The sequence below is a fragment of the Crassostrea angulata genome, chromosome 10 (genome assembly GCF_025612915.1).
Source record: "Crassostrea angulata isolate pt1a10 chromosome 10, ASM2561291v2, whole genome shotgun sequence".
Lineage (NCBI taxonomy): Eukaryota > Metazoa > Mollusca > Bivalvia > Ostreida > Ostreidae > Magallana > Magallana angulata.
In genome coordinates this window covers 48,906,979-49,051,157 of record NC_069120.1, presented here as the reverse complement: position 1 = coordinate 49,051,157, position 144,179 = coordinate 48,906,979, and the positions used below count along the sequence as shown (strand labels likewise).

The 144,179-nt window shown below is 33.6% G+C and overlaps 8 protein-coding genes across 27 annotated transcripts in view; 6 read left to right on the top strand and 2 right to left on the bottom strand.

The window, feature by feature from the left end:
- The first annotated feature begins 3,694 nt into the window (after nt 1–3,694).
- LOC128166223 (cytochrome P450 10-like) lies at nt 3,695–15,181 on the top strand. 2 transcript variants are annotated; one of them, XM_052831234.1, is made up of 12 exons: nt 3,695–3,752; nt 3,868–4,004; nt 4,191–4,370; nt 4,829–5,025; nt 5,153–5,343; nt 6,134–6,354; nt 6,518–6,655; nt 6,821–6,987; nt 12,587–12,665; nt 13,907–14,069; nt 14,157–14,200; nt 14,332–15,181. In XM_052831234.1, exons 2-12 carry the CDS (start codon nt 3,894–3,896, stop codon nt 14,440–14,442), a joined length of 1,602 nt encoding a protein of 533 aa, XP_052687194.1. In that variant the 5' UTR covers nt 3,695–3,752; nt 3,868–3,893; the 3' UTR covers nt 14,443–15,181. The 2 variants fall into 2 exon arrangements, with proteins under 2 accessions (XP_052687194.1, XP_052687195.1); XM_052831235.1 differs by lacking the exon at nt 3,695–3,752 and having other exon boundaries at nt 3,893–4,071; nt 14,332–15,180.
- Nucleotides 15,182–23,926: 8,745 nt separating this feature from the next.
- LOC128166789 (cytochrome P450 10-like) lies at nt 23,927–30,275 on the top strand. Its single transcript, XM_052832170.1, has 12 exons — nt 23,927–24,020; nt 24,195–24,326; nt 24,612–24,806; nt 25,234–25,430; nt 25,755–25,945; nt 26,492–26,712; nt 26,826–26,966; nt 27,291–27,457; nt 27,892–27,970; nt 29,470–29,632; nt 29,745–29,788; nt 30,019–30,275. The coding sequence occupies exons 2-12, from the start codon at nt 24,207–24,209 to the stop codon at nt 30,127–30,129; spliced, it is 1,629 nt and encodes a 542-aa protein (XP_052688130.1). The 5' UTR covers nt 23,927–24,020; nt 24,195–24,206; the 3' UTR covers nt 30,130–30,275.
- Nucleotides 30,276–37,064: 6,789 nt separating this feature from the next.
- On the bottom strand, nt 37,065–56,411 carry LOC128166841 (tyrosine-protein kinase SYK-like). The gene is made up of 21 exons (XM_052832257.1): nt 56,237–56,411; nt 53,799–54,012; nt 53,294–53,528; nt 52,126–52,286; nt 51,686–51,818; nt 51,281–51,374; nt 50,465–50,538; nt 50,087–50,249; nt 49,638–49,775; nt 49,003–49,115; nt 48,857–48,917; nt 48,609–48,690; nt 47,940–48,129; nt 47,481–47,621; nt 41,854–41,973; nt 41,071–41,189; nt 40,790–40,868; nt 40,553–40,656; nt 40,242–40,271; nt 39,272–39,416; nt 37,065–38,902 (listed from the first exon to the last, which is right to left on the bottom strand). The coding sequence occupies exons 2-21, from the start codon at nt 53,969–53,971 to the stop codon at nt 38,597–38,599; spliced, it is 2,661 nt and encodes an 886-aa protein (XP_052688217.1). The 5' UTR covers nt 53,972–54,012; nt 56,237–56,411; the 3' UTR covers nt 37,065–38,596.
- Nucleotides 56,412–56,546: 135 nt separating this feature from the next.
- Nucleotides 56,547–106,222, top strand: LOC128166839 (dystrobrevin beta-like). 10 transcript variants are annotated; one of them, XM_052832255.1, is made up of 21 exons: nt 56,548–56,794; nt 64,780–64,888; nt 67,272–67,376; nt 68,295–68,375; nt 69,673–69,886; nt 71,413–71,498; nt 73,041–73,192; nt 75,493–75,601; nt 75,912–76,078; nt 76,448–76,578; nt 77,007–77,042; nt 78,026–78,133; nt 78,807–78,909; nt 79,308–79,343; nt 90,293–90,378; nt 97,880–98,087; nt 100,160–100,436; nt 101,469–101,516; nt 101,765–101,927; nt 102,344–102,503; nt 102,951–106,222. In XM_052832255.1, exons 3-21 carry the CDS (start codon nt 67,373–67,375, stop codon nt 103,098–103,100), a joined length of 2,319 nt encoding a protein of 772 aa, XP_052688215.1. In that variant the 5' UTR covers nt 56,548–56,794; nt 64,780–64,888; nt 67,272–67,372; the 3' UTR covers nt 103,101–106,222. The 10 variants fall into 10 exon arrangements, with proteins under 10 accessions (XP_052688213.1, XP_052688215.1, XP_052688207.1 ...); XM_052832254.1 differs by lacking the exon at nt 56,548–56,794 and adding an exon at nt 63,001–63,876; XM_052832253.1 differs by lacking the exon at nt 64,780–64,888 and having other exon boundaries at nt 56,547–56,794.
- Nucleotides 106,223–109,954: 3,732 nt separating this feature from the next.
- On the top strand, nt 109,955–113,605 carry LOC128166389 (uncharacterized). Of its 4 annotated transcripts, none has more exons than XM_052831514.1 (10): nt 109,955–110,134; nt 111,211–111,266; nt 111,597–111,670; nt 111,888–111,984; nt 112,242–112,355; nt 112,494–112,561; nt 112,669–112,901; nt 113,106–113,169; nt 113,267–113,299; nt 113,390–113,605. In XM_052831514.1, the coding sequence occupies exons 3-10, from the start codon at nt 111,664–111,666 to the stop codon at nt 113,452–113,454; spliced, it is 681 nt and encodes a 226-aa protein (XP_052687474.1). In that variant the 5' UTR covers nt 109,955–110,134; nt 111,211–111,266; nt 111,597–111,663; the 3' UTR covers nt 113,455–113,605. The 4 variants fall into 4 exon arrangements, with proteins under 4 accessions (XP_052687474.1, XP_052687473.1, XP_052687476.1 ...); XM_052831513.1 differs by having other exon boundaries at nt 109,956–110,134; nt 111,201–111,266; XM_052831516.1 differs by lacking the exon at nt 109,955–110,134 and adding an exon at nt 110,181–110,858.
- A 6,211-nt stretch (nt 113,606–119,816) lies between these two features.
- Nucleotides 119,817–123,099, top strand: LOC128167744 (eukaryotic translation initiation factor 4E-binding protein 1-like). The gene is made up of 3 exons (XM_052833636.1): nt 119,817–120,080; nt 121,249–121,425; nt 121,838–123,099. Exons 1-3 carry the CDS (start codon nt 119,942–119,944, stop codon nt 121,876–121,878), a joined length of 357 nt encoding a protein of 118 aa, XP_052689596.1. The 5' UTR covers nt 119,817–119,941; the 3' UTR covers nt 121,879–123,099.
- A 2,078-nt stretch (nt 123,100–125,177) lies between these two features.
- On the bottom strand, nt 125,178–130,792 carry LOC128167986 (DNA polymerase beta-like). Its single transcript, XM_052834020.1, has 13 exons — nt 130,666–130,792; nt 130,447–130,571; nt 129,685–129,759; nt 129,462–129,520; nt 128,989–129,038; nt 128,774–128,825; nt 127,859–127,913; nt 127,069–127,141; nt 126,822–126,892; nt 126,643–126,729; nt 126,049–126,119; nt 125,712–125,851; nt 125,178–125,488 (listed from the first exon to the last, which is right to left on the bottom strand). Exons 1-13 carry the CDS (start codon nt 130,727–130,729, stop codon nt 125,394–125,396), a joined length of 1,017 nt encoding a protein of 338 aa, XP_052689980.1. The 5' UTR covers nt 130,730–130,792; the 3' UTR covers nt 125,178–125,393.
- A 2,863-nt stretch (nt 130,793–133,655) lies between these two features.
- The window catches only part of LOC128165139 (glutamine--fructose-6-phosphate aminotransferase [isomerizing] 2-like), a 25,797-nt gene continuing 15,273 nt past the window's right edge, over nt 133,656–144,179 (top strand). Inside the window, exons 1-10 of one of the 7 annotated variants that reach the window (XM_052829374.1) lie at nt 133,656–133,811; nt 137,698–137,805; nt 137,986–138,084; nt 138,269–138,394; nt 138,515–138,573; nt 138,761–138,895; nt 139,039–139,100; nt 139,902–139,981; nt 140,736–140,759; nt 142,690–142,719. In XM_052829374.1, the coding sequence (XP_052685334.1) occupies nt 133,805–133,811; nt 137,698–137,805; nt 137,986–138,084; nt 138,269–138,394; nt 138,515–138,573; nt 138,761–138,895; nt 139,039–139,100; nt 139,902–139,981; nt 140,736–140,759; nt 142,690–142,719 (730 nt within the window). In that variant the 5' untranslated portion in view covers nt 133,656–133,804. Of the gene's footprint in view, nt 133,812–135,192; nt 135,244–137,697; nt 137,806–137,985; nt 138,085–138,268; nt 138,395–138,514; nt 138,574–138,760; nt 138,896–139,038; nt 139,101–139,901; nt 139,982–140,735; nt 140,760–142,689; nt 142,720–144,179 lie in introns of those variants that run through there. The other 6 variants (XM_052829372.1, XM_052829371.1, XM_052829370.1 and 3 more) reach the window with 6 other exon arrangements.

The window sequence follows — 144,179 nt, the reverse complement described above, 5'->3', positions numbered from 1 at the left end:
CCTGTTAATAAATAATATCATATAGCACACTAAAACACTATAAAATAAATAACACTAAAATAAATGCAATATCCACGCATACAATTGCATACAATTATGTATCATCTAAGTGTATGGTTTATATGTATCCTTTTTAATTCTTTTTATGTTATTTCATAATATCTGACAAAATGACCAAATCATGTAATGTTATACAATTAAAAATAACTATTTCTTCTAAATTTATTCATAAATAATTCATGTATAAAGCTAAAAGCTATTCTAACAAATAAACACGTTACATATACATATAGACATAAAACTTTTATTCTTATTTGCATTTTAAAAGATGATGTATCCCAGTCGAGGACAATTCTTCAGATGGCTCTATTAGCTAGCGACCGGAAGTTTTAGAACAAAGAAAATATTCTATGATAGAAAAGTCAAAAAGCAATTATATTACATATTTCAATATAAAAAAAAAGTATTCAGAGTTTTATCCAAAAAACAACAATCTTACTTTGATAAACGTGAAAAATATCAAAATAATATTACTTATTTGAAACCCTTGATTGACTAATAGACTATCTTTTAAAAACAGTTTTCAATGAAAAAATAATGAAAATCAACATCGGCTTTACGCAAAGCTACATGTTCAATTATTTATGGAATATAAATACCCAAAATTATTAATTTCCATTCATACTCTTTGTATACATTCGAATTAACATTACGTATACGATCTGTTAAAAATATTGAAATAAAATAATTCATATGTATTTGTTTTTGTTGTTTTTATACAAATGTGAATAAATATAAGATATTATCTGAGATAATACCAAAAAAAAACACAAGGCTAGACGGAATAAGATATTTATACGTTTGATTTTTTTGATTATTAGGCACGTCATATGTGTATATTTTTATATGTGGTAGAAAAAGAGTTATTTCTGTTAATTTCATATGTACTTATTCATTTTTGGATTTTTCTTTTTTCGTTTTGTGCAGTATATTTTAAAAAAAAGTGAACATGAAAAATTATCAAGGGCACAAATTTGTCTATCTGATGTATATAATGATATCTGAAAACCATTTAGACACAGCTTCCCTCAGTGAGAAGATATGACATTTAGAATAACTAATTCTTGCAATCCATGAGTGCTGCCATATTGTTAAAATCATTACATCCCTGCTGGGTCACTCTAAGCATCTAAGATTATTTCACAAATTATCTTTTCATTTCTTGCACAAGTCATATATAGTTTCCTAAGGTTTAGTTATAGAAATATACTGATTCCTTGTCCTCTCATGACAATACCTAATTTGCATCACATCAAGGCATTATTTTTTCTAAGGAACTTTATCAACTCTGTAAAAACATGTTCAAAATGAATTAAGACATTCATTCAATTCTGTATAAACATTTACCCAGTCACCAGTACCAATGTGGCTTATCTACGTCAGAAAACAGATGCACGCTGGGGGAAAATGAACTGCCTCCATAAACCTTTCACTGAGAGTGTTAAATTGATAAAATCTCAAGATAGAAATAAACCAAAAGGTGGCTGGCCTCATTTCTAAGATTAAATCGGCTTTTAAAATTTATTATGCAACAACTAATTTGTTTATGTTCACTTCCTCTAAATATTATTCATCTTAAGTTATGTTGCGCGCGTAAGTTACTGTTTTAACTAAGTAAAATTTGGCAGTACTTCATTTTTAGCGTCGTAGGTCAATCCAGCGAATACCAGCTGTATTTTGTGGTTTGTTAATAATATAGTTACTTGTGTATGTCTTAACTACCAAGATAGTGATAAGTGCACTTTTTTAATTGCAAAGTTTACACTTTTTACGTATTTCTGCAGTTAAACTTGCCATGGCAATTTCGAAAACTTGTTTGTAAGTTCAAATATCAAAGTGTGTTTTTATCTTATAAATGATAACAGGAGCAACGGATGCTTATTGTCAAAGATTTATAAAAAAAAAAAAAAAAAAAACTAAAGATATTAATCGTACATGATCTAAGCTTGTATTTTATGTCTGATTTATTTTTCTTTGTTTATAAGTCAATGCTTTAAAACGTTGAATAATTCTGATGAATAAAACGGATAGGGTGATGCTCCGTTTGACATGTTACTTGTTGACACATTAACACAACACATTTGTCAGGAATAAGAATGGTCATTTATTGAGGAAATAAATGACAAAGAATATTTAACACAAAGGAATGTAGCAAACTAACAATGATAAATTCTTAAAACAAAATACATGTATGCACGATCCATACACAAAAAGAACTGTAGTTATAACAAATACTACCTCATCAAGCAAAAAATATATCTTGTTTATACAATAGTACTGTTTAAAACATAAACAGTCCAAAGGTTAAAATAACAGTACCATAATGAATACCAGAATCAAGTCAAAAAGTACACGATAAAAAAATACAAATGTAAATTGTTAACAGAGACTTCACGTACATGCAAATAATGGTACCCATTGCTAAGGATTAATCGCTTACAAAGTACATTAATATTATACTATCAATAAAGAAATATGTATACCCCCAAACATTATTGATTTTTGTGATATTGTATGGCAGAAAGTTTTGTCCTGATTAAATCCTATGATTTGCAACAAAAACCTAAATGTCTATGAGGGATATATTTTTTTATGATTTTATGATTGTTTTTATCCAAGAGAATACTCTAACATTACCTTTTAGCCAGGAATGCAAAGACCGTGAATGAGGAAAACTTCCGGTTACGTACATTTATAACAGACAGCAGTAAGAATGGCTTACAAGATAAGGTAGACAAAGGTTTTCAATTATTTTGAAAACAGCTAGGAAGAACAGATAAAAGAGAAAATCATTATTTATTCAGTTAAAATTATACCGGTATCACAGATTTTCGAACATTACATGTTTACCACTACAAAAACTATTTAAATTGCTCTTACCACTTAAAATCAGATTTTTTAAAAGGGATCAATAAATAATCTTCTTTGAAGAACAATGCTTTAAAATACACTGCATCGAATTTATCTGTATTTGTTAGTATTTTGCATTGTCAGCGGTGATGATTTTCCATTCATGATTCTTGTTTATGTGTTTGGCCAGATTAAGTGCATAGGAGAGTTAATTAAAATCAGCTTCCAAAAAGATATCATGATCTATAATTAGGTCCACATGCTGTTTTGCAAAGAAGCTTAAAACTTCCAAAAACCAAGTTGAAATAACGAATATCAGTGGCGTAGCGCCCTTTAAGCAAAAACGCAAATGAATAGACATAATTTTTGCATATGTTATATAAACAAATTGTATTGTAATGTGGAATATCTTTTATTTTATAGCCTTTTATTTGGAACTTTAACAATATCGAAAAACTTATTTAAAACAATTAACGACTAGAATAATGTAATATACTAAAGAATACTTGATGCTACATTTGTTGACCCGAGTGTATTCTTTTTTGAATTTTTTGCAAAAATGTTCAGAGTAGTCAATCTTAAAATCGATCGTTAAAGCCCTTTTCGCTGGAACTCAGGGATGTTATCCTCTTTCAAGAACAACCCCACCTGCGTCAATAACGTAATACGTAAGTGTCACCCACAGAGACTTGCTGTGCTACCAGCATAACAACACAGGCCACGTGATCGATTCAAAGATATAGGGGTTTCACAGTCCTCTATTCATGTTCTGTAATAAGGAGTTATTGAATGGTACTGAGAAAGGGTGGACACCAGAATTCTCTGAAGCTTCAATACATCGGGTACGTATACAAGATTATTTTGAAAAGCCAAATATTGCATTGATGTGTATGTATTTATAAATAATTGATGTCAGTTCAAATGAAATTGATTTTGTATGTTTTTCGTTATACTTAGAGTAGAATAGAATCCTTAAACTTGGAATGGCATTCAATCAAATTTTTAAGAGATCATTCCCTGGGAAAAAATTTCTATCCACTCAGACCGACATAGCGAATCATGTGACATCCGGAGTGGAAAAACAAGCAATCCTGGTATGGTTTTAAAATACTTCTTGAACCCTTTACGTATCGTCATGGAAGGAGACGTATAAACCGGAAGGTTCATTCACTCTCTTAATGATATTCTGACTTCATATGATTACTTGTATTTGTGTTAAATCTAGTAGGAATTAAGGTGATTTTTTTTATTTTAACCTCAAATATCATTTCTTTCCTTAGTGTCCATTTGCAACAACGGGAAATGGTAAAAATCACAGAGAGGCGACAACAGAGGCAAACGACAATGTACCATTAGTTCAACCATTTGAAAGTATTCCAGGACCAAAGGGTCTGCCAATAATCGGCACCCTCTTTGACTACATGAAAAAAGACGGACCAAAAATTAACAAACTTTTTGAGGTAAACATGTTTTATTCACTTCTTAACTAACTACAGTGTATATCATTAGTAAGGTTAATTTGATATATTTCTGAAGCAATACAAACTGTTATTCATGTCAAACTTTTTTATTTTGAAATTGTAATCAACAACTTTAAAGACAAAATTAGCGTTCTTTTTAAACTTCTGCTAGTCATATAATTGTGGGAAAAGCTTTGATAAGGTCCTGATTGAAGTAGAATTACATTAATGTTGTCATGTTCTAAAAACTGAAAAAAGTGTTTGCTTATACCTGAGTAGTGAAAATTTTTTTCTAAAGAAATCTAGTGATTACTAGTAACTTTGATTTTTTCATGAAGAATTATCAAAAGTTTCTGCAGCATAATAGACTGCTCTTATTGGTTTAAGGAAAACGATTTTCCATACATAGTATTCAGACTGAACTCATTAACGCGTTTTTGTTCGATTTAAACATATAGGCATACAGACAAAGATCTAATGAATTTGGGCCTATTTATAAAGAGACAATAGCCAGCCTCTCAACAGTTGTTGTCAGTGATCCGGTTGAATACAATAAGGTTATCAGAATTGAAGGAAAGTATCCTGTAAGGAGTGTGATGGAGCCATGGCATTATTATCGGAAACAAAAAAACGTGGGACAGGGGCTCGTGAATTCGTAAATAATTTCAGGCTTTATTTAACTGTATTTAACTCTCTAATATGTTACAGAGCTATTGTATGCTTATATAACATTTTCTATGCGACACAGAGTATAAGAAGAACATTCCCAATTTTTTTGATAGAAATGGTCCAGAATGGTACAAACTCAGAACAGCTTCTGCCAAAAAGATGCTTAAGATTCAGGAAGTCTCAGAATATTGCACTGATATGAGCGAAGTGGCTGAAGACTTTACTCAAGTTCTGCTAGAGCGAAGAAATAAAGACAATGAAGTAGTGGGTCTGAAAGAGGAGGTCTTTAAATGGGCCATGGAATGTGAGTTGTGTTAAATGAATAAGAACACTAAATGTTTAATCTGTTTTATGCGTATGTTTGAATAATTAGTGAAAGATATATTGAAAACTTGGTAATATCAATTTGAACAAAAGTACACCAAATTCAAATATTAAAAAACATTAAAAATTTCCAAAGCTCAAGAATCTATGTTTTATTCATAAAAGTTAAAGAATCTTTTAAGGTTGAGGATGGGAAAAAAAGAAAAAAACCTTCGTCGGTCCCAAATCAATCATATTCAAATATAAACATATCGATTTAACCTTCAGAGATTAGAAATGTTGAAGATGGGATACATTATTTTGGAAGTTTATATTCAAATTCAAAGAAGAGTAAGACAAAATAATTCAGTTGTCCAAGCCTCTTTAAAAGTCAGTTCAAACAGATAGATTTCGACTGATGTCACACATAGACGACTAAGCATGCCAAAAATTACTAATATCCAAAATGCATGTTTTAACATATTTTCAACAAATATTTCCTACAGCATGAAAATGTTAATATTAAAACGTTTTCAAAAATTGTTTTTTTTTTGTATCGTAAGAACCGTATAAAAATTTGAAACCTTTATTTTTTTCATGAAGTATTAAAGATGCAGTTTAGGGAAAGATAATATGCTTCTTTCGTAACCTAATTTTCCTAACAAAACAGTTGTAAGTAAAATAATAAACAAATAGACGTTAAACATTCAGAAAACAAAAGAATAAACAATATACCTGTATGAAGTTTAGCGCAGATCATGATAAGAGCAATAGCTTGTTTATTTTTTCAGCAATGGGTACCTTTTTGTTTGACTCCAGAATCGGTTTGCTTGGTCTCAACCCTCCTCAACAGTCTGTTGATTTCATACAAAATCTACAAGGATTTTTCAGACTGATGTCGCCGCTGACGTTCAACTTCCCATTTTACAAATTGTTTCCCACGTCAGAGTGGCGACATTTTCAAAGTTACGCCGACAACGTCTTCAGGATCGGGAGATCGTTTGTGGACAAGGTCTTGCCTATTAATGTGTTTTATATACTTTTGTTGATATTGTATAAAGGGTTGGACTACATCGCATATTCTGTACTTGTAAGACTTTGGTTTTTATGTTTCAATACAAGAAAAATGAAAAGAAGTCTTTCTGATTTATCATGGGACATGTTATTTGCTTTAGATAAATGAAGAAAAACCCATTAAGCCACAGAGAGGTGAGAAATCCTCTTTTGTACAACACATACGGAGTCAGGAATCCCTCAATGAAAACGAGGCTCTCTCTACCGTTGTAGATCTGTTAGTTGGAGCTACAGAAACGGTGAGAAAATAACCATTCATGTGTATTTATTTAAAATTGAAAACACAAAATGCATTGCTATTATATCGTATTTTAAGATTCTTAGATTCAAAAGTAGGTGGATAAATGATAAATTATTCGAGTTTGGTTCATGTCACAGCATAATTTTTTTCTCTAATGTCCTAGACGTCTAATGCCTGTCTATGGGTGATATATTGCTTGGCTAGACATCCAGAGGTCCAGGAAAAGCTTTACAACGAGACGGCTAAAGTTTTACCAACCGGAGAGAAACTCACAGCGGACAAGCTCTTACAGCTTCCGTATGTGAAGGCCGTTTTCAAGGAGACATTAAGGTAAGCTGATTGACCGACATTTCTGATCTCGTTCTATAAAGAACGGCCATACAGCTAAATAAAATCATGGATTTTTTTGTTGTTGCTTAATAAGCGATATTAGCTATATTATGATACATACACTGACTAATGTTTGCGCTATGTTTTTTCTTAAAATTTTGTCTGTCTTGTACAACTACAGTACTTTTTCTTTATAATAATTACCGAAATGCAATTTTTAGTACATTGCAAAATAATGGTTATAATCGTTTATTCAGGTAACAAATGTGTTGTATTTTTAAGCTTAATATGATGTTAAAAGCATATTTTATCTTTACATTTTATTTTTACAATTTTATAATTAATCCTTTTTATCCACATTTCAAAACAAACACAATGACAATGTTTACTAACCTACCAATTGAAAATCAAAGTACTGAAGTACTGAAAGCCGGGCTCTTTTGGTGTGTCTTTATGCATATTTTGTAGTAAAGACTGAAAATCTCTCTCTCTCTCTCTCTCTCTCTCTCTCTCTCTCTCTCTCTCTCTCTCTCTCTCTCTCTCTCATGCTTTTAATGTCGGCAAAGCATTAGAGAGCGACCAAATTTTGTAAGCGGCTATAAACAAAAATATGTCTGTCTAGTAGAAGTTAAAAAGTTCAACAGTTGCTGCCTGAATTTTGAAACAAGCATTATATATTCAATCCCCATTTCTTCATCGCGCAGCAAAGTAGTTCATGGAAATTCATGCGCATTGTATGTGTCCAAAATGCATAGTAATGTTTTAAAAACACGTTATTAATAAGAAAACTAAAAAAGATAGACAATTCATTCGAAATTTAAAAAAAAGAAACAAAATGCCAACACTTTTGACAAAACGTGGCTCTTTGTGTAACTATTTGGGATAGCGGAAGCTCAAGGTATCACACCGGTAATTGTTTTCACTATGTAACACTATAGAGGGGAAAAAATTCTTAAAAATCAGTTTGTATTTTTCATGACAAAATATTCGGAGGAAATGTTATTTGTTACCTATCTCATCAGCTAACACCATAAAAAGGGCAAGCGATACTGCATTTTCTCAAAATATCTAGCTCCAAACAGGTCTACCCTCAAAACCACGTGTTTTCCATTTGTATGTAAACAGACTGCACACTCCCCAGGAAGCTGCTGCATGAGCCCTGAAAGAAGTAGTCCCTGTGAAAAAAAATCATCAACTAACAAAAAACATGAAATATCCTACTCAGTGGTACAAAAAAATTTAAAACTGAGTAAAGGAAAATGTAAAAATGCAGTCAAGGAAAAAAATAATTCTGAAGTATATATGGAACTACAATTGACTAAGTTCATTTTGATTGGCCGATTACCGGTGTGATACCTTGAAGAGACTCTAAAGATGTCAGATTCCTTTCAAATTTGCACCTGAGAATTCCCAATCAACTGTCACCAAATCCCTAAAACCCTGTCCCCAAGCTCCCAATATTTCATTAGCAATTGAGGATTTATCTCCCTTACTCAGACTGAAGAAAATAGCACAGATGAAACACATTTGGAGCCTCACACCATGCATGACCTGAAGCCAATTTTTATCCTTAAAACAACAAGATACAAAATCATCTTGGTACCAAATCAGAGCATATACATTTTTCTTTACATCAAAATAAAAATATTCCATTAGAGTCACTTCATTATGCAATCATTGCATAACAAAGAAGAAATTTATCCCTATTGTTCACACATTTCATAACTATATTGTGAATTATCAGGTAAAAAATGAAATCTGTATCTGGTAAATTTATATATCAGGTAAAGCCTGTTTACCTGTCTACACACTGCCATACTCACTTTTATCTAAAAGCAGCATGGTAACACAGGACAGCCCAAATGATATCAGCATGTAATGGAGCTCAGATCTGCTCTGACAACCATAAATCTTGCTTTGATGATAAGAAATATAAAAGAAACAACTGGGATGCAACTTCATTCTGTGATTTATGTAACATTCTATCTGTAGAGCAAAAGTAGCCATGAAATTTCAATTGGACACACTTAATTATACCCCTCATCAGGCCATCCCTATAGAATTTGAAGAGAATTACTGATCAATGATGATTGACACATGTTAGATAATTTACAGCAAGAGCAATAAGCATATACATGAAGTAATTCAATAAGGCAATGCATTTCTGATGCATATTTACAAGAGAAATCACATAAGTGCATGCCATATCACAATACTAAAAAAAGAATCATACCAACCCCCATAGTTGTGGATATGGGTGGGGCATCTATATTGTACCCATACATGTTACATGATATGATTTCATTCAAATTTTGATTTTCATTAATTAGAATAGGACAGGTGTGCTGAGGTTACCATATAAAAAATAGTAATATCTCCTTCTAAACATTTTAACAATGACTAATGTTTCAATATCTTAGGTCATTCAAACATAAATATCAGTATTTGTATTTTGTAAATAAGGAACTCCCCTTAAAATGTGGGAAGAAACTGATTTTTTGGCTATAATGCATAAAAACATTTTCTGGTAAACTGAAATTCATCAGTTTTTAAGGATGAAAACCATGAAAAGCTCCTAGATTCAATCATGATGATATTATACATACTTGACTCATAATGACCTTCTCAACTAAATGCATGAAACCTCTTTTCTACACAAAATATACATCTGTGTGATCTCGTAAATGGTGTTAAAGCATGTTTTTGCCTTAAACTATTACAAATGGGTAATTCAGTGTAAAATAAACATAAACATAGCACATATTTGCCCAAATCCCCTAATTCCTTGAATCAGGACTATGTAGGAAATGAAATTAAATTTTACATAAGGTGAGCAGATATCAAAGAAATTAAAGTTTTTGTCAAAATAATCCTTCGATAGACTGTTCATGTTCTTCTTCGCAATGTTTCGCACTTGTCGCTTAATTCTGAGACTTGCACGTAAACTCAAAATTGGTCATTCGATGAAAAACTAGTCGCTGCGTGCTCTTACGACAAAGTCTGAGGGCATCAAATATGACTGCGACAACTGATCTGCACACTTTTACAGCATCTAGAACACAGAAACCAATATTCTAAGCTCCAGTGATTCATATCATCCATTTTTAAAGGTTTTTATTATTATATATTAAAAATTACATGTTTTCCACACCAAAAATCATCATTTTACATATTTTTTTTCATTACAAAATTTCAGAAGCATTTTTCTATCTTCAGACTACAGAAACTAATTTCTGTTAACAAGATTTGACATAAAATACTGAAAACTGGCACCTGCATGCATTTTTTCAATTTGACACACAGCCCTTCAAGGTATCACACCGGTAATTGTTTTCACTATATAACACTAAAGAGGGAAAAAAATTCTTAAAAATCAGTTTGTATTTTTCATGACAAAATATTCGGAGGAAATGTTATTTGTTACCTATCTCATCAGCTAACACCATAAAAAGGGCAAGCGATACTGCATTTTCTCAAAATATCTAGCTCCAAACAGGTCTACCCTCAAAACCACGTGTTTTCCATTTGTATGTAAGCAGACTGCACACTCCCCAGGAAGCTGCTGCATGAGCCCTGAAAGAAGTAGTCCCTGTGAAAAAAAATCATCACCTAACAAAATACATGAAATATCCTACTCAGTGGTACAAAAAAATTTAAAACTGAGTAAAGGAAAATGTAAAAATGCAGTCAAGGAAAAAAATAATTCTGAAGTATATATGGAACTCCCCCCAGGAAGCTGCTGCATGAGCCCAGAAAGAAGTAGTCCTATTGAAAAAAAATCATCACCTAACAAAATACATGAAATATCCTACTCAGTGGTACAAAAAAATTTAAAACTGAGTAAAGGAAAATGTAAAAATGCAGTCAAGGAAAAAAATAATTCTGAAGTATATATGGAACTCCCCCAGGAAGCTGCTGCATGAGCCCTGAAAGAAGTAGTCCCTGTGAAAAAAAATCATCACCTAACAAAATACATGAAATATCCTACTCAGTGGTACAAAAAATTTTAAAACTGAGTAAAGGAAAATGTAAAAATGCAGTCAAGGAAAAAAATAATTCTGAAGTATATATAGAACTACAATTGACTAAGTTCATTTTGATTGGCCGATTACCGGTGTGATACCTTTACCTTGACGCTGTTTGGTTTTTTGTTTACTTGTGCTATTTATAGTAACATTGGCGATTTGCCTGCCTATAGCCAGGACTCTGCTTTCAGCAGAGCCCGGCTAAAAATGTTAAAATCTCTTTATATTGGTTTTTTTTTTTTTACAATCTAGTATTTCCTATATTCCTTTAAATTCCGAATTTTATCTAGTCTAATATTTTTGGTCTTAAACTATCCAGTTTCTCTTTTGTTTTATTTAATTGTTATTAAACTTGTGATACATAATGATATTTTGCATGTTGTTCATTCTCTGTATTTTTTTAAATAAATAATAAAACCAGAGAGAGAGAGTATATCTATATTATGTGATTTTATATCTACTTTATCCAACAAGTTGAAATGGTGAATATATTCGCGAGGCTTGCCGAAATCACACAATTATAGATGTTCTATTTATCTCATACAATTTGATTTATATTATAAAGCTTTTGAGACAGTCCCTTATACGATCCGAACTTTTTTCAAAGATAAAAAAAACAATGAATGCAACGTTGTGTTATGCGGTTATTGTGAAAGGTCAAAAATAGTTCGGACCGGAAGTATTTGATTAAACATCACCCGTTTGATAAAGCAAAGGTTTATCACACGGGTAATATTCACCACACGTATGAGATAAATATCAATTTCAAAATAGCATGCCTTTTAATTAAGTCGTTAAAGCATCCATAACAACATCACATCATTGAATTGAATTTTATCAAATATATCCATGTTATGTTTTGTCTTTAAATGGACATGGTCACAATTTTAGTCAATTTTGTTGCGTTTTTAATGTTTATAATGCTTCAGTAAGGCATTTTTAAATGCAAACTAAAATTAGAGTGTCAGTCGTCGATTTACAAGCAAGGTACATACACTGTAGCTCACATGTCTTATTTATGTGACAAAGCTTGGGTTATGTTTTGGTTTACATGTTGAATGTTGAAAAGAAAATTTCTGGTTTAGACTTAATACGAATGTAAAAAAAAAGCCGCTAGGAACTGGGTTTTTTCAGTCTTTAAAACGATTTATCAAAAAGAAGAATTAACTCAAAAAGGACTTTTACGGGTATACTGAACTAATGTAAACAAAAACATGCCACGAGCCATGTTTACATAACAAAGAACTGTGAACTCTGTATCTTGATTATAACTCTATGACTAACGCTCAAACTTTGGTTGATCATTAGTAATGCATTTCTAAAGCATAGGTAACAATAAAAATGGAAAAATGAAAGTTGTAACCATGCCAATTTAAATTTCACTGAATTATTCATTTAATGAAACGCTTTGTCACAATTCAGTTTTTTTCTTCAACTCATTGGTATCACTCAATGCTTCTGTTTTTAATTTGTCACCAAGAATTTCAAATATTTATTTTTTCCTCTGAGGGATAGATATTTAGATAACGGGTTTTTGGACGAAAGATTGATGAATTTCTTATATATTTTTACAGGCTCTATCCAATTACGTTTTCTACAAGTAGATATATGGATAAAGATATTGAAATTGCTGGATACAATGTACCAAAAGGGGTAGGTGTGTTCCGTTATATATATATATATAGATAGAGAGAGAGAGAGAGAGAGAGAGAGAGAGAGAGAGAGATAGATAGATAGATAGATAGATAGATAGATAGATAGATAGATAGATAGATAGATAGATCCAAGAAAAACCTCAGTGGTCGGTGAAATATATATAAAACTTAAATAAATGAAAACACTTAGATCGAGTAAAACATAAGCGCTTTCATTTTCTTCAGATGTTTTACAATACTGTATTGTAAAACATCTGAAGAAAATGAGAGCGTTTATGTTTTACTCGATCTTTGTGTTTTCATTTATTTAAGTTTTATATATATATATATATATATATATATATAAAGCACTAAAAATGGCTAACGACACGAACAATAGAAATTGTCAAATTTTCGGGACAACCAGTCCCTTCTTCAGGACCAAAAAATAAATTACATGAGTACAAAACAAAGAAAACAAAATCTAAAGCTACTACTAAACTACTTAAGAAACTATAAAAAAGAACAGCTACATTATAAACATTTGTTCACATTCTTAAAGAAGGTGTTGCTACTGTCGCCGATCGCTCTAAAGTAATCAATTTTTAGTGCTTTTTATATTCAGTTTACTGGCTTAGTATCTATATATTAGATCCGACACTTTAAAGATGCCTAGTGTTGTTGATTTTATTCAGTGCTTTATATATATATATATATATATATATATATATATATATATATATATATATATATATATATATATATATATATATATATAAAGCCTTGGTACAGCAAAAAATACTTAAATAAATAAAACAGAATGCGACAGTCCAAATTAAATAAATTGTTTACTGTTAGCGCTTTCAGCCATGTCGGCTCTTCAGACAGTTATACAAAATTAAAAATGTTGTATAACTGTCTGAAGAGCCGACATGGCTGAAAGCGCTAACAGTAAACTATTTATTTAATTTGGACTGTCGCATTGTTTTATATATATATATATATATATATATATATATATATATAAAGGAACTCTTTAACCCATGGATTTGTTTTGTTGTTTTGAATCAGTTTGATATACCTTTGTATTATAATTCATCTTGAAAGGTTCTTGAATATTATCCTGCATTGTGAAAACTTGTAAAAATATTTCGGTTGAAATTTTGAATGTCTTTTTTGTATAGAATGAAAATCAAAAGTGATATTCTTACTCACTCTGAGAGATTTAACACGTACTCTTTTCAACTTTGAATATTTCAGATTCACATTCAGTGCAACCTATACGGAGTATACAGAGATAGCCAGTATTTTCCAGACCCAGAAACATTCAAACCAGAGCGATGGCTGAAAGAAAACCAAATGGACAAGGACAAGAAAGCGCTATCTAACTTAGTCTGGGGCCACGGGGCCAGGATGTGTATTGGTTAGACATGCTTCCTTTGATTTCAATTGGCTATGATGTTTTTCCTTCTTTTTTTTGGTTCTAATCTCTTTCTTATTTTTATTTTAGGTCGTCGTTTAGCAGAACAAGAAATCCACATTTTAATGACCAAGGTAATAGTCAACCCTGACACGAAATAATTTTTGTTCATAAAAGTCTATTTTTATTATTTTTCAATAAAACTTTATTAAAGTTTACATTTACGTTTTTTGAAAAAATTGTACTCTTTATTTTACATTTCTAGATTATACAGAAGTTTCGGCTAGAGTATCACCATGAGCCTGTGGAAGCAATTCTGAAAACAGTAATGACACCCGAGCAACCACTGCTTATCTCATTCATTCCAAGGGACTAAAATCTTCTTGTGTACTTCTTGACTTCAGTACATATATTTGTGATATTTGGTAACATTTTTATTATATTCTGTTTATATTGTGAATGACTATTTTAAATGTTATAATTTTTGTGATTTTGTGATTTCAAAATTATAAATTTTATGATAATGAAACTAAAATTGAATTTAAAGTGATTTTTAAAAAGTTCATTAAATAGTCGTTAATTGAATGTTTGCCAAAAAAAATTCATTTTTTTTTTATTATGGCGTACTAAATTATACATATGAAATAAATCGATGAATCCAGTTCGTGCTTGTTTTCATGAATTGAAGACATTTTTAATGGGGAATACTACGACTATAACAATGAATGTTATGAGGTTCGTGGCAGACTGGAATATATTTAGCGAAATAAGACAGTCTAGACTTTGGAACTGAATGTTAAAGTGGGGTCATTATAGGAAGTTAACTAATTGCAAGTAATAAAAATATATTCATTGGAAGATTCGTAGCTCTGTAGACGGAATAATCAGGAATAAGATTCGTTAGACATCAACATTTAACCAAATTTAAGCTTAATGTTTGCAAAAAAAATGAAAAATTTACTTAAATTCAGTTCTTTGATGCAAAAACTTAGTTTGTAGTAGTCTAGACATACATGTATATATGATGTGAATATTTCATCGTAGTTATATATGTATTACAAATCATAAGGAAGACCGCATCGTCTGGTTTTTAATTTGAACGAAAAATACTGTTGATGTTGTATGGAAATGTGGAATGATTAAACATTGACTTTTGTTTTCAATTTCACAGTGTTGTTTAACTATTATATAGGTTTTACAGTTAAAATTGAAGAAACAAAATTATTGCATAGCATAGTGAAGGATAATGGAACCTGTCAGGATGGCAGTTTATATCTGTTAAAGGAATAGATTTTAAATTATTCAAAAATTAAAACAAATAATAATAGAATTACCCGAACTTTTTCTGACGAATTTTGTAAACAAAGAACTCAAATATCAGGTCAGATATTTAATGTCATCTATGGTGGCATGTCTCTGCCCCTTGAGGCAAGTTATTTTTCTTTCAAATATGTCGACATGCGAGATAGATATGTTGACATGCAAGATAGTTATGTCGACATGCAACATAACTATGTTTACATGCAAGAAAATTGCAATCAAATAAGAATTATTAAAACTATAAACAGATCTCAAATATTGCTCACATGTGACATCAAATATGCTATATGGGTATAGTCCGCTAATGCATTTTCCATGAGCGGTAATGTTAAAGGTATATGTAGTGTATTTGGAGTAAAAATTTTGACATGAGTTTGAGTAAAAATATACATCATGTTTTTTATGATTAGACGTTTCACAAACTCTGGGCCCGTAAAACATGCTCTTTTATTAGTTATTTGTCTCTTAACTTTGCTACACTTCTGATGAATATTAATGTGATCCGCCATTTGTAACGCCACTGAGCATGAGTGCGGGAAACACGATGGAGGAAAAGTTTGTTTACAAATTAAAATCACGTTCTTCATGTTTTAATTTAGATAATTCTTATATCAGACGATACCCAAAGCATTATTATCCCTTTATTCATTAATTAAGAACAATATAAATTGCTAATTATGTGTAATACAAATGAAACACGATTTTAGCATCAACGATACGGTAAAATGAGTGAATACCTATGGCACGCCAAATTCACAAAAATGAGCTAAACATAGTTTCACAGTCGATAAACTAGGTTTATCAGCTGTTAACTATAGTTTACAGATCCTAAACTATAGTTAACGATTCGTTAACTATAGTTTACATCTGTGAAACTATATTTCACGAATGTAAACTATAGTTTAAGAATGATAATCATAGTTTATCTGTAAAAAACGTTAACAATAGATTTTGCTGATAAATATAGATTCAAATTTGTTAAATATCATATACAATTGTAAACTATAGTTAAGAGTTGTTAATTATAGTTTCACAAATCGTGAAACTACATTTATCAGACAAGTCCACAAAAATGAGCTAAACGTAGTTTCACAGTCGATAAACAAGGTTTATCGGCTGTTAACTATAGTTTACGGATAGAAAACTATAGCTAACGACGTTAATCTATATTTCACGTCTGTAACCTATAGTTAACGCGATAATCTATGTTTCACATCTGTAAACTATATTTAACACTGAAAACAATCATTTGCGATTGTTTAACATAGTTTATCTGATAAATATAGTTTCACAATTGTGAAACTATGATTAACAACTCTAAACTATAGTTCACGAATGCAAATTGTATTATTTAAACATTAGGCGCCAAATTCACAAAAATGTGATAAACATAGTTTTACGTTTGTAAAGCATGGTATAAATGACAGTTAAATATAGTTTAGAACGAAAAACTATGATTAACGATCTGTAAACATAGTTTATCTAATAAATATAGTTTCACAATCGTGAAACTATATTTATCAACTCTAAACTATAGTTTACAGATGTGAATCTATATTTATCAGCAAAATCTATTGCTAACGTGTATTCCAGACAGAAAAACATAGATTTGCATTCGTAAACTATAGTTTACAGATGTGAAATATAGATTAACGTCGGTAAATATAGTTTAGGATCCGTAAACTATAGTTAACAGCCGATAAATCTAGTTTATCGACTGTGAAACTTTGTTTTGCTAATTTATGTGAATTTGGCGTGCTTTAGATTTGTAAACCGTAGTTTACTGATCATAAAACCCTATTTATCAGATAAACTATGTTTAACAATCGCAAATGATTGTTTTCAGTGTTAACTATAGTTTACAGATGTGAAACACAGTATATCGCGTTAACTATAGTTTACAGATATGAAATATAGATTAACGTCGGTAACTAAAGTTTACGACCCGTAAACTATAGTTAACAGTCGATAAACCTAGTTTATCGACTGTGAAACTATGTTTAGCTCATTTTTGTGAATTTGGCGTGCCATAAATACCCCCTCTCCCTGAGGGATGCATGTTCTGAGAGTGTTTATTTATTCTTAAATCAAAAATTTCTCCAAACGGAAATCCACTTGTGGTTAATAACTTATAAAGTAAAGACATGGAACACATGGAGCACGTACAAACCTGACTAGCAAAGCCCCTATAACTTCCTGAAAAAAACCTATATAAGTTTAATTCGGCTTAAATTCATATTCCATCAATCTACAGGGTCTCCGATGACAATCTTCTCTTTGTTCCTATCCTTGTCAGTCTTGTCTCTTTTATGGACAATAAATATAAAAATTATTTATTAATTTTTAGATCTATTTAACCCGATTGATATTTATCTTTATATAACATATTTAGATCAAAAAATCAATCAAATATTTTTTAGCATAAAAAAATACGCCACATATACATTTAACGTTAGAATTCATAGCTCTGGCCCTAATTTTCGTTCAGCAACGAGGGACCTCTTGTATGAAAGCTCATTAAACTGTCTCTTTCCTGATAAAATTTCGTGGTGAGAAGTCAGATTAGTTTTCCGGCAAAATACGTTTGCATTGAAAAACTCTGGAAATAAAAGTAAAAGTAGGGAATTTCACAGTTTTGGAAAGGGTGTACATCAAACAATTTCAATTCTTTTCTTCAAATGATAATTCAATTTTGACACTTGCTTTTAAAATTGCATATCCTCTTTTCTGACATGTGTCGAGCATTCTGATTTAAAATGTCCCAATAAATGTATATACACTCTGCAAGTATATAAACTATTTTGCTTAAAGGCAATACTTTTTTGTCCTACCGATTCCAAAATAGTTAGAGGGATATACCGATATGCTATTTATTTATGTCGACATGCAACTTATTAATGTTAACATGCCAGATAAATATGCTGACATGCATCTTATATATGTGAACATGAAACTCAGTGATGTTCACATGCCACTTATTTATGTCGACGTGCAACTTAGTTATGTTCACATGCTACTTATTTTTGTCACCATGCAACATGTTGACATGCGAAATAAATATGTTGACATGCTACTTAGTTATGTTGACATGCAAGATAAATATGTTGACATGCTACTTATAAGTTGCATGTGAACATAACTAAGATGCATGTTAACATAACTAAGTTTCATGTCCACATAAACAAGTTGCATGTCAACATATTTATCTTGCATGTTAACATAAATAAGTTGCATGTCGACATAAATAAGTTGCATCTAGCATCCTGGTTGTCACATGTGGGCAATATTTGAGATTTGTTGATATTTTTTATAATTCTTATTCGATTGCAATTTTATTGCATGCCAACATATTTATATTGCATGTTGACATAACTATCTTGAATGATATCATATTTATCTTGCTTGTCGATATATTTAATAGAAAAATAACTTGCACACAAGGGGCAAAGATATGCCACCATATATTTCAGATATGTTGGCGATATTTAAGATTTTTTGAGATTTGTTATAATTTTCTTTTTATTGTAATTTTCTTGCATGTCAACGTAGGTATGTTGCATGTTGACATAACTATCTTGCATGTCAACATATTTATCCTGCATGACGACATATTTGAAAGAAAAATAACTTGCACACAAGGGGCAGAAAAATGCCACCATATTTTTGTCTTCTTAAGTGCGAAATATTTCTAATAGAAACAAATGCTTCCACAAGTCAAATATATAAGCAAATGCAATAATATAAAGAAACTTCTATGAGTGAAAAACTAACTTCTGGTCTTAAAATAAAGCATCAAAGTAATACTTTAATTTTTAAAAGAGCATTTGCACGCCAAAATAGAGTTTAGTTATGTTAGCCACAAAGTGTTTTAACAATCACATACCTTCTATTTTCATAGCAAATTACATCCAACTGGGTTGGTGTGTCAAGCGTTTCTAAATTTTTTCTCTTGTATGCTACTTATACCTAACGTATTATTGTATAGAATTTAAGGTAAAAATATAATGATTAATTTTATATCGATAACAAATATAGTTAGTTTTAAGGCGGTTAAACGGTTTTATTTCAGACATTTTTCCAATAGCATTAACTGTCTGATCTATTTAAAGCTTATTTCGTGCATCATTTGTTTGAAACAGACATTCCTGGAGTTATGGCCGATATTTTTTTCAAATTTATCTTTTAGCAAAGAATGTGGGCGCTAAGATGTACATTCGGCAGGAATCTGGGCGCACAAGAAGAGTGAAAATTTCATCAATTAATTTTGAATATTTTTCGAATTATAACCGTTATTTGGTGTCTGTTGGATGTGGAATGAGTGGAAAAATATTTGAAATGCAAAAGGTTTTATCATAATATGGGTCTAAATATAGCAACACGAAGCAATATTCATGCAAAATCCTACTTATTAACAACTGTTTTTAAATGATTTTGTTGTCTCTGGGTCTTCTCTCCACAAATTTGAAACGTGTAAAGATAACATATTTCAACATTAAAAATGTCGCTTTTTAAAAAAAGATGGAGAGATGACCCAGAGATGACTAATTATGTACTTTTTCAAATTATTTTTGAAGGATAAAAAACAAAGTCCATTGATATGACAATGTTGTGTCAAACAGTACTTTATACAGCCAATTGACAAGTCTCGCATGGCTTAGTGGTTTCGTCCTGGATTAGTGAATACAAACATTCAGTGTTTTGGGTTCAAATCCAACTGGTGGTCTTTTAAAAAAAAACTTTTTTGTTTTAAATGTTTGTTATTATAACATGATGTTGAATTATAGTATACCGGTATATTTTAATTTGTTGTTATTGATTTCTAGATCTGCTGTATGAACACTATTTTCTTTTCTTATTACTAGTTTTTTTTTTAATATACACAATATAACTTCATTAAAATATGTTTGCATTAACATTTCCAACTAGTTATCGGTTTCCCTCTCATTGCCATTTTTTGAAAGCTTGTGAGTTATTTAATAACCGGAATAGCCATGTACTTCGACACTCAACATAATATATTTCTGTTGAAACCTGTACATAGCCTTTCGAGGTTATAGACATTTAAATCCCAATTGATTCGTGTCGAGGATTCCTGCAAACTTACCATCTTGTGCGCTCACTTTCTTTCTGGATTAACTCAAAAAAGGAAACTTAAAGGCGATCATTCTTGACAAATAGTTCATGTCTGGGTGAAAAGTGAATCAATAGAATTATCTCGTGCCAGAATGACCTTCGAATGGACAGATTTATTAATGTCCAGACAGGCTGATCATTGTTTAATTGACCTAAAACCATTACTGGTGCATCTGACACATATGAAGCCTGTGGAGAACAGTTCTTAAAGTGACAGTTTGTTTCGTTTAAGGCATTATGAATCATTCTTCGAGATGTATGCGGTTAAATTTGAGCACACGTATTGAGCGTGTTTGATTACATCCTAATATCTTTGTATTTATAAAATGATTCCTCGTTACTTTTATTTATTTTTACTAGCAATTGTTCATTTTAATATTTAATTTTTAGCATTGTAACGTTATTGCCATTTCGAATAATTCTGCAAACCCCGCTTGCGCCCCTACAATACGTTGTATGCGTCATTGACGTAATGTATTGGACTATATGTACATGATTATGTGTATGTTACAAAGATTTGTAGTGTTATCACAGTCAATAGGAAAATGTTAATACATTACATAGGAACATTGGATTTAGCCCTCCTTAATATTAACCCAACGTTAAACGTTAAGACCAAACGTTAACACTTGATCATATCTTGTAGAACGGCTAAGAAATCTAAATACATGCGATTTATTTTTCATCATTTTGTTCGAAGAGCTAAATATGCTTACTCAGGTTTTTTTCGGTTACCTATAACGGTTGTTAGGTAAAGCCGTATAATTTTTAACCTTTAGTAAAAACGTGAATGATTCTGGAACAACTTGATGTGATGTTCTGCACGGGTGTTCAGACTGATATATACAGTGTATTAGCAGTGACGCCAGAAGTAAATTGAAAATAAAAAAATTCTTGACAGGCAAAACAAAAACAATAAAACCAAAAAACGGGCTTTGGATATGGATATAAATAACTTTACAGGAAAATTGGGGGCTAAGCCCCCCCCCTCCCCCCTCCCCGGTTCCGACGCCTATCATTAGTAAAGAGAGAAAACATTAATAGATTACTCAATTATGAAATGGTTATGTAATACATCTATTTGATCTGCATCCAATCTGATTTATAATATAAATAATGCCAGAAAGATATGAAATATGGTTTTTCTATTTAACCTTATTAAAATCAGTATCGGAGCTTGTGGAAACCATTTAAATTGACTTTATAAAGTTAGACTTAAAACGTTTACTTCTAGAAAATAAAATCTCCAGTGTCGACCAGAGACCTAGATGACGCACTATATTTATTTACATTTAATGAAGAAAAACAGGATTAAAAAAATCATGCACAAAGACGATGATTTTAGAATTGTGGATTCAATTTTTGTTTCAAAACTATTTGACATTCACATGCAGTGTAATGAAAGTTCATGTCTGGGTGAAAATTCAAGAAGCAAATTAATCTTAGACGCTGCGGAGGCAGTCTGGACAGATGCATGGTCATCCAGACAGCCTTATCCCTTGGCTCGATCCTTCTCAAGGCTAATGAGCATTCCTATTTCAAATCTTGTTTTTCTTCTCTTGATAATGTCAAATCATCATTTTCATAGAAAAAAACAACAAGAGGTCAATATGCCTAACGGTCACCTGAGTAGCATATAACCCATACATAAACTCGTCAAGGAGTCTCATATATTCATTTAAATGGGTTTTATTCTGGAGTAGAAAAATTAATAATTTGTGATGACGACCACCTCCCTGCCTGAAATCTTTCAAAAAGAACTATGAAACCTATAATGTTGGCGAAAAAAACTTGAAGATCTGGTCTACAAAATCATGAATTCAGTTTTCCTTTCATGTGTTTGAGAGTAAAGAAGATAACTTTTGAACATTCTATGCATTAAAACCTATACATCCATTTTGGCCCTGCCCTAGAGCCAAAACCTATACTCCAGGGGACATGACATTCGAAATTTTAGTAGAGGACTTCCTGGTAAACATAATTGTGAAGTCAGTTTTTCATACAGATGTGTGAGAATAGAGAAGAAGATTTTTAAACATTATATGCATTAACATTTTATTGCCATGTTGCCCCTCCCCCCAATGTCCTGAACCCCTGACCCGGTGGCCATGAAATTCACAATTTTGGTAGAGGGCTTCATGAACATCATAACCATGTATTAAGTTTTTTGCCCACGTGTTTGGGAGTAAAGAAGAAGATTTTTTAAAGATTTAATACATTTTTACTATATGGCCATATTGGCACCACCCTAGAGCCAGAACCCCTGACCCAGGGGCCATGAATTTCATAATTTTGGTAGAGGGCTTCATGGACATCATAACCATGCAACCAGTTTTTCCCTCACATGTGTGGGAGTAGAGAAGAAGATTTTTTAAAATTTGGCTTTTTTGCATATTTGGCCCCACCCTCGGGGCCCCGGGGGGTGGTAGAGCCATGAATTTTGCAATTTAGATTCCTCTTGTCATAGAGATGCCTCACAACAAAAGTGGTAATAATTAGCCCTGTAGTTTTTAAGAAGAAGTTAAAAGTGTAAAATTGTTAATGCCCGACGACGGACGAAAACGGATAGCAATAGGTCACCTGAATTTACTCAGGTGAGCTAAAAATCAATAATATTTTGAACACATCTATTATTTTTTACTTTTGATATCTTTCTTTTTTTCAAACTGTTAGGGTTTATAGAACTTTCGTTTTTATCTAGAAAGACGTACCAGTAATGAGAGTAGATTTCATCATGATCGAGTTTCATTATTTCAGTTTTAGAAAAATTCGTAGATCATTTATGGAATCACAAATTGATACAACAAAATTGATATCATAAATGATAATGTTTGTTGGTTAACAAGCTTGTGAATTAATTTCTTTTGTGAACCCTTTAAACTTATTATATGTATTAAGTTTTTATTCAATAATTTATTTAAAGAATTGACATTAACCAATAATATTCATTTATTGTTTGATGCAAAAGAGACAAACCACAATTATCGATTTCTTATAACAAATCAATATATTCAATACAAACCTCCGCGTAGACCATGACCAAATATTGCCTAAACTATTTTAACTATATATAAAATGGGAATGACCTTCACCTTTGCATAGAATCGACCAGGGTTCTGTGTGATCACGCTCTCCTCTTCGAACACACCTTCCTCAAGGCCCAAGACGATCAGAGAGCTCGAAATAACAGCGACTTATCTTTTCTCGTCATTCCTACATCATGCAACAACTCCACGGGGTAAATGCGATTTCTTCAATGCTTCACTAAGCTGCACCTGCGTTCCAGATGTGATTTTCATTCACGAATCTCAAATGAATGAAGGTTACTTTTTTTGTGTTATAACGTCTAAGCTGTGAAACCACGTGACCTATCCATACAGTATATAATAGGCTATGAAGCCTTATTTGATTGCGCTATTCTGTGCCATAAGTGCTAAACAGGGTGGAACCCCGTTAGGGTTTTTTTTTTTTATTCCAAACTTCGGAAATTTTATAAATAAGGTATGTAATTTTTGCGTTTAGATAAAAGTATTAATAAAGTAATTTAGTTTTTCCTTTTTGACAAATTTGCTTACATAATAAGCTAATTCACATTCATATGTTAATTATTGAATTGCAATTTATTCATATTAAGTACATGTCACAGTCAGTTTTCCTTGGATAACTTTTAAACAGACCAAAAAAAAAATGGCAAACAAAGGAACCTCATTCGGCAAAGTTTTGGCCAAATCTTTAGGAGCCCAAAAGCGGGTTCTCTCCACCTCCACCAGACAAGTGGCGGCTCTCTCTGACGTGCTCCCACTGTCGGTAAGACACCACTCAGGGTTTGAACAATAACTCCTCTTGTAAAAGTTGATGTGCTTTGAACAACATTTATTTATTCCAGACTTTATGTATGAAATTCCACTCTTTATATAATAGAGATATTTGCCTGATGTTTTCTAAAATGAAAGTACTTACCAAAGTGTTACAAAGGTAAAAAAATAATTAAAGTACCGACTTGGCATTACTAGTACATGCTGTTATATTACTTTGATGTGGCGGGGTATCTCGTTCGGTGAATTGTCAGCGAGTTTTGCTTGTCTTTTACAGTGCCCATTAGGATCAGCATCGGCACTAATTAATCAACTCCTGGCACCCAAACACACACAACCGGAACCAGCGACTACCGCCCAAACTTCATTGAAGTCTTTCGACAGCGTTCCGGGTAGTAAGGGACTGCCCTTTATAGGAACGCTCTTTGACTATATCAAGAAAGACGGATTTCGATTCAACAAAATATTCGAAGTAAGAATTTCCTGATGGTAACGACAATTTTTTCCGTGGGTGACAGCAATTAAATTTATTCCTTCAGTATATGTATTCAAAAGCTAAATCTGTCTTCAATACTTGGAGGCTTTCTTTCCTTCTTGAATATTTGCTTATTATTATTTTTTATTTGCTAAAAAAAAATCACCAGGCTCAAGTAACGGGTAAGATCTTGTGAGAGTTTCTTAGAAACTCCTCCTTAAGATAAACTATGATAACTAACAATAAATCAGCATTGTTAAGACATTGGTCAAACAATTATAATCCTACCAAAAATTAACTCCCATTAAGAAGGTTCACAACTTTGAATTAACGCACGAGCTTGTGTCTTACTTTTGCGTCTAATACTTTTGGACCATGTATGATTAATAGATTTTTGTATATTTTTGTGCACCCTAACCAACAGGCATATAGACAAAGAGCGTTAAAGTACGGGCCAATTTTCAAAGAAAACATCGCAAACCTTTCTACTGTTATCATCTCTGACCCTATTGAGTACAACAAGGTCATCGCAGCAGACGGCAAGACACCAACTCGTCATCCAATGGAGCCATGGCACTACTATCGGGAACAGAAACAACTCGGGCAGGGTCTTGTAGACTTGTAAGCATTATTGTGGAATCATTAGATTTCATGGTGGCTCAATTTTCGTGGAATTCGTGGGTACCTCTCATCCATGAAATAACATCCACCACGAATTGATAAATTAGGGTAATGTGTTTGAAACACATCGGATGTAAAAGTTAGTAGCCGTAATAAAACCGAGTAACCAGTATGCTGTTTACCAACTTTCAATACGTTGGTTTGTCCATAAAATCGTATATTATATTTAATTCAAAATAAAAAAATAAATGATACAGTGCGTTTATAAAAAGAAAAACATAATACATTTCTGTCACTTGTTTCACGGAAATGTCTTCTCCCCAGACAGGGTTCTGAATGGTACAAGGTCCGTTCTGTGGCCTCCAAGAAAATGTTGAAGATGAAGGAAGTCCTGGACTTCTGTACAGATATGGATAAAGTGGCTGAAGACTTCATCAGTCATTTAAACATCTTTCGAAACCCACAGAACGAGATAGTAGATCTTGAGAAACAGTTGTTCAAATGGTCAATGGAGTGTAAGTCACTAACATGTTTCTTTTTAATATACATGTACTGCCCATGAAATTTTATCTCAAAGACTTTCGCAGATCTAAATCAACCTCGTTTTTATAAAATTCATATAATACATATTGAATGTTAGGAAACTTAACCTGTACAAAATTTAAAAAGTTTTTTTTGGAATTTTTCAAATTTCTTATGTTAATTTTCAAAATGTAAGGCATTTTAAATCTTAGATAATTCATGCATTACGATTTAAATAACAAAATTATGAACTTATAGTTGAGTAAAATGAGCAAAGTTTTAGATATCTACATATATTTTAGATATTCCATAATAAATTTTTCTCAAACAATGTTGAAAACACAAATGCTGCAAAGACTTTGTTACGTAACTGTTTTTTTTACCTAAGTGAGTTTAATTTCTGTTTTGGCAAAAGAGTTAAACATCTTTTCGTGAAAGGATCATAATCATTTTTTACTTACATTAATCTATTCAATGAAAAAAAACACTTGTTTTTAACTATAAAATATAAAGTAATATTCTTGTTTTTGCCATTTCAGCCATCGGTACTTTCTTATTTGACTCAAGATTCGGTGCTCTTGGACCGAACCCTCCGAAAGAGACTCAAGACTTTGTGGAGCATCTGCAAGGATTCTTCAAACAAATGCAACCTCTAATGTTCAACTTTCCTTTCTACAAAATCTTCCCCACAAGAACGTGGAAACAGTTCGAGAAGCACGCGGACAATATCTTTAAGCTTGGCAGATCTTTCGTAGATAACGTAGGTTCTTCAATATCCGTCAAGATAATTTCAATACTAAATGTCAAACCAGTGAGTTTAATAGTAATCATTAATATCAATCTTAATCCTTTTATTATGTTGTTCTCGTTCAGAAAGCCATTCAACTCCAACAAAATCCTGTCAAAGAGGGAGAAAAGTCCTCTTTTATAGAATACATGATGAACCAGAAATCCCTCACTCAAAACGAGGCTCTTTCCACAGTGGTAGACATGCTGATCAGCGCCACAGAAACGGTAAACATTTCTAGTACTGTAGATTCCTTATTAAATGCAAGTACATTCCGCTATTCAACCGTTTTCTATCAAATCGCAAGAACATAAAATCGCGAATAACCATTTTTTTTTATCATAGTTTCATGTAGTTTATATATGTCCGAAAAATAAAAGCGAGATTCTAAAATTCACGAGATGTGCTTCGCGCAATTTTGCGCAGATATTAATTCCCCGCGTTAAATTGGGAATCTACAGTATAGAGAGTGTTTGGAATCTAACTGGATGTTCTGAAATGGTGCGGTTTTCTATGTATAGGACATCTATTGAAAGTGTTTTTTTGTGCAGACTTCATCTGCAACCGTGTGGGCGCTGTACAGCTTAGCCAATAATCCAGAGGCACAGGAAAAACTGTATGAAGAAACCAAGCGAGTTCTACCCAACAACGAAACCATCACCCCAGAAAAACTTCCCGAACTTCAATACGTCAGGGCAGTTATGAAAGAGTCCTTCAGGCATGTTATTTAATAACTTATTCTTGAGTCTCTACGTACAGTTTTTTATTATCATGGTCTAAATTTATTATCTTCATTCATACAAATTTCTCTCAAATGTTATCTCGGGAACTGAGAATTTCATCCTGTAATTTCATACATGTAGTTGTCGTTTCGATATAAATACATGAACTACATGTATATGCTTTAAAAACATTCATTAGCTGTACATGTACATGAAAGGTTGCATTTGTATTCAAAGTGTTTTTATAATTAGACAACTATTATATTGACAATGTTTTGTTCATCTACCTAAAACACCGTAATTGCCGGAGAAAAACAAACTACAATGTATGTAAGAAGATGCTTGTAATGATTAATTTGACTGATTAATCGTAATTTTATTGGTTAAATACCTTATTTTATACCTTTTAGTGATTGATAATTTTTTGTAGACTTTACCCCATCACTTTTGCCACCACCCGATATCTGCGAAAGGACACTGAAATCGCAGGATATCTTATTCCAGCCGGGGTAAGATCTTAGATAATGCACTCAACAATTTCATGTTACTGCGATAAAAAATGTTTGGTACACCAAATTCCCAATAATGAGCTAAACATAGTTTCACAGCCGATAAACTAGGTTTGTCGGCTGTAAAGATTACGGACCGTAAACTATATTAAGGTCAAGATCTAGTAAATCAAAGATGCCTACAGGTTTATGAAATTCAAGATATAAATTCTTTTAATGATGCTTCATGACAATAACTTTGTTTCATAGGGTGTACCGGGGCTTAAATTTTTGGTAGACACAATGAAAAATCATGTTTTAAACAACCATTGTCTATAAAATATAAAGGATAAAAGTAACAAATATCAGAGTTTTGTTCATTTTTGAATAATGAAATATATCCAGAATACCTACAGTCTCTCCAAAAACGGTATTTAACAAGCTCTTGACCTCCTCTTTAAAATGATGTCAAATTAAATATAGGTACCGGGATTACTTTTCCCATGATTAAATATAGAATGTCAAAATATTGTTATATTTTCTACATAATTTTTTAAAAGCCGTAAAATACGGGAAAAGATTCATCAAATCAATTATGACGTCATAATGGTTCTAGCACCAAAAAGATTGTCTGGGATCATTTACTAGATCTTGACCTTAAAGGGGCATGGTCCCGATTTTGGTCAAATTTTATTTTTCTGTTTTTATTATCTAAAAAGCTTGAGGAATGCTTTTCTAATGATCAAATGAAATTTGAGAGTCAGTCTTAGAGTTATAAGCAAGATACAAGGCTCACATTCTTTGTCTAAAAACAAGGCTCGTGTCCGGTTTTTGTTTACATAAATTCAATAAACCAGTAAAGAAAGTTTTTTCAAGCTGATTTGTCTATTTTCTTATTCATTTTATGCATAAATAAAGAGTTCCTAACGTTTACCACTTTCATTTTAAGTCTAAAACTGAAATTTTAACTTTAACATTCAAAATGTAAACAAAAGCTTTGTTTACATAGTAATGAATTGCATGATCTGTAACTTGCTTATGACTCACCAAATGGCATTCACATTTTGGTTGCCTATTAATTAAAAATGCCTCACTGAAGCATTGTAAACATTAAAATCGGAAAAATGATTTTTTACCAAAATTGTGACCATGTCCCTTTAAACGATTTCACATCTGTAAACCAAAGTTAATGCAATAATCTCTGTTCGGAATTGCGATTTGCGAAACATAGTGCATCTGATAAATACAATTTCGATTTGTAAACTCTTAACTATATTTAGCATTTTAAAGATAAAAAGAATAGTTAACAAATCATTAACTATAGTTAACTGTCCGAAAATAAAGTTTACAGTAAAAATCTAGTTTAACAACTGTAAAACTATGTTAAGCTTTTTTTTTTAATTTGGTGTGCCATAATAATGACATATATATCACATTTCATTTGTGTATGTGGCGTTTTTATTTAGACCATGCATATACTGTATACCGTCAGATATACATACTCTACACATATTTCACAGACCCATGTTCAAGGACATGTCTATGGAATGTTTCAAGACGAAAAGTATTTCCCTGAACCTGAAAAATTCAGACCCGAGCGCTGGACCAAAGGAACTGCAATGAAACAGGAAGTAAAAGCCATGTCAAACCTGGTTTGGGGTCATGGAGCGCGCATGTGCATAGGCAAGTCACTGTGGAGATTATTTTTCTCCTCTATAACTCTATTTGAGTCCATTGAGGTTATTGTAGAGTATTTGTCACAAAATACGTGATTTTCTTCATTTTTCTAATCCAGGTCGTAGATTCGCTGAACAGGAATTGCATATTCTGCTGACAAAGGTAATAAGCAAACTTAGTAAAAACAGAGACATAAAATGTTATGTATGTCTCTGGTAAAAATCATCTGGGTTTTTTTAAGTATTCAAATTTTACTTCAATCTTTTTCATAGTCGATTGCCATTAAAATTGTGTACTTTTCATTCAATCAATTTTTATGTTATAAAATAATAATTATATACATGTAGGGGATCAACTGACATATCCTAAATTATCAAATTTCCTTTTTCCAGATTGTTCAGAACTTTCGGCTCGAGTACAACCATAGCCCTGTGGGGGCTGTACTGAACACAGTTATGACCCCTGACCAGCCTCTCCGTATCTCTTTTATCCCAAGAAATTAATGGACTACTGCAAACATAAATAGCCAGCTGTGATATCTCAATGCTTCAAAAAAATTGTTGGATTTACAATACGCCATATTTTGTGCACGCAAATGCTACATGTTTATTTTTTTCAATCAACAGTTATAAATTTCAAAACGGTTCCTGCAAAACTGTTTTCTCTTTTTTTAATTATGCATTCATATCAACTGCATGGTAATAGAATATTAGAATATGTATAACCACTTAGATGTCTTTGCAATTCCATCTATCAAAAGAGCTCTAAAATCGAATAGAATCGGCTTACAAACCAGCCCATAGGTTAAAAATCTGATTTAAAGAAAAGAAAATGCTAAAAAAATCTGTCCCTCTATGATTTTTTCTATTTTGATTCAATTTGATGGAATTACATAAAGTTCTGATACTCTGATATCCAAAGTTTATTGAGAGAGAAATATCAAGTAGTACGATAACATTCCGAATCCAGAAGTTCGCTGTACGCTGTCCGACAGCTGTTTCGCCTGTACTCTTCGGAACGTTGATTATGTTCATCATGTGCAATGACAATTATCATGTCAAAATCACAAAATGGAACCAATTGGTGGAAAACATTCTGAGTTCGCATGGCTTCTCCTTCTAGATCTCTATTCAGTGTTGTTGTCTCCAAGAGTGCATGCATATGGTCACGATTTTGGTGATAATAATATATTTTGTTAATTTTTTTTTTACAATGATTTAGTAATACGTATTTTAATGATCAAATCAAAATGTTTGCCGGGGGGAGGGGGCTATTTTCCGGACACCCAAACCGCCGCCCCCCCCCCCCCCCTCTTCTATGTACTTGCGCAAGTACCTCTCATAGGCGTCGGAACCGGGGGGGGGGGGCTAGGGGGGGGGCTTAGCCCCCCCCCCCCCCACTTTTTTTGCAAAGTTATATACCTAACCATTAGAAACATAGCATGATAGAGGATTCACCCCCCCCCCCCCCCACTTTTTCTCGCAGGAAAGATTATTGTTCCTAAATTTACCTTGAAAGATTGAGAAGCTGGATTCAGAAGCATACTAGCCCTACCCCCCCCCCCCCCCCGGGGAAAAATTTGGGTAAGTATTTTTTTTTTTGGAAGTACATGTATAGGTATACCCCCCCCCCCCCCCCCCCACGGATTACGATTTCCATGATTTTGGGAATTACTTCTTTCTCAATATTTCTGAAGATTAGTCTAGCCCCCCCCCCCCCCCCCACTTTCAATTTGCTTCCGACGCCAGTGCCTCCAATACCGAAAACTTAAGTTCATAAATGAGGTCTGACTCGCATGATTCTCGATCGGATTCGATGCCTGTCGTTGACTATTTTATCATTCAAATAAATCTTACAACGCAGTAACTTACGTAACCCTCGGAAACTTTTCAAACCCCGAAAAATTTGAATGGAATTCAAATAAGTTACCTCATGAATTTAATTCTTTGCACTCAATCGGTCAATGATATGCATATAACCTCCTTACTTGATATAATAGAATATATCCTATACCAACAGTTGTAAGATGAATGTGTGTATGCATTAATATATCGAAACATTTGTATGGAAATTTCCCAGCACATTATGTAGTTCACCTACTGAAACAAATCGAATCATGTGTGGTCAAAAATACAAACTTTGAAGTATGGCCTCTACTGCTGTTTATACCAAGATTTTAAAAATAGCGTGTTTATTCTAAAAATGGGCAAAATCATATTTTCTCCAGTATATTCAGTAAAAAAAAAACCCGCGTTGAGCAGCGTTCATCTATACTAGAAACTGTTATAACCATACGTACAGATGTTTGTGGGCAAGACTTAAAGATCAGAATCATCAAACTTTACATAATTCTGAGCATTGAATTATGTCACATTATATTCATTTCTAAAGTTAATACGGTTTAATCATTTTCCAAGACGTCCGATTAATTTTGCCAACAAATTAAAAAATTCCATTTCTTGTGACGAGGGGGAGGGAATTGCAGACGTTTAGGCCCCAACATGTTTAGGCCCCAAGACGGTTAGGCCCCAGGTAAGATGTTTAGTCCCCAAGATGTTTAGGCACCTGTTGTTTATAATAATAACTGATAGTTGAAAGAACATGGCTTTTAAGCACTTTTGAGCCAATAAATGCAATTTACTTTAATTTGTAGTCAACTAACAATCGTTAATAATAACTGATAGTTGAAAGAACATGGCTTTTAAGCACTTTTGAGCCAATAAATGCAATTTACTTTAATTTGTAGTAAACTAACAATCGTTACGCAAACATAGCGTTGTTTACTTTATATACAAGTTCTTGAAAAACTTTAATTACGGAAACATTATGCTATAAACTTGCATGCACACGCTATCAATGAAAGTATCATCCAGCATGGTTATGTGTCCGTGCTTTAAATCAGTTAATACCGTGATCAAATCATACAATCATCACAAAGAAACGAACAAATGTTATATAAGAGAAATATTCCATTATTGATATTTCAAGAAAAGAAAACAAATTATTGTATTTTTTTCTATTATTGGAATTATACAACACTTGAATGTTATAAAATTGTTCAGTAAGCTTATCTATGGCAACTGATTTATACATAATATTTTTAAGAACCCTTATATATCCCAAAAGAATTCACCTACTTATTACCCAAATACAAGTGAAATATTATTTCTGTGATCATATTTCTACAATTAAAGGATATCTCCCAAAATTATGTAATTTTCTGCCAATGAAGCTTAACTTGTATTTGGCCTGTCTTCTTTTGGAGACCCTTCTCTTCATGGTTTACTTCCAACGTGAGGTGTGAAACCCTCATTGTATTACTAGAGGATCTCTTTATTATCTTCTCCTAATTAGCACCTATCTAGAGAGGGAGCAGGATACGGCGGGGGTGTTGTTTTAACAATTTAATTCATGTCATACAAAAAGGAAATGAAAGTCTTTACCATTTCTTTGATCTCTAATTAGAAAATTAAATATAGAAAATAATATGATGTGACAAAATAATATGATATTTAAAAAATAATAAATTATGCATAAGATGCAGATTATACTTCTTTATAATTTTGAAAGTAAATGATGTTTTAAATAATAAAATGTAAATTATAATTAACTTATACCAATGTATGCTGGTGCCTAAACCATTATTCATTTAAAAAATAAAATGAAAATTATAATTAACTTAGAAAAATGTAGGCTGGTGCCTAAAAATCTTGGGGCCTAAGCGTCTTATCAATGAAAGGCCTAAACATCTTGGGGCCTAAAAGTCTTGCTACCGGGGGGAGGGTGGGGGTTTACCGGGGAAAGGCAAGACAGAAAAGAAAGACATAGTAGTAACTTTTATGAGTACATACATGTAGGCGTCGAAACTTTGGGCGGGGGGGGGGGGGGGGGGGGGCTAACGATGGGTGTACCCTCCTTCCAACATTTTATTTTGCAAAGTTAGACAAAACCATTTTTTTTTGCTTGTAAAGATTTCTGATAAGTCTAGCCCCCCTTTCAATTTGCTTCCGACGCCACTGTAGTGCCATAGTCAAGGGTACTCTGCTATCAGTAAGGCACTAGTAAGATTCATGTTAACTTACGGGCACCTGCCGTTGAGAGCTAACACTATCCACAACCTATTATTTGGTCATTGAGTCTTTGGCAAGTCACATCAGAAAATGTTTACGCACTTAAGGAGTACAATACAATAAACACTCATTTAAAACAACACAATTTAACATCTTATGTTTTAATTTTGCTCAAAGATTTGCTGTAAAAAGAAGTTACTTCATTAATTTTTACAAATTTCCCCCAATGTACCAGTTTGTTGTCAAGAAAATATCCTATATTTAAATCAAAAATCATACAACTTATATAGTAGATAAATATATCTTTCAACTGTCCATGTTTTCACTTTGTATAAGAGTACCCTGGTACTCCGAACAACCATGGGAGCTATGATGAATACAGGTACATGTATGTCCCTTGACCAACCTCTACGCATCTCCTTTATCCAAAGAAATTAAGAAAGCCTGCAAAATCAATATTTAAAAAACAAATTTGAGTAATACATATATATATATACCAGTAAACATATATTTGTCAACTGTAGAAATTCAAACAAGAAATACAGTTTCTCTAAATTGGTTTTTTTTTCGAATTAAAACGCCCTTTCACCGGTTTTTATTCAGATAAATGATTGCCAAAAAAGTTTTATCTCCATCAAAACTTAACAACACCCCCCCCCCCAAAAAAAAAACATAGGTAATCATAGATTACTAAGCTCACCGAGACGGAGCATCACCATTATGAGACATCACCTTGATAAGACCACCTTTATCATTTTATATGAAAATCATACTTTATGATCTTGGATATTCATGGATTCTGTTTTGACAAAATATTGTATATCATCTGATAAATTTTTTTTATGATAATCATATGTTCATATGTTAATCAATACAATGATATAAAATTAAATATTGTATCATGTCATATTTATAATATATATCATATAAAACAATAAAATACCGTAATAAACAATGAGATATGATATTGTAATGTATGATATGACATTGTATTGTGTTATACCTTATTGTATTTGATCACATAATACAATATCATAAAATATAATACAATATAGTATTATATTACAATATCATATTACATTATACATCATAACATTGAAACATATTATATTGTATAATATAGTATGATATTGTATTGAATGACACTGAAACATATTTGATACATTATATGATATTATATCATATATAATACAATATAATTTGATTCCAACATTGTATCTTATCAAATGATACAATATTATGTGATAAAGCAAAATATTATAAAATACATTATTATATTATACATATTGTATCATATGACACAATAATATATATTACAATATCATATAATACAATTTCATGTGATAAGATAATATATCATATAAACCAATATCATATCATACAATTTCGTATGATACAATATTATATAATATTACAATATCATATAATACAATTTCATGTGATATATTTCTATAATACTGAAACCAATATCATATTATACAATATTGTATGATACAATATTATAGAATATACAATATTGTATCATAGGATACAATATAATATTTTGCAATATCTTATGTAATTGTATCATGTGATAAAATAATAAATTAAAAATACAATATAATATTATACAATATTGTATCATAATATACAATACTATACATAACAGTATCATGATACAATATCATATCATAAAATATCCAAAAAATTGATACAATATCATATCGTATTGTATAACTTTTTATAATATAACATATGATATCATATTGTATCATATCAAACAATATTGTTTCATATCATACAATACTATATCATAGGAATCAAGTTATATCATTTATCAACAAACACATCTATCTATCGAGCTGGTTTGAGTGAGGTAGGAGATTTCTTTAGCATCCTTGATAATGGAGATCAGGCTCTGCATATAAAGCAACCTCTGCATTTAATTTATAATAAAGTTAAATCAACTATGCAAGCTATCATCTATAAAACATGTGACCTGTTCCAAAAAACTAAACCTCATCCAGCATCCGAAACCTATGGCTCAGATTCAGCATTCAAGCCCATCAGGTGCATTGGTATCATAACACGCATCATCCATGCAAGTTTGGTGAAGTTTGGACCAGTAATAACTAAGATATCATCATCAGAGGGCACTAGCAATTAAAACCTTAACTTCCTCCAGCATCCGCAACCTATGGCTCAGATTCAGCACCCATGCCTGTCAGGTGCATCTGTATCATAAGACACACCATCCATTCAAGTTTGGTGAAGTTAGGACCTGTAATAACTAAGATTTATTTTTTAGCATCCTTGATAATGGAGATCAAGCTCTGAATCTGAAGCTACCTCTGCGATTCATTCATATTACAGTTAAATCAACTATGCAAGTTTGATATAGTACTATCATCTATTAAACATGTGACCTGTTCCTAAAAACTTAACTTTATCCAGCATCCGAAACCAGACTCAGCATTCAAGCCTGTCAGGTGCATCAGTATCATAAGACACACCATCCATGGAAGTCTGGTGAAGTAAGGACAAGTAATAACTAAGATATCATCATCAGAGGGCACCTGTTTCAAAAACTTTATTTAACCAGCTCTTAAAACCTTAACCTCCTCCAGCATCCGAAACCTATTGCTCAGATTCAGCATTCAAGCTTGTCAGGTGCATCAGTATCATAAGACGCACCATCCATACAAGTTTGGTGAAGTTAGGACCAGTAGTAACTAAGATATAATCATCAGAGGGCACCTGCAACAAAAACTTTAACCAGCTCTAAAAACCTTAACCTCTTCCAGCATCCGAAACCTATTGCTCAGATTCAGCATTCAAGCTTGTCAGGTGCATCAGTATCATAAGACGCATCATCCATACAAGTTTGGTGAAGTTAGGACCAGTAGTAACTTAGATATTGCTATCAATGGGCACCCACAACAAAAACTTTAACCTGCTCCAAAAACCTTAACCTCCTCCAGCATCCGAAACCTATAGCTCAGATTCAGCACTCAAGCCTGTCTGGTGCATCAGTATCATAAGGCACACCATCCATGCAAGTTTGGTGATGTACGGACCAGCAGTAACTAAGATATTGCTATCAAAGGGCACCTGCAACAAAAACTTTAACCTGGTCCAACAACCTTAACCTCCTCCAGCATCTGAAATTTAGGACCCAGATTCAGCATCCAAGTCTTTCAAGTCCATAAGTAGGTCCAGATGCATCACCCATGCAAGTTTGGTGAAGATAGGACAAGTAATAGCTTAGATACAGGACCTGCAACAAAAACTTTAACCAGGTCCGGACGCCGACGCCGACGCCACCGCCGACGCCGACGCCGAGGGTATAGCATAAGCTCTCCTTGACTTCGTCTCGGTGAGCTAAAAATCAAAAAAACATTGATTTCACACATTTATCTTTAACATTATGAATAGCAAAGCTTTAACAATATGAACTTTTAAAATTGTTACATAAATTACTTGTCTTTATAAATCCTATTTTATTGGCAAAATAAAAGTACACATAACCATTTAAAATACAAGCATAACAATAACACTTCATTTCAATAATATAGACACTCAGAATCAGTTGCTTAACTCATTAGTGTGAAAAAAATCAGTGATTATCTATCTACTTGTCTTGCCAGGACTAGAATCTTTGTCAATTACAACTCATTGACTTAGAAATGCAGTCTGTATCACAGTACAAATTTTGTTCTGGTATCAAACCTATCAAACTAATTCTTAAGGTGGTATGGGACATCTGCCAATATTAATATGGCCATGGATTAAAGTACATGTATTTGAAATACTTTCACCGGTTTAGAATTTTCAAATTTTACAACATTTAATGAAAAAATTGCTTTTAAAAAAATTTGGAGAGTTAAAAATTGTAAAACCTCCGATGGGATTTGAACTCATGACTTACAGGTTCATAGTAAACCCTTTAACCCACTGCGCTACGGTGATAGGTGACATTATTGGGAAAGAAACTACTTAAATAACTTCACTTGGTTTTATTGTTTATTTCGATAAACAATACGTCACAACATCGAAGTGTCCCATACCACCTTAATATGACAAGCATACATTGAGATTCAATGGCAATCCCCAATGTGTACTTGCAACAAACAGAAATATACATGTATACATATTGAATATATAATAAATAATAGTTGATATACAGTATATCCGGTAATTTTTTAAATGATCTAAATTTCAATTTTTCGCAATCATTTTTACTCCCAAATGCGCAGTAATCATAATATCTTTACATAAGAAACTTTTGAAATCTCATAAAATGACTGACATATTTTAAAACATGTTCCTCATTTGTTGCAAATTTTGTGATATACAAAAAAAAACCTCGAATATACAATAGTCCAATATCACTGGAAATCTTGATTCTGTGTACTGTCATGTACAGGTTACTCTTCACCGATATCTAAAGACATGATAAATACCATACACATATAAAACAAAAGATATAAATCAATACTCTGTGATCTCTAACCAGTAACTGGCTCTGAGTATTGTCACATACAGATACAGATGTTAAAAAAACACAACTATTAACTGTCCAAGTTGAAAATGAAACATCTTCAAAAAACATGGTACATGTATATATCAACATTTGAAATATTTTCCACAATCAAAAGGGAAGATTGGTATATCTTGTTTCACAGACCATTCCTTACCAAAGCGAGGAGTTTGAATCCTGGAGAAAAAGCTCCACATTTGGTAAAGGCAATTTTAGAAAATAAATGCACTATTTGAAAATTCTAAAAAGAAAAACCAAAATAAACCAGAACACATGTATTACTGGCAGAAAAAATTTGCAAAATTTCATACAACGCAATAATAACAAATATATGAACATGCTTAGCTACACCACTTAAATATCTGTCATGCAATTTATCTTTTATTTTGAAGTATTACTGGCAGAGCTACCGGTAAAATTCCCGGCATGTGCCCCAGAGATCTCTAGATCACTGACTAATTCAGTTAGATTAGAGCCTCTTGCAGCGTTATTTGAGGATGCCGAGGGGTTACTCTCTGCCTGATCATTTATTGAAGTTTCTGTTGTACCTTGGGTGGTGCTAGCGTTGACGCCTGGGGGTGTATACTCACTCCCCTCTGCACTCTCCGGTTCCTGGGTACGACAGGTATTGTACGACCCGCACTGCTGACATTTCAGACCAAGCACATGGAACAGTACACGACTCTCCTATACAAAAATATTTTAAATTTCATTTCTAAAGTCTACTTTACATGTATTTTTTATAAAATATTCACTCATTTACAGTATATGTCTAAAAAAAAATCCTATTTAACAGGAGAGGAAGACTTCATTGCTAAGATATATGCTGGAAACAAATTCAACATGTACAGTTCTATATTTGGCTATAAATTGACTTTCCAACAGGTAAGCGATAGATTTGATTTTTTTTTTTCTGAATGTACTCACTTATCTACATATATCCATAAATTGTGGCAATGTACTTGGTTTAGCAAAAGCTGCTTTTTGTCAAAGAGAATTAACAGTAAAATGTTAACATTAATCCTTGTAATCTAATGTTTTATATCAATATTTTACCTCATGGCAATCTTTACAAAGGATCTGGACGTAATAATTTTGGTACTCCTCGGGCATCGGACACTGGGAAACCTCCTCATCCACATTCTGCCAGACCTCCTTCATGTCCAACATTGACTGACCACAGATAGGGCACGCATAGTTACTGTAAAATAAACTCAGATTCACATATCATAACACACATTGACTGACAACAGATAGGGCATGCATAGATACTGTAAAATAAAGTCAGATTCACAAATCATAACACACATTGACTGACAACAGAGAAAGCAAGCATAGTTACTGTAAAATAAAGTCAGATTCACAAATCATAACACATATTGACTGACCACAGAGAGAGCATGCATAGTTACTGTAAAATAAAGTCAGATTCACAAATCATAACACACATTGGCTGACCACAGAGAGAGCAAGCATAGTTACTGTAAAATAAAGTCAGATTCACAAATCATAACACACATTGACTGACCACAGAGAGAGCAAGCATAGTTACGGTAAAATAAAGTCAGATTCACAAATCATAACACATATTGACTGACCACAGATACGGCATGCATAGTTACTGTAAAATAAAGTCAGATTCACAAATGTTAACACAAAAGTGACTTTACAACTTTTACACTTTTGATTTCTTTTAGACTGATCACAGATCTATAGGGCAGGCATAGTTAGTAAAGTCTAATTCAGAACAAAAAATGACTTTATTACTTATATACTGTTGATTCCTTATTTTACAGGGGTATCTAGTTCTGTGATTCAGCTGTTTTGCATCAAATTGTGAGAATATAAAATTGTTTCAAGATAAATTGATCATAATTTCATCTACTTCATGTCGGTCTGAATAATGAAAGTGGGATTTTAAAATCTGTGATATGTACTTTTGAAATCTACAGTATATAGTATTTCTTTACCAAATGCACACTTTTCAGATGTTTGGATTATCAGTATAGATAACGAATGTGCTTACCCAGTCTTGAGCATATCTTTGAAACACTTGCTGAAAAAAAAAATCATCAACATTTCTTTCTATTAAGTGCCTTAAACATGCTATAAAGAGTGTAAGAAAATAATTTTTTTATGCTAAGTTGGAAATTGGAAAACAAAACTTGAAAACGAGCACTGGTAATCTAGAGGTTTTTTTCTGTGCTTGGGTAGACATTGATTTAAAAATTTATCAGTTTTACATCTATTTGGAAACAAGAAAACAAAATTTCCTTTCAATAGAGATAGTTTGCTGTCTATGCTTCAGTAGAAAATTGAGTGAATTATGACTCTTACTAGTGAATTAGATGACCACAGGGTGGAATATGGGCTGCAATTCTGGATGTGTGAAGATCCTCCAGACACACCGGACAGTTTGAGTGGGACGATTTCTCAATACACTGTTAAGAATGAAAACACAGCACTTCATGTAACACTGGCCACAGAGTCAATGAATCAAAAACTCAAACAGAAGTACTTATAGCAAGGTTTGGTATCAATATGATCAGAGATAAAATGAGTGAAATCCCTCACCTTGTGATTATCTTTCATGGAAATAGACAGACATACATCACAAACATCGCAGTGGTAAAAGTTTTCCCTTCCTCCAACCCTAAGGATTCAAATGCAAAATGTTTTAACCAGTCAGAATCCACTATAATCAGATAATATATAACTAAATGCCCTGCTAAATAATAAGTTCATAATAATTATTCCATGGATGTTAAAGTATTACTTTTCAGTAATATTCTGTGTTTAATATAATTTTTTTAAATTTTAACTTTTAATTAAGACTAATCCAAGAGAAGTTTTACCTGCAGAGGCCACATCCATCACAGTGAAACTGCTGCTTGTCCTCGTCGTCATAGAGACGGCAGATCTCACAGAAGTAATTCCCAAACTTTGTACCACATTCCTCACAGGAACCTTGCACCTGAAACAGGTGTCAATACTTATTACTGATTTATCGCCTACATATTCTTTAGAATTTACATTATTCTATTTTAAATGTAAAATTGTAACCATTCCCTGTTCCCACCCAACCGACAGTGGTTCTGATATTATAACTGAACATGTAAAATACACATGAAGCTTGCTTCTACATTACTTTAACAAATAACACCTGCCCTGTTTTCTCTGGATGATTGATTTCTTTCATATGTCAAATTCAAATAGACCTCTCATCCCCACTGCTACGGTCTCCCTGGCCTCCAGTGTTATGAATTATACCATGTGTATATATAATTTTATTTAATAAAACAATCTCATATTTAACTTGATCTTAAAACCAAAGTTCCTGCTAGGTTAGATATTTGGGTCATATTAAATGCACTAAATGAATTAATTCTTTTTATTGCTAAGTTATCGTATCCTCCAAGATAATAGTGGCTACATTGAGCAAGATAGCTGCTACAATTTTAAATGCAACCACGAGGCATGTTTAGCAGAGCGGTTTCTCAACAAGTGCTTGCAAAATTTTGCTAAACAGGTATAGGGAATTTTGCTAAACGTTCTCAGGCACTTGCTCTGCTGAACACGCCTCTGGTGAACTGATACATTTGTCTAATGAAAGCCTGTTATTTCACATGTTTACTTACCTGTTGAACTCTTTTACAGGTAAGACAATGTACCTGCATCACCTTTTTCCTAATAAGTTCATGGTTCTCTTTGTCATCGTGGCACACTCGACAGGTATAAGTCTTATTGCAGCATGGAGCCTGGGAAAGGAATAGAGAATTACTAATGCACAAAATACTGAGGACATTCGAGACATAACTTGATAACGTTAATGTAACATTCCCTTACGATTAGTGCACATTTTCTTTTGTAATGTTCACATCCGTATTTCTCGACCTTATCCATAATAATGTGTAAAGTTTATTAGTATATCAACATAGCGATGTACTGAAACTGATTTAAATATGACGTTATCAGGGAAAAGTTGGACAAATCGGTGGAACTTTCCGCAGCTAAACTGGTTCACTTTTACTCCTTGTGGGTACTACTTTAATGTCAAGATAGATCGTACAAAGGTCGGCTCGTATGGTAATTCTATAAATTATGCATACCGTTGTTTTAATGTTGTAGGAAGAGATTTGACACGTAATCGTGCAAAATTGCATGTTTAATAAAGTTTCTTGAAGCCGTGGGTATAGTATTTTTCCATTAGAGAGGTTCACTCCTTACCCCCCCCCCCCTCACTGTCCAAGGGAATGCAAGGGGGGGGGGGGGGGGGGCAAAAGGATCTATTTCACGAATGCTGACAGAAGTCGTTCACTTTAAACCACAGGCGTCGGACCCGGGGGGGTTGGATTGTAACCATTAGGCACATAGCATCATAGAGGGTTCAGCCCCCCCCCCCCCGGAAAGATAATTGTTCCTATAAGTTTACCTTGAAAAAAATGGAAATATTGAGATGTTGGAGTCATAGAAATACAAGACCCCCCCCCCCCCGGATTTGGGAAAGAAATTTTTGGCTGGTAATAATTTTTTTAGGAACTATAGGTATACTCCTTCACTCCCCCTTTTTTTTTTTTTTTTTTTTTTGCTTTTCAAGATTTCTGAGGATTAGTCTAGCCCCCCCCCCCCCCCCACTTTCAATTTGCTTCCGACGCCACTGTAAACTATGATATATTGAAACCATTTTTACTGAAGAGTTTCACAATTCAAGAAACTATGTTTATAAGATCATCAAACTATGCTGTGCATTCGTTGTCTTAAATTGATTTTAAAGTTGTGTACAGGGGTTTGTAGAGTGGTCTTGCAAACGCTGGAGGCGTTTAAGGCAGGGATACAGTTGGCAGAGTAAAGTCGAACACCGCTTTTGACTTTATTTAATCTTTCAAAAGAATTCTTTTAAGTGTACAGTCCTTCGCCGCTGCGCGCATATAATTACATGTACACCAAAAGAGTTCGACATTACTTGGTCAATCTGTTTCTAAATCGTTCACTGTAATTTTCAATTTAATTTAAATCTTTATTACTGCATATATACATGTATCTATAGCTGTATGATAAAACAAACTATCGCCACAGTTTTTATCGTAAACAATTTAGATACTCATTATAGTTTCTTGGAAAATAGTGCATCTTCGATGCAAAATCAAATACCCAATGCATGGATCCATGGACCCCCTACCCTTGTAAAGTTAAACTTATCAAGATCACATAGTAAAAGAAAATAACAAAAATGGCTCGGAACTCCCCCCATCCATTGAAACAAAATTATCCCTCGGACCCCCTATTGTTTACGGTAAACTAGCTGTGTTTCACAAATAATATAATGTCAATCTTAACACAATTTTTTTGTGAAATCGGCGCATTACTTATAAATGTCTATAAATTATTGTTCAAAACCATAAGCTGTGATTAACCTTCACTTATCAAAGTTTAGAGGATTTTTGGGAAATAGTATGTTGTAAAAGTGTTGTTTTATATGCATTTGGGAAGCATATATTGAGGCGTTAACTATGTTTCGTAGTGATGTGAAATATAGATTTACATCATTTAATATACAAAGTAGTTTACCGTTTATAATCAATATACTGTAATTTACAGTTTGTTATCTATATAAACTTTGCTGTTCGTAAACTATACATGAAGTTTACAGTTGATCAATGTAGATTTACAACTGTTACATGTATACTAAATATGTAAAGCTCATTATAGTGAATTTGACGTACCATTCCTTTACTGCTAACCTGAAAATCATTAGGGGAGTCCAACATTCCCCCCACCTATCCTCTTGATCTGCTCAAGTAATCTCTGAATTTCATAGGGAATCAATTGGTTTGAAATTAATGTATTCTAAATAAGAAAGATGAAGAACATGCGTGAATAAGTGTGAAAGGTGTGTTAATTACCCTTGTTGTGATATTTATATCAACCCAAGTTCCGATTCTTGGCTGCTGCTTTTTTGTTCATTAAACATTTAAAAAATGTGAAGCTAAGCATTCAAGATTACATCACTTCAAAACTGGGGAAGGTCATATAAGGTTTACAGCTACATATATGTACGTTGAATGCAATAGACTAATCAGAGAGAGAGAGAGAGAGGGAGAGAGAGAGAGAGAGAGAGAGAGAGAGAGAGAGAGAGAGAGAAACGGTACTTCCAAATACCTGCCCATAAGAATCCCACTAGTGATTTAAAATACAAGTATTTGATCATTTATTGGCCATCAATAAAAAATATGCAATTCTCTTTCTGTGCATCAAACAGAATATGATATAATTAATGTGACGGTTCTATATATGCAGTCTAAGACAATAAATACATCGGTCAGGTAAGAATGAAACATGTACAGTCACAAGTCCCAAAAACATGAACTTGACATGTGTCAATATAGCTTCACCATTCATTTCATCCTGCAATCATAAATAATAAGGATGTGAAAATCATGGCTAGCCATGAGCAAAAAATCAATTCTGAGAGAAACTTAAAGGGTTGCCAATTGTGATTAGCCAGATGCAACAACAGTGGTGTGGGAAAAAAAACAATGTAATCGCACACCCAAAAAATTTATTTCTTACACGGGCCATGCATGTCATGTTTAGCCATTCTTTTTGCTAATTCACAGAAAAACAAAGCAACTTACATGTTGAATATTTTGCACAGAATAAATCTTATCAATGATCTAATGATGATATCAAACTTAATCATCTAACAAACATTGTGTAGAATTGGTCAATATTAAAGAATATACCAAAACAAAAAAAATATACCAATTACACATAATGATAAACACAGGGAAACATATTTGATGCACAATGGCATTACGCTGAATCATATGTCAGATACCAAAGCAAAAACCTCTGTTACACAGAAAAACATTACATACTTAAGCCAGGGTGAAATTCATCAGCTACGTAAATGATAAATCTATCAAGAACTTACTTAGGCCTGTGTAATTCAGCACAATGGTTCTTTAGTCTATGATGGTGCATTATATACTTTCTTTCAACAAATTGTTCGTTGTGGTGGTTTAAAAGACACATACATTCTCGTCACTATAATACAAGTCCACAAAGTTCAGAAAGACAAAGGTGTTGAACGATTGTACAAATCTATCAGGGGGTAACATTTCATTTCTAAATAACATTTCTACAAATAATGTCTCTTTATATATTAACATTTTTGCAAGAAAATATAACAAATTAATCTCAGGAAAAACAAAACAAAGTTGAACTCAATGGCATATATATATGACAAATATTTTCGCAAGTGTTTGGAAATGCATAATTTACTCACAGAGTAAAAGCTTTAATCACTGACTTGACAATTGTTTGTTTTATAACCCCCCCCCCCCCCCCCCCAAAAAAAAAAAAAGAAAAAAAGGTTAAAACATTATCTTTTGCTGACCGAGTATCAAGTTTATGCTTTACAAAAATCTATCTTCAGACTTAATATGGGTCATATATATATATGTACAGGAATGTTACAGCATTTGCAATTAATATAAAAAGGGTTTACATGTATTTATATAACATCTAAAAAGTTGCAGTAAAGTATGAAGGGAGGAATGTTTTAAAAAAATACTATGTATACAAAAATATAAATGTCTCTTTTAAAAAGATTATGCCATCTTTCAGACATCAATATGAATACTATAGAAATATTTGTAAATACATGATATGTAGAGAAAAATAGACGCTATAAGAGAGATGGAGACAGACAAAATGAGTCTTTTGGGTGTACATGTACATTCCTCTATCTATAGCGGTCATCTAGTTAATGTTAAGGAAGTTGATGGATTGAGCCAAGATATTAATTCAAAATAAGAAAAAAATAAAGTCAACAAATTGATTGTTACACAATACTAAGTAATAGAGAACAACTAATAGAAACAACATTATGACATGTATCATAGAGAAACGCCTCATAAACAAAAGTATAAATGTTTTGGTTGGAATGGGGTGGGGGTACTTATGAAGAAACACACAGATAAAAAGGATGCACGGTAAAATCAATATGCAGTGTAAATTTATAAAAATAGGTAGACAGCGCTGTTCCTTTGGAACTATACAGATAACGGTACAAACAAGATAATACCAAACAAATACATGTCATGTCAAACATACAAATGACCCATGTATTCAGATAACATTTAGTCAGAACTTTGGCAAAAGATATTCTGTACATGTAAATTCAGATGAACTTTAACATCCATGATTCATGACTGTCTTTGAACGTATTCAAACAGAACCAGGAATGTAGATTTTCTTAACTAAATATCTGATTTCTGTTAGTCGACTTAAAGCAACACTTTTCTGTGAATCTTTGATAGTCTTGTTCCATGATGAAACACTATAGCAATGTCCCGATGGGTGAATGAAGCACTACATTTATCATTCTCCCCTCTCCAGTAAACAGTTAAAGATATAACTCATCTTGGTCTCTAGTTGTATGAATGTTGGTCGCTCATTTTTACTGAAAAAAAAAAAAATAAAGTACTTATGCACATATCTAATAGAAAATTATTTTTAGGAACTAAACTTTTATTCTTTTTGAACTTTTACAAAGAATTTAAATTAATAACAGATAAACTAAATGGATACATGTACTTACTCATATTTCCAGCATTCTAACATGATTTCATAGACTTCATCAGGACAACGAGGTGGTTTTGATAACCGCTGATTTTCCTCCACAAGAAAACGTAAAATTTCTTGACCTTTCATTTTCTGTATAAAAATAAAAATTAACAATTTATAATCTAAATTTTGCTACCAATCAATATATGTATCAAAATGAGTACATACCAGGTATTTCAGCAAAGAGAAAACTAAAATAGTTTGGAGTTCAAATAATGTAGAGTCTATTTTTTTGTACATATGGAGAAAATACTTTTTAATACTTGCAGCTACAATTTTTTCAATACATGTGTGTATCCCTAGAAGACAACTTCTTTTACATTCTTAGCTGACATTCTGGTTTTTTTCCCCCATTTTTTCATTACATTTATTTACTTGGTCTTTCTACATTTTCTACACATCCCTTGTGGACACCTCTAATAAAGTACCGAGGTCATTACTGGTACCAAAAAAAACCCCATTATCTCTTTGACACCCTAACTTAATACCCTTTTTTCTACACATTCTAGAGGAGGTACATTTGTAGGGTTTGTTCCTTTATCTGACACACTAAAACATTACTCTTTTTCTACATATCTATTTTCTATACTTTTTATCTATACATTTTTTCTACACATTCTAAGTGGACACTCACCCTGTAAGGCTTGTCCCCATAAGATGTCGCCTCCCACAAGGTCACACCATAACTCCACACGTCAGACTTGCTGTCGAATTTCCAATAATACACACACTCTGGAGCATACCACTTCAGCGGCCATTTCCCAGCATTCTGAGCCTGAGAGAGTATCAATAAGTCTGGATTAGTCACAGCGTAAAATGTTTGAATCAGTCAATGATATATGAACTCTTTTACAACATTATTGCACAGTTTTTTTTTCAAGTGACAGAGTCACTTTTTTTAAAATACATGTGATGTTAAGAAACAAATCATGAATTTATGAACTTTATCTATACATAGTATGGCAAATTGATTATCCAAGACGGCCAATGCTTCTCTAAAACTGTTGATATATCAATTTTTACAGCTGCAGCACTGTTTAAACACTATTTATCTGTATTCTATATAAACATCAGAATTTACAGTTCCCTTCACCTCATAATAGTTCTGTTCCCTGGACATTGCTTTGGACATTCCAAAATCACTGATTTTTGCAGTGTGTTCATCCACCAGCAGTACATTACGCGCGGCCAAATCTCTGTGGACATACTTCTTCTGCTGCAGGTAGGCCATTCCTGAGGCGACTTGCCACATGATCTCCACGATGTTTGATTGCTTCATATCTCTGGTAATCAAAGAAATTTCATCACATCTTCCTTCAGATACTGAAGAATCATTAATATTTATGGTGGAAACCCTCACAATGAAATATGAAGCTTGATCTTTATAGATTTATTAAAAAGATATGCATGAATTTACATTCAAACAAATTTTCGAAAAACTGGCAGTCTACAAAAGTTGCTCTCAAGAGTTTAATAAGCACTTTTCCACAATACATGTACTCTGTTCTCTCTCTCTCTCTCTCTCTCTCTCTCTCTCTCTCTCTCTCTCTCTCTCTCTCCTCTCTCTCTCTCTCTCTCGCTTTCTCTCTCTCTTGCTTTCTCTCTCTCAATGTATTCATTGACAATTACATTGTTCAAAGAACTAGGCTCTAAATTCATCTAAATAAGTATGTATCACTATGATCAGTGCTTTGTCAAGAGAGAAGTATAATGAGTTTTTGATGTCATGAGTTACATGTATAATTCTGCAACATTTACTCACTTGTTATTCTTAAGGAATGAGTTCAGGGGCCCTTTAGGGGCTAGCTCCAGGACTAACATCACACAGTCTGCATCACAAATACCTACAAAACACCAAGAATATTATAAAGTGATGTGCATACATTTCTTTAATGTGGCAAATGTACAAACAATCTCAAATAAACACCTTATATGGTACATAAACATCATTCCATAATGAAGTTAAATCATTAGTTAACAATTATATGAAATTTTTAACAATCAACTGACCGATCATCCTAATTATATGCTTGTGGTTCAGATTCATCATAAATCGAGCCTCTTTCAGCATCTGAAATAAACAAGGGAGGCAACATTGTATAAACAAACAATCTTTGTTCTGTGCATGTATTCAGACAGAGTTGCATGACCCTCACCTCTTCTTTGGCACCAATGTCCTCATTCTTGAGAGTTTTGACGGCGACGGGGATCACACTGCCATTCCTGAGGGTACACTCTCCCTTGGCCACGGAGCCAAACTGCCCAGAGCCTGCCCCAAAAAAGGTCAAATTATTCACAACCAACATGTAAATTCTTAGAATTTAGAAGATGGATAAAGCAAAGCCAAAACAAGTCAATTAATTCACTATATTTATCCTTAAATTTATTAACTATAACATTAAACTGTCAAAACAGGTAAAATTGTTCACTCTCTAAATCCTGTGAATTTATCATACTGATAAACAATAGCCTGCCAAAACAGGTCACATTGTTCATTATCTTTATACCTGTACTTGGAATTTGGTACATGTATTAAGATAATGCAAAGTCAATTCAAGGGGTCTCATAACTTGCCGTAACTTGAGTTTTACTGAACTTATTTATTCCACAGTTAATAGTACATGTATTTTTTTAATAAAAAGCGTATACATAGACTTCTACTTATATTATGAATAACAATCTATAAAAAAAGTCCTGATCTTATGTGATTTGTTACCATTTAACCATTTCCCCCTGTAGTAACTTGAATGTAACTTAGAAGAACTCTGTGAGGAACTACATGGTTACTGACCTAGGTTTTCTTGATCCAGCTTTATCTGACGTCTTTCCAGAGAGAACATCTCGTCATTTCTTGGCACAGTGTCATAAATCTTCATCAAATTGTTAGCATCAATGCCATGCATCGACCTATGTCGCTCAGGCGGAAAATCTGTGAAAAACCAAAGGCCCTATTCTAAATTGTCCTCTCAAATCATTTCATCAATATAAATTTTCTTGACATTTTGATAATATCAAATATAAAACATTGCGTTATCCATAGCATTAAATTCTAAATCTACATTGAAAAATTTGGTACATGTCATGGCTAGGCTAGAAATAAAGTTTAGCAAATGAAATAACAAGTTACAAACAGACAATGAATTACAGGTACATCTTCACAAATCTTGTTTTCTGCTAGGAATGGTATACAATACCAATTTTGTAAGACCAAAAAAGCGAGAAGAAACAAGCTTGGCTTACCTTGTTCTTCCCATGTTTCGTCCTTGATCCCTCGAGGTAGCGGAGGCAGTGGGGCTCGAACTCGATTGGACGATCGTCGACCAGTTGGACGAGATGGAGGGACAGGGGGTGAGCTACCCACAGGGGGCTGGGGGGCAGGGAAGGAAGGGACACCAGGTCCATCCTGTAACAAACATATCAATAAAGGAATTTGCCATTCGTAATTCAGTTTTTAAAGAATATGTGATACAATAACTGATAAATTCTTCTATTCTTTCACATGGATCAAGAGACATTTATAAAAATATTCAATCAACACAAAAACTAAATAAGGCTGAACAGTTTACTCTCTCAAATGTAACCACATGTATAAGTAATTAACAATAATATACAGTGTACCTGTATATCTGATGACCTGGAGAACTGATCAGTTGACCCATAAGCCAAGTTACTACAATTATAATCCATGTACTCTGCAAAAAAAAAAAAAAATCAAACTTTTATGTAAACATCGCAAATTTAAATCAAAGTACTGAAGAACTGACGGGAGTTGATTTTATCGCTTATCATTTATTCAAAATCAACGATATGTGATTTTGCATGGCAAGTAGTATCAGTAATCGAAATATTTTGAGAAATTGTATGGATCCAGGCAAGATTGAACTCTTGCCTTGTTCAACCAAACACTCAACTGTCTCCGTTTATCTCAGACAAGCAAGAGAGACTGTTTTGTCGGATATTAACGGACACAGCCAAGCGTCTGGTTGAACGAGGCTACATTAAACTCTAGCGTAGGAATACATACGACTTTAAAAAATATTTAAACTGTTTGTACAATTCAAAATCTTATTATTTTCATGGTATTAATAAATAAGTTTTCTTGAAAAACAATGCTTCAGAATACATAGCATCGAATTTATCGATTATTTTCAAGAACTAAGTGTTGTCAGTGGTATTGATTTGTGCTTAGGTCCAAACACTGTTTCACTTTCGCTTTGCCCGAGTAAGTGCATAGGAGAGTTGATTAAAATCAACTCCCAAAAATAAAGCCAAAACTTTGTTCCTACTGGTAAATTCATTTAGGATGCAATAAATGTGATATGTACTCACCAAAAATTCTATGAGAGAGCAACTTAAAGATTAAGTTAAATATACATTCTTCAATTTTACAAATCTATTGAAACTTATTTGCAATTAAACCCATAAAGAGCTTACTTCTCCATTTGCCTTTGTCGTAGTTGGGGGCTGGGCATGGCACAGCTAGCTTACACAGAAGTCCGTCAGCCTTGTTGTGGTAGTGGTCAATCATCTAACAACAAAATCAACAACATTTTAATGTCCATCTCACTCTAAATAATACCAAACGGTCAATTCAATTATGAAATGACCATCATAAAATTAAAATTGGTTATTTTATACATCAAAATTGGTGGTACACAAATCAAACTGATTTATATTTTTTAAATTCATAGCATTTTGTCTTCACACTCCATTATGCTAAAAGATTTTGACTCAGCACTGCATCTGAAGTAACAGTATGTAGGAGCAAAACCATATTAATAGAAATTTTCATGCACAAATATTCTAAATATTTTTATTAATTTAAGAAATCTCTCTAACCATCATGATGCAGTCAAACTTTGGTCCCCCTAGAATGTGGAATTTATCCTTCTTTTCAATCATGTAGTGCCTGGTTTCGCCTTTGTGGCTGAGAGACAGAGCGTAGGTTTTCTTGTCCTCTCGGAGACGCACTCTGAAAAAGATAAGGATTTCCTTGTTGATATAAACAATCATATTTTTCTCTTATCAAAAATTCAAATTCATAAATCAGAATAAAAATTGAATTATAATCTATAGTATAAATCAATGAGTTTGGTTTATGTATATCCACTCTACCTGTAAAGTATCGGCACACATGAGCATGCTCATGAGTGCATGAGTGCAGTACATTGTAATTTGAAACTTTCTAAATTCTTGTAAACATTTATGCCTTCTGGTCCCAAAATCAGAATTCTAAAATATTTCATCTTATTAATATATACAAAATGGTCATAACTTACAGGAACTTTCCGTCGTCGTGTCCGTCGGCTGCCAGTCTCCGGTCTGCCTCGTCGCGGCTGATACTCCCGTGGAACCACGGCATCTGTGTATGGAGATCCTTGGCCACCATGACCATCAGGTGGTCCCTCTGGGCCCCCAGGGCAGTCTCCATCCGCACATTCTGTCCACACACAAAACAACAGCATCAGATCAAAATTCAAAGGATCTTACAATTTTTGTCATCATGCAAATCTTATACCTGTGGTATGTTAAAGGAAAATACAAGGTGAACATATACATTATTTGATGAATAGAGAGAAATAGTTGATACTATCTCAATTATTGTACATGAATAAGACCTATCTGTACAGAAATGTACAGTCCTAAATCAGTATGAAAATGCAAGCCTAATTTTTGATCATGGATGATCTTGCCCTGCCATTGTCGAGTCATTGAATGTTACAATGAGCAACATTTAAACAATAAAATGCTTTTTTTGGTGATTCATTTGGGATATGAAGGTAGTGACATTGCAGGAAAAATACATAACCCGCGTTAGTGGGTTATGTAAATTTTTCCTGCAATGATCGCTACCTTCAGAACCAGCATGAATCATCAAAGAAAGCATTTTATTGTTTATATTAACGTCTTTCTTTAACTAATTAATAAACTGATTATGAAAAGTTAGTAAAATTCACTAAATTACTGTTAATGTACAAAAGTATGTTAGCTAAAAGAAACAGCCAAATCATCTCCTGTGAGACTTTGAGTCTGGCATCGTCATGATTATTTCGTGCAGTCCGGGATTTTACTAAGGTCGCTGTAGGTTCAGACCAATTGATAAACAGGGCTTGTCAATTTCAGTCCTGTCACTTTCAGCCGCTGTAGATTTTGACCAATCGATAAATAGGGCGTGTAGATTTCGGTCTGGCTGTTTCTATAGAGCTATGAATTAACTATAAGTTTCCGTAAGACATAGAGGAAATTATGCTTGGTAGATGTAAATATACATGTATGATCACCTGAATTCATACCCTATCACTCAGTCAATTCAGACTATGAAACTTTTAAAAATGACAGTACTTAGTACTGATACTTTTATATTGGTACATTAATAAAATACCCTTAATTTTGATCGTGTTTCTATCAAATTTTAAACAATATATAAACACCTAGAACGCTACATACCTTCATTTTCTCTGCTTTTTTCAGCAGTTCATTTTCTAGGTCAGTGTATGTCATCCCCCTAAAGGCAATTGCAGGTTGAAATTTGGCACGGTTGCAAGCTTTTGTTGGTTTTGTGACGAAACCATCGATGGTGGTTTTGTGGTGTTCAATGAGTTCTAAAGGGCCAGGGAAGGGCTTGCCCTCCGCAATCATAAACTGACCATCTAGTCGTTTCTCTATACTGTAGTGATGGACACTGAAAAAGAAAAAAATTTTAAACCCTGTTACATCTTAAAAGAACTACAGTACAGTATTACCAGTTATAAATATATGTATATCTATATTTTATACATCTTTCCTCCAGTGATGAACACTAATATACCAAACAATGTTACATTTTAAAAGACTTATATATATCTATATGAAATTCATCATTGCATTCACATATTATTCATGTCAATCATGCTTTGGTCATCTTTGAAACAGTAACAATTGACAATCTAAAAATCAAAACTATATGACATACTTATTGTTGTGGCAGATACTAATGGCGTAGTTTCCCAGTGGACTAATGCTTTCTCTCAACAGAAATAGCCCCTCTTCGGAGCCCCTCTCCCTCAGGAAATACTCTGCCTCCTCCCTGGTGATCCTCCCGTAGAAGAACGGGGAGGCTGAGGGCTTGTTGAACCTCGCAGCCATGGCTCTTATCTCTTATTTGTCAAAACCATGCTTTTAAAAACCTGTAACACAGATATAAAGAACAACATAAGAATTTCTGTTGAAAAAGTTTAGTTCATGATCAAATATTCCATGGAATGAACTTAAAGTTACTGGGTTGCAAAAAATAAAATCCCCTTTCCTTTTGTTTTGATACAAGTATCCAGGTCCAAATATATATGTAAGAGTGAAAAACCCATAAATTCAACATTTCTCCTGTAATGTTTTATTGCTTTTCCATTAATGTCAGCTAGCTATTACAAATAAATAATTCTAAAGGTATGGAAATCTAATATCAGCAAGGGATTTATTCCATGTGTTTATACCGTTATATGTACTAAAATGTACTAACAGGATAGGCAACAACCGATACCTCACTGAATGAGTCACAATATCTCTCAATGGGCTCTATTATTTAAATTTTGTAAATCAATTTAATTTCAGATATCTGTTACATAAAGTACATTAGAACAAACACTTTTTATATGCTATATATGCACTTTATATCTTGGCATCACTTTGAGCATAATAACAATGTAGTTATAAAAATTAACATCCCTGATTTGTCCAATTTCTAAATAAGGTTGAATTTGGTGTTTCACTGTTTGTTAATTTTCTTAACATCTCAAACTACTGACTGAGCTAACTGCTTAAGCCACTTGCTAATGATAGCAGGAGTATGGCAGTACTGAACCTATTATGTAAACACTAACAATAGGGCATTGAGTTATCAGTAAATGCAGTGATACATAAAGCATCCTCATTTTACAAAAGATCACATTGCATAAGTGGTTAAGTTTTACTACTGGTATTTCCTTTTCATAAAAACAGGGACCTATAAATATACTCACTTTGTATAAAGGTCCCTGATAAAAGTCAGTGAGAACAAAGCACATGTACCGTATGTGCACCACTAATGAAACACATGATTGAAAATATTTCGCATTTAAACATCAATGAGGAAAAAAGTGCATTTGTGAATGCAGTAAGTATAGTAACATTTGCCACAGTCCAATGCAATTTACCTTTAATAGTAACTACAGTAATTTATCAATTTGCTGGGCAAATTGATAAATTTTGGCAGCTAATAGATAACTAAATCATTTAATTTTGGTTGTAACGCCTCCCTTCCGTTGATTGGCTAAACAAAGTCATCTACATTGAATAACATAACTTACCTAATGTCACATTACAATGCTTGTGCAAATCATATTAACCTGCTTAACCATGTTAAGGTTACAGTCAAATTTGGAAAATAACAATGTTAGTTTGAAAAAAATTGTCTTATTTACTGGTTTTAGAAATAGAAAATTAAAATATAATAACAAATTTAATTTCTAATTATGTTATTAAAGGATAATATAACTTGGAATAATTTTCTTATTTCTATTAACTTAACTGCTTTATTGTTATGTTATATCATATCATATAACCAAGATATAAGGTCTGTCCTAAGTTAATTATGCTGCACATTTTCTTATTTCTTAAATTATTCAATATTTATGAATATCTCAAGGTTAAAACGATGTTCGTTTGATAGCATGAAAAAATCCAAAGACTTCTCCTTTGGAATACCTCCATTTAGCTTGTAAAGTTTCAATACACTGCTGAAAATAAAAAGTCTATAGGGATTTTGCACTGCAAGCGAGATGATAACGTTTAGAAATTTTGGGAGGTATTCCAAGTGACTTCCGAATCAAGAAAAGATGTCAACAAATCTCCGTAAGAAAACTGTTTTCATACCTGTGAACTTTTCCGAGTGAAAAATGATAATGTGTCAATAAAGATATTAAAAGTTTTTCCTTTCATCAATTTCAATTTCATTTCTTTCACATGTATGTGTATTTTTATTAAAAATCGTCAAAATGTGCTGCATAAATATCTTGGGACAGACTGTAGAAATTAATTCCTTAAATCAAACATTTACCATGTTTCACCAAACTATGTCTGTTTGCCCTGCAAAAGAGCAGTACCACAGTTACTTTATGTAACCATGACTTTGATAAGATACCTTTTAATCATATTTGATCTTAACAGCTTAAGCATGCAGATGATACATGTAAATGTCTGGGATTTCGTCACAAACTCGTGCTTCCTAGTTATTTTTTGTTGAAACATTAATTAAAATGTTTATCAAAGTCAAAAGCATTACACTGATTCCATAAATTGAACTTTATTTTTCATCTGTCAGGACGTGACTAATTTTTGTCACGAACACCGAAAAAACAAGATAATTCTAAAACATACCACGTAATGGTCGATTTGGTGTTCTGTCAGTTCTATAAATCTCTGTTTCTTTGAACCGTAATGAAGCTCTACTTGGGAAATTCTCAGATTAGGGATTAGAATTTACCAAAATCGCGTCAACACATTAACTTTTCTTCCTCTTCATCAAGGAAGTGTAAAGATTAGCATGGTTTTTGAAAGATAAACATTCATTGGCTAATTTTAGAAAAAAATGACCAATCAAACATATCATAACAATAGCTGAAAAGGAAGTGTTTTCAGTATATCGTTCGAAAAATATTCGGATGAAAAGTGTTTTCTTACAATTTCAAACGTTTTTCGTTTATATTTTTGAATAGTAACATGTAAAGTGGCTGATAAGTTATCTAAACAAAATTTAGGATGCCAAATTTTATAATGTATAAGCCATGCTGAGCTTCGCGCCATGAGTCAGTGATAAAACTCCGAGGATTCCCGAATGTGCAGGCTGGGGTAAGGATGGTGCTGAGAAGCTGACAGAAGACAAAAAACTGAAAAAACCTTGAACAAGTGAAATGGAATCAACTACGTTTTATAGGGGTATAAGTAATATTGATGCACATTTATTATTATCACGTTTAGCAACATTTTGGAGCGAAGTCGAGCATGAAAATGAAAGTAGCGAAACTTTACATACTATAAAGTACTCAGGTACTGTATTCATGAAGTGATGAACATTGATTCGCTTGTAATAGTCTGTTAGAAGGATGGATTTTAACGTAACCCTAATTATTCAATGGTTTCTACCATAACAGTTAAAATGGTGTGAACATGCTATAAATAATATAAGAAAATTGATGGGAAATTCAAAAAGATGTTGGTATGCAGTATGATCAGAGACATAAATAACATAATATCTTATTTATGTCTCTGGTATGATGGATAAGATAATTATATCAGTGACGTATAACAAGTCACCAATTATATATATATATATATATATATATATATATATATATATATATATATATATATATATATATATATATATATATATATATATATATATATATATATATATATATATATATATATATATATATATATATATATATATATATATATATATATATATATATATATATATATATATATATATATATATATATATATTCGATCAATCCAAAATTTAAAAATAAAATTTTAAAGTAAGACTCGTTCTCAGATAAGGAGTAAATGGATGGACAAACTTTTCTTTATACTCTGTCCAAAGTTTTTGCTTCCTCTACTTTTTGCTCAATATCTTGATAAAATTTTATAAATACCTTTTTACCCAAAACTACATCAATTCACTAGAATGAAAAAAGAGTAGATTATCTGTTCCAAAACACTCTCTCTACCGCTTCAGGTTTCAATACATAACCAAAAATAGAAAGTCTAAGGGAATTTTGCATTAATAAGCTCTGACACAGTTATTTTTTGTTCAAGGAACCAAACTTTCTGCAGACTTTAATGCTAGAAATCCCACACAGTTAAGTCCCATGCATATAAAGAGTTAAATATCATTGGCATTTGTATGGATTGAGATGGGAATATGGATACCCCTTGATGATTCTATGGAGAATTAACCTCCATTTGCTTCAAAGCACCAATGCTAATATTGTAGAGTGTTTGATGAAACAGAACTTGTGATGAATTGTATAGATGACTATCACAGGGGGACGTGTTGAGTATATACAGAGCCTGATATCATGGCACTATGGCATTAACCCATTAACAGAATGTCAAATTACTCAATAGGGGTAAGAAACTGGCATAAAGTTAGCATATAGAAGCATTAAAAAGACACAGGTTTTAATTCATTGACCAATGAAATGAGAAGACATCTATCAGTTATTACCGGTAGTGTTGATGAGAGCTGAAACAATCAATTGTTACAACAGAAAAGAATTGACTAGAAGTCTGAATGGCACAGTATGAATTAAAACAGATAAAGAGCTGAATGATATAATGATTATTTGCCATATGTCAATTCATTGTGAAGAGGAATATATTTAATATGCAGGATGGAGATTATATAGGATAATGTCTAGGACTAAAGAAGTATGAGTGGAAGATAAAATACTGTGGCGAAACTTGTTTTATCAGAAACTTCAATGCTCAGTAGTGTCTGCATCCTTCATGTGTAAGGTAATTGCTGGAGCAATTCAAAAAGAAATGTGAAGATTTAGGATTTGTCTTTTCAATAAAAGCCATTAGTGATAATCTATGGGAAAAGACGTGGCTTAATAAAGAGCTTTAGACTGTGTGCTTAGAATTAAAAAAGAGGTTTATTAGACCACAGCGTTTACGGACGGGGAGATACCCGAGACTTATTATCTAACGGTAAGGTAGAAGCCACAGGAGGAATGAAGTACAAAGGACATTTCAGGGGAAAATATTGATGTAGAGTGTAATGACTTGGAAAACAACACGAAACCTGGTGTATGTGCTGAGTTATAAAACAAGACTGTCGCAATGATGCAACAATGGAGAAAGAAATTTCAGAGGAATTGTTAAAGTCGGAAGAAAATGAAAGGCTCCCAGATGAAGAGGGCAGAGTGTCTAACAAGTACATACCATCGAGGCAGAAATCTTTTGTGCACAATGTGAGAAAATCCAGATATCATAGACTCAGCAAAGAAGACAGGGTAGGGGGAAAGTCCAAATCTTGCTGCCTGTGCTGTGTGGCTAACCAGGATCAGAGCCTGGAAGAGAGCCACCCAGTGAAATCTCTAGATGGTGAACAGGAGACTTCAGTTGTTTCAGGGAGAGATTCTGTTGCAAATGACCATCAAAAAGATGCTAGACTTCAAGTGGAGAAGAGGGAAGGGGAGGACTCATGTGATTGGGACGCCCCAGTAGGAAATGGAAATAAGGCTACAGTCGTGCAGACATCTAATACAGACCAAGGTCAGATCCTAAGGAGGACAAGGTTTTATTTTTAAGGGTTTAGATGTTGCTTATTACTATTCATAATTATAATGCATATTAATTAAATGGTGCTGATGGCATCTTTTTTAGATATAGATAAACAGCAGTCAAGCAGGATTTGATCAGAGTTGTATAATTGATGTTTTAGCTCAGTCAAATTAAGATACATTACTGTACATACAATCTTTCTATGTGTATTGGTTACATGACAGTATGGTTTACATGACAGAATTATAACAAATGAGAGAAAAAAAACCCAATGTGCCACTTGTTTTTATTACTTATACATGTTTAAATGCAGAATTATTTTTGCATTCTGTATAAGAATCAACTCTAGCATAACTCTACAGTAAAAATAGCTAACCTACAAAATTCTGTATAATTTCATTTATCACATGTATTTTTCATTAGGGTTACTCTTTTCAGGCCAGTATATCAGTAACGCATCCATGTGTGTAGTGCTGATTACTATGTTGGCCTCTTCCTATAATTTCTCTTGATCTATACGAGTGTTGCACGAAATGATAGCGTTAACTAGAGATTATCTGTGAGATATTGATCTGAGAGTCAATTCTCCAGTGACTTTCTCTTGTTTTTAATAATCAATATGCAATCATCTTTGCATGCCAGCCTCTGAAAACACAGAAATTTAACCCGTTTAAGGTACTCAATAATTCACTTCTTAATGCAGAACGGTGTCAATGCCTGAATAAATTATGTGAGTACAAGGGACTGTTGATTTTACGTACCTGTGGGTAGGTGCTGGTCGTCAGGCACCCCGATCAATACCCCTCTCACAGTGAGAGCCCAGCTGTCCTATAATCGCTTGTGTACTCCGATCAAGATGTATCGGCACAATTACCGCAGGCTCAGTGCGGGTGCGAGTTTTCCCAGACTGCTTCTGTGATTCACTGGTGGTTGTGTATTATAGCCTGTAAGGGAGGTAACTCGAATTGATTCTTTCGCTGCTATTTTGATGTTTTCCTGAGTGAGTGACGGCTGCATTGGTTGATTAAATGATGGAAAGGCAGATACTTTCACCATCATTACGATAAAAATGAGGGACAATTGTGCCTGCAGATTGTGGATGGAACAGTGGTTCTTTAATGAGATATAGTGATTGGAGCAGAGCATGAGTGGAATAGTTATAGTACATGTATCAGCATATTGAGCCGAGTGCTTAGTGTTTGACACAGAGGAAGCATGGAGGTACTGGCTTACAATCAGACAAAGTTTGCCTCTGTGATTCAGAATATTAACCAGGAACTTCATGATAAAGGTGAGAGCGAATTCTCTGCATAGAGTTTACTGCATTGTACAGGTATTGTTCCTGATTATGTAAACATGATCACCAAAATGGTTTCCAGCTGACCAGCATTTTAATTACCGGTAAATCTGTATGCGAAGTATGTATACAACCCTCAATGATTTGCTGTATATGTGTTGTAGGGTCCAAATAGTGTCAGTTTAATACTGGTTCATACTGTGGATCTGCCTCTAACAGTATATGCAATACAAATTAAGGTGCATGGTCAGGGTATACAGTGTACATGAATGTAGCAGTCTGTACCGGTACCTAATGGCTAGCTCTACTCTGTCCATGGATACATCACTTTGCTCACTTTAAGTTCATATTTATATTATACCAGGCCATCTTGCATTTAATATTAAAGAAAGGCAGCAGTCATAATGAATTGTAAGATTAGATAAAACAAATAGTATATATAGCCTCAATAAAATTCAATATCCAGATACTTATCACGATATTGTAACACTAAAATTTGATGATCTAACAGGTAGTGCATCTATTACATCATGTATAAAACCTTCTGTTGGTCATTCCTAAATTGAGTCCTAAATGAATTTTTTTATGCAAGTCCTAAGATTTTTTTTTTTCGCAGTGACAATTCCATATCTTTAGTTTAATACGTTAAAATGTTCAGGAGCTAAAATATTGAACAAAATCTTTTTTTAGAAATGAACTTTTATTTTTAAAAAATATTTTGATCGAAAAGTGCAATATGTACTGGCTGTCTACAATTAAGTGTTACAATGTAATTGCTTCATTTGGATGGACTTTACAGTTGAGGCAGTTAAGAGACAATGATAAATAATCAATGCGATTGTGTCAACAGACTAGAAACGGCAGCTATTAGCTTGGCATCCATATAGAAAATATTACCTAATATTGACTAACGTTTTATACTTTGCAAGTTGAGCAACATGTATATTTATGATGTTCACAGAATCCATCAGAATATATTATACAGTCTCTCTTGGTATCCCCACAATGCAAAGCTTTTTAGGTTATGTCTCATTGATCAACATTTCTATTTCAAATTTAATGCCGAGGATTATGCTGAAAATAAATTCCTAACAAGTGTTGCTTAATTAAAAACCTAATGTTTAGTCCAACCGACCATATTGACTCAGGCCTTATTTAATTATGACCTTCTGTCACATTTGTCAATTACCCGGTTTTTCTACCCAAGATTTTTTTGTTATATTTAACCTACCTTAAGTGACCCCCTGTCTATTGTGAAATGCATTTTAAACTTAGAATCATCTCAGATCTTTTGAATCAGATGTGTTAACAACTTTGACTCTTGATATATAGGTAGGCCTATGAGTTTAATTGTTCTGCATACGTTATTATACCCCCTTTCAAAGAAGGGAGGGCACATTACTCTGCTGCTGTCCGTCTGTCTCTCTGTCGGTCGGTCCACCAACAGTTTCCGTTCATTTTCTTTGCAGAGGATGCATATGTTGAAACGAAATTTGGTATACAGGTTTATCATAATAATATCTAAGTCAAGTTAGATATTGGGCATGATTGAGCATTTTTTGACAGAGTTATGCCCCTTGGAGATAGAAAAATTCCAATTACTTGCAGTTTCCGTTCATTTTCTTTGCAGATATTTCTAACAGAGGGGTGCATAAGTGTTTCACAAACATCTCTTGTTTTCCTTTTCTTAGCTGATCATGCAGTCTAATCTGTTATTTTAAACCAACGTGCTTATTAGGCTTTATTTTGTCTCATTTAAGAAGCCCGTATGCCAAAAGAAATTAATTATACATGTTATACTTGCAGTTTAAACAGTGAAAGGAGCTCGAGGGACAATTTTGTACCATTTTTGGCAGATTTTGTTCTGAAGCTAATGGAATGTTATGCAGGAACTGAAAACTAGATAAATGTAATTACATTGGAGCTTTAATTACAGTATTGTAAAAAAAGATATATTGATCCTAAGATAGAGTATCAAACCGCTGGTCGAGAATTTATAAATTTATTAGCATTACAGTGGGAGAATGTAGACTTTACTGTAGCTGTTTCCTGGGATGATCCAAGCTCTGTGTTAAAATATTTATTGCTGATTTATTTCCAATAAGTATCACTCTGTAAACGAACAGAACTTCACTGATCACGTAACAGAACAATGTGCAAATCTTCCAGTGAATGAGAAATATTTTTTTTATTGAGGCTGGGACATCAGTCAATCACTGAATATAGACCAGGCATGGATCCAAATATTTTTTCTTTTTTGGGGGAATGGGGGAACCATCTGAAAAACAGCCTTTGGGTTGCCATACTTCTTCCTCCATCGAAGGTCAATGGCAGTTCTTAATGTAATATTTATACAAAGATTTGATTTATATAGAGTTAAGTCACTTATAAAAGTTTCTAGTCATCATTATTTTGTAGAAATGGAATAGCAATGAATTTTGAATAAAGTTTATTCACCCCCCCCCCCTTGAACCTTTTTTTGTCATTTTCAAGTCAAATGACTGCTTATAAGAGTTCCATATCTCTAAGAAATATATATGTTTGAGCTTGTATGAGAAACTTTTTCAAAAGGTGTAGGGACTCGATCATCCTTAGTTAATCTACAAATTGGACTGTTGTCTTATTTTAATTAAGATAAAGCTGACCCTCATTTACTCTATGTTTAAGTATAAGAAATAACTGGCTTCAATGTACCGGTATATATACATGTACTTCTTTCGTTTATCTTTCATGGGATGGACATATCATTTTTCCTGGGGGCCATACATCTGAGGAATTCACCGATTTTAGGGAATATTTTCCCAATACTGTGCTGTGCAAAGCCATTATCTGTAACCAATGGATGGCTGAGAGTAATTGATATGAACAGTTTTCAAAAACAATTTAAAGTCTAAAAAGCAAAACCACAAAAATTGCTGATGAGTTGATATTACAAGCATTTCTGTCATGACAACCATGTTTATTTTTTTGGTATACATTGTATAAGAAATGATTGCAGTCTAGAGGGATTCTGTTTTACAGTGCTGCGATTTGCACCAGAGGGTTCAGAATTAACTTTCTTGGTTTTTAATGGTATTTAGTCATGCATTATAGTGCAGTAAGTGTTACTGTTGCAGTGTCTATTTGGGGCCCATAGAAATTGATTCAACAGAAGAAAGGTGATAATTTTTTTTTATTAGCTTTTACGTGTACGTCTCCTCAGAAGCTCTTTTCTCCACAAATTGATTATCTCATTGTCTATGTTTTGTTTTCATTTTGAATGGTTACACGAGTTGTCCACGTTCCGTTTTAAAGCACTGACTGTTTGCAGAGTTATGTTTTGGGCTTTTGCAAACTGAGTTTAGAGTAGCATTCCGTCAATAATGTCTGTAGAGGAGTTCCATTAGCATGCAGGGAGTAAGAAGGGTGCACTTCCAATGTTATGGTGAGTTTCGGCAGTACTTGTATAACTAGGTTTTATTAGTTTAATAGGTCCCTTTTGTTTTGGTAATGGCATTTGTTTATGTTCCTTGTTTGTAAAGGGTTTGGTCAATAAGAAGATATTGAAGTTTTGCAAAAGGATATGTGCTGATCATTATTATGTGTCTGTAGTGAATTTTTTCGGCATCAGAAATTGATGTTTTGCATGGAGTAGTGTTTTATTGTCATAACCTTTGGTTTGCAAAACATTTATTGGTGGAGACACTGACAAAATCTATATACTGTCCATGATATTTCAATGACATTTGTTATGATGCAATATGCTGGTCCCTAACGCTTGGATAGGTACTGAATGTAAATCAGTTATGTAATCGATAATGGTTGGAAAGATTTTATTTCCTGGTACATCTGATGTAAATATGGATAATTTTATGGGCTACTAATTTATTTATTTTTACTGAAGAGTTTTAATGGTGACAAGTTTTATGCAAGAAAAAAAAAACATCAAACATGAATACCATTTACTTTTATCAGGAATAAGCTTCTACACTGTTTTGATGGACAAATATTTTCATAAAATTCATTTACCTTGCAAATATTTCCACAAGAACATTATATTTGTTTATGTGTATGTACGTCATGTATGATGACATGCATGATTATTCTCTCACAAGTATTATATAGTTATTGATAAGGCATTTGGAAATTAATAATGCCGGTAAAAGTATACGATTTATTTTAAACTTGTTATTTCTGATTGATTTTGAGGTATACCTGTATATGTGATGTTGAGAGTGGGAAAATGTTGTTGTGGTTTTTTATATGTTTAATTCTCACTGAGCTGTTCTAATCATTTCTATTCTCTTATACATATATTAATGAATATGTGGACAATATATAATTTCAGTGAAGACTCCAGGTTGTTCCTTGTTTTTGTTATTGAAGGCATTCAGTACAGAGCTATAAGATCTCGGCAATAACTTACTGCTATGGATGCCTAGTTTCTCTTTGAAGAGGTATTTAGATAAAACAGTTTCTCTTTTGAATTATGGTTATATTGATTATAACCCAAGAATAAACTTGACTGACCTTCAATGGTTTCATTTCATATTGATGGGCCAATGACCATGCTTTATTTTTTCTTCATGCATTTTGGTCTTCTTTGTACATATAGTTTTAATATTTGAAACCATACAGTTTTCTGCATTTTTAATAATTCATCAGGGTCCTTTATAAGATAATCTAGAAGCTGGAAGGAAAAGTGTCAGGATCTCTGCTATTAAAACATAATACATGTATATAATCACAAATCATGCTCGGTTCTCTGTTTCTGATGTGGTCTGTCAATCAACAATAAATGCCTGTCAGACTAACACTGAATCTGATCAATAAGGGATACAGGAATGATCTTCAGATACAGCACTAATTCTTCTGGTGGCACTGGTAGGTGACAGTATCAATATGTTTTTTTGGAATGAGCTCCACATAGCTATTGATCCCCCACCTAGCGGGGTCGGACTTGAACATTCAGCGGCCGTGACAGGGACACGAAATTGTCTGGCAGTGTTTATGTATATACGAAAGAATTACCGCACAGAGTGGGAGAGATGTTCTTCTCTGATAATCAATATGTGTACTGTATGTCACACCACTGGGTCTTTGTTTTCCTCCCAAACCTGCCTGATAGAAATAAAGAACTGATATTATATGTTGTCTCAGATCAGATGTGTAACTGCCTAACTGTCATTGATGGCAAAACACAGGGATCGAGTACTCCGCTTTTTCAAGTTATATCATTGGCCATTGGAGAAACAGAGAGAGATGTATATATGAAATTTTACATCAATTTTTGAGTTAATGTCTGAAGATCTTAAATCTTCTTGGTACCAAATACCGGGTAAAAGGGAAAAATTCAATACATCTAGATCTATCTCAAATAGCTATTAATCTAGAAATTACAAGAAAAAGAAAGAGGGCTATATAATCCCCTTTCTTATTATACTTTAAAGAAAAAAATTGTGTAAGAAGGTAATTCAATTTTTAGGCATTAAAATGTCAAATATTAGTTGATTAAAATGGGCTTATTCGAAAATTTTAAGAATTCATGAACTTCTAGGTCCTACATCCCTTGAGCCCACATCAAGGCTTTGCTTTGGATCAATTTGGAGTCTTAAGGCAACTGTTAGTCCTAGGCCTCCTGCTTAATTATATGACACATCAAACTTATGTACCCGGTAGGACTATGCTGGGCCACTGCAAATGTTGACAACTTCCATTTTCCAATGATTTTGTAAAGCAGTATAAGAACTCCCCCTTGGTTCTTCTTTTGTCTGAACAAAAGAAGAGAGAACTGTTTGTGATTACTTTGTTTTTACACTAACATTGATCTTCGGAGTTTCAATACTCTGTAGAGAAATCCTCTGTCTTTTGACATCAGTTATTTGCTAAAGTCATCAACTGTCCAAATTATGGTTGAAGAAATAAAATTAATTCAAATTTGAAGTAAAAACTAAAACTCTTCTCCGAAGCCTCATCTCCATTGATTTCATCTCTCTTTTCCCCACCAAAATGATTCCAAATCGTATTTTAATTGAATGGGAGGGAAAAAAATGAAGTGCAAAGACAAATCTGTTATTGAGGCTGCATGGACCACTTGACAGCATTATGAATTCCCCAGTGTCATGGCTGATTTCAAAGAGGCCAGATCAAGGTAGGATTCTGTCACTAGACATGTATGAGTCATCTTCTACGAGCAGGAGAGGAATCAGATTGAAGCCTCTCCACACTCCGGTGCTTGTTAACACCACAGTCCGGATTTTATAAGATACTTACCTCGATTTGTGGTTCATCATGTTGGAGAATTTTTTTTCATTCAGCTGGTTCGTGTTTCATTCAGAAATGTGGACATGTTTTAACCAAGCGTGGAATTGTAAGTGGGTTTTGATCGTTGGAAGTTTGTCTCATTGCTGAGAGAGTTCTGTTGGAAATGCTTCATTGAACTGATGACTAAGTAAAACCATCAAATGATGAAGCAATGTGTGATAAACCATGTTAATGGAGGGACTGCACTGACAGATGAATTTAATATTCATCCCTTAACTTTGAAAAATTCATTTTGACAAATAGGATACGTGTATCATTGGCATTTTAATGCAACATTTAACATTTTTCAAAACACTAATGTGTTTAAAGAAAAATTTGCAATTGATTTTCAAATTTTGAAGTTGCATTCATTTAATGAAATTTAACCTTGAGGTAATGTGTCTAAATGTAGTTTACCAATATTGAATTTTATCATCCAGTTGGGTTTTGTGCTCAGGTGGCTCATCACATATTTATTACCTTTACCTTTTGTAGCTGCTAATCATGTCTGTAAATTACTTATTTTTTTTTTTCCAGGTTATGTTCATGGGAAGAATATCGATAATGAAAACCAACTGCTTGAGGATATAAGTCCGACCACCAAGTCAGTCCGCGACTCCAAAACACTCCTCACGGAAATGAGTAAGTCGCTGAAAAGAGCTGACATAATCTCTGTTTAATTAATCAATTGATCAGTGTGCAACCCTGAATTCTAAATCCGAACTAGGTTAGTGATGTTATCCTTAAATTTCTTGGGAATTTGGTACTCATTGGAGTGATTGGTGACTAGCTTTTTCAGAATAAATACTGAGGGGTTTCTGAATCAATCTGTCTGTCAGTAATTATTTAGTTATCCCCCACACAAAATGTGTAAAGCAGCAAATTGATCTGTCTGTGACTCAGAAATCTTCCTCACAAAAGGGCTCAAATGCAGAATCAGTGTTTTGTCTATATTAAGCCATTAGTCACTCATGTCTGTCCTTTTTTTTTGATGTCGACCTGAAATTTCTTCAATGAAATAGATATTTGTTATTGCAATAAAGCAGATTTTTTTAAAGTTAGAGATGGTAATTGATAAGTCTTTTTTGAAGTCCATATGAAAAAAAATGTTGAATGCAGTTTGGTCAGAAACAAACTACTTTTTGATTAATTTTATTGCCCTCCAAAATTCCTAAATTATTGAGCAATTATGTGTTTACACCTCCAGTAGTACTCTCTTATAATTGGAAGCCATTCTTCAGATGCCATTTCAGAGAAAAATATTCTCACCAAATTATGCCTTTTGTAAGTCATGATTTATGGGTATTTTCCTGCAAGGAATTAACTTGGACTCCATCAACTCAGCGTTGGAACATTATCACAGAAACAATTATTTAGGAATTTATTTTTTTATTTGGAATAAAACCTTCATCGAGGATTTTGTGATTGAATGAAGCTTTTATTCTCATGCAATAGGACATGACAGAAGAGATTGATTGAGTATTCCTCGCATGTAAAACAGTTTCCTTTTTTGTTGGGAGAAGCTGAATTTGATATTGGTTTTATTTTATTCTGTTTTAGGGGCTCAGAACTTTGATGTCATCAGGTTTGCCACCTATCGAACAGCTTGTAAATTGAGATTCATTCAGAAAAAAACCAACTGTGAGTATTGCACTAAGAACTGGATAAAATAACAAAGTTCTGGGAATCTTATCTACTGGATTTACTTTGTTGTATCTGTAATTTATTCTATCTATTATGATAAAATTTATAAACATACACTGTATACAGGGTTATTTTCGCCCAGTGTTATTTTTGCCCTTCTTAAATTTTATTTGTTTTGTCCTGTCTTGAATTAGCCCAGAGATTGTTGTGTTCATATAATTAGAGATGATATATGGGACTTAAGAATCTGCCCAGTCTAAAATTTGACAACGTGGGCAAAAGGGGCAAAAATAAAACTGGGTGAATATTTTCCCGTATTTAGTATGTACCAGGTAGAAAACAAATTTGCAATATTTAAGGAATAAGGAATCATTCTTTGACTATTATGAGGTGATAATTTCGGTCGGGGCGTGGTCAAATCCAATAAAGCTAATTTATTAAAACATTAAATATGCCTATAAAAGTACATATTCAATACAAAATATTCATTTATAAGAGAACTGTAGTTTTCAGACTGTAAATTGCAGAAGAAGGAACTTTTTAAGATTCTAATAACTAGATATGTCAAATTGAGACAAATTTTCAATTAATACATTGCTAATTTATAATTACCGGTATTTAAGGTGGGTTTTCAATGCTTAAAACATTTTTTTTGGCAGTTGAAAGAAGTGCCCAATTATATAATGTATTGTAGTGATACAGCAATGTTCAGGCCCCGCCGTCACCAACTTTCCTCAAGTCGATACTCAGCCTCAAATCTGAGGTTTGACCTCAAATTTATGCACTTTTCTTTACAGGGTTTGAGTTGAGGAATGAGTTGAGGGATTTAAAAATTTTGGTGACGGTGGAACCTGTTTCCAAGGACTTCACTTTAAATGATCTCTTTAAAATAACAATTTATTGAAATTAACATTTAAGAAAAATGAAGACAATTTGATATTTTTTTTTACTAATACTTTATGGATAAATTAACCTTCATTCACTATACACATGTACTAGTAATTTTTAAAGGTTTGAATCCCTCAAACAAGATTCATCACAAACTTTTTTGAAGCACAAAAACACTTCATAGAGAAGTGCAAAGAATGCACAACTCTGATTCAGAGTTTGTTACATGTGATGAGTACCGTATATAAATTAAGAAAAAGGGAAAAAAAGTTATTTGGCTGTAAAAGTGAATTTCTTATAAGCATTTTTGCTACAGGCAAGTTTTAATGTCAACCAATTAAAATTTTTTTAATGCTCATCAAAATTTATGTTAAATCTTGATGATTTCATTCTTGTTTGATTTCAGTATCCCTGGTCGACATTTGGAACATCATCGAGTCTTTCAGAGAGAATGGACTGAACACATTGGAGCCAGACTCCGAGTTGAACTCATCTCGCGTGGAGGCCATCATCTCTAGCCTGTTCTGTAACCTCAATAAACGTCTTCCATCCACACAGCAAGTCCATGCCGACCAATGTGTGAACATGTTACAACACTGGATTATATCAGCCTATGACAGGTGCGGGATAGTAATGGATTATCTTTTTTAAACCTGGAAGGTGATGTAAAGAAGATTTAGTAAGGAAAAATTGAGAAGTCTATGTAAAAAGAAGTTTAGTGTAGGTGGGGAGAGATCTTTGTAGAAAAGTTTTATGGAAGACGATAAGAGATTTTTGCATGTAGGGAAAGCTTTGTGGGTAGGAAAAGGTTTCTGTATATGGTGAAAGGTCGGTGTAGGGAAGTCTGCGTAGAAAAGGGAAGGTTTGCATACAGAAGTCTGCACATGTAGGAAAAAGTCTGTCTAGAGAAGTTTATGAAGGAAGAAAGAATTTGTGTAGAGAAGTTTGTGTTGGTATGGAGATGTGTAAGTGGGTAGGGAGAAGTCGGCACAGAGAAATTGTGTAGGAAGGAGATCTTTGTATAAACATAGAGATCTGTGTATTCCTGAAGGAGTTGTCTGTATAAAGAAATTTGTTGAAGAAGGGTAATGTCTTTGTAGTGAAATTTGTTTAGGGAGAAAGAAGTATGTGTAGAGAAGTGTGTGTTAGTAAAGATGAGATAAATGAAGTGAAGTTAATGTCTGTAAAAAAAAGTTAGTGTAGGAAGGGAGTTGTACTCGGAGAAGTGCATGGAGATATGTGTACTGGTAAATAGGTTTATGGAGGCAAGAGGAGGTCTTGGTAGAGAAATATTTGTAGATTTGGAAGTTTTTGTAGATAGGGATATGCCTGTGAAGAAGGGTTTGAGTTGTGTAGATAGAAGATCTTGATTAATTATTGAAGTAGGGAGATGGTGGTGTAGATTGTTTAGTTAAGATATCAAGATGTTTGACTAGGGAGGATATTGTTATGTGAAATGTACAGTTTTGGAAGAAAGGGTTGGGGTGTATAAGGTTTGGTTGTGAGGATTTTGGAATATGGTGAAGTTTGATTCACTCTTTGTGTATCTAGGGTCAAATTGTGTGTAAAAGGAATTTTCATGATTTGATTATTTTCATTAGTTTTTACTTGCTGCAGTTTCATTTTTTGACCAAATAAAAATATGATTACAGATGTATTAGCTTCAGAAATGGGTGTTATATCATGTCAGGATAATCTGGAAATTTAAAGTTTGCCAATGAATCGGCAATAGACAGAGGGTCGGATGTGGAAATAGCCCCCCCCTCCCCCCCAATAAAAAATGTTTTATTCAAATTTTCATGGATGGACCTACTTGCCCATCAAATAGTTAATGCTGTAGAAGTGTAATGTCTGAGGCATCTGTATAGTTTTAAATTACCGGAAATTTATAATTGAACAAAAAATTACAATAGGAGTAATGCTGTTTGTCTCTCCAGTTAAATTGCATTATCATGTAATATTAATGAAAGAGACCCAAAATGGACCATTTATTCATTTCTCTCACAAAAATTTGGTTGAGATTATTTTGATTTGCTGTTTAACATTATTGTGGAAAACAAATATCTAGTATGAAGAGTGAATTAAGATAAATTTCAGCAATGTTATAAGAAGAGACCTTATTGAATTTTTGATGTATTAATTTCAGAGAAGGTTATGGCAGAATGAGTGTGTTTTCCCTGAAGGTGGCCCTTTCTCACATGTGCTCAGGGAAACTGATGGACAAGCTGAGATGTAAGTACATGTGCAACAGTTGATAGGGACCAACTCCTGTTCATTAAGGGGCTCCTGTGGATCATCAACATGTAGATATTTCTTATTTTCTAATAACAAAAATAAAGCATAGTAAAGTCAGCCATTTTGGTTATGGTGTACTGTTAGAGTTCTGATATACCCATGGTTCCGGTGTGAGACTACAAGTAGAACAGTACATAGACCTTCCCCCAGTCTCTGCCTACCAATAAATCATTACACAACACATATACCACCCCTCTGTCAGGGGATTGCTATGGTTATTCTAATTACTGGGGAAAAATCAATAGTATTTTCATTTTTGTTTTTTATAAAAGACAGATATATAACTCCTTGCACATTATAGCAAATTTCCATGGTCCTTTATCTAGATTTAAAAGAGTTTGATGCACCTGCAGTTAAATATCAATACCATAGCTTATATATTTACCTCAGATATATACTGAACATTCTTACACCTCTGCCTTTAATTTGGGGGCAGGGATAAGGGGCTCCTTTGCTTGTTATTGTTCTTGTTTTAGATCAGCTATACTTTGTCCCAAACACTTCAACTAGTATGCTTTGATGAAAGGTCAAGGTTACCCCTAAATTATGTGCTATGGCCTTGACTCCATGTAACATCTTATTCATCGAGGCCATATATGCTGTGTTCCCCATGAATGTAATTATTTAAACAATAAAATGCTTTCGTTGGGGATTCATTCGGGATATGAAGGTAGCGACATTGCAAGAAAAAATACATAACCCGCTAACGCGGGTTATGTAATTTTTTTCTGCAATGATCGCTACCTTCATAACCCGCATGAATTATCAAAGAAAGCATTTTATTATTTATATTAACATCTTTCTTTTAACTAATTAATAAATTGATTATCATATGAAAACTTAGTAAAATTCACTTAATTACTGTTAATGTACATAAGTACGTTAGCTAAAAGAAACAGCCAAATCGTCTCCTGTGAGACTTTGTGTCTGATATCATCATGATTATTTTGTGCAGTCCGTGTTTTTTCTTAGGTTGCTGGTGGCTTCGACCAATCGATAAACAGGGCGTGTCCATTTTATTCCTGTCAGTATCTTGTCAGTTTCAGTCGTTGTAGATTTCGACCAATCGATAAACGGGGCGTGTAGATTTCAGTCTGGCTGTTTCTATAGAGCTATGAATTAACTATATGTTTTGCGTAAGAAATAGAGGAAATAATACTTAGTAGATGTAAATATAATGCTGTACAAGTGTGATCTGCCTTGAATGACATTGAGCTTTGGTCATTTGTGCAAGTTCAAGGTCACTATAAGAAAAGTGGTGCATCCACTACTTTCCACAATACCTGTATTTTTTTACAATTTTAAATGTAACTATATACATGAACATGTAATACATTATGTAGATTTCAAAACATGCAAAAAAAATCTCAACAACAAATTTCAGTGTTGGTACGTAATCATTATAATCTTTCAAAAATTACCTGTCACAATAGTGAATTCAATCTCAACAGTGGTAATATTTTCTGTTCCATGTTTCAGACATCTTCACACAGATCTCGGACTCGAGTGGTCACATGATCTGGTCTCGATTTGAGGACTACCTCCACGCCCTCCTTGCCCTCCCTGCCGCTGTGTTTGAGGGACCTTCCTTTGGATACAATGAAACCGCCCCCAAAAGCTGCTTTGACAAAGTAATATAAATCTCTCTCTCTCTCTCTCTCTCTCTCTCTCTCTCTCTCTCTCTCTCTCTCTCTCTCTCATGATCTGTCACTCATGACAATTTGTCCATTTCTCTTTCTCTGTTTTCAGAAACAACATGTAATAACCATACCAATAATTGGATGTTTCAGTTCTTGTTTAATCAGTTTTATAAAATGAAATTGTGTAATGGGGTTAGAGAGTACTATGCAATAATTCCACTAACAATTTTCTCCACACTTTATTTATAGCATGAAGGATAAATTTCCCTTGATGGTTCTAGTAAGCTTTGTATTGAACTTGGTTAGTGCTTTTGCCTAAGGATCCTTGCATGTCTCGCTGAGTGCAAGCTTCGTATTATTGTAGGCAGTCATACATTTTTTATCCAATAAATGTAGATGTTTTGTCTAATCTTATCTGAAAAACCAGTAGGTTAATTCTACTTTAAGGCCTTCTGGGGAGTAAGCAGATCTATAAAGCTTTGGTATTGACATTAAATCTACCTATAAAGCTTTTGGAATTGCCTTATAACATCTATATTTACTTGATCACTGTCAATATTGGAGCTGTTTGTCATACAGCAATAGGTCAAGTTGTATGTTTGTTGTTGTTGGGGGGGGGGGGGGGGATTCTGTGTGTGTATGGGGGATGTCTAATGACCTTGTACCTGGAGCCTCAACTAACCCCCTCCTTCCCTCCCCACTCTTAGAATGGACATTGATTTTGTGATCAATCCCCAGTAGGCTGCCAATTAAGTGTGATCTCTGTGTATCTAGTATTGATTGGACATCTCTCTTAGTTATGGGATACCAGGGGCAATAACTCCTACAGAAGCTTGTTCATGAATGTGCCACATTTCTGTGCTTTCTCCTTTTTCCTCCATGATGGTCGTTACATTGATTTTGATTCTCATTATATCCCGACCAAATGCACTCATGAGGAACAAGATTATGGGATAAATGAGGAGAATGATTAAATTATATGCACGTGTTAACCTTAATCTAAATCCTCAGCCCCTGAGATAGAAATATTCCCAATAAGAAAAGCTTAGAAAACTTCAGTATGATGAAAAATGAATAAAAAAAGAATGAAAATAATATGAAAGAAAACGTCAATCAATTTTGAACATATCTGTTGGAAGCAAAAATTTTATCACAAAGTATCTTTTAGAAAAATGTATGACAAAATAGTTGCTTCATTTCTTTTAGTTAATTTCTGTAAATTCTAGGAAAAAAAGTAGAAGGAGAAGCTTGGAGAAAAATGATTAAGTAATTATCCATCCATAAAAGGTACATTATCCTCCTATTCCCTGTAATCTTGTTCCTTGTTTCCGTAATCCTATAGCTGGAGTTTTTTGAGCAAGTAAGTGGTATTATACAAGCTTGAGAGAAGCCTTCCTTACCCTCGGCAGCTTTGAAGAGGAATTATCTGATTATTGGCTTTGATTGATGTTTTATTGCGGAATAAAAGTGTTGTTGACTAAGAGTTATGAATAATTAAAACTGATTTATCTTTTTATCGAAACTTGTTGGTGCCTGCTTAAAAGATCAGAGAGAAGAGAAGCCCAGATCAATGACAAACAAACAGTTTCAGCTTAATATCTCTGCTTCCAGTGTTTGGTCAGCCATTACCTGAGTCAATTCAATATTCATGCATGTTGTAATTACACACAGATCTTGATTAGCTCTCTCATGTGTAATGAAGGGTCTCGGTTTTCTCTCATTATACCTCTCACTTCAGAAGGTAATTCTGATTCATCTGCATAATTTTCATCAGTTTAAAGCAATTAATTCGCAATTTTGAAATTTGGTGCGGATGAAACTGCCATGGGTGAGGAATTTTGCGAGAAATTTTCACTAGAAAATGATATCATTAGTTCATTTATAACCATTGTGTAGTGTTACTCATCACTTGATTCAGCAAAGGTTTTGTCTTTTCAATGCTAGGCCTTGTCACATTACTGTGGTAGTGTTACTTTACAATGGTTCGGTAATTCATCTTCATTCTTCCTGCCATTATAATGAGTTGTCTTCCTTGGCTCTCTGGTCTCAAGACAAATCCTTGGGTTGCTGTTTATCATGTGTCTTTACATTTTTTTTTTTTGCTCTGGCTTTTTTTTTTTAATGTGGGGAATGAGTTGTTTTTTTTTGGGGGGGGGGGGGGGTCAATTTAAAATGTTGGGAAGCATATTCAAAACACTTCTAAATATATATATCTAATAACTTTTAAAGTGTCATAAAGTGTACAGATATTACAGGGTCTTTAAGCTCTTCTCTCTCTTTGTTTCTGACAGAATGCTCCGGTCAATGTGAACGACTTTCTGAATGTGATGATGGCGGACCCTGGACCACAGTGTCTGATGTGGTTCCCTATACTCAGCAGGATGCCACAGGTCGAAAATGGTCAGTAATAACCCAATCATTGAATGATGAAGGGTGAATTTTTTTTTTTTGTTGGTCAAGACTTCTGTTTTTAAACATTATAGAAATAGTATTTAAGATTAAGAAAAAATTCAGCATCTTGTATTGAACATTTATATTATTACATAACAATGTTCAAGATACTTATATTTAGAATGGTTGAGTATTCATGGTAAACTCTTTGATCATCAACATAATGAAATAAAAACTAATGGATAAAAACTTGAGTTTGCCTTTAAAATCAGAATATTGAGCTTTTTAAAATAAACCATTTTTTTGTTGTGCGTTTCAGTGTTTCATCCGGTGCAGTGTGAGGGATGTAACCGGGAATCCTTTATGGGATTCCGTTACAAGTGTCAGCGGTGCTGTAACTACCAACTGTGCCAAGACTGCTTCTGGCGGGGCCGCGCCTCCAGTAACCATAGCAACGACCATCCCATGAAGGAGTTCACTGTCTATGTAAGACTGCACTGCTTTCACGATGGGGATTGTGAGCTTCTAAAAAATGAGAATTTAAAGTTAGGCCAAAATAAATATAAAATGTTGTGTTTTTTATTCTAGACTACATGAGAATGAATATGCTCAGTTGGTAGGGGAAATGTTTTATTTCAAAGTGTTGCATTTTATTTTTTGTTCAATCAGTGCTTGTTATATGGCCATTTGATAAGTATTTAGATATGCTGAACAAAGATAATTTGAGAAATTTGCTAATAATTCCTCTTTAAAAATTTTATCTTTTGAATATGTTTATTTCTGTTATGTAGTATATTGCGAAGGTCTTCTTGTTCTTTGCATATATTTTTAATTTGTTTTTTTCTCACCTCTCAGAAATCTCCTGCAAAGCAGATTGGACATAACCTGAAGAAGACGTTTAAATGTGTGCCAAACAAATCAACGCAATCCAAGCTCCCACAATTCCCTGATACACCAGAAAAAACGATTGACCTCTCCTATATCATGTAAGTCAAGCTCTGCTTCTGAAAAGCTGCAATTTCCTTTTCTCAACCTTTTTCTAACTTTCATTTTTTTACTGCAGTTCAGTATTTCTTATCTTTATTTGACTTCGTCTACAGCAAATTTCTAATATTATGATTTTTAAGACTTTAATTTAAAGTTTGAGCTATTTTTTAATCTTTGATAAACTGTCTTGTTGAATAATTTCCATTATTTGAATATCAGGTGTTTAAACAGTGACCTGATTTTGATATATTGGTTTTGTTTCTCAACTTGTTTTAAAATTGAAAGCACTTACTCTTGAATTAACAGTTATTCAACATTTGTGTTATAATTATCAAACCTTTGACTTCTGTTGACTTTAAAGAATTAATTTGTCTTTAATTCTGAGCTTTGTGCACTTGCTTTATGGCTGGACACATTTTTCTTTCAGAAATCTCCCCTTTGAAGATGTCATGTCATTACTTAAGTACGTGTACAGTGTTGTACAGAAACCGTAATCTGAATATAAACATGTCATTTTCACGTCGTTACTAAATTGGGTATATGGTGTTGTTCAAAATTTTAGCCTCATTACAGGTGTAAAAGTGTCTTGATTACCGTAATAATCCTACAGTAGATGTACTATGTTGTTCAAAACTAAACTTTATTCCAAAAAAAAGTTGCCATGATTATTAATGTTTTTTTAATAGAAGCCAAATTTTAAAACTCTTGCATGTTTAACTATGTTGTACTTTCTGGTATAGTTTGAGAAATAATCCATTGAGATTTATAGCATAACATAATAGAATTGATTTATCTAACAGTCACATCAAAGATCAGTAACTCTGGAATCTTTATTTTACCGTCTATGAGGTCCATTGGAGGATAACAAAATGTACCACAAAATATATAATGAACTATATAAGCTCTAAATTGATCTTTTGAGAAGAACTTTAATATTGTGACTGTTGAGGATAACCTGTTCAGTCTTTGCACACACATTGGTAACATATGCTCTTATTTTGTTAAAGTCTGCATGAATTGTTTTCCTTTGCAAGATGTATACAGTATATATACCACTTTAATGTATCAATAATTGTATGCATGTCAATTGAGTGACAAAAATTGTAAAATAATTATATAGTTGTTAATCGTCAGGTAGTTGTAATTTTCAGTCTTTGCTTGTAAATTGGAAAATGAATTATATCATATCATTCCATATAAAGAATAATTCCTCATCTAGTTTTTGTTTGGGCTGTTTTGATAAAAAAAAAAAAAAAATCTCCGTTTTTGATATGTCAAATTAATATCAGAACTTCACAGACAACTATGAATGCCAAGGTCACTTTAATTATTAGAAAATAAGACATATTAGAAAATAAGACATATTTTGCCCTTGGAAAAGTCAACTGTTTTAGTTTGGTTAGAATGCAAAGAAGGAACTATCGTTTATTTACTCTCCATTTCTAGACCTCCTACTCCACTTCACCATAACCAGCCTCGAAATGGTTTCCATGACAACCTCATCAACCAGACCATCAATTCCTTGCAGCTGGAAGGGGAAATGGTGCAGAAAAGGTACGGCCACAAGAACTCATAAAAACAATGGTACATACAAGGTATTGAAGAAAAAGTCTGGCAGGTAGAATGCAACATTTTAGGCTTTGGTAAATGGTAATATCATCAAGTTTTATGAAAATGCACGTTGAAATGATATGAAAATTAAAATTAAGATATTCTAAAAATATCTACTTAGGTCTAGTGAGCTAGATCAACTGAATATTTGTTAAAAGTAAGAGGTGAAATAAAGAATTTCTCAACATATTTTGATTCCAAACAACTACACTGTGGATTATTTTCTTTCATGGGGGCTAAACTTTTACAGATTTCAGTAAAGAAATGGGTACCCCTTATCCATAAACAAACATACCTAACAAATCATGAAACGGTCCTAATGTATTGTACATCAGAACAAACCCACAAATTAACATCCCAACAAACCCTTAAAAAAATTTATATTCCACAAAATTTGGTTTCCACAAATATGAATTTTTCCACAGTATTAAAATTAATTACTTGTTATACATGTATTTCATTTGGAACTATCAGATTCCGACTGGTAGCATTGTGTTAGATATAATTTCTTGGTCATTGGAAGATTTCTTTGTTAAAAAAAAACCAGTTCATTAGAAGTCAAGTTTTACTGTGTGTAAATCATGTAAGGAAGAATTTATGTTTTTTATGATTTTAGCCCTAGAAGGATCACAGCAAGTGTGGAGTCGATTCAGGTGGATGACGAGCACCGGCTGATTGCCCGCTACGCAGCGAGACTGGCGGCAGACGCGGAAAACACAGTAAGTCAAAGGTCAAATTTGATTGGTTACTGAAAGACTGAGAGAGTTAGATTAGCTCACTGCTGGGAATGGATGTAAACAGAATAAGTATTGCAGGGAGTGTTCATTGATGGCTTGTTGGTAATTTAAAGAACAGGAAAACTTTACAATCTGTTTGGATGAAGGATAAAGTTTCCTGAGTCTTTTACCTATTTTTTCCTCAATGCAACTTTCCTTATTGTGTTTTTCTTGGCCCTTAGAATACAAATATACATAATTATAGGGATTAAAGTAAGTTTTTCATCATTTTAATGATGTATGTACATGTATATTAAAAACTAATTTTTGATATCATATGTATGATATTCTTACTAGAATACAAGGCTCTATTATTTACTGTATTTATACATGTTCTGTAGTCTGCATTGTGGAAATTAAGATCTGCAAAAAGAAAGGTAAGTTTGTAATCCCCCCCCCCCTCCAAAAAAAAAGAAAAGAAAGAAGAGTAAAAAAGCTATTGAATTTTCAACTTGCATTAAAAATAGGAAACACCACTACAAATTAGACAGCAATGAATAGAAATAATAGGTTCTTCAAAATAAGTTTGTACTGTAGATTTCTTATTTTACTTGAACATCTGATTCAGCATTTCAAGTGTTTTGTATCAAATTGTGGGAATTTGAGATGGCAGGTGCCAAATTAAGTTATAATTTCATATAGTTCACAATTTTCAGAAAACTAATTGCAAGATTTTGAAATCCACAAGGGTCACTTCTTGCCATTTTACACAGATATTCATTGCATTTAACTAGGAATATACTGTAGTTTTGCCAAGGAACCAAATACTTATAATGATTTCGTAGACCTAATACTACATACATGAGATTGTTCCTTTGTTTATAATGTTGTAGATAACATTGTTGCTCCTTAAGGTGAGCTATAGTTTTAATAGTGAGACTCAGTAGAACTGGCTAGTGAGTGGACGGATGAGGGGGCACCTGCTCTACTGTCTGTCCTCTGTAGATCTGTGTTACACAGCTTCTTGTACTTCTCTCTCTCTCTCTCTCTCTCTCTCTCTCTCTCTCTCTCTCTCTCTCTGTACTCGGCTTCAGTAGTTGTGGACTTCCATGGTGGACTATCACTTATCTTGTAGTAGTTACGGTATGTGAAATGGAACTCCTCTTAGACTTGTGAGCTCAGTCTCTGTAATGATGGACTAAGCTTTCCTTTTGGTTGGACCTTTGTTCATTTGGACCTTTGTATCTAGGTTATACACTGGAATTCTTATAGAGTATTTAGATACAGAGAATACACTGTTTTAGTTGCTGACCTGTAATTGGATTTCATTGGGTACATACACTTCTGTACAGTAGTATTTAGATATAGAGATTTCAGCAATGTAAAGTTGAAGACTTGTTTGGTTTATACACTGTGTAAACACCTTTTGTAGTTATGAGTTTATTGATGTTAGACTATAATTTTATTGTGAAATAGATATGATCCATGCACTACAAGTCCTACTTCATACTCACTTGTAATCAACTAAAATAGAATTGACTTCAGTATATACTGTATGCAGGATTATTTTCGCCCTGTACAATGTTCACCCTTCTACACTTGCACTATCGCCTCATCTTGAATTTGCCCAGACACAGTTGTGTTCAAAGAGAGATAATTTTAGACATTGGAATTCACCCAGTCTGAAATTCGTCCACTGACAATGAGGGCGAAATTAAGGGACAAAAATAAACTGATGGCGATTATTTGTCTGTATTTTTACATTTTTAACCTCTGTTACCATGGCAACGGGACCACATAGCAACAAATAAATGGAGTAAATGGCTTTTTTACTCATCTAAGTCTCTCAAATTGTAAATTATGAGGAAAATCTCCGACTATGCTTGACCACTGAATTTTGATTCTAACATAGAATTGATCTTTAGATAAAATATGTATAAGTGATAGAAGGCCCCTTGGACTGGTTCTGATGGCATAGCATTGCCTTTTTGTTGGTGCTGGTTAGAGGGGTAACCAATGCTGCGATTTAGAAAGAAACTTATGACGAAGTCATATACTAAATATTTTCAGTCTCGTTAAATGATTTTTAATAACCAAATTTATGTAAAATAATTAATCCACAAAGATTTTGATTTTCTTAATCAAATTTTATGACACAGGCATTAAATTAGAACATCGAGTAGGTAGTTTATGATCGAAAAAGCGTTCATTAATTTGGTTATAAGTTGTAAGTTCTTTTGTAAAATGCAGTCTGTACTTTCTAGAGGTCATAAAAGTTGTAACTTGGTTTCCATAGGTGGACCTTCAGAAAAATTATTAACAAAAACACAAAATTGGGCTCAGTAGGTATTATCATAGTGTTTGATATCAATGATAAGGAACTTTGGGTTTTGTTGTGAATTAGATCCAAATTAGTCTAAATTTATAGATTTAATTTGATTAGAAATGTACTAGCTGTCACTTAGATCTCGGCGTCTTCCCACTGTTTTTTGTCACATACATAACATTGTTAAACTACCACATAATTTGATTTACTCTAATGGTACATATGTTCCAGACAGTTATGAAAAACTGTGCCTCCCTGTCCTCCAATATGTATAATTATTGTTGATTTTGAGGACATCAAAAAGGTACTGTATGAGACATTAAGTGACACATAAACCAAGACAAATCAAATTTCTACCACTATCAAAGCCATGGCATTGCAGGAAATTCAATGAATGTTATAAAAAAGCCCAGCTCAAACCTCATTAAAATTTGTCTCCAGACTTTTTGCGAATCGTCTCATGTTCTGTCTGTCCAAAAACTGTGTCTATGAAATATGAATTATGTCAACATGTGCTACTTTTATTTCCAAGTTTGGTTTTTTTCTCTGTGACTTTTTATGAAAGTAAGTCTGTATTTGATGTATTTCATGTGACATAAGAAATCGGTTGACTTGCCCTTTTGTAATAAATTATTGGTATTAGAAATCTAGGATATTGAAGCAGTTTGATAGGATATGTTTTATGGCAAATAGGTTGTACTGACTCAGATGCGTGTATATTTTTACCCCGATTCTGGTGTTATTCTCTCCTTTGTCAACAATTATGGGGTATATATAATAGGTATAGATATTGGTTTTATATCTCAAGCTTGGAAATACATCTGATTATAGTTTGTCTTTGACTATATTATTGAACTTCTATTGAATAATATTTATTTATTTAGAAACTAAATCTTGACACTAATGTTCAAGGTCAAGGTCAGATGTTAATTGTTCAAGATATTCATCTCAAAGGTTAAGATTTAAACTATATGTTGAGTAAGTGACATGATCAAAGGTCAACTCCAAAGTACAATCGTGTTACATTAATTTTGAGGCAGATTTAAAGAATAGAAGACGGTTCATCAGAATTTTGGATTACAATACTTTACATTGGTCATATATGGTGTTTCTGATTTACATTAATTTTCTCTTACAAAAGAGAGAAGAAACAATATATACAATAATAAAAAATATTATATTTGCCTCGTCTTTTGAAGCAGAAAAATCTCATATTACAGAATATTGCGATAATTTCAATAAAGACAATAGCAGAAATATGATAGTCCATGATTGTTTTTTGCATATCAGATACTTTGTATTGGCCACCTTGCATTTTCTGATCGATCTGTCCCCTGTTTGTCGGCTAATATTAATTGTGATTGATAAAGCCCTTAAGCACATCTGAACCAGACTGCAGGACTTGGTCTATTCCAGGAAATATTGTCATTGCTATTCATGAATGGATCTATGCCTAATTCCCGAAAACACAACATGTCCTCTGCATTGCCATGGAAACAGATTGGAAAAGACAGAGTTTGACTATTTTCTGCATCCATCAGAAGTAAATTTGTTGAAGAAAATATATTCCATAAATGAATGCAAAATAAACAGAGGTTTTATCAATATATTTGGTGCACCAATTTTGTTTAGCAAAGCAACAAAATCAAAAGTAAATACCTGCAAAGATATTGTGTTTGGAAAGCCATTGTCCACAAAGTCTCAAAGCCATAGATTTCACTAAATTGATGCCCCCAAAAATTAATGAAGCCACACTATTGTAATCAGTTTCAACTGAAGCATATGTTCCCCTTTCTTTTTTTGATTTTTGTATCGCTACTCTGTAGAGTTTACAATATCTTTTGGTATCTAGGCAAAATTTGCATCATGTCCATTATCAATTGTGAATGATGTCTGTCTGTCTGCTAGCTGTGTTTCTTTAGTTAAGGAGGCTGGGTGGTCGACAAATTATCAGATGCATGTACAGAGCACTTCTGTCTTGGGGAGATAAAAATAGGCTAAAAATGGCTACCAGCCCTCATTCTAAGCTTTGTCAAAAAAATCCTGAAAGTTTCACCCGAGTGAAATTCGGTTTATTCCTTCAATATCCTTTAACCCATATTGGTCAGACTCCCCTGCGGAGTGAGAGTGTAAGTGATTTTGCCACGGCAATTAATCCGCTGTGTATCTATTTTCATTATCTGTGTAATGATGCTCTGTTCATTAAATTTATTGCCTAAAGCACATGTATTGGCAGAAAATTAGCAGCATAATGGAAGCTTGGTCTCAATAATGGATATTGGTATTCACCCACAATTAGATTTTAATGCTCATAATGTAAAATGTGTGTTTTAAATTGAATATCAATATCTGCAGTGGGTTATAAAATTAGATGATACAGATTTGATTTTCGTTCACAATATGGTTTTTTAGATGTTGACATTCACGTGTTATCTTTCACCTATCCACCCACCTGACCTAATTAAAATCCTAACGGGACAGGCCCTTCAATCCAAGGCCATTAAAACAACAAGCCACTCGGAAAATGCTGCACTTTCACTCTCTAGGAATTGACATTTGCAGATCATGCATAAGTTCCCATTATACCTCAGCAACTTTCTAATCAATTTTTTTATCAGCCTAGTCTAAATCTGGATGATAGAATAATCATGTATAGTTCTGCCATCACTCCCAATAAAACTAAACTATAGTATTTGTATTGATTGGTTAATTTGTTTTTAATGAACAGTATTATATGTATAACCATTTTTCATTATTTTAGCCAGGATTATAAGACAACTCAGATGATGTAGTTTTTGAACATACCAATCCCAACTTGTAGAAGTAAAAACAACTGACATACCAAACCCACATAGCTACTATCACAGTCATTTATGTGCTGGCTTCAGGGTTGGAGGAAACAAAGGTTAAAGGTCATATCTTGGGTCATAACCCCTGTGTGGGATACTCTGGTGCCAGCCACCATTAATCCTGTAAATCCTAATGTAAAAATGATTCCTTCTAATTAAATCTATTTAGGAAAGGAACATCAATCTGTTGAAAGTGATATTTCATCTTATGAAGACAACGGAGACAACAACTGCATTATGAGACATGCATGGATATTAATATAAAGTCCCCCAACCATAACTGGAGTTAATTTCTGAATTGAACAGTGTTGTCAATTTTGTATAAAGCTCGTATGAGCATTATTTCAGCAGTAGCTGTGCTGTGTGTGACCCAACAGGGCTGTGGTCATGGCCTCATTAGCTGCTTCCCTGTTGTATGAATCAGCCTCCTTTCCCTGGAGATTCCCCTTCCGCAAAGATCTTCATGTGCAGGGACAATTCCTGTGTCATTTCCAGCCATAATTTGCATGACTTTCTTCCTTTTTTGACAGGAAAAGTCATGATTTCAATTACACACCATTGGCTTTGGTACTCCCAAATGCTCATAAATTTTGAAATTGTTATTTCAGAGAGGGGGAGGGGGGTTATTTCATTGAAATGAATGGTTTTTGTTGCCCAAGTGTTTAAAAGGCTCAAGTTTGATTGTCAGTTTAAGTGATTTTTATGTGCAGCTCCATGAAGAGCTATTTCATGTTTTTTATCGTGTTAAGTTTGGTTCCTCTGTAATACTCCTTCATGGCACAAGACGGTGGTGGTTTGACAGTCATCTAAATACAAAATACATGTATAGCATGTAATTCACAAATAAAAGCAGTGCTGCAGGTGGAAGCTATTTGTAATTTTGGGCTAAACAACTTGTTTTCAACAAAAAATTGTTTTCATAACAATGTTCAATTTCATATAAACCTGTTTAAGGAATTTTGAGCAGATATTTTTAATTCCTGCTTCTTTTTTTCACAGATCATTGCATCACATTGAATAAGTTTGACTAAATTTAGCTCTCTGCAAAAAATGAGAAGGGAAAAAAATTGAAATTGAAAATTCATGCTATTACATTATACACTTTAAAGCTGTGATCAAATAGGACATAATACTCTGATAATACTGTACCCAATATGGCAGTGCGAGATCCAAAGAAGCAAGACTCCTGCAGAAGATCTTTTATTACTTCAATGCACATTTCTTGGAGACTTACTGTAAGTGCAGAATAGCAAGGGTGCATTAGACAATCAAATGCCATAAATTCTCAGAAAAGATTTCATTTTATGCTTGATAAGCTAAAATGGTAGTCTTTAGCTAGAGAATATTATTTAGCAAATGCACTATACCCATTATTACAATTTCATAATACAGATACAATGAATTACAGATGTAGCAAAGTAAATCCACTGGTCTTTAGAACTTCGCTATAACATACTTTTACAGTATGATTATAATATTCTCTGACAAAGTAAAATTCAGAATGTCAGAAAATCAAATGAAATTTATTTCAGTTCCGTTAATTTTAAATTCTTAGTGTTGAAGGTACTTTGATGACTTGAAAGCTGAAAAAATTAAAATTGTGTCATGGAAACTCCTAGCATCAGGGACAGTGGGCATTTCCTGTCTTTACATGACATGTCGTTTGGTGTCTGAGCCAGCAGATTTTTCATATGCTATGGTGAACATATTTTATGGCTGTCAATACAGACAACAGCTGCTCTGTCATCTGCAAACTTGAGCGTGATTTAAACTGTTGGACATGTTAAAGATCAATTATCTCTTGGTGCGCTGTTTTTGGTTTTTTTGTGTGGTCGTTATTCTGGGTGATTGCTGCTCTTGAAATGAACGGAACCGATAATGGTATCGGAGAGCAAACAAGGAAGAGTATGACTAATTTAATTTTTTGTTTTACGTAAGCTATTTTAATCAACAGTTTCTATCATTAGCATAAAGTGCTACCTTGCAAAAGAACTGTTTGATGTAAAATGTGTAAAGTCACTGGAACTTTGTAAGTGAAGTCTTGGCTGTTAAAGATAAAATTCTATGATGAGCTTACAACCATTTTCTCTGTGATTTGAGAGCATTGGGACTCTCTCATAGAAGTTAGGCTTTAAGTCTGGGAGAGAGCAACTCACAATGACTATATCCTATAGCATCAGTGGTCATGAATCATGGATCCCCCCCCCCCCCCCCCCCATCCACTGCACAAACAGTCCTTTGAATCATTGGGCAGACTTCACTTCAAACAGTCATACACACAATGGGTATTTATCATAGGAACAGGAAACTTTGTTCATGAGGCTATATATGTATATATAATCATAAAAACTTCTTAACCAATCATATAACTATTCAGCTGTTATGTTTAAATGAAAGCTACAGACAAATTATTTGACTATTTAAGATAAACTTCATGTTTGTCAGAAAGTGAAATAAATAATGTCAGCTTAATAAACACATATTTTATGGTGTCCTAATCCATTGGTTTATACATGGTAAAGTAATGCTGACATAATCAAAAATTCATTAGCAATAAAGCAAGCCATTAAATGAGGAAAAAATGGATTGATGTGGATTTAGCTCCCAGACAGTCAATGATGACAGTCCTGCAAAGCCTCGACAGAATAATTATTTTGTGCGATTTTTTTTTCATTAGCGAATGATAATGTAAATTAAAATAGGAGCCATAGAGTAGAAAACATATCCGCTTACTGATAAGAGGAATATAATCTGTCATCTTCACAAAGTATTTGAGAGCTAGTGTTTAAATCTGAGAAATTTTTTTTGGGGGGGGGGGGGGGGTAGTTGCAATTCATCAGATATTGCAAACAGTACCAATCACTGGTTTAGCCTCTGTCACTGTATCTTCTACAAAATGTACAAATTTGATACTAATTCTGCCTTTTGACTGGCAATGATTTCTATATATTGTTTCTAGATTGGGTCCATATTAAATTTTTAGAGTTTGATCTGCCTGAAGATGTGTTAGTCTCCTCTGACAGACTCATTAAACATTAGATTGCACACTCAAGTTTCTAATATTCTGATAATGAACATTAAAACCGCAGTCCCTTCCTTCTAGTACCAAACCTCTCACAGTAGGTGAAAACAAATAGCTAATATCATCGTCATACGACTCAAAATAAAATGTTTATTTCATGGTGTGCTTCATCTTCTACCGATTAATACATATCTTTATTGAATGGTGCATCATCAACATGGTGTGTTTTAGTGGTTTGATCAGGGTGTTACTAATGGAGGAATCGAGTTGCCTATGTTACATAACCAGATAACAAATTAGCATGGTACAGCATTAACTGATATACTGATGGGGCAGGACTTTGTTTTCATTATGCATTTATGATTGGCTATTCAGTTTCATCAATAGTTAATGAATGGAATCTACTGTTTTTGATCCCAGAAAATTGATCCCCTCATTTATATACATATGGATCATGTGTGGAGGAAGGGGAAAGAGGGAAAGAGAGGAAAAAAAGATTTTTGTTGTGTAAAACAAACAGATGAACAAAGAGACCCACAGCGAGGTTGTGTGATGTTTGGGCAGCCTTTATTTTGTGTTTGTTCAGTCTTTGCCTGGAATTCCCATGATCATAAAACTCCTGGATATAATACACCGGGGATTACACTCAATACTTCACACATTTTGACATCAGAGCTCAGAACTCTACATTTTTTCTGATATTGGTAAATTTATACAAGTATACCCCTGAGCTTTTGACAGGAAAATGTCACAGTCCAATATTTTATCCTCGCTCTCTGTTTTATTTTGTTGACTTAGTACCGGCAATTATGCATGTCATTTAAAGACAAGAGCAGAGAGTTGCCCTGAATAGCCAATAGTGTTTTGCAAGGGAAGATGAGATAGAGCTAGGACTGAACGTTCTGCTGAATAAGGCTTTTGCAGTGGGATATAGGGGAGAGACTGAGAAAGAAAACTTGCGATATTCTCTTTCTATATATGTATGGATTACCACAACGGCTTGTGGCAGCTCTTTAAGTAGAGTCTGTGTGACAACCAGGAGCAGTTATACTATCAGCTCTTATTTCTGTGGGGTATGGGCAAGCCATTCCGTGGGATGGAGAGATACCGCTAACAAAGTGTTAGAGGATACTCGCCTAGAAAAAACTCGTAGATCCATATTGATGTTTAACATCAAATGCACAATATGTCAAGAGGATATAATTATCCATCAATATTTTAGTGTTTAACTAGCGCTGGGCACTGCACCCAGTTTTTATATTGACAATTTATGATGAGATGATAGATTAAGTGCTGACATTTTGTGGAGATTTTTAGGAGAAAAAGCGAAACTCAAACCACCTTACAGTGTTTCCTAGTCGTTAATAAATCGGTAATCATGAAAACCTTTTTCCAAAAAATTCGTCGGAGTAAATCTCAGCACAGCGTGAAAAGGAATCGTAATCCCGTCATGGTAGTAAGTATTTAATACCTTCTCGTTTGTTTTCCCCGGCTATATAAATGTAATCCCGTCATGGTAGTAAGTATTTGATACCTTCTCGTTTGTTTTCCCGGGGTATATAAAAAAATCTGGTATGTTTAATTTACAAAGCTATTGTGTATTGAAACAGATAATCAATGTTTTGTTCAATTTGTACCGGGAAGTAGGTTGCCTGGAATCGCGGCTTATGAACAATACAGACTTCATCAATGGGAGCTTAATTGTTTTCTATGAATTGAGCTTGTACATTATCATACATCAATTATAATTTTTATTTTCTTCTAAAGTGAATTTTTGCATTTTTTCCAAAAATCATTCAGTGTTTTGATTATCAGTATATCCTGTACTCTAACATATGTAATAATATGTACGGTATGTTCCCAAGCTGCATTCAATTTGATTTATATTATAAGTATTGGTGCCTTCTGGGTACACTGTTTTTAGTCATATTTGTCAACTTCTATAAAAATTCATATGCAGACAGTGTCACCCGAGGGACACAGAGAGTTTTGGGCTATCCATCTTTTTATTTATCCATCTATTCTTCTTTCCATCCATCATGTCAGTCTGCTAGACTAGAAATTTATAACTTCTTAATTTCTTGAACTTGAATATAGTGTCTAGGTGTGTTTGATTTAACTCAATAATTAAATGGTACAAAAGTTAATTGCCACCTTTATTTAATGATAGATAAGGTTCTTAATACATTTTTTTTTCAAGGAAGTTAATTTTTTATTCTAAGGAATGGCCATAAATAAATGTCTGTTGACATGACTGTTGAATCTTCTCCCATTATAGAATGACTGTGAATTGAATTTTATAAGACATCAGTTACGATTTACAGAAGCAAAGCTAATATGACTGTTTGAAAAGGTACAATTGCTCCTTATAGTAAAAATCATAATTTTACTTTAATTAATTAGGTTTTCTTTGTACCGAAATACATAAAACTTTTGCCACAAGTTTTGCGTTTTTGAAAACAACTTTATTTCATAAAAAAGTGAACTACATGTAATTACTAGAAAAATTCTGCTTGTTAATAGCTGCACTCTGTTTCCCAAAGGAAAAACCTGAAGAAAATTGGATATTTTTCTCTCATTCTGATGTGATTGGATAGCAAATATGGTGTCATTTTTTTATGTCACGTACTGCAGATGAGTACACATAATTGAGAAAATGGATAAAAGAATATCTCATATCAACTCTTATAAATTTATAAGCAAAGAAATTCAAACCCAACTGAAACACATTTAGAATTATTGTTTGATGAGGGTTGAAACTGGCTGTTATCTTAGACATTCAATGTAGTCTGATTCCTGCAATGAATCCATATGAACTTTAGGTTTTGTGTTTGTACAATACCATGGTACAAAATGTGGACTGCTTTATAATCTTTGGGCCAGTAGGTAAATCATTTAGTACCAGTCCTTTTATAAGATAGATAATATATGAATATGTTACACTTTTGCATTGGTTAAATAGGAAAGGGAAAAAACCAACTGCAGTGTTTCATACTTGCTTTATTTTGAATTTGCCATGAAACTGTTTGCATTTGTTATAAACTTGTAGCAAAGTAAATCAGTTCTGACATCACTGTATAGAACCACTATAACCAAGTTTTACTGTTTTATTTATTATCTGTTATAGTTACATGAATATATTTAATTTCTTGAATTGGATTTTTTATGCATATTTTTTTTTCTTTTAAGGCTAGAAGTCCAACAGAGCTAAACTTCAGCTTAGATACTAACAAAGCCCAGAGAGAGCTAATATCCCAGCTAGAGGCCAAAAACAGGTAAATTGGTTTGTCCATCAAATTATATTTTACCCAATTCCATTTAATGTTTAACTTACCGGGTAACAATAATCATACTTTAGTTTTATGTAAAACTCTCCTATGATTGTTTTGTTCTGACCCCTTACTATATAAATAGTGCCTGTTTGGGAGGATAACAGTTGAAATTGACACCCCGAGAAAACCATTGTCAACCGACGCGAAGCGGAGGTTGACAATGGTTTTCGAGGGGTGTCAATTTCAACTGTTATCCTCCCAAACAGGCACTATTTATTTTGTTATACTGAATGTCTTTTTAGCTCACCTGAGCTGAAAGCTCAAGTGAGCTATTCTGATCACATTTTGTCCGTCGTCCGTCTGTCCGTCCGTCTGTCCGTCTGTCCGTCCGTCCGTCTGTCCGTCTGTCCGTCTGTAAACTTTTTACATTTTGAACTTCTTCTCTAAAACCGCTTATCCAATTTCAACCAAATTTGGCACAAAGCATCCTTATTGGAGGGCAAATATAAATTGCAGAAATAAAAGTCCGATCTGTATTCAAAGCGGAGAAAACCTTGAAACTGTAGAAAAAGGGGGGTGCATTTTTAAAAATCTTCTTCTCAAGAACTACCGAGGCAAATTCAACGTAGTTTAGCATAAATTATCCTTATGGGAAGGAAAATATAAATTGCAAAAATTAAGAGGTAATTTTGTTTCTAATCTGAGTTATTACGAAAATAATAATAAAGGAAAGGCGTGTTTCAATCAGTTTAATAGCTTCGGGTTCGGCATACGGTAAAATGATTCCGTACTTCTAAAACAAGGTTCTTTGTTTAAAGCAGCCATGACATTATACGAAAAAGGGTCGATCTGACTATGATGAATTTGCTTGTTGTGCAACAGTTCGCGTATGAAGGGAAATTTTTAAACATGCAAAATATATTGGTGCCGATTTTGTGAAGTAAATTGAGGCTAAATATTTCAATGCGTTGACAGTTTTCACACATGACGTTGGTGTTAGCTTGTTCTGATTTTCGTTTCGTTTTCATTATTTATGCTTTGTAACTTGGAAACTATCGTCTGTATTTCGTGATTTTTACGTATCAAATCAAACAGAGACTTCGGTAAATCAAACAGTTAACTGTTTTCCTGCGCAAATTAAGCAAAATCTGATGTAGGGGTACTGAAATACAATTCATTCTATCGGTAATTCTGCATTATCTTTTGCGTAATGGTAGATTAATGCAATAGCCTGAATAGGTTTTGTTGAGATGCTCGGCATTTTTCTCGAGTTTATTCAGTTTAAATAGAGTTTGATATCGCTGACGGAAATATGTAGGTATATACATGTATATATATGATTCATTTCGAAAAAATAAATTGTGTTCTTTATTTGTTTTACATGTAGTGCATGTTTCTTGTGTTTAATTGTTTACAATTTCTATTTACTAACCATATTTGAGTGTTAAGCTTCGAATTATAAGCAAGATACATAGATTTGCTCACAATTCTATGTTTGTACACAGATCTTAAAAACTAAAGATTAAAAAAAGTAAAAAAAAAATGTCAATATTTATTAAGAAAATTTTCAAGTCTGTTCTTCCAGAAACCAAATTTAACAACTTACTGTATTGTAAACTTAACCTTTTTAGCTCACCTGAGGGTGGGGCCACCATGGGGGGTCGAAGTTTAACATAGGAATATATAGAGTAAATCTTTAAAAATCTTCTTCTCAGAAACTAATCAGCCAGGAAAGCTGAACCTTGTGTGAAAGCATCATCAGGTAATGTAGATACACATTTGTGAAAATCATGACCCCCGGAGGTAGGGTGGGGCCACAATGAAGGATCGAAGTTTTACATAGGAATATATAGAGTAAATCTATAAAAATCTTCTTCTCAGAAACTAATCGGCCAGACACTTGACACTTGTGTGGAAGCATTCTCAGGTAGTGTAGATTCAAAGTTGTGAAAATTATGACCCCCGGGGGTAGGGTGGGGCCACAATGGGGGGTCAAAGTTTAACATATGAATGTATAAAGTAAATCTTAAAAAATCTTCTCAGAAACTAATCGGCCAGGAAAGCTGACACTTGTGTGGAAGGATCCTCAGGTAGTGTCAATTCAAAGTTGTGAAAATCATGACCCCTGGGGTACGGTGGGGTCACAATGGTTGGTCGAAGTTTTACATAGGAATATATAGGGTAAATCTTTAAAGATCTTCTTCTCAGAAACTAATCGGCCAGGAAAGCTGACACTTGTGTGGAAGCATTCTCAGGTGGTGTCGATTCAAAGTTGTGAAAATCATGACCCCTGGGGTACGGTGGGGTCACAATGGTTGGTCGAAGGTTTACATAGGAATATATAGAGTAAATCTTTAAAGATCTTCTTCTCAGAAACTAATCGGCCAGGAAAGCTGAAACTTGTGTGAAAGCATCCTCAGGTAGTGTAGATTCATAGTTGTGAAAATCATGACCCCCGGGGGTAGGGTGGGGCCACAATGGGGGATCGAAGTTTAACATAGGAATATATAGAGTAAATCTTAAAAAATCTTCTTCTCAGAAACCAATCAGCCAGGAAAGCTGACACTTGTGTGGATGCATCCTCAGGTAGTGTAAATTCAAAGTTGTGAAAATCATGACCTCCGGGGGTAGGGTGGGGCCACAATGGGAGATCGAAGTTTAACATAGGAATATTTAGAGTAAATCTTTAAAAATCTTCTTCTCAGAAACTAATCAGCTGGCAATGCTGAAACTTGTTCGGAAGCATCCTCAGGTAGTGTAGATTCAAAGTTGTGAAAATAATAACCCCTTGGGGTAGAATGGGGCCACAATGGGAGGTCGATGTTTTACATAGGAATACACAGAGTAAATCTTTAAAAATCTTCTTCTCAGAAACTAATCAGCCAGGAAAGCTGAAACTTGTGTGAAAGCATCCTCAGGTAGTGTAGGTTCAAAGTTGTGAAAATCATGATCCCCAGGGGTAGGGTGGGGCCACAATGGGGGGTCAAAGTTTAACAAAGGAATATATAGGGTAAATCTTTAAAAATCTTCTCAGAAACTAATCAGCCAGATGATTCTTTATAATTGTTAAGACTTTGGCCCCAGGACAATTCTTTGGCCTCCCGAGAAGGTTCAGAGTTTGATGTACATTTATATCCCATATATAAACTATTGTTAAGGATCTTTTGGAGAACTGCAATACTCAACATATGATATGACTATAAAATCATCCTGTTAGAAAAGGGACTAATGATTATAAACATAAGAATATCCATGGGAAAATGGATTTTATTTATACAGGATCTACATGTATTATTGTACATTGTCCAGATAGTTTGTATTATGACTCCATTAAGCTGATTTTATCATACCTATTGTTCCTCAGGTGAGCGATGTGGCCCATGGGCCTCTTGTTTAAAATTTTTAAGAAAATTTTACTGCTTTTATATAGGAATAACGTGAATTCTACAGCGAACCGTACGCGCATAATTTTCGCGCATGTAACATTTTTTAATGTTACCCGTTGCCAAGTGGGTTGCTAACGCTGAGGGTAATAGTAAATATTATTAACTGCGTCTTAACCAATCAGATTTCAGTATTTAACATGAAAGTATAACAATGGCTCTTAGCCCCTAACAAACTAAATGGTTATCATAAATCTATATTAAATAACTGTAAAATGTTGAACTATTGACTTTGTGGAAGTATTCGATAGTATCAGAGTCTAGAGTTCACCCAGATATCCCGAGTCCCTATGAGGACCCAGTGATTGTGTACACTTAATTAATTATTTGATCTATTACCATAATTGTTCATGGACTGCATTGTAGAAAAAAAAATCTGTTTGCTTGGCTTTATTCATAATCATGCATGATTACAAATTGAAATCAAATAAATCACACTGAAAGTCTGCAACAATAGCTTTACTTTTGGAAGCTGAACATGGTAGCCTGAACTTTTCAAATACATTTTGTTCTCCTGCAGTATCTAATCAGAAATTAAGAAAGAACGAAGGTTTAAAATTATAAAAATCTCCATGCAGACTTCTTAATGTTCCAACTTACCACAATTATTGGAGTGGTGCCGTTTGATAAAACTCATTTAAGCAAATATCATTGCATGTGCTGAAAATTCTTATCATGACTTTAATGTCAGAAAGTTATATTATTGTAGAAAGAAGCATCAAAGTTAGATATCTGACACTTTTATTGCTATTTTATTGAGGACTGTGAAAACTGTATGAATTAAAATGATACAGTTGTAAAAATTAGTGAGGTATTTGACAAGTTCTTGGTTTTCTGTCAAAGTGTTCACCAGTGTTGACCGAGAATCAGCTATAGCTGTCCTAGGGGAGCCCCAGGAAACGGGACCCCACAAAGAAACTGGCAGCCTCAGCATGAGTTTGGTCACCATCAATTACATTAGCAGTTCTGTAATAAGTCAATTTGTCATCAAGTTTTATGCCCTTAAGAGTGTCATAAACCTAGACTGGTGTCAAACAATGGTCTCAGACATCTATCCCAGCATCCCTTGCGGTTTTTGCTTAATTCAATTCATTATGGAGGCTTAGGCCGACTTATTTACTTAGTACAGACATTTTTAAAAATTTCATTCAATCAGACCTGCTGATCTTTACTATTTTCAAATGAATTTTTTTGCAATGTCTCTTGTTCATAAATTAGCTATTACCCGGTATGTTTCCAGAATAACAATACAGAACCTAATTTGTGCAAATATGTTTTGTAACTTTATGACCTAGTATTCACCAGGGTTGATCTCAATTGATTCTCAGGTCTATCGCTTGTCCTCCAGAATGGTGTTTGCAGATCTGATGAAGGAGTAATTTTCATTTTATTCTTAATTTTATATTAATTTTAAACTTACTGTTTTCCTTTTTCTTATTTCAAAATTCTTGAAAAAACCCATATGTGACAGAATTTTTATAAAGTGCAAATCTGACGTACATGTTTAGTGAATTAATATGCTAGAGGTAACTTGGGTAGTGAATAGGAAAAAAGGAATACGATTGGCAGTGCCAAAGAAACTGCAAGACTTAGTACTCAGCACAAGACACAGGGACCAAGCAAGAATGAGCAAGACTTAGTACTCAGCACAAGACACGGGGACCAAAACCTTGAATGGATTTTATCTAAAAAGCTTTGCAATGCAATTTTTTTAACCTATGACATAACAAGGCAGAAAAAGGCATCCGGCTTCTATGAGCAAAGGTCGACAGATAGATGTCATTGAAATCATTTGATGATGTGGAAGAAATCCCCTCCTTCCTTTGACCATGACAGCTTCTTTAGGGACCTGGAATACAGGAGTTTATTGCCTGTTTATTGGAATCAGAAATGGTCAGCCAGGAAGCAATCAACTGGGGACAGAATATAGATGAACGGAGATGTGCTTTATTGCAAGTTGGAAACAATTTATGACAACTTCTATGCATAGGAGTAGCCACCTTTCAACCTCTCCTATGCAAGAAGGAATTGTCTTGGACATTTTTATTTCCTCTTGTAAGCATCCACAAGATTGATTCTAGCAATGAATCAAAAGAGAGTATTGAAAAAAGGGAGATCAAGCCCCTGACTTCGAATTTAATTATATAGCAGGTTAAAATTGATTATCTTGGTATCTCCTGTACTATGATATGAAATTTTACTTTGAAACTTAAAATTCACTCTTAATATTTCACTTTCTTACGGTAGACCTATGTCCATTGCAAACAACATTATTTACTCTCAAATGGAAAAAAAGCATCAGTTTTTGTAATCTACTTCTTGTCTTTTTACCATTGACTCATTTGTAATTAACATCAAACCAATATTGGCTCTGATGAATATAAAGTTTATACCTTTACTGTCAACATATATCAATTGGCTCTCAAATAAGAGAAAAACTAAAATATTTTGCTATCAACATCTAACCATTGGCTCTCCTATGAAAATTGAGACTAAACCTTTGCTATAAACATTTAGCTATTGGCTTCCCAGTGGACAAGAACACCAGTCATTTGTTAACTACATCTAACAATTATTTTCCCATTGGAATAGAACAGTATGTCCTTTCCGGTGACATAGGACACGTGAGTCTTTTAGAACCCATTGACTGATTACTGTCTCACCAGCTTAATGGGAGAATAATCCATTACATATGCTATCTTTGTGATGAAGACATGTCATAAGTAGCACCAGTAGGGTGGTAGAGACAATCAGAGATTATAAAAGTGCTAAGGAAGGTACCGGTAATCTCAGGTATCTAAATTGATTGCTTCAGCCTCTTAAGTCTTAGAGGTGAATTAGCGAGCTTAGGGCAAAAAATATGTGTTTATTTTTTCTTTCGGTAGGTAGGGAAGTTATTTTTGTTTTAAAAGTTAGGTAAAAAAAAAAACTTACTAAAATATGAAACCATATTGATATCTGCAAACAGTTGGATTACAAAAGAGATGATGCTCAAATTATAAAAAAGGATGATCTATATTAATTGAGTTTATACTTTTTTAAAAGTTGGTCAAAAACAAAGTGAACATTTACAGAAGAAGGCTTAGGTTCTGCATTATTTCAGTATATATCTACTAATTGTATGTGTGTACTCTATGATGGATTTAAAGTTTAGCTATGTAAAGTAATTCATTTTTCATGGTCATCACTTTTGCATCCAAACTCTAGATCAAACTGATCTCAATGTTCTGCACAGATTATTTTCATATATATCCCTGGAATATTTTGAAATTGTCATTTGTATTTGTAAAAATGATTTTCTGATCTTAGAGTCTGATCATCAGTATTTAAAAGAATTGTGTCTCTGGAACTGAACTTAATTTTAAAAAGAAATTTTGTATCAACTGAAAATAATGCATAGCGTGTCAAGTTTCTTTGCATGAAATTTTTGTGTGAAAAGCATACCAGGGTAATTTCAGTGAAATGACTGCTTTTAAAACAAACTAACACTCCATTATAATTGAATCAATACTGCTTTGCTAGAAGATCCATTAGATAGTGTATATTTAGCCAATTTTTAAGGAGAAAATTTCAAACAGTTCTATAGATAGGAAAATTACACAGATTGGCACCTTCATGTTCATCGGATTACTGGACTGATAAATCGTGATCAGCAATATTACTTCAAATGCATTCAATGCTATAATCAGAAAGATCAACTAATATGCCATTTTCTTCTTATATTTCAAAAGAATTATTAAAATTTTGTTAAACTTTTGTAGATAACATCTCAGAAAAGGATTTCAAATTTGGACATACAATGGTTTTAAGAGATACATCATAAATTGGGGTTTTTAAGTGTGTTGCAAAGTTGCAAATTAGAGTGAATCTGTATGAAAAGATTTATTATAATATTTGCATGGGTCATTTTTGGTGTTTTCAAAAGTTTATAACTTAGTACACTGTCAATAACTGTCAGTGACATAATTTTTATGTGGTACGGTGGCTTAATAAGATTTGTTTACCCTCTGAATATGTAATCTTGAACTGGACTTTAACCCTCATTTCTCTGTCTTTGTTAGGGAGATCATGAGAGAAATCCACAGACTCCGATCGGAACAAGAGGCACACGCTCGCAGTACAGAGAGTGCTGAGTATAACCCGACCTTGCTGGCTGAACTCCGGCAACTCAGGCAGCGAAAAGATGAGCTGGAGTCCAGAATGTCGGCGCTACAGGATAGCAGAAAGGAACTTATGGTGCAGCTCGAGGGGCTCATGAAACTGCTGAAGGTAGAGAACGAGGAGGTTGAGAATTCTTTTGCTGTAGATAACTGTGTCTTTTGTTAAAGAAAAAACAAACAAACAAAACTGCATTTGTTTGCTTGGTGCTGGTTTGGAAGATTGGAAGATACCTACAGGTTAAGTTAAATGGGAAAGGAGGAATAAAGTTACTGAAGGATAAAGTCACGGGCTGGGTTAGGGTCTACTGATGTCGATTATTTGTTTGTTTGTGAACAGGTTGAGAATAACTGGAGGTTTAATTTTTTCGAAAAAGGGGTGAGACTGCCTCAGGTTAAGGTTACAGTGGGGTAAGGGGTCTACTGCTATAGTCTGTAGATAATTGGTACTGTAAATTCCTTAATTTACGCGAGTACTTAATTCCGCGATTCCGCTATTTTGTATCAAATCGCAAGAATTTAAAATCGTGATCACCAAAATTTTGTTACAATTTGCTATAGTTTATAACTGTTTGAAAAATAAATGCGAGACTTTAAAATCCGTGAAGGTTGCTTCTCGGGATTTTACGCGGAAATTAATTCCTCGCTTTTAATTAGGAATCTACAGTATGTGTATGGGGGGGGATAAGTGGAAAACAGTTGAAAGTTATGGTTACTAAGGAGGAATGATAAAATTACTGAAGATATTGTTTGTCTTTGACTGAGGGGGTGAATCTTTTTATAATTGTGAAGAGGTGGGTCAGAAGGATGTGTCCAGGACAGGTTCATGAGATGGTGAAAATGCTCATAAACAGGAGTCAATCATAATTATTCCTTTGAAGAAAAAAAAACTAGAATATAGGGTTAGAAAGAATTAAGAACTAAAAAAAAAAATAGAAGACATAGTAAGTAATTATTTCAGTTGCAAAAAAGGATATTCATTTATTGTAAGTGACAAACTTCTTCATTGGTTTTGTATTCTGATCAGTTTTTCATAACTGATGATGTTTCAGGTTTTACCTCAGATTGTAGTGTTTGGGTAGGCTAAGTATTGAGTTGTTCTAGGAGGTTATCAATGTGTTGGAGGCTTATATTACTGGGTGTTGGAGGCTTATATTACTGGGTGATTAATGACGACATTACCAGGAACTGGCTACAGATCTCACAATACTGACCGACACTTCCGTCATATTTAAAAGACGGATGAGCGAATCGGTTAACTCGGGACTTCTCTGTAACACGACCCTACCACCACCACCACCATCTATAGGGAGTAGGTCAAGGACAATTAAGTTTTTTTTTTTTTCAAAATTTAAACATATTAATAAAATGAAATATAATGCTAACTTTAATAGCAAATGATCAAGTAACCTACAAAGTGGAGTTTCATTTTCAAGGTTGCATTATAGAAATAATTTTAGAATATGATCTGTGAAATATGGTTCCTGAGTGGCTGTCATTAATTGACCGTGGATGACTATTGCTGTCTGTTTATAAGCATTTTATAATGGTCTTCTCAATTATTCATCTATCGGTAAATAATCTGTTTCTTCTGAAATCACAGAAGCACAAAAGGTAACTTTCCTCTGCCGGTGATCAAATTGGCAATAAATAATGGATATTCATAACCACTGGTTTCATTTGAAGCTATTTAAAGGAAATCAATCTTAAATGTTCCAATAATGTTTGGTTTGATATCTAAAATGCACCTTCTTACACAATCCTGTTTGAGTTTGTTGTTATTGAAAGACCCAGCTTTACAGTTGCTATGATTCTAATGCATTTATTGGCATTAACAATATGACTGCGTATATCAAACTTAAATTTAAAACAATTTTTTAAAGCAAATACATTTACATTATTCAAATATTCTTTAATGGACATTTTTTGTTGTATTCAGACACATCAAATAATGAGAAGACAATTGTAATATTGTTTAATGGAAAGGATATTTAATAATGTAATGAATAGATAGATAATAAATGGATAATCAAATTAATATGTTATAATTAATGAATTGATATGTCCATGTAATAATGTAATGAATAGATATTTATGTAATATATTTTAATAGAGATGTAATATTTAACTAATTAATAGATATGAGATAGTTTAATTGATTGGTTTTTTTTTTTGTATTTTCAGACACACCCCACTTCCCCTCGAGCCGTCCCCACAGAGAGCGTCTCCCACCCCCAGAACCTGTCCCAGTCTCTCCCTGACAGGTACCCCGCCCCCAGCATCCCCACCACCCCTGCCATGGAATCCTCAATGCTGGCCGGCCTTGGGGGTGAGGTTCGGCAGGCGTTCTATAACCCCCGCCCCGGGGTGGAGAATGTCAGGCTGATCAGACAGGACCTGATGTGTGCGGCCGACTCTGTGACCAGTGCCATGTCTTCCCTTGTTAAGGAATTCAACTCAGGTGGGTAGTGAGCTCAACGCAGGTAAAATCAAGCTCTTTTACCAGCTCTTTGTCTTCTCTTTCCTTGTTTAAAGGAATTTAGCTCATATGGGTAGTGAATAAAATGCAAGTAAAAAGAGCAGTAAGCTCATTTTGATTTTGAATGAACAGAAAATTGATCAGAATTGGTTAGAATTAAGAGGCTTTTTATTCTGATAAACTATTACTCTCTATTGTACATCTCATTGGTGTTTTATGAATATGAAAAAGGATTAGACAGTGTCAAATTAATGAGTATATTATAGATTTTTCAATGCTGATTGCAGTTGGTATGGACGTACAGTGAAGGAGATTACACGGTTGTCTTTATAGACAGGATTTGACCATATATACTTGTTAAAGCAAATCATCTCTCTTTTCTTGAAGATTTTGTAAATCGATGTTAAAACCAGACTTTCAACACAAGACTTATCCGATAACATGTTGCATTTGTCAAACTTGATGTATGATGTTAGCCATTCAGTGAATTCTTTTGATTTAAAAATTTCAAAATTACTTTATAGATTTATTGCCTTTACAAATATTTAATACCAACGTAGCTTTTTGGGTTTGTTTTCTGAAAAGGCAAAGTAATTCATTTCATTTGGGGTTTGTTTGGCTCCATTAAGAGTGAAGAAGAAAATGAATTTATTCGATCATGTACTTGTGGAGGGTAGAAATGTTTTCCTGTACTTTTCTTTCAACTGATTTAATGGATTGAGCAGCTGGCTCTATAATTTTTATTACAAAACTTGATCCATTTATAAACTTGGCTACCATTTCTCAACAATACCAGCTTTGTTTGTTTAATCTGTATTTGAGTTATGGGGGGAAATATCCCTGTGTTTTGTCTTACTAGAAGAAATTATGATGACAAGCATAAGGATATGAAAACCAATAAATTAATTAAAAGGATTTCGAAAATTGATTAAATTTAAAACTGGATTACATCAGGAGCTTTGATTTCAGGGACATTTTAGGATTTGGTTAATGTTTGATAACATATTTTTACAGAGGCAAGTAGCAGTGATGAAGATGAAGACAACATCACAAGACAAGAAGGTATCATTTTAAAAATCATATTGTATCCCCTCTACCAGTGGCGTCGGAAGCAAATTGAAAGGGGGGGGGGCTAGACTTATCAAAAATCTTGAAGCAAAAAAAATGGTTATGGTTTATGTTTAACTTTCAAAAAAAATGTAGAGGGGCTAAGTCATCAGTTTCGTTTGGATATTTGTGGGATTTTTTTGGTCTCTTTATTATAATCTTATCTGTGATTTGAGTTTGAATTTTGTTTACATACATTATAGCCAACTTGGAGCTGGCGGATGTATCAGCTGTTGAATCTCAGGATGATGTGGACAGCTGGCATGATGAAATTCTCCATCGCCTTGATCAGGACCAGGACTTTCTATCCCAGCTCAAGGCACGCCGACACAGGAACAGTAACCAAAGTGATAGTGAAACTGAAAGGTAGGTAACGCAATGACAAGGAAATACAGAATCTAGTTTAAAGATTCTAGGATTACAGTTTCATAGCATTCTAATGAAGACTGTAAAAAAAATTGGTATGGCAACCTTTGAGATTTAGTTTAAAATGAATTACAAGCCATTGGGAAGTTGTATCCTTTGTATAATTAATATCCAATGATCCGTGAGTCATTCTGCTGCCTATAACATGACAGACCTTGTGTCATACAAGAAAAATACACATGTTCTGGTATATTATTCTGCATAACAGTATGTTTTAATTTATGCTTTGCATTATCATGTATACAAACATGTATTATCTTTACTAATAAAAACATTTTCTAGTTTAATAGTGAGAAATGTTTTACAACTTCTGTTTACCTTAAGTTACCTTTACTTACCTTTGCTTACCTGTGCAGCTCCCTGCCTCCATCTTATGGGACAGTAACAGACGGAGCCCTGCCTTACTCCTCGGTCACCAATAACAACAGGGAAGGGACGGAAGATGGCGACTCGTTCATAACGACTGACGACAAGACGGAGGACGACGATGCCGAGCTCTACGACAATCACCCAAAGGTAGGTCACTCCAGCTGATATTGATAAATATTTATTTGCTGTTAGATGCAAAATCCCAGGAAATAAGAAATTATTTTCTGTATTGCAAAATGGTTTCTTATTGTCATTCTTTTCAAGACAAAATATATTTTATAAAATCATAAATTTTATATCATAGATTTAATGTTACATGCACATAAACTTGTATGTTGGTTTTTTTTTTTTTATCTTAATGAAAAAAAAATTACAAAATATTCTAGTCATTAAACAAATATAAAACACTGTTTCGGTTGAGGACTTAACCATTTCATAATCTTTATCAAATCTAATGAAATGTAAAATGTAATTTTGTCATTTTTGATCATTTAAAATGAAGCTTTAGTGACATCTTCCCATGAATAAAGTTAAAGTTGGGCAAAGTAAAGAAAGACAACTGTGGTACTGAGACTGTACATTGTTAATTTCTAGGAGCTCCCTAACAGAATGACGTCCAGTACTCACACCACGGACGACGAGAGTTATCTCCAGTCCGACGCGGACTCCTACATCCGCACGGACGACGAAGAGAGCAGCAACACGGACTGGGAGGAGTCAATGAAGAGATGGGTCAACCGATAGGTCAAAGGTCAGGTCACACGAAAGAGAGGCCAGAGGTCAAACCTGTATATTGAACATGCAGGGGTTGTGCAATTTGTTACCACAGAGAGATTTATAGGAATTTCTAGTGATGGGAACTTTTATTCCTAGATGGACTGAAGCGTGGGCATTGAGCAGAATGTTATACAAGCATCCTTATCTAATTCAGCAGAATAGGTTGACATTACAAATTGTGATATTAGACTTTAGTGCTGATGGACACTAATTGTCCCTTCCTGGGATTCAGAACTGAGAGAGAATGTCTATATTTTCATGTAAACAATGTGTGGATATTTTAGTTGTAAAATGCTGCTTAAATTTAATAGTACCACTATCTCTAGTCAATAAGGATACATCCAGGGCAGTTATCCGAAATTGTGCTATAATGAATATATGCCTGGTAGTTTGTGTAAGCATATTGTTTTGAAAATTGTGTGCAATAGATTAACAGATTTTTTGTTGATTCGGCAGCATTCATCAATGTTTCATTAGATCTGTTGATGTACCAAATTTAAAGGATGCTGAAAATTTGATTTAAAATGAGCTTTAATGAAGTCTAAGTATAGGTCACTAAAATCTGTCACTTTCTGTTCTGTATACTTGAATTATGGAATTCTGGCTCTATATTTTTAAAACCATAAGGCCAATCCCACATACAATTAATGACTGGGCAAAGTTACATTGTACATCATTTCATTATTCATTATTACATTATTATATTAATTTTCTTCCCACCAATTAAGAAGTGAGGCGCTTCAGATTTTGGAAGTATGAAATCAAAGATTATTTTAACAAAACTTACTGCTGTATTGTTCATAAATTTGTTAGTTCTCACACAACTGTTGAAATTTCCATTCTCAAAAGTGTAAAGGATTCATTCAGAATAAGGTATGCATTATTCATGGGAAAGAAAAAGTTAATGAGTTGACCAAGTCATTCTGACATGGAGCTGTAAGGAATGTCAAAGCTGTACCTTAATAGTACTTGTACTGATGTACTCTCATCCAGGCATTTCAGAGCTGGGTCAGACGAAATTACAGGAGAGCATTAACAATGCAATAATTGGTTGTAATCCCAAAACTATTGTCTATCAATACAATGCATGTATCAAAATTAAACTGGTGGGTTGTTAATCCTGTAATACTATTCATCAGATTAATAACTTTTATTTAAGTAAGAATATTATATTTCTTAATTCTATTCATGTATATGTATCATTTCATTTTGTAAAGTCTTTTGTGCTTCTGTATTTCTTAAATATCCATCTTAACTATCTACAAAATGAAGTAATCCTTATTTTTACATGTACATACATGTATATATATAGACATGTATAGTGAAGAAGGTGATTTGACCTAATATTTATTCCATATCTGTCCTACTTACCAGAATATGACTTTATCTACAACAGAAATCAGTCCCCCTATTTTACTACCCCTCTAGTCCAGACTTATCTCTACCTCTTCATCACTCTCAGTATTTATAACTCCTGTCAATCAAGAATTTTTCTCCTGATTTTTTAGCTCACCTAATTTGTCACCAGCCATTGGCATTCATATGGTCACACATTGAAAAAGGAGGTTTTTCCTTGTTTTCTTTGGTGTCTGTGAGATAGCACTTTTTTCTATCAATATTGAGAATTCTAAAGAGACCAATCTTACTTGGAGGAACAGAGTAGCTTATTACGTAAACTGTTTTATTTAATATTAACTTATTTAGTTTGTATCATTTTATAAATGTTTTGTATTTTGTTTTAAAAATTTTCTTTCTAGAATTTTATCATAGACTAGTGTGTCATTATTTGCAGAACATTTAACAATTATCACCTTATCATCCCCAAAGCCTTTATTCAAGTGTTCTTCAGTAATCTGTTTGACCTGATAATGTTTTATTGTGTTCATTTGTATGTGTTTACTGTACAAGTTGATTATATATTCAACCTGTCTTCTAAAACATTGGAAATCATTCTCTTTGGAATTAGGTCAGAGATGATCTTTTGATTATCCAATGAAATTTGGTGTTGCTATTAATTCTTTGCTACTTGTTTGGTCTATGAGGTGTTTTTCTCTACATCTGATTAAAATAAAAAATCAGGCGAACTTCACCCAACAACATTTAACATAAATGAAGAATGATTAAGATGTTTTAAGTTAAACAATCTTATCAGATATTACCAACAGAATGTTTAATAGCTTTATTAGAAGTCATTATCAGAAAAGTTTAACAGCCCTCTAATACAAAGCTTACTGTGGAATCATTAAAATTCGTGGGGGGTGTTAATTCGTGAATGAGAGGTACCCACGAATTCCATGAAAATTGAGCCACCACGAAATCTAATGATTCCACAGTATCTTAAAAGTATCTGTTTTATGAAATTCAGTGGTTGAAAGTCATTGATGTATGGCTTAAAACAGGTTTGTTTAGATTTTTATGAAATAGTAGCAGTCCATTAATTTTACAAATCTTATTGATTACTGTAGTTAGATTGATTTGTAATATGCCATATCATAAAATCTGGCACAGGTTGTGTACCTTAGTTATGTTATTGCTGGGTTATGTCACAACTTTACATTTTGATTTTTATCCAATTTACCTGGTAAATAAATTTTATTTTGAGGGTGAAGAATACAAATGTGATAATAGTTTAGAGGTTGTAATTTGTAATACAGAGGCTGTGGATATGACAATGGTGATATCATGATAATGCTTTGATATTGTAATATATGTAATATAAAATGATTGCATTACACTGGTTTTACAATATGTAAAATTATTGTTATTAGCCTAGTCCAATGGTTTTATGGTACATGTATTTTGTAACACATAGTGGATACCAATTCTAGTATGATTACATTTCAGTAATTGTAATTTGAATGTAATTTGTAATACATGTATTTTGTATTGCAGTGTTGATATTTGTATTAGTAATACATCTATAAGGTGATTATGCCAGTTATAGATTTATATATGTACTCTTGGCCACTGAGATTTTTTGTTAACATGGAAACCAGTTGTTACTTGTTTTGTTTTTTTATATCAAGTTCAAATCTGACATCAGCGATTTCATGTTTCTTACATAAAATCAAATAAACCTAGAAAAGAGACTTCTTGTTGTGTTTAGTGTCAAGTTTATCATCAGTGATTAAGATTGCTAATGTTAACCAGTCTAACAAACCTTTAAGGGGGCTGGATGGTCCTGGTCATGTTTAAGCTATATTTGCACCTCCTTATAAAGAAGAGCTCTGTATAAAGATTTAGGAAAATGTTCAAAATTTTAAGAACCAAATACTTGGATTTTTTCTCAAATTACTAAATGTTAGTTTTTTTGCAAAAAATATCACGTGTCAAATTTGAAGATGGGGGAATAAGATGGCGCAAATGCCCATTCGGTTTAGTAGTGAAATACAATTTTAAATTTATTTTTCCCCAATCAAATCTATTCAAACATATAATAATACAACTTTGCAAAAGCAAAATTTCTAACTATAGTCAGTTTTTAATATATTTAACAAAAAATAAGAAAAAAAAATATTGTCGTAAATTTTGGTGGTATCGAACCCGTAACATAAAAACCCTAAATATATACGGTTAGCTTATGCCAGGTACTCTAACCACTGAGCCATTTCAGACACAACAAAGAAGGCTTTTTAAATATTATGTGTGACTAAGGTCACGAATTACCGGACTTGTATTATTTTTCAATACGTTCAGTTGTTGGAATACAAAATGATATTTCTAATGTATAGTGGGTCATCTCTCCACGTTTTTGTTGATTGAAATCGGTTTGTTTTCCATTAGACCTTAATTAGACTATGAGAAAAATATGGAGCACAGACCCACTCTATAATAGAAAATGCCTTGAAGTTCTAAAAAATGACAATATTTGCAGGTTTTGATACGTATACGCCTGTTTGAGTCAACATATTCCAAGTATTGAACATACCTACATGTTACAAATAAATGATTCGTTAAATATATATTGTTTTAAAAAAAACCCCATCAGATTCGTTGATACATGTACTTTATTTTTTTAGTAGCCTGTCCGACCGCGTATGGGCATTTTACACGCCTTATCCACCCATCTTCTTTAAGGTACCTGGTAGATCTGATTGTTAATTTGTTGACCACCAGCCACCTTAATACACAGAATCACTGCCCTCATAAGTCTATGAACTGTCTGTCTTCTAGGAAATTAAGGCTGAGGCTAATGTTCTCAGATACTGAAGTCAACATAATGCAGTTACACCCTGAACTCTGTATCCCTTATTGATCACGGCATGCTGTTGTCACTGGAAAAGTTTGGTTCTCACGAACATAGTGTGGGATCTTTGTCAGCGGGAATTTATGCCTGGTCTTAAACCTTTTTATTTGGTTTCGTGAAACTCAAGGTCTTCTTATGCAACAAGAAGATGAATTGTCAGGGCCTTTCTCTTTGTACAGAGCATTATTTTTTTTTTTTTTTTTTTTTTTTTTGTGAGTGAATATTTTATTGGCTCAACAATTATGGTACATATATTTTTAGAACATAATTCAAAACGTTTCACAATAGAATAAATGATAAATAGCATGGAAACAGATCAATATACTAGTACTTTGGACATGGAGCTAAAATATTAACATGGATCTAAAATATACATGCATCTTAGTTTTTAACATGGTAGAAAGCATTGATCAGCAATCTTCAAACAATCAAGACAATCCATATAAAACTGAGAGACTAAAGTTTATAAGTTAACTAATATTGGCTGCCATAATTCGTAAAAAATGAGCATTTGATTCTTCGAACAAAGATAATTTTCTTTCGCATGAAGTTTGTTTCTTAGAAAATTTTTAAAAGCAATGAACTCAATTTGTTTGCCAGGAGATTTTGAATGAATTAGATGTATAAAGCATTTTCCAAGTAAAGTACAATAATTTAGTGGAACATTTTTTACTTTGTAGATACCAAATATGACATCTTGCATTGTTAAGTGATTGACATTTTCTATATGTTGTTGCCACCAATATATTAGATCTTTCCAGAAAATTTGTATGATTTTACATTGGAAATATCTATGATGTAAAGTGTCAATTTCATTACAGTTGTCTGTGTTACAGTTCGGACTTGGAATCAGAGCATTATTGTTAACACATCTATCTATTATTTTCAGCTGGTGTTGAGATAATTGTCAGCAACTAATCAATAAGCAAACTAAACAAAAATAAAAACCAATTCTTTTACAGGCGAAATTTACTTCCTTATTTTCTTGCTTTTCAGTTTGCCCAGGGTTTTTTTTTCTCCAAAAGGCAAGCAAAATTAAATAAAATGATTCCATAGTAGTTAGATGACCCATTTAATATCATATGAAATCAGAGTTACTGCAAGCACACAAACAACGAATTCATCCTTATAAGAAAGCCAATTTCATTTTCCTAATCTTAAAAATGCAAAAAAAAAATTACTTGCTATCCCTTGTACTACTATGAATTTCATTTTCACAAACTCTTAAATTGAATTAGTAAAATTCAAATTAGCATGCATCCATATTTTATTCACAATTTACATACAGTATCTGCTTTTGATTTTTTTTTTCAGAAGAATTTTTTTCTTTTCTATGTAAAATACGTTTTTATCCGTAACTAATCCTGTCCTGACTGAGGTCACTTTTTGAACCACATGAATGAGTACATTTGAAAATGTTTCATAAAACTTTGATTTTTTTTTTTTGTAATTTCAAAAATCACAGTATTCACTTTCTAAAGTAGACACTGATTTTTAAAAAATTGTCCACACCTCCTAACTTGTGGATCCCTCTGACCCCGAGGGGTCAAGAAAAACAAACTGGAACCTATGCAAAAAGTTGGTTACTTAATAATTTTCACAATTTCTACCCGTTATGTGACGAACTTGAAGCCTATTGTGGTCTGTTCTATGGTAAACTCATTGTCTTACATGAATTATTAATGATTATTTCCCTTGGAAGAAGGACTGGCCCTTCGTTTAAACAAATTTTGTAAAGCCCTTCGCTTTAAAATGCTTGGTGCCAAATCTGGTTGAAATCGACACTGTGGTTATGGGGACAAAGCCAAATTAGACGATCAGTGAACAGAAGAACTCACTTGTACTTTCATTGATGCAAATATCACGCTGATCTGATTGTGTTCTTTAACAAAATCATTACTGAGTATTAGTGTTTGTCTTCAATGCAGAGGTAGAACTTGTTTCAGATCTCTCATTTTCTAATCCATACATGCGTGTACATATACTAGTACTTTGTCACCATCGCCGTTGCCATCATCATCATCATCATCATCATCATTTATGAATTGGTTATCTTTACTAAATTAGCAATTTGTGGTGGTCGTTATGGTCAATCATATCTTACACTTTAAATAACTTATTGTTTATTTATTTTTTTTTTACAAATATTCAAACAATAAATTGCTCTCTTTGGTGGTTCATTCTGGTAAAAAGGAAGCGAACATAGAAAAAAATGTAATCTTTTTAAACGATCATATAAATTTTGCGTTATGTAACTTTACAACGTGACACAAAGCTGTCAACGGTTAGAATCTTCCTGGTTGTCGCTTTAGAAATCAATATATACATCGCATTTTGCATAAACAATTTTTTTTTGGGGGGGGGGGGACTGAAAATGAACATTTTCGCGTCAATGTCTACGAGCTTGACCAAAACACCTCCAACAATGAAATAATTGTGAGTGTTTGTAAACGAATACTGATAAGTATATACCTATTTATCAGTTTATATATGTACACCGAACCTTACGTTACAGTTTTGTATGACTATATCTGGTATACTTTCGTTATAATATTGACATGTTTGGCAGACCCCCATCATTAGTAATATCACACAGAGTCAAATATCAGTAGTTCCTCTGTAGGGACAGGGCTCTAGATTTAGCGGGAGCATCGATTTTCTACTCATGTTTTAATCATGGTCTATACTACTTGTGTGACAGTATAGACACGTGCTTGCCCTCTGTCACGCGGAATTACTCCGTCATCGCTAACAGGTATGTCCTACTTACTAATATAGTCAAAGTTAAAACTTATAGATGTACACACATATATTAATCTGAATTTCCGCGACTATTAATGGTTTAAAGATCCTTTTTTCATTAATATCAGAAGTGTTTAAACATTCTGCGATGTTTGAAACCGCTTCAAACAATGACTGAGGAGAAGGGTCGATCTGGACCACTCATTTTATTGACCTCCCCCTTCCTTTACAATGTTCCTGTTGTGGTATATACATGTACCTCTACTAAAATACTGTCTTTAAGTTTTTAGCCTTATCTCCGGCCGATACGCGTATTCACGTTTGTTGATTTTGCAAAGTGAAAATTGACATAACACAACCGAAAAAATCTATATAATGACTATATCTCTTTTTATTCTACCGTATCAGAAACATTTGCTATTGATTTTCTTAAGTCAAAGTGTGAAATGACATGTTTTGACCCAATCATCTGCATCAAATCGAGTTTGGGGAACACTTTGACTTTATAGTATTGCAGGAATTCAGTATGTTCACTTATGGCAGCTGATGAGGCCCAGTGGGACAGCTTTATTTTTCCGTGATGAAAACTTTTTATCGATTGGCCTTACTTTGGTAACAAAACATCCGGGGAAATCACCGATATCATGTAAATACAGTAATCAAATGGACCCCGATTTCCTCTCCTTTCAGCGACCACAAATCTCCGACTCTGGTGTACCGTTCACTAAATAAAGGCGGTAAGTTTTTAATTCGAATGAGATTGGAGATATGCTGGTATAATCACCTACCACGCTCGAGATCAGGATTAATGCGAGACGATCTGGATTGGTAATGAAATATTTAAAACAGCAGCCGATTCCAGGCCAAGCTTGTCGCGGGGATAAATTGGCTGGTGATTTATAAATACCCTGGAACAATCACGAGACACTTCCTGGTGAAATCTAATTAGGGGTGTTCGATTGATTACAGACTTTTTTGCGATCTAGGATTACCCATGTTATTTGCACCTTGAAGCGACAAGTCTGAAATTCATGCATTTCCCTTTACCATTAACCTTTTTGTACTCTTTGTTTACATAGGTTTACATAGATAATTCGATTGTTAAACGATGTGAGATCAGCAACATGGAATAACAGATAAAAAAGGTTAGTACAGCCACACAATTGTAATTCCCTTTTGCATATTTCATTTTGGATTGTTGAGTATAAATTGCCTCATTATTTCAACCCTCTCTTTGACTGGTATGCTTCTTGTGTTAGGGGGTTAGAATGTGGAGGAATGAATAATAATGGACCACCGGAGACACAGTTTTTTTCTGCCTTAAAAATTAAATCAATGGAATTCTTCCAGTGTCTAAAGATGCCAGGGGGTGTCGGCAAAGATCGATAGCAATATCCATATGGACTTTTAAACAAGTTAATTCACATTGATTTATTGATATATTGGATTTTTAATTATACGTTTTTCTTTCAAAGGTTTCTTCTAAAATAAATCTCGTGTGAGGAATGACTTGATCGCACCAGAAGGGATTTTTAGACAGGGATGGCTGGTAGGTCCAATTTTGTCTTCCAAACTTCCATACTGTTGTTTTACTGTCTTGAACATGTGTATGGTTATTAGGAAACCTTGTTACAATTTACATGTCCTCTGCTTCTTAGATTTACATACCTTCTGCTTCTTCGATTTACGTGTCGTCTGTTTCTTTCTTGATTTACATGTCGTCTGCATCTTTGATAGACACGTTGTAGTCTGCTTCTTCTTTGCAGACGGACTGAGTGTGAGGACGGTGGTAGAACGTCTGCTTCAGCGGGACATCCCGGACCAGATCGGGGAAACCTCGGGGGTGCAGTTTGAACTGACAGGGTAATTATAAGTGCATCATAAGTATGAATCATCATAACATCATTGATCTTCTGGGTACTAGTATGTCGTTCATTATGAAATAATTTTTTCTCTTTCTTTTCTTATAAAAATTGTGGCCCATGATTGAAGAACCTTTATGCTTCAAATAAGATTTTGATTTTCTTTCTTTCTTTTTTTTTTACATAATTATAAAGATTTTTTTCAATGATTTGCAATTAATTTGACATCATATTGCCATAACTGTTTTGTGTCACCAGAATGCGTACAACAAACCTTCATCTCCCCTCCGCCGCCATGAAAAATGACGTCATCACCACCAAAGGCGGTGGCGTCAGCATGGTGGGCAAATACCGCTTCACCTACGGCAGATTGTGAGTTGTAAAATCAGTTGCATGCTTCCCCTGTATTGATATTCTTACTGCTTGAATTGTACAAACCGTCTGTTATATAGTTAGTAGTTCGCCAGTATAAGGGCTGAATTATTATATGATCTTGTATGTTCGTCGTAGACTATCAGGCGATGGAGATTTTGACGTCATTGTTTCTGGTCTCTCCCTAGTCATCAGTCCTCCAATACGTAAGTTTGAATGAAACATTGTGAATTAGTTCTGTTTTGCTTAGTAACTACTGATGGTTTTGTGTTGCTCTGAACGTTCATCTCTTACCATCGATTGATTTTTGCAGGCCACCGAAATCAAAACGCACGCCACCCCCGAGTAACCCACGTTAATTCGCATGGCGACCAACGAAACCCCAACAACGCCGACCGTGATACCTTAATGAGGCTTGTCCACCATGGTCACGTGGAATGTACGGCTAGGAGTGTCAAGATCAAGTTCCGGGGGAAGTCGGCCCGGCTTTGTGGCTTTCTGACCAAAGTCTTCTCTCGGTGGATCATCTCACAACTCCAAATCAGCGTATGTAACTTAACAATTGCCATTTGGTGGTTCAATAGTTGTTTTCATCCATGCCGCCTCACATGTAGGATATTTTTTTAAAGCATTTCCCGAGTTTATATAGGGATAGGAAGCTTATAAGGATGGTTCTAATGTTCGGCAAACAAATGTCCCAAAGGCTTAATCATGATGTTTAGAACTCTTACACCAACCTTCTCTTTTTAGACAGCTGAATTCGTAAAAAGTTGGTTCCGAGAAGAACCAGACATGTCTTCTATTGCCCTTATGGGTGAGTCCGATTTCTATGATAACATCATACATACTTCAACTACCATATAGTATATTATATACAGACATGATCATATTTTGAACTATTATTTTTGCAGCGCTCTTCGCAATGAACGACGACAATGCAGTGGGTAAGTGACTAATCGAACACTGCTTGAATATAAGGCTTTTTTATTTATAAATAACATGGTCATGCATGTATGTTTTAAATTTTGTTTCAGAGGAAGAAGAGTTACAAAGTCAGTGCTGGAGATTCCGTAGAAGAAGAAGAGCGTTACAACATTAATTTGAAATTATTTTGTGACTCTGTTTTGCATAAGCTTTACATTTTTTTATTATCATTTATATTTATATCATTTTTATTGCGAGATGTTTGTTACTAGTTGATATTTTCTCAACATAAATATATAACTAAATAAACTTTTACAACAATTTGATATCTTGTCGCATACTTTTTTGCTATGATGTCTTTTAGTTCATTCCATTGTAATGGTCGAAATGTTACAACAGCCGATAAACAAAAAGCAAAAATGTCCAAATATGTTTAATGATCAATACCCATTAAATACTAGTATTTAACTTGCTTTAAAAAGCTAACATGAAATTCCTTTGAAACACTTTTTTCTGCAACTCGCCAACATCTGAGAATGTACCCATTTCGACAAACCCAAATCTGATCAGAGATGAGCAGTCAAGAGGACACTGACTTTTGTGGATTTCCAAAATTTCAAAGGATTATATGCATATGTCTATTCATTTGATCGTGTGATTAATGCATTAAGATCGTATTAGTGCCGCATTGTAATTTTCTTCTTTACAATCCAAACGTTGAAGTTGGAATTTCCATCTTTAAACTTAAATCTTAAAATTTCCAACATTTTAAAGTTGAAATTTCCAAATTTAAACTTGATTTTTCCAGCCTTAGAGTTGGAATTTCCAGCTTTGATCTTGGACTAACTTTGAATCAACTTTAAAGTTGAAATTTTCAAATTTAAACTTGATTTTTCCAGCCTTTGAGTTGGAATTTCCAGCTTTGATCTTGGAGTAACTTTAAATCAACTTTAAAATTGGGATTATCAACTTTTATCCTAAAATTTTCAACTTTAAAATTGATTTTTTTTCCAACTTTAAAGTTAGAAATTCCAACTTTAATCTTATAATTTCCAGTTTGTTAAAGGGACTTGGACACGATTTGTGATCAAAAATTTTATTTTTATTCTTTATGTATAAAATGGTTTATTGGTGCATTTTAAACGATTGACCATAATATTGAATGTTAAAGTCAAGTTACGAGCGAGATACAGAGGTAAGAATTGGTTGTTATGTAAACAAAGCTCGAGTCTTATAGTTGTTTACAAAAAATGTAATGTAGAGAATTACCATTTCTTAGACAAAATGACATGTAAAAACAATTTAAACTAATTTAGTATCTTCATAAATACTGTTATCAACAAAAGAAAGATACATTTGATTGAAACTTACACCAATATAACACATATGTAAAAATGACAATATTCCAGCTTTGTTTACAAAACAAAGAATTACGAACTCTGTAACTTGCTTATAACTTGATGTATGACTTTCAAATTTTGACTTAGCATTATAATTTCTATTTTTATCAGTATAAACATTGAAAATGGAAAAATAAAATTTGAAAATTTTAAGTCACATCGTGTCCAAGTCCCTTTAAATCATCTTTAAAGTTGGGATTTTCAACTTTTATCCTAAAATTTTCAACTTTAAAATTGATTTTTTTCATTTCAACTTTAAAGTTAGAAATTCCACATTTAATCTTAGAATTTCCAGTTTGATCTTGGATTAACTTTGAATCATCTTTAAAGTTGGATTTCCCAAATTTAATGTTAGAATTTCCAACTTTAAAGTTGATCTTTTAAACTTTAAAGTTAGAATCTTGAAACTTACAACTTTAAAGCTTATATTTTTCCAACTCTACAGTTAATTGGAATTACTGTCGAATCATTAGAATTCGTGGTGGCTCAATTTTCGTGGTATTCGTGGGTAACCCTTGCCCACGAATTTACATCCTCAATGAAAACTAATTATCAAAGATTTAGTTTACCTACTCAAACTGATAACTGACACATCAACGAAATTACATCCCCACAAATAAGCGAAAAATCCACAATCAACGAAAATTGGCCCCCACGAAATTAAATGATTTCACAGTAGTTGGTATTCCCAACTTTAATATATGTTAATGTTAATCTAGGAATTCTAACTTAAGGCTTCGTTTTTCCAACTTTAAAGTTGGAATTTCCATTTTAATCTTCTGTTGTTATTTTGATAAGTTTTTTAATTTCATTCGAATGTCTTTTAATAAGTGATCTTTATCAATGCCATGTAGATAAGGGCACGATCAAAATATACAAATTCCAAGGCTTTGTTTTGATCTTAATTGTCTCTTAGTGAGCTTCTTTCTAACCCTGCATTTACCTTACGACACCCTCTTGTTTAAAATATTAAGATAGCATTTAATTTGGAATTGGAATTTTTTTTATTTAAAGTTGGAAATTTTAACTTAAAAGTTCAAAAAATCAGCTTTAAAGTTCGAAATTCCGCGATTAAAGTTGGAAAAAGTAGGAAATTCCAACTTGAAAGTTGGAATTTTAAAGAAAAAAAATTACAACTTGGCACCAATACGCTTCCGTAATTCATACCGTGTTTGGCAATGATTTAAATTTGCTGGCGAGAAGGGGGGCATTCTTGGTCTTTGAGATGGATCCTCTGGCTAATTAAACAAGACTTTCTTTTGCAGTGTTGCATCACATACTAGTAGTACAGTTAAAAAAAATAGACTAACAATGAACTGGCAGCTACAAATGAGGGACAGTTTCCGATACTCTTGTGTTATCCGTACGTAAATTTTTCACATTTTCAACATCATCTCCAGAACCACTCGGCCAATTTTAACCAAACTTGGCACAGAACATTCTTAGGCAAAGGGGGTTCAAAGGGCCATGCCCTTTTTAAAGGGAGATAATAAGGAATTATTTAAATTTTTTGAGTAAATCTTTAAAAATCTTTTTCTCAGGAACTATTTGGGCAGGAAAGCTGAAATTTATGTTAAAGCATCCCCATGAAGTGTACATTCAAAGTTGTGAAAATTAGGAACCCCATGAGTAGGATGGGGCAAGATTGGTTGGGGTTCAAATTTTACATAGGAATATATATACAAGAAAGTATTTAAAAATCTTCTTTTTAGAAAACAATCAGCCAGAAAAGCTAAAACATGTAGGGAAGCACCCTCAGGTATGGTATATTCAAGTTTATTCATTATGAACCCTTGGGGTAGGATGTGGTCACAACATGGAGGAAGGGGGCAAAAATTTACATAGGAATAAGGAATATATAGAGAAAAAGCTTTTTAAATCAAATTCGATCAGATCAAAATCTAGAGGAGTAGGGTGGTGTCCCATTGGGGGTCCAATTTTACAAAGGGAAAAATTTTAAACATTCACAAAACTGAAATGTTATAATATATGGTTTTACTTATATGCAAGCATTTTGACATATTGCTGATTCTTTAAAATTGTTTAGACTTTGGCTCCTGGACGATTCTTGGGCATCGCAAGGGGTTCAGATTTTGATGTAGGTTTATATTCCATATGTACATATACTAGTAAACAACTGCTTTGGATATTTTTGAAAACTGCAATTCTCAGCATGTGATATGACTGTAAAATCATCCTGTTTAAGATGGGATTGATTACTAATGTACGAAAATCAGGGAGGGGATTTTTATTTATACAAGATCTAGCTACATTATACTATATTGTTCAGATAGTTGTATTATTACTCCATTAAGCTGATTTTATCATACCTATTGTTCCTCAGTTGAGCAATGCGACCCGTATATTAATACTGGCCTTCTTTTCAATGAATACTCAGTATGCAATTTTTCCTGAGCCATTATAATGAACCATGCTGTGAATATCGAGGCGCTGTACATTTATGTATTTTTCTTTCATTTTATAGATAATGTGCATTCTGTATATAATAAAATATATTGATTTTAATTTCCTTATTTTGCTGCGTCCCAATTTGCAACCAATCCATGCTCAACTAGGTCTATATCTAGCTGAAACTGTTTATATTTATCACAATGTACAATGACCGCGGTATGATGAAATGTACTAAATGTGCGGATCCAGAAAAAATTCCCATGGGGACTGGAGGGGGGGGGGGGGGGTTGCCAAGGGGTGGAGGCTTACTGTCGGTAAAACTCTGAACAAAACATTAAGGAATATTTATTACTTACTTAGAACTCAGAACAGAAAAATATTGGGGGTGGGGAGAAAGAAAGGTGAAAACATATAGTTCACTTATATTATAATACAATTCTTGTGACACTTCTTTTTTAGGTTATGTGTATAAACAATGAAGTACATGTATAACATTATATAAATAGTGCCTGTTTGGGAAGATAACTGTTGAAATTGACACCCCTCGAAAACCATTGTCAACCGACGCGAAGCGGATGTTGACAATGGTTTTCGAGGGGTATCAGTTTCATCAGTTACCCTCCCAAACAGGCACTATATATTTTATTATACTGAATGTCTTAATTTTAGAGAAAATTTTACTGCTTTTATATAGAAATGAAGTGAATTCCTCGGTTAACCGTACGGGCGTAATTTACGCGCATGTAACAATTCGTTTTATTATACTTTCATGTTAAATACTGAAATCTGATTGGTTTAGACGCAGTTGGTAATCCGTTCTATTGCCCCAGCGTTAGCAACGCACTTGACAACGGGTAACACAACGAATTGTTACATGTGCGTATATTATGCGCGTACGTACAACAGTTACCCTCCCAAACAGGCACTATTTAATATTGATTATACTTTCACATTAAATACTGAAATCTGATTGGTTTAGACGCAGTTGGTAATCCGTTCTATTGCCCTCAGCGTTAGCAATGCACTTGGCAACGGGTAACACAACGAATTAATTATGCGCGTACGCTTTGCGTCGGTTGACAATGGTTGTCTCGAGGTGACAATTTCAACAGTGACCCTCCCAAACAGGCGCTATTTATATAGTGTTACCCGTTGCCAAGTGTGTTGTTAACGCAGAGGATAATAGAACGGATTATCAACTGCGTCAAAACCACTCAGATTTCAGTATTTAACATGAAAGTATAATAAATGTTACATGCGCGTAAATTATGCGCGTACGGTTAGCAGAGGAATTCACTTCATTTCTATATAAAAGCAGTAAAATTTTCTCTAAAATTAAGACATTCAGTATAATAAATATTAGATAGTGCCTGTTTGGGAGGGTAACTAATGAAACTGATACCCCTCGAAAACCAGTGTCAACCTCCGCTTCGCGTCGGTTGACAATGGTTTTCGAGGGGTGTCAATTTCAACAGTTATCCTCCCAAACAGGCACTATTTAATATTTATTATACTTTCATGTTAATTGCCCTCAGCGTTAGCAACGCACTTGGCAACGGGTAACACAACGAATTGTTACATGTGCGTATATTATGCGCATACGCTTCGCGTCGGTTGACAATGGTTGTCTCGAGGTGTCAATTTCAACAGTTACCCTCCCAAACAGGCACTTTTTATATAGTGTTACCCGTTGCCAAGTGTGTTGTTAACGCAGAGGGTAATAGTATATAAATAGTGCCTGTTTGGGAGGGTAACTGTTGAAATTGACACCCCGAGGAAACCATTGTCAACCGACGCGAAGCGGAGGTTGACAATGGTTTTCGAGGGGTGTCAATTTCAACAGTTACCCTCCTATACAGGCACTATTTGTTTTATTATACTGAATGTCTTAAAGAAAATTTTATTGCTTTTATATAGAAATGAAGTGAATTCTACGGCGAACCGTACGCGCATAATTTACGCGCATGTAACAATTCGTTGTGTTACCCGTTGCCAAGTGTGTTGCTAACGCTGAGGGTAATAGAACGGATTACCAACTGCGTCTTAACCAATCAGAGTTCAGTATTTAACATTTAAGTATAATAAAACGGAATAACAACTGCGTCAAAACCAATCAGATTTCAGTGTCTAACATGAAAGTATAATAAATCATTTTGTTACATGTATTTTGCTCATAAAAATTAGAATTCCCCTGCCTTAATATTTAAATCTGAATTTTTGGATTTAATTTTGAATTTTTTGTCAGTATTTGAAACATTCGTTTTCTTTGTAGACCCCTCCCCCCCCCCTTTTTACGTGTTTTAAAAAAAATGCATATTATATAGTTATCATCTTCCGCAGCATTAGACTTATATCTGATGTTTACATAAACGGTTGGAATGCTGGTAAATCTGCCTATCTACATGAACTTTTGAAAAAAATGAAAAATGCAACTGACACGTGAAATGAATTTATAGCTTATATAAATCATTTCTTTGCATGAGTTTCACATATTTTCGAGGGGTGGGACCCCCCCCCCCCCTTCCCCTTCCCTTATACATGTTTATCTGTACATGTGCATGCATGTTTACAATCGTGATAGATGTAATTAACTATAAATCAATTGAATTTTGCCTTGATGAAATAATCAATGGTGGTTTATGTTTATATATTTCTTTTATTAAATTATGAGACATTCCCCAAAACTGTTGGACATCCAAACAGGAAGTTTGAATGACGTCAGATCAACCCATGTGACTGTGTGTTGTGGTTGAAAGAAACAGGGAAAGACGTCGAGTGTGTGCTGAATACTAAAAGAGTGTCAACAGCTGGCAACGGGTTAATCTAGGAATAAACATTTTTTGCAAAATAATGTCATCCCAGGGCACACCACAACAAGTACTTTCAAGCCGGGAAATTCCTAAAAGAGTGGTTTTAAACGACTTATCTCAACTACCTCAAGATTACAGTACCACACCAGGAGGCTCCATTTTTTCGACAACACCTGGAGGTAGATTAATCTGATCATTATTTAACTAACAGTTATTTTATCTGTATGACGATTTACATGGTTTAACTTTTAATGCATGAATTTACTGTAATGGTATGTGTATTGCAGGCGATGTAAACAACAAATGATTTCTGTTTTCAATATGGCTGACAAACACCACGTGATATTTGTTTTCTTCGTAAAAAAAGAATGTTTAGGTCCGTTTAAAATGCTTTGTTTTAGCAACTTTGCATCGAATGAAGGAATAAAAGCATTATTTGACTTGGGATGATTTTCATTTGCATTTTTTCTTGCACAAGCTCGACCATGTGCTCCGTGCTGTGCTGAAACGTGACGTCACAATGTTTTGTTGCTGCAAGTGCTTTACGTAAATTCTGACATGCGGCAAACGTTTTATCATTTATTGTTGACATATATATGTGTAAAGATTAATGCTGTCAAGTTGTTTATAATAATTTCTGCAAAGAATATAAAAAAAGGTCGCCTTTGATGGATGATGAAAGCATGATAAAGCATGAAATGACCCCAAACCTCTTTCTGACCTGGATTAAATACATGTAGTGTTTTTTAGTTTAACTAATTATGCCCGTGTGTGCATAAATTTGTTAATTTTTTTTCTTATTTGAAACTATTCTATAAATATCTTTTAGAATGTGTGTTGTCAAATGAACGGGTGTGACCTACTTGTTATGACATAATTATGTCAGGGCACTGTGCACTCCATTTTGAACCGACCCAGATATTGCATTTGTCAGCAGAATTCTTGACAATCTTGTTTGTTGTCACAAAACAATCAGATTGCTTTTAAAGACTTATATAGTCATGTACATTTATATAGACTGTCTTGGTGCTGATGTCAAATGTTATGATCTACCAAATCAAACAAACATATTTTGCTCTTGTTATCATATTACGTATCATGTTATGAAATCAGTTACTATTTATATGACTACCTATCTATTTTACACAGTTTTTTAGGAAGCTACAAAAAAAAAGAGGAATAAATTTCAGAAGATATAAATGGATCTAGAATCACATTGTTGAATGATTATAATGGTTATGGTTTATATTTTAAAGGTTCACTTAAAATTTACTAATTAGATGAACTAATTTTAAATAGATAATTTATATAAATAAATAAAGAACATGAATAAATTTCTAAATGCAGGTACGAAGATCTTCTATGATAGACATTTCTTACTTAAATGTCGAAACTCTCCATTGACTAAGAGTCCCCCTGCAAACATGGCTAAAATCCCTGGGATCACCACACCCGGGGTCGTAGACATCCCAAAGGAGAACGGGACACAAGGAGCCATTCAGGACGAAAACCAGAAGAAGAGAGGTAATAAGGAGGGGGAGAGGGATAAAATACTCAGGTCCTCAGTCATTGAACCACAGGGGGCATCATTTTAACAATTTGATAAGTCTTGGATACACAATATGCTATGCAAACATATCTGCAATGGTTGAAGTTGGTTCTTAGATATAATGAGGATTGTACCGGTATGATGTCATAGGATATGCTATATAAAAAAAATATTAATGGTGTGATCTTCCAAAAATGGATTTGCACATTCAGTCTGACTTGTAGGATTGTAAATTGCAAGAAATTAGAGGTTTTTTTTTTTTTTAAAATTAGATTTCAGAAGTCTCATCAGCTATTTTGAAAAGTTTTGATGAGCTTTCTAAGTACATGTAGATATTAACATGAACGACGCGTGTTGTTTAAGTTGTGAAATAATTTGTCTTTCCAGAGGGACATGAGGAGCAGCCTCAGTTTGAAATGGACATCTAGATACACACTACCCAGAATGCCTTTCAGTTTTCTACAGGACTAACTTTTCAGAGGATGTCATTGTTTAGGATTTTTTGGTATATGACTGTGTAGATAACTTTGTCATGACAAAGTCATATTTTGTATTTGACATGTTATAGTGTTACTTATAAAATAGTACCTCCCTTTTTTGTACAATTTTTTTTCTTTCTACAGAGAAAAAAAATCCAAATGTAAATTGTATGATACTGTACCTAATACACATACAAGGTTTGCTTCTATACAGCTTATTTCTTCTTGGTGCTACTTGGCGTCATTTTCAAATTACCATAGAAATTTAATTTTGGTGCAAGATGATCATGAACTGTGCGACCAAAGAGATTATATATCAAATATGTTTTTAATTGTTACTCCACTTTTGTAACATAGATTACTTTAAACAAATCTGTACAATTAATTTTGTAAAGCTGCAGTACAATGATTTTAGACTTCGACTTTGTTTGTACAATGTTAACTTTGAAATGATTAACTACAAACCCAGTACAAGTGTAGAATTTCAGGTTTCGTAACTCTGTTCCGTCCCAAAACTAATGTTAAACTGTTGTCATAAAGTTGTATTTCTACCTGATCTACTGTATGCTGTACTAAGATAAGGTAGTGGAAGTACAAAGACTATTCTATGAATTGAACATGATGCAATACTAAAGGTAATGATACTAATCTAACAGAATAAATTTTAGACATTTCTGCATTCTAGATAGAAGATAAGAGTGCCAGGTTTTATTTCGTTTTTGAACATTCTGTTAGGGAAAATAAAATTGCCAGTTGTTGATTTGTGAATATGTATTAAAGATGAGGACTTGAAAAGCATTGTTGGTGGTATAGCATGATCTCAACTTTTTCGGCTTCCTGATTGGTTCAGGACCTGATGAGTTCAGTTGAACTCAAATCGAACTCTGACCTACATTTTGTTAGAGATTTTTTTGTGAGGATTTAGTGCTCTTCATTTGTTTTTGGTGCATATTTTGTTAAGACTTTGTCTGTACCTCAAGACATACTTGCTGAATTGAGAAGATCTGGGGAACATTCCATGCCGAGTGGTAACATCAACGAATGTGACACAGGGCAGCAGATTTCCAGGGATCCTTTCAAAAGCTTTCGTGAATTATGCAGGTGTTATGTTTTTCCTCTGTAACTAAAATCAGTATCAAATTTGTCGTTATTAAATGAGTTTGAAAACTACTTTTTGTTTCTTTTGTCTATGTAAAGCATATCTTCAGACAGAGTTATGAGAATTAAGTTATAAAAAAACTGTGATTCCAACTTTTACTGTTTCAAACACCCGTGCCAGATAGCTCAGTTGGTAGAGCACCTCACTAGAGATTTAGGGAACTCGGGTTCGAAACCCAGGTCTGGTCGCATATTTTCTCCCATCCCGTCACATAACAATCAAGGAGATGCATATACTTTCTCATTTATTTAAATTCCAGATCAATTATATTTTAGATGAATTTTTAAGCATGAATTTTCTATTCATAAAATTAACTACAGCATGGTTTTAAAAAGGGTGTGCATTTGGTCAAAATTATAGGTACCTGGTAAACCCAATGAAAAACAAGAGAAAAACTGTCAATGTAACAGCAAACTGGGTATTCTTTTGTGTGAACAGTATCCATAATCCATTTGTCGACCCTTAATTAACTAAATGTGCAGTGGGGATAGGATGGGGGGGGGGAATGAAGTTTTACATAGTAATATATAGAGAAAATCTTTGAAAAACTTCTCACAAACCATCTGGCCAGATAATCTCAAATTTTTGTGGAAGCATCCTTGGGTAGTGTAGATTTGCTCAGGTGAGTGATATGGAACCTGGGCCTCTTGTTTGTATATGCACATGTCTGATACATGCACAATTGGTGTGCAAAACAGAAACCTTCCTATCAAGAAAACTGTAATAGGAGTTATCCATTCAATAGGGGTGCCATCTATGAAATATTTTTTCCAAAAAATGAGCTGGTAGTTTTTCAAAAATCAAAACCCAAGTAATATGCACATCTCTGATTAATGTACATGTACAATTCATCTGCAAAACAAAAACTTCCTATTTTGAAAATTAGGAGTTATCTGTACAAAAGAAGTTCCCTATAAGCAATATTATGCATGACTCATTTCAACAGCTGGTAATTTTGCATAAATTATCAAAAATCAAAATCCGAGTAAAATGCACATCTCTGATAAGAATAATTGATCGCAAAACAAAAACTTCCTACAGGTATCTTAGAAACTGCATGTAGGAGATGTCAGTTCAACAGCAATACCCTTTCTGGCAGCTGCCTTGCTGCCCGCCCATCATTTTCACCATTTCAATAACCGGATTTTTCAATCAGAAAACCCAGTTCAAATGTATTTGACTGTCATCTACAGTGATATGTTAATAAAACTACTTGGAAGTTACTTTCATTGGCTTGATTTCTGCATCTAGCTAAGTTTCTAAAAAAAAACCCTGTTTTTAATTTTTCCATCAAGCTTCAAACAGAATATAAAATAGACTAGAATTACATCAAAGTTTTCTGACCTTATGGTTCCCTTTCATTCAGATCCAATGGACTTGTAGTTTATAAGCATTGAATGTTAAGAAGTGTCAACTTTGTGTTTTTGTCAGGAAGTTTTTCTCCATAATTTACTGATGAAAATCTGACCTACAAACTCAAAACACCACTGTACAACTCCATTCATGAAATGGGGCACTGATCGAAGGTCACAGGACTGTGTTTTACAAAAGAACTTCTGACAAAGTTGTATATATTTTTTGTCTCATAGAATGGTCTTTAATGAACAAAATTTATATAAAACCATTTATGTAAAACTATTTTGATTTCCATAATTATATTTTACAGCAATTAGAATAAACCATTAATCAGTGAGTGATTAATTAGCATTCATTAATTTGGTCGCAAGTCATAAGTTCTTTTGTAAAACGCAGCCCTGATTATTAAAGATTGTTGAGATCTATTCTCTTAAAGTGACAAAGATAAACTGAATTATTGACAATTCTCTCTTGACGTACTGGGAAAATTTACATTTCTGGCTGTTCTTCATTACACAAATCGTTCATGTTTAAAAATTGCATGATGTAGTTTTTCTGGAAAATGTCAGTTTGCAAGGTAAATATTTACATTGTTCTTAAATATTTGGTGTAAAACACATTTGCATGGAAATATCCATTTTAATCAACTGTCTAAAAGTAAACAAATGCAACAGGAGGATGAATATTCATAACCATTCGTCAACTTTAAAAGAAAACATGATTTGACAATTAATTCTAATAGCTGCCAAATTTTATTGGAATTCTGAAAAAATTCATATGATAAACAATTTACAAAGACAACATACATGGTAGGTTATGAAAAAAGGACTTTAAAAGTGAAATATGAGTAACCACAAGAAACTGAAACACTGGTACACATATCAAATGAAACATGAAGATCTAGGAGGCCATTGTTAAAATAATTGCTATGATTATGTAGGACCCGTAGTCAAGAGTTCCTCTGGTATGGCTGTTTGTACTCCATTCCTAAATAATCAAAGATGTCCTCCTCCGATGTCACAGGTAGAGGCTCCCCAGGAGTCCCTGAAAAATCAAAACAGAAAATAATTTAGATATCCAGCATTGTATGTCAAAGACTTTCTGCATTTGTTGAAACATTCAAAACAAACACAAAATTAACAGTGATAATGCAGTATTGTTTTGACTCCTGTCCTTATTTCGTCCAAGGCTAAATAGAGCGTTATGCTCTTGTAGAAGTTAACATCAACTGGTGTATGTTAAGAATTTCTAAACATTGGTTGGCTACCTGTGCTACCGAGGGGCCGGAGCGTGTATTCATTGAGGGTAAACCCGACCTCCAGAGCATGTGCTCTCATGTTCTTATTGAAGATGTCACTTCCTGTGAAATACAGCAGAGCGCAGTAATACTGGTCATGGGGAATCAACCTGTAAATCAGATTAAAGTAGGAGATCACTCTTCTACCAATAAAACAGAACATCAATTTTCATACTTTAACGACAATATGTAGGTACTAGGCATAACTCGACAATGAAATGACTGAAAATTGATGTCCTACAAATACTGATGAAACCTTTGCATACTTATGTTCGAATCTTATCTGTATATCTTGTTTACAAGTTACCTGATGTCTATCCTCCTGAAGCACCTCTTTTTGGAGGAACCTGGGCTGGATTCCAAAACACAACAGACACCCTGAAAGCAAAAACATGTCAATTGTATGAAAAACATATGAAAAGATATTGCTATACTTTCATGTTAAATACTGAAATCTGATTGGTTAAGACGCAGTTCATAATCCGTTCTATTACCCTCAGCGTTAGCAACGCACTTAGCAACGGGTAACATAAAAATTGTTACATGCGCGAAAATTATGCGCATGCGGTTTGCTGTAGAATTCACGTTATTCCTATATAAAAGCAGTAAAATTTTCTTAAAAATTAAGACATTCAGTATAACAAAATAAATAGTGCCTGTTTGGGCGGATAACAGTTGAAATTGACACCCCTCGAAAACCATTGTCAACCTCCGCTTCGCGTCGGTTGACATGGTTTTCTCGGGGTGTCAATTTCAACTGTTACCCTCCCAGACAGGCACTATTTATATAATGGTACACTTATCAATAAGTACCAGTAATACCCTTCCAGTTTAGCTTTCACTGGACCTAAAATTTTAACGGAAAAACCCCACTTCATATCAATGAAGCTGATGCACTGACCATGAATTTGAAGTCTCCGTGGACCAGCGTGTCTGTGATGAGCCCAACCTTCTCCAGTCTCTTCACAACCTGATGAAGCAGGTCTGGCTGTCAACAAAATATTACATAATTTAGAAGTTTATCTCCTAAAAATAAACATACACATGCTGTTGGGGACTTTTCCTTTTTTCTGGGCTCACCTTTCCTTTGGTTTTCGAGGTGTAGTCTGGATGGGTCAGAAGAATATCAATATCTCCACTGGATTCAGCACCTGAAACATATCAACACTTGGAAACTACCATCTTTGCTAACCAAGGGTTTCTGATCCGCACCGCTTGTGAGAAGCGGAGCGGATCAGAAACCCTTGGCTATAGTGAAGATGGGTAACTACAGATATCAAACTTAATAATTTTTATGATATAATTCTTTCAATGAGATGGCACCGACCTCTCCTGAAGCTGCCACAGACTCTGGCCTCAAACTTATCATCCAGCTTCCTGATCTCACTGAAGGCAGTGTCCTGTTTCAAGAGAGAAATACAGTGAATATGAAATTTGTATTGCATAATACAGGGCTAGATTTTCCCCAAATCTAAATAAAACTAGATATTTCACATTCAAGTTTTTAATACCACTACATCAAAATAAAGGATGCCCAGAGTGTTTTATTTCAATTGATTCAATTTGCCCTTGTTATTTAACCCATTGATATTAATAAAGCCACTCTACATGTTGTTTCTAAATTGTTTTCATGAGTTGGTTTTCCAACACATACCGGTAAGGATGGTTGCTTGTTTTGATTTGGTCCATTTTAAAAATTAGACCCTTGAGAATACATGTACAAGAAAGTAAGACAAAAATATAACAGGATGAAGAAATCTTGTGTGCAATCTGATTAAAATACAGATCTCTACATAAGCGCACAGCGCACTGTGCGCTTATGTAGAGATCTGTATTTTAATCAGATTGTCTTGTGTGAACATATTTGATGTGGTAAAAAAGAAAATTTCTTCTTTTTTTTTCATTTAAAGGACTAATTGGACTAATTTTCCATCAGAGGCAAAATTTCTTGGGTTTAGCCCTAATTCTGGAGCAAAGATATTGTAAAGTTCGCTTTCTTTGAATTACCAGGAAAAGAGGGACATTGCCTGCGATTGATGTAAAACTAATCAAATCTTGTATGAAAGAAGTGTGGTTTAAACTTCAAAAATTAAAATCAATACGTCAGATTACAATACCTGAATCTGTTCCATTTCAGCTCGAGGAATTCTCTTTTCAAAGTCTTCAAAATGTCTGCCAACAATACATGGATTAAATAGGGATGGGACGATCCACCGATGCACCGGTGCATCGCGGTATTTATTTTGACGATATTTGGATCGATACATTTACCATTAATACAACGATACTTTACTGAACTTTTTTTATTTTTCAAAAATATCCGAGCTTCATATATCGGCTATTTTTAGTCCGCGCCTAAGATGAAAGTACAAAGATGGCGGAAAACCTTGTAAAGTTGTCAAAACTGTTAGGAAGATAAATATGGAATGTGGAAAACTTTTGGAGTACTTGTTTATGCAAAACTAGTGTACACGAGACTAAAGTAATTTGTAAATTGTGCAACGCTCATTATGAATATAACAAAATAACTTTGGACATGCGGTAATACATCGGCAGGTTGAATAAATTTTAAACTTTTATTCATGTTTTCATTTAATTGCAATGTATCGTGATATGTATCGTATCGCATCTCATGTATCGTGATATGTACCGAATCGGCTCAGTACAGTATCGTCCCAGCCCTAGGATTAAATACTATATGTGTAATTTTTTCATTCAATTTTATGTTAGCTAGCTAATTCTCCCTAACATGGAAGCCAGTAATTCTAATCAGGGTTATCTTTCTTAGGAAATAAACAAGTCATGTTTTAATATTAGTGCATATACACAGTATCCCTTGCCATAGTCAGTAGTTAGTAAAACCACTGATTAAATTGTTTTTAAAAATCCAGCAAATAGTTGAGCAGAGAAAGAACAAATTAAATTCAGTAAGAAACCATAAGGTTCCTCTGGACATGTATCTATTTATGTCCAATTAAAGTTTACAGATATAAGTAGTGGGCATGACTTGTGGTCTTCAAGCTACAACTTACTTCAGTCCAATCTGCTGGTGGTGGTTCAGCTTATCTGGATGTTTCCGCAATTCTGAAAATTTTAAGATGTGAGCTTAGACAACACAGTTTCCAAACAAAAACACAACAATTTCTATGTTTGACAACAACGAGTTAATATAGGATTTACATATATACATGTACTGATACATGTACATGGTCTGTGTCATCAAAAAAGATTAATAATGAATATTCACCTTCTATGGAAGTGATTCCTTCCTGGACCAATTTCTGAGCAGCAGCAGGTCTGTGAATGAAAACATTGATTTACCAGTGATTAATGATACAGTGCTGCAGAGAGGCCAGTGCTTCAATTCAAAGACTATACCATTGATGTACTCTCACTTCAAAAAATAAACCCAATGTCACTCCTCTGAATGGATATTTAATGTTAAAATCATTAAAATGCATGGATTTGACTGGGTTTTTGTTGTTCTAAAGTTATAAAGCAAGATGATCCTCTAATTAATCACACCGGTACTTAGACTCCATATTCTATTAGTACATGCCGTTATTCTTTTACTAAGATCAGGATGTGCATGTTCACTTCAATGCTTATACATGTATCTAAGAAATTTATTTGTCAATAGTTTCAATTGGCAGGTTCTGTGAATTTATACTGGTAATTCAGGAATCACATATCTATAATTAGTACCATACCCAATCTTACCCAATTCCTGTGACCTTGGTGAGCTCATTAATTGCCACACTTGTGTCATCTGCTCTGATCTAAAGTAAAAGAATTCCAAAATGTATACCGGTAATACATATGCAGCTTTCAAACTTCCTACACTTATACATTTATCATCAGTAACTCAATGACTTGTAAGTGAACAATGGTTGACTTTCTCTGGAAATCAATTACTATGAACATTTGTTTATACTGTTCTTACCTTTTCTAATTTCCTCAAGGATCCTGTATCTATATACTCATCTATCTTCTTTGCAATTTTATCACCAATTCCATCCTGTTAGCAAATGCCAAAGAATAAACCAGCTGTTATATCAGCTTGTTATGACTTATCTAATAATAGTTTCATCTATTCTAATCCATGAGATACAAAAAGATAACATAAAGACAGCATCAAATAAGGGCTAGACCTGGATTCAATGTGCAAACCTCTGGGACCCATGATTAAACTACCCTGACCGTAACATCAAATGGGAATGGGAGAAAACAGGGATTAAATCAGAATTCAGACCTTGGCTTTCGTAAGGTCTAGTCCAATGACTAGAGATTCAGTGGGCCTTGGTTTGAATCCTGGTTTGGTCTGTCATAATTTCTCCCATCCTTTAACATTTGGTGCCGTGATCTACTCCTGGAACTGACAGATTTCATCCTGCCAGGGTTAAAACCTGGAATGTTGATCTTAGAGCAAAGATAATTTTGAAAAAAGTGATGACCAGACCAGTTCATTGTGCAAGATAATATTTTTAGTAATAGAGATTTGCTGAGACTGAAAAATTTTGACTGACTTCTCTTGAAGTATTCAGACAAAAAAAAATGTCAGATGAGTCACAATTTCTTGCTTAGATTATTTATAAGGGGACCTGATGAGAGATTCTGGGTCCCTGGGTTCAAATTTGTTCATTCCGTCTACACAATAGTTGCATTGTTCTTTTCAACAGATCTCCTACAGCTGTCCTATACTTGCCAGTTTTTTAGCCTCTGCCCCACTCTTGATACGAGTGGGGTGTTTCGCCAGTACCCCCACTGCCTTCCTGTATGCGTTGTATTTGTGCATTTGTCTGTTGACATTCTTCTCATAGTTGGCCAGTTCTACAACATTGAAAAGAGGAACCGTCAACACTCAACCACCACTCACAGCAATGAGATGAGCATTATACCTATTTCGTCGAATAGTATTCCTTACCCATCAGGAAATCACAAAAATCCTTATTGGGATTTTCTGTCGTTGCATTCTTTCTCTTGCTCATTTTGTCAGGATCAAAATCAACCGGCGTTGGATGATGTTGTTATTCTTTAAAAGAAGGGTTTCACTAATGGAAGAAAAAGACAGTTATTACCATGATAGCTATCATTTTCATTTTTTTTTTCTCGAAAAAATACAAAGGTAATGTAATTCTTTTGATATGAATATTCTTTTTTTTAAATTGATGCCAAGAAAAAATATTTAGGTCTACGTCAATCAGAGATAAATTCGCGTCCATGTCCACATTTTGGTACAGGTACGAACGACAACTCGAACAACGTACATGTATTTTCAAGAACATCTAGATTCGAAAAATAATAAAAAATGTTTAAATATATTAAAAATTTAAGTTGTTCATATGAGAGATTTTTTTTTTAATTTTGATGTATAATGCACCCAAATACCCCCTCCAAAAACTTTTATAAAAAAAAAAAAACCCAGACGCTGCTCTGAGTTTACTCCCCAAAATTAATAAAACAAACAATGGCATCATTATTTTTGGAAGCGTATTAATTCCAGGTTGTGATTTTTTCTTTAAAATTTTGAAATTCCAAATCTAATCTTGTCAACTTTAATATACAAATACAAATATTTCATTGGCACAAACATAATTGCAATATATATAATTGGCAAATGCCCAATATATGGATAAACGGGTATTGTTTTTATTACTTATCAGTATAAAAGATATTTCTTTATATTTCACATTCACATGAGAGGAAAATAGTTTTGACAATTAAGCTAGTGCACGGTTTCTGTATGATATACATTTATTGATAAATGAGAGAGTTATTTTTTGCACTGTTGAAGATTTATTATTTAGACAGAACTTAGCCTTAAGGATATATCTGACATTTTTTGGAAAATTATTTCTAATATGAAAACATGTATATAATATATGTACATGTTTTCATGTTACAAATAATTTTCCAAAAAGTGTCATTATTTTATACATTAGTTCTTTAAGCTTCGGGCAAACTATTCCTTAACCGTGCATAAAATAATTTCAAAACCCCCAAAACCCATTTTTTAAAATTTGAATTTCTATCCCTGCGCTAGTACTTCTCTAGTTTCTTTATTTGAAAACCATTAAGTTCATTAAAATGCTTACAACACTTTTAAATACAATGAAATCGTACATACAAAATAATAATTAAGAAGTTTGAGCATTTAATTCAATTTGGCGACCATCCAAATTAATTATATTGTACATGCAATTGATTTTTTTTTATTCATTTATGCACCTTAAGCATTAGAATTGCGAACAAATATCTATTCTACTCGAATGGACCAAAATGTGAGCTTGTGACGATGGCACCCGCTCTGTTAGAGCGATGCATCATAAAATCACATGACCGACCAGGAAAAGCCAGAAATTAAAACTTTCTTATGATGAGAAAAACGCTTGGTAACTTGTCAGTTAATTTTCCATGTCATGTCAATATCACATATGCGTGCGGACAATGCATTTCCATGATACTGCAGATATTTTGCAAAAGATTATATAAAAAATTATGAAACTGATGGACTTACTCGAACTAATCGAACACTATTTAGACATTTATTACGTTAATCTGGGTACTGCGAAAAAAAACCCACAAAAATGCATAGCATAAGAGGATGACACGCACACAAATGTCTGTTCTACTATTATAGAGCCATCCCCCTAGACTTACACAATAGTTATGACCCCCTTCCCCAAAGAATTTAGTTAGATTATTTTACTGTCGATAATGAAACCATTCTAAATGATTTCATTGACATGTTATTATTTCATAAGTATTCAACTCGAACACACAGACACGTCATGGTGCAACCAGAGACATAAATAACGGAGATTGGCAACTCCACCATTCACGTGATCATTGTCAAAGTTGTTGAAAAATGGTACGGGACCAACCTTAATTTGAGAACTACATTTTAGTAAATTGAGATAATGATCTTAACCCCAAAGTACATTGTTTTAATGTAAAATGTGCATAGGTTTTAACCTTTTTGAAACAAAAAATAAGATTAATATATAGAAAATATATTGGCCAGCTATAAAACATGATCGGCGAAATCTCGGACGACGGGTAGCCAACTGTCTCCTAAAACTCCTCTTTTAATATTGTTTATATGATGTAAACTCATGAAAATGTAATATTTTGAATGTTTTGGTAATAGGTTTTAGCTGTTTATATAAGGAATAAGGATCATTCTTTGAGTATTATGAGGTGATTATTTCGGTCGGGGCGTGATCAAATCCAATAAAGCCCGAAGAGCTTTATGATAGATTTATTCACGCCCCGACCGACATTATCACCTCATAATTTTCAAAGAATGATTCCTTATTACTTATAATTATATAACTTTAAGCCATCGTACGATCAAATATTTAAATATAAATAAGCAAACCCCGCTGGCGCCTCAATTTTGCGTCATTTGTAGATATGGGTTATATAGTACAAAATCGATACGTAGTGTTATCACAGGCAAAGACACTGAAAAATGTAAATATATTTCGATATAATTGTTTATTAGAAAGATATACCGATTTAAACTGGGAATACTTTACAATAGGGACCCCGAGATTTCGCGAGATTTCGATCAGTTGCCAATCTCTTTTTTTATGTCTCTGGTGCAACACGGTTTTATATTTATTTTTCGCAAGCCATTATACTGTTATATTGACATTATTTACAGAAGATGTCAACTTGATTCACCCTTGCTTATGTATCATATTGATTAATCAAATTATTCTTTATAAGTTTCCGCTTTCTATTTTAATTTGCACGAACAACGTACATCCACTACACTACATGTAGGCCTACATGTGTATTAATTGGTCATGGGAACTTTAATGTTCGTTTGGGTAAATAGACGCACCGTATGAGTGACAGGTGTATGTGGGGTTTTATTTTCGTCACGCCCCAACGTGTAGTACAGAAGCGTATTCTGGACAGATTGACACTTGAATCTTGGAATCAGACGACGAAAATACAGACGGAAGTGATATAGGCGGCCTCCAGTGATAAGGATATAAGGGGTTTTCCGTCGAACGTGGCGTTGTTTACTAGACAGTGGAGACGGTGACAACATGTGCGGTAAGTCGACAGAGACAACTTCTTGTGGGATAACTGCATTATTTATTGCCACAGCTCAATTCTTTACACTATGTTTCGTCAGTGGCATTTTTAAATGAACAATCTTATGCTCCGGGAGCAGCAGTTAAGTACAGAACATGATGATGCTTGTACTTCATGATAGTAAAAATACCGGAGTTATCCGGGTGTTATTCTTGGGTCAGTTGATGAATGTAACTCTTTTTGGAATTAACATTAGATGCCATTCGTTATTGATAAAGTTTTTTAACAAAATATCATTATTTTTTTACTTGTGATTTATATGATGAAATCGTAATGCATCCTTGCATCTTGAAGCCAGAGAAAGGTGTGGAGGCGGGTACAAGATGCGTTTTTAAGTAAAACTTGTTATGTTAATTAAATCAAGTGAGCAATGATTGTATTTTAAAATTCGGTGGATGCATTTCGCCTCCACTGAATCTCCGTTTGAATACCCCTTTTCAAATGGTTGTTTTTACTCTTCACATAAAACAAAGCAATGTCTGAAACATTGTGTCATTTGTTTCGATGGAGACCAAGAAGTATCAATAAAAGTGGAAATTATTGTTAAGTGCCTTTTATCAGTTAATAGGAGTTTTTTTTTTTTTAGAATGGGAAAATATAAGGATAATTGTTTTGCACTTCAGTTGATATGCTTATCATGTCTATTTAGATGTAGTATTTATTTTCTGCAGTTGAATTTAGGTTCAATGTGTAAAATTGTTGGAGCAATGTACCTTCAAACTCAATCTGAAATGATTTTAAATATTTAAACACTTGTAAAAAGTACAAATAAAGTTGAAGTTAATATAAGATAAGAATTTGATATGTTCCTTTTATTTTACTTTCATTTCACATTACTAGGTAACTGTTAAGAAATTCTGGTCTGAATAAATTTATGGCACATTCTACATGTATTATCAAGTTACTTTGTACTTCACTAGATGGGGACAATTAAAAGGAGTATCCAAGAACTATAAAATTAAATCCAAAATTTGTTCCGCAATGCACAAATACCTATCACAAAAGACCAAAAAAATTAATGGTAGCTAGATTCTTTTGTGTAAAACATCTTCCTGGTATAGGCTATAAATAGATGTCTTTGAAATTAAATAAACCACCCTCAGAGCTTGGCAGAGAATACTAGGAAGTTTAAAATGGTTGGTTAATATTCATTCCATATTCTTATTGACTGGACATGCTTATAGTAGTCTCAGAAATAAATCAATTGAAATTTCACTCATTGGTATTGAAATTGATAAAAATAAAAACCCACTTACTTAATAAGTGCAGGATAAATTTTTAAAGTGACATTTGATTTACAATATTAAGAGACCAAAGATTTATTAAGTTTGCCTTTTGCTAAAAAAGAAATAGATGGTAATGGAAGCTGTAACACCACTCATTGAGGGAGGTCAGTATATGTGTTTATTGCAAACAATGGTTTGACTTGCACATGATGCATGCACTCTTGAAAAAATAAATACCAAGACTTCACACAATTGAAAATCTACAGAATTTATTAGTATCTGTTGATTTTTTTTTTAAGTGTTTGAATTTTACTTTAATTACCGTGGAACTATGTTTGGAATGGAAGGGTAGGGTAATGATAGATTACAGCTAGTCTAAGAAACAAAGGTAATTTTTCAACAAAAAACAAAAAAAAGCAAGAAAAGAAAAAAAAACAAGTTTTCCAAGGAAATGATGTGAAAGAAATCAGATCTTGGCTTGCTATCATCAATTTGATGATCTTTTCTCACAAATGATTTATGCGAGGTTTATAAGACTGAGGTCAAATGGACCAAAACAAACAATCTAAAAGAGAAGATTTTTGTCTGTACAACGTAGAAAAATGTATTCTTGGTATAAGAATTTAAATAATATTCAGCGACTGACTTAATGACATCTAAAAGTATACCGAAGGGAATGCATTTATTTCAGTGCATTTATTCTAGAATGTCTTCAATTCATATAAAAATTCAGCAGAAAATTGACAATCAAGTCACTGTAATAAATACATATCAGCACTGAAGAATGATGTTGAAATATGGGGCTCAAGCATTGAAAGGTATTTGTTGATATCTGACAAGACAGTTAACCTGGTGACTTGCAACCATGGTACCTGCATAGTCTGCGGTTTACAGAAATAAATCTTTAATACTGTGTGTGACAACTGCAGTAGTGAAATATTGAAACACAGCAGTATTTATTACCGGTACTTAGCGTATGCCGGAATATGAGAAAATATGCTATCCCAGTGAAAGAAAAACCAGTTTTGTGTATTCAAAAGTTGATATAAAAAAAACAAACTTGCAAATCTCAAGGCCATTGTACTGTATATCCAATTTCTTTTTATGTGTCATTTTCATGGAACACTTGTCATTAGATTTTGAGGGATTTTCCCTGTAGGGTTATGGCACTGTTTGTCTTCCTAGAACCCTTTTATCTAAAGGAATGTCATTTTCTCAAGAAGTATCAGTCTACACACAAAATCTCTATGCAAAAACGAAAGTTAAAAGTACTGAGAACATTAATACATGTACCAGTAGATATTTGTATGTTCAACCTTGTGTATGCTGAAAATATTACAGACTGAGGATGAATACAGGTCCCCAATATAATATAGATTATTGAAATATGCAAGTCACAAAAGCAGCATCACTCATGTCGTGTACACCAGTATTTTTAAATATTTATGGAACACTAAGATTTTGAGGATTTCTTATCTGTGGGAAGCTAGTTTTCTAATCAGACCTTTAATCTAAAGTTCTGTAATCTTTTTTCTAAGAAGAAATTGGTCATCTTCTAAGAACAAGAATTTTCTATGAAAAAGTTTAAGATATTTATTAAGATAAAGAAAGCTATTTCAATGCATTTTTTTTCAATAAAGCATGTGACAGTACAAACAAATCGTATATTTTATTGAGACAGGTCACGTACCTGTGCAAGATTTCTCATGCGTCGCCTGTATATCATGAATAAATGGCTTTGTTAATCAGGGGTGTGGGGCCTAATTAATAGCTATGTTGTTAAGGACAGTGCTATTTTCTGTTGCGTCATTATCAGGCTTGTTCATGAGAAACTTCTAAACAAATTGGTTACGTAAAACAACAATCGGATCCTGTGCGATTTTGGATTGGGTGACTGTGTGTATCGTCGAGATGGGATTGTTTCCCCACACCAACCTCGGGACTGACAAAATGCCTAAACATGCAAAGATGATGCACTTTTAATGTTCCGTTAGTTGTAAGAATTTCACACATTCATATTTTGATTAGTTGATCTTTAAACCCTGAGGGACATTTCTGTGGAAACTATAGTAGTCATTGAAAGACTTGGTTTGTTCAGTTTATGTTTGATATCATTTGAGCTATTGACACGCTCACTACATTCAGTGGTTTGGTGAGAACACTAAATATGAGATGAATAAAGTTGAGAAATTTTAAGGTTGATGTAGGATGAAATCACCAGATGTTGCAGGGACTACGGTAGGGGGCAGGACAACATACACACTCTTTACTCTGTTAAACGCAGATACCAAATCAATACATCTATTGTTGCCAGTGTCTCATCTTATGTCTGACCGGGCTGAAAATGGGATCTTATCTCAATAGTTGTATTGTTCCCTTAATCAATATTGACTATCAACAGTCCATCAAAAAACACGTTTACTGCCTGTCATTATAGATAATTGCATCAAATTGTACACTTAAAGTACGTGCAAACTGAAATTCTGTAAAGTCGAACAACAAGAAAACAATCTTTCACCAGTTACCAATGATAATTTTTACTTAATGGGCAAAAATCTTCTCCCAATTTCTGACTTGTATTTTCTTGCCAATTAATTGTTTTCTTCTTCATTTTACAGGAATATTTGCATACCTGAACTATTTGGTTCCTGCCAAACGGAAGGAAATTCTAGAAATTCTTGTCAATGGGTTGAAGCGAATGGAATATAGAGGTTATGACTCTGCAGGTGGGTCAAGGTCAAATTTTATCTGTCATGCAAGTTCATCAATGCATTTCATGTCATTTGTGATCTTTTTGATTATATCTTTTGGTGGTATAGAATATTTAGTTTTAACAAGCTAGAATGCTTTTCACTGAGGGAAACTTAACAACTTGGCAAAATTTATTAAAATATTGTTGTTTGTAGGAGTTGGATTTGAAGGCACAAATACTAAAAATGGAAGCCATGAACTCAAGACAATCAAACAAAAAGGGAAAGTGGCCAGACTGGAAGAGGAGATTGCCCGTAAGTTTTTATCTACATTCTGTTGACTCAGTGAAGAAAAGATACGTCAGCGGTGAACTAGTTGATAATGTGCTGCTAAACAATCTTATAGTCATACTCATTGTTTCTGTAAAGTTTTCATTATGACAGAATAATTCAAAAATACGATATCTAACACTGAAATATATGATGCTCTCTTTGGCAGAGACCACTGACTTGGACTTTGAGAAGGAATTTGACACTCACATCGGGATCGCTCACACCCGCTGGGCCACTCATGGAGAGCCCAGCCCCACCAACAGTCACCCCCAGCGCTCAGATCCAACCAATGGTCAGTCAAAACACCCCAACACCACTGGCATATGTAAAGTTGTAATCATTGTGAAGAAGTCCATGTATTTGGTTGATATTACAGTTACTTGATAATTATAAGCTGTGCCTTTTATTTTAGAATTTCTTGTGTGTCACAATGGAATCATTACAAACTACAAAGACTTAAAGTCATTTCTGGTAAGTGACCATTTTTTACACAAATATAAGAGGGTTTTTTTCTTAAAAATGGATAATCAATGAAGGCAAAAATATACTCAGTCTGGTAAATGAAATAATAAATCTTTTTATTCTCCTCATATAGAGTCTTCATTCTTTTAGGACATGATTTTAATGTTGATTTTGTCATTTTCTGTGGTCCTAATAGATCACTAAGGGAATGGTGTTTGAATCTGAGACAGACACTGAGGTGATCGTGAAACTGGTGAAACACATATCGGACAAGCACAAAGACTCGGCCATCTCGTTTAGAGAGCTCGTCGAACTCACCGTTCAACAGCTGGTATGTCCACTCTCATCCTGTTGCATAGAATGATATGTACCTATCACTTAAATGGAGGACCTTTACTTCACTCTTCTCTCCTCCCAAGTAAAACCAAAATAATATAAGAATAGAGACTAAAATCTGATATTGTTGTTTTTTAGGAGGGAGCCTTTTCTTTGGTTTTCATGAGTTCCAAATTCCCAGGTGAATGTGTCTCTACCAGGTAAGATGCAACCTGAGCTCAGGTGTGACAAAGAGTTACATTTGTGTGTGTGTAATATTAGAAAGAGTTACATGTCTATGTGATGTACATATGTGTATGAAGTATTGCAGAAAGATAAGAGTGAAGGATTAGGTCCTTAAATGCACACTTTCTTTTTCACCTCTTGGTGGAAGTTGTGTTAAATAAAGTAAAGTTGGGCTTTATCTTTTAGGGAAGAGTTTGAAAACAGTGTCCTTGTTATTGAGGTCTTGATATTGATTCATTATTTATTGACCTTTTCAAAGAAAGACCTATTCAGGGTAAACTGTAATGTGCTTGAGACTTGTCTGCTGACATAGGCAATCTTCCATAACGTAGGCGTATTGACAGACTTCTGTTTATTTGGTCTTTGAAGCAGGTTGTTTAAAGATGTGTTGATGTCATTTTCAAGTCCTATTTACGATCAGGTTTTGTTTAGCTTGTTCCAATTTCTTTGCTTTGTCAATAACAATTTAGGTGAGGGCATGTTTACTACTCATCTTATGTTTGTAAACATGATTAGTGCTCTAGTGAAAGCCCCCAGATAGATCAGTGTGTTGTTGAAATAGTGTACCTGTTCTCAAGTTAATAACATGCAGATCTGGCAGATAAGTATTAGTTTTTTAAATGTCCTGAGAGAGACAGAAGAGGGTCAAGAAATTTCTCACTTTCAAACGTCCATCAGAGGAAGTTCAAATCCAATGTCCTTGGCTCCTTGATGTATGGTAGTTAGAACATTGCTTTTTCCCTTGACTAGCAAGACTCTTTTTAACCTGTTTGTAGGCGAGGAAGTCCCCTGGTCATCGGAGTGAAGAGCAAGGCCAAGCTGTCAACCGACCACATTCCCATCCTGTACAGTAAAGGTATAACTCACCCAGAGTCACCTTACACACATGTACTCACAAAAAACAGACAGACAGACACAGACTGACAGGTGGACAGGCAAGATAGATAGACAGACAGATGACAAATGGATAAACAGACAGACAGACAGATGACAAATGGATACACAGACAGACAGATGACAAATGGACAAATACCAGTAGACAAATAGACAGACAGATGACAAATGGATAAACAGACAGACAGACCGATAGATAGACAGGGCATTGGACTGAAGCAATCCTTCATTCTTTCCCTCACTCATGTTGCAATCATTCAAAAGCATAAACTCTTTTACAGATGTTTGCTAGCTATTATGTCACCAACATATGCGTAGACTGTTAAACTGAACTAAAATAAATGATTACCAAATCAATAGATCCATTAACTTTGGTACACTGTTGAATTTCTTCTCTGATGCACACTGGTAATACATCTATTCTAGCACCACATTCTGATTCTAACAGCCAGTATTAGTTTTGTTGAGATACATAGTATTGTAATACTACTTTAATGGTAGATCAATTCACAGTAAATAATGCATCATTACTACGTCCAGTTAGCAATGCTCTATGGATAGGATTGAAACACATATCAGCATATTCTCTTTCACACATTATTTAGGTCTTCTTCAACATTGCATGCAGCGGTAAAATCTAGAAAAGTTAGATAAAAAGCCCTAAAAATTGTGTTTTTGTTTGATATAATACAATGTATTGATAATCGTAATTGTAGAACCAAATCTTTCGGAAAAGAAAGGTGTGTATATTGCAAAGCATATATTAGTCTTACTATCTAAGTATCTATATTTCTATGTATGTATATCTTGGGTTCATTTTCCTCTCTGTATGGATGACACAGCATAAAATACAGTTAAACTTCGATATCTTGAACACTGATTTCTCGAATACAATGGATATGTTGAAGTGATTTGTAAGTCCCAACCACTTATTTTTGAACTATTTTACCCTCAATATCACGAATACTTGGATATCTTGAAGTTTTTAAACAGTCCCTTTTAGTTTGAGATAACAAAGTTTGACTGTAAATTACTGGTTTCAATAAGGACAGTGAAACAAAACAGGGACATAGGGTGTGGAAGATGAACCTATTTATAGATGTTGTCACACTTGAGTAAATCTGTGTCACACTGCTTACCCAAGCATGACTTGGGCTGGGTTAAATGTATGCTTTGGAAAGTTTTGTATCAAGAAACTTACTTATATTAAAAAAGTAGCTACTGAAAGTTTGTGTTAGAGTTACTTGGTTTTAGGTTTAGATGTATTCGGACAAAGGTAAAATGAAATATAGACCCACTTCAAAAAGCATCCCAAAATTTTAACAATTATTCACTCAATAAGGAATTATTTTTAAAAAAAATGCACATATTTTTACTGGGTATTTGATTACACTGGTTAATTGAACACTAATTGTCCTTGTGACAGAAATACATGACTGTATATATATATAGATATATCGGTACATGTCTGGCTATGGCATACTGAGTCAGGGTTCAATCCATGCTATTGTTTGTAAGTACTCTGTTCTGTTATTCAAGCCTTCTCTCACCAACATCTAAAGCATTTACCAAATTCATTCTTGCTGCATCAACAATCTACCAGCATCTTACCATGGCTTCACTCTATTCTTATAGAAATGTCCTATTTGGTAGAACACAAGAGTAGATTCCAACTAATTGGTGAAATTTTGCTCGAGTTCAAGAATTTCTGGCTTTTTCATTTTTGAAATGTTCTGTGAATTGTTATTCAACAATTAATCATCAATCTTTCATCCACATAAACCAAATTAACTCTTATTGAATGAAAATATATAGAGGAAAGGGGGGGGGTTGAGAGGGGAGATGGAGTTGGGGTTGGGGGGGGGGGGTAGGATTTATGAAGGTCGGGCATGACTGCATGTATCATACAGCAACATATTGAATATAAAGCATGCCGCTGAATCGTTATATAATATGCACCAAGTGTAACAATACTCATAAACATTCTAGATACAGACATTGGTATACACACTGTTTTGTTGGATATAACCCCAATTGTATTTTTTACTTCAAATATTGTTTTATGTTTTATTGATATATAGATGCACATAATTATTTTTATTCATTTTAAATTAGTTTATAAGATATTTTTTTCTATTTCCATTAATAATTTTGAATTTTTTTTTGTTAATGTTAACAACATTTCTAAATTAATCAACAGTTTACATTTACTGAATGTCTCTCAGATCAATATAATGTTTTCTAAGATATAAAACACTAAGCTGTTTTAAATATTATAATAGGTAAATTCATATTTATAAATATATATTTGTTTAATTTTTATGGCATTTTTTTTATATATAAAACTGTGTCTTAGAGACATTATAAAGTTTTAGTTAAAACTGATAACTTAAAGTCCATAAGTACTATAGTACATTTACTAAGTAATCTCGTGAATTAAAAAAAAATGAATTAAAAATCAAGAGGTAAAATCCATGTATATAAAAACCAGTCTTTTCACAATTAAAATCAATGCATTTGATAAATATTTTATGTATTTATGGCCCTAATATGGACTTGTAGGATAAACTTGTAATATGTAAGGATAAACTTGTAATATGTAAGGATAAACTTGTAATATACAAGCATGAGATAGGATGTTTGTTGATGCCTTATACTTTATGCATGCAGGAGGTGTTGACCTGGCCACAGAAAAGTCAGGTAGAGGACCTTTTTTGGCTGCTTAATGAGTTCTCTCTGGCATGGCTTGTCTCTCTAAAACAGCAGCAACAAAGCTCAGCCTCTCTCTCTGTCTCTGTATTTCACCAAAAGTTCAGCAGGAATCACTAATATATTGAGATTTTTTTAAAAATTTCGTTAAAAACAAATTAGCTGGTTTTGATAATAATGCTTTTTAATGACGAGTTTGTGACTGATTTATCGGTATTATTGTGTTTTATTTTAAAGTAGATATCATTGTAGTACACATGGAGATTTCAGATTGACTTTCAGCACATTATAGTCTTGTCAACATTTTATTTTCACAATTTAAATGTATCTGGGGTGTTTCATTATTAAAGCATTGATGATAATTATAATGATAACTAGACACTTGTTGCAAAAGCAACAAAAAGGTCTTCCGTTTTGATATACATGTATCAATTTAACTGTATGACATTGCTTCTCTTACAAGCAAAAAAAGATGATGTGATAATTATTGTGAATGATATATCCAGACGTTACTTACATGTAAAACAACGAGAATGAAAAAGATATCAATTTTTTAAGTACTTTCTGTGACGACCAGAAGTAACGCCGATCTAAACAAAAATGTTAACCATTTGTACAATCATAAGTCAATCTTGCCTCAAAGTTTGGTTGTTCACGACTCTGCCAAATCTAAGATCTCTTTGAAACAATATTTTTTGTCTCGGGACCGAAACGGACGAACGAAAGTGATTAATAAAAACAAAAGCTGGTATTTCTCGTACATTTGCTTAATATGCATCACTGTTTATCAGGCTAGATGAAATTCCAAGAAAGTCAGCTAAACTTGTTAAAAACAGGATTTGTTTGAACCCTTCCGGTAAGAACCGGAAGTGACAGTTGACAAAATTAAACCCGTTAAACACATCCCCAATCAAAATTCTATCAAACAATCTATGAAAGATTCGTGTCTCAATCACTTACAATGACGAAAATATTGCGGACATCAAATTTGTAAAAAGAAAAGCTACATAGAGATATTTGAGATATCTCACCGGAAGTAAAATTTATTTGCCAATTTAAAATTATATAGATGACATATGTAAGATTGTATACTGATATTTTCATTTTATGTAAAATGAATAAAACAAATTTTTGAAGTGCTTCCGGTGACGACCAGAAGCTACGCCGAACAAAGCAAAATAGTGTAAACACATGTACATACATAGGTCTATCATCCCACAAAGTTTGATCGTTCAAGTCGTTACCGTTTTTGAGATCTCCAGGAATCAAGGTTTTTTGTCTCGGGACGGGAAACGGACAAACGGAAGTGCTCAATGTAAATTGTAATTAATATTTTTTTTGTACTTGCCCATTCTACTTAAATGTTCATCGACTTCACTACAAATATCAAAGGAAAACAGTTAAACTGATAAACAGCTCGATTTGTTTGAACTCTACCTGTGTGGACCGGA

What these genes read in the sequence shown, in the direction of transcription:
- LOC128166389 (XM_052831514.1), top strand. An exon ending in AGTCATCAGTCCTCCAATAC is followed by an intron (nt 112,562 to 112,668) that starts GTAAGTTTGAAT and finishes TGATTTTTGCAG; the next exon opens with GCCACCGAAATCAAAACGCA. An exon ending in GAACGACGACAATGCAGTGG is followed by an intron (nt 113,300 to 113,389) that starts GTAAGTGACTAA and finishes ATTTTGTTTCAG; the next exon opens with AGGAAGAAGAGTTACAAAGT.
- LOC128167744 (XM_052833636.1), top strand. Translation starts at nt 119,942, where the DNA reads ATGTCATCCCAGGGCACACCACAACAAGTACTTTCAAGCCGGGAAATT. An exon ending in TTTTTCGACAACACCTGGAG is followed by an intron (nt 120,081 to 121,248) that starts GTAGATTAATCT and finishes TTCTAAATGCAG; the next exon opens with GTACGAAGATCTTCTATGAT. An exon ending in CGAAAACCAGAAGAAGAGAG is followed by an intron (nt 121,426 to 121,837) that starts GTAATAAGGAGG and finishes TTGTCTTTCCAG; the next exon opens with AGGGACATGAGGAGCAGCCT.
- LOC128166223 (XM_052831234.1), top strand. Translation starts at nt 3,894, where the DNA reads ATGGCATTCAATCAAATTTTTAAGAGATCATTCCCTGGGAAAAAATTT. An exon ending in GGAGATCGTTTGTGGACAAG is followed by an intron (nt 6,355 to 6,517) that starts GTCTTGCCTATT and finishes TATTTGCTTTAG; the next exon opens with ATAAATGAAGAAAAACCCAT. An exon ending in TCCACATTTTAATGACCAAG is followed by an intron (nt 14,201 to 14,331) that starts GTAATAGTCAAC and finishes TTACATTTCTAG; the next exon opens with ATTATACAGAAGTTTCGGCT.
- LOC128166789 (XM_052832170.1), top strand. Translation starts at nt 24,207, where the DNA reads ATGGCAAACAAAGGAACCTCATTCGGCAAAGTTTTGGCCAAATCTTTA. An exon ending in GTTCAAATGGTCAATGGAGT is followed by an intron (nt 25,946 to 26,491) that starts GTAAGTCACTAA and finishes TTGCCATTTCAG; the next exon opens with CCATCGGTACTTTCTTATTT. An exon ending in GTTATGAAAGAGTCCTTCAG is followed by an intron (nt 27,458 to 27,891) that starts GCATGTTATTTA and finishes AATTTTTTGTAG; the next exon opens with ACTTTACCCCATCACTTTTG.
- LOC128166841 (XM_052832257.1), bottom strand. Translation starts at nt 53,971, where the DNA reads ATGGCTGCGAGGTTCAACAAGCCCTCAGCCTCCCCGTTCTTCTACGGG. An exon ending in AGTATCTGCCACAACAATAA is followed by an intron (nt 53,529 to 53,798) that starts GTATGTCATATA and finishes TTTCTTTTTCAG; the next exon opens with TGTCCATCACTACAGTATAG. An exon ending in TGTGGTCATCTAATTCACTA is followed by an intron (nt 40,272 to 40,552) that starts GTAAGAGTCATA and finishes TTTTTTTTTCAG; the next exon opens with CAAGTGTTTCAAAGATATGC.
- LOC128166839 (XM_052832247.1), top strand. Translation starts at nt 58,723, where the DNA reads ATGGAGAAAGAAATTTCAGAGGAATTGTTAAAGTCGGAAGAAAATGAA. An exon ending in AACACTCCTCACGGAAATGA is followed by an intron (nt 67,377 to 68,294) that starts GTAAGTCGCTGA and finishes ATTCTGTTTTAG; the next exon opens with GGGCTCAGAACTTTGATGTC. An exon ending in CGGCAGACGCGGAAAACACA is followed by an intron (nt 78,910 to 79,307) that starts GTAAGTCAAAGG and finishes CATGTTCTGTAG; the next exon opens with TCTGCATTGTGGAAATTAAG.
- LOC128167986 (XM_052834020.1), bottom strand. Translation starts at nt 130,729, where the DNA reads ATGAGCAAGAGAAAGAATGCAACGACAGAAAATCCCAATAAGGATTTT. An exon ending in CTGAAATGGAACAGATTCAG is followed by an intron (nt 127,142 to 127,858) that starts GTATTGTAATCT and finishes CTCTTGAAACAG; the next exon opens with GACACTGCCTTCAGTGAGAT. An exon ending in CTGTGGCAGCTTCAGGAGAG is followed by an intron (nt 126,893 to 127,068) that starts GTCGGTGCCATC and finishes GATATGTTTCAG; the next exon opens with GTGCTGAATCCAGTGGAGAT.